Source organism: Pseudonaja textilis, chromosome 1, assembly GCF_049901715.1.
Source record: "Pseudonaja textilis isolate UNSWEBS1 chromosome 1, rPseTex1.2, whole genome shotgun sequence".
Classification (NCBI taxonomy): Eukaryota; Metazoa; Chordata; class Lepidosauria; order Squamata; family Elapidae; genus Pseudonaja; species Pseudonaja textilis.
The window spans coordinates 46,859,944-47,004,122 of NC_141990.1; the positions used below are offsets into that span (position 1 = coordinate 46,859,944).

At 38.7% G+C, this 144,179-nt stretch overlaps 3 long non-coding RNA genes across 4 annotated transcripts in view; 2 read left to right on the forward strand and 1 right to left on the reverse strand.

The window, feature by feature from the left end:
• Nucleotides 1-7,709: 7,709 nt before the first annotated feature.
• Nucleotides 7,710-13,887, reverse strand: LOC148127601 (uncharacterized). Of its 2 annotated transcripts, none has more exons than XR_015743604.1 (3): nt 13,849-13,887; nt 9,480-9,699; nt 7,710-9,053 (listed from the first exon to the last, which is right to left on the reverse strand). It is a non-coding gene; the product is annotated as an uncharacterized LOC148127601 (long non-coding RNA). The 2 variants fall into 2 exon arrangements; XR_015743603.1 differs by lacking the exon at nt 13,849-13,887 and adding an exon at nt 12,527-12,563.
• On the forward strand, nt 11,729-85,374 carry LOC148127602 (uncharacterized). Its single transcript, XR_015743612.1, has 3 exons — nt 11,729-11,804; nt 78,618-78,765; nt 82,965-85,374. It is a non-coding gene; the product is annotated as an uncharacterized LOC148127602 (long non-coding RNA).
• Nucleotides 85,375-143,679: 58,305 nt separating this feature from the next.
• Nucleotides 143,680-144,179, forward strand: part of LOC148127603 (uncharacterized) — a 3,102-nt gene continuing 2,602 nt past the window's right edge. Inside the window, exon 1 of the long non-coding RNA XR_015740969.1 lies at nt 143,680-144,113. This is a non-coding gene — a long non-coding RNA (uncharacterized LOC148127603). The remainder of the gene's footprint in view (nt 144,114-144,179) is intronic.

Genomic DNA, 144,179 nt, shown 5'->3' on the forward strand with positions numbered 1-144,179 from the left:
TAGTTTATATAAGGGTTTCCTAAACTGGCAAATATTCAAATGGTTATTATGTGTATCCATTATTGTTTTATTATTATTTGTAGGATCATTAATAAAGCAATACATTTTGTGGGTCATGAAGCTGAAGATAAACTGCAGACTTTGGGGACCCCTGGTCTATATGTTCAGACTATCTCCACATTCTTCTTAGATATATTGTCTTTGTTACTCAATCCACATTCATTTCCTATTCATTCTTGATCCTGTATCTTTTTGTTTTACTGACAAACTTCTTAATGACTTATTTTCACTACCTTGAGCATTTGTATTTCTTCTGACATACCATACTTTTATTTCCACATAATGAATCAGGCAAAAGCACATTATATACAGCTTATTTTGATGGTGTTCCTTACAACAGATTGTATAATATCTACTGTCTTTGTACTACTATTTTCTTATCTTAAAATGCCTACATCCATTTTCCCCAACTGTAATACACATCACATCAAAAATATAAATTCATTGCCTTAATGTCTACTTTATTTGTGTGTATGTGTCTGTGTGTGTATCTTGCAATCATCTACTCCAATGTGCCTGTCAAACACAATTTTCTTAGGCTTTGAAACACTAATTTTCAATTCTGTGCTCCTCATTGCATCATGTTTAACATCAGTTACAAACATCAGTTACAAATCAACAAACAACGTAGTATTGTTTGCTTACAAAAGTACATAAACATTGACTCCCTCAACTAACAGAATACTAGCATAACCACAAGCATTTCTTCTACATTTATTCATAAATATATTAAACATCAGCAGACATCATACATTTTTGTCTCGCTCTTTATTGAATGTTGAACCATTCACTAAGCATCCCATTTATTCTCTAGGACACTTTACTATCATGTGCTGCTCTTACTGCATTCAACTTGCAAATTCCATATTCATGCAAAATATTTCATCTAATTCTAAAATGTTTAGAGAATATGTTCCATTTTGATGCAGAACTCTTTCTTCTAATTTTTAATTAGTTTTTTTTAATATAGCACCCCCCAAAATCCCCACAGAATCCATCATATGTGCAGTAGAATCCAGCCTAACCAAATTAAATACAAATGAAGCTGATAGAATAAGACAGCAAGTTACCAACATCCTATGCACAAGCAAACCACCCAAAAGCAACTTGCAGAAAGAAGAAATTAAAGCGCTACAAACCCTGAAAAGAGATAGCAGCATAATCATACTTCCAGCAGACAAAGGGAATGCCACAGTAGTAATGGACAGAAAAGACTATGAAACAAAATTGACAGACCTACTCTAAGACTCCACATACAAACCCATAAACACAGACCCAACCACATATCTGAAAAAATTAACCAAGAAGAAAATTATAAACAGCCACATGAGCAAAGAGATCCAACAGACAATCATCCCAAGACAAAAATCTTCCAGATGCCCCAAACTATACGGCTTCCCAAAAATACACAAAGAAGGCATACCTCTCAGACCCATAGTCAGCTCCAGAGGAGCACCACTACAAAACCTAGCTAAACACTTAGCAAAACAGCTACAGCCCCATGCTGAAACAGCAGCTTCACATGTACAAAACTCATACCACTTCTTGGAAATGATCAAAGATCTACACGTGGAGCAAGAAGATCTGCTTGTAAGTTTTGACGTGGTTTCACTATTCACTCAAGTCCTGATAAAAGAGACCCTTGAAATCATCAAAAATAAATGCCAACCAGCTAAACACCTCATGGAACTAACAGAACACTGCTTAACCAACACATATTTCATATACAAAGGACAAAGATATAAACAAATTGAAGGAGCCCCTATGGGATCACCACTGTCACCCGTCATTGCAAACCTGTTCATGGAAGAATTCGAATTCAGAGCCCTGGCCAATGCCATCCACAAACCCAAACTATGGTTAAGATACATCGATGACACATTTGTGATTTGGCCCCATGGAAAAGAAAACCTAAACAATTTACTAACACACCTAAACAGCACACACCCCAAAATCAAGTTCACCAGGGAAATGGAAACAAACAAACATTCTACCATTCTACCATTCCTAGATGTACTAATCTACAAAAAAACAGATGGCACACTAGGACACACCGTATGCCAGAAGAAAACACACACTAACTGCTACCTCAGTGCCCAATCCCACCACCACCCAGCACAGATAAACTCCGTGGCTAAAACACTAATTGCTAGAACCAAACGCCTGGCAGACCAAGACACACATAAAGACTGAACTATGCACCCTGACTAAAGTGCTGACAGCCAATGGCTTCCACAAAAGCACAATCACAGGCCTGATCCACAAAAACACACTGAGACATAATGGAGACCCAGAAGATGCAGCCCTATGGAACAGCTGTCCTGCCCTACATAAGAGGTACTACAGACAAAATCAGTAAGATACTACACAGGCATCACATCAAGACTGCCTTCAAAACAGACAGAAAAATAGCAGCCATCCTTAGAAACCCCAAAGATAAAATTGACCTGGAAAACTAAGGCATATACGAAGTCCGCTGTGCATCATGCCCGGCCACATACATTGGACAGACCAATAGAAGAATAAGTACCCACCTGGATGAACATAAAAATGCAGTCAAAAAGCTGGAACACACTTCCTCACTAGTCCAACACATGAAAGCCACAGGTCATAGCATCAACTTCAGTGGCACCAAAACCCTAGCCACTATAGAAAACCCCAGCCACAGAATCATCAGAGAAGCCATAGAGATTGAAAAAAGACCTGAAAGCATGAATAGAAGAGATGATTCCACCAGACTGTCAATCATTTGGAAGCCTGCACTCACAAACAAAAAACTTTCCACACCACTAGCCAGGCAAACACCTGGGCACAAACAGATCCCCCCTGACACCTCCAGCTCAAACACACCCCAACCAGGCACCCAGATGAAACCTAACTTCCTAACAAATGATAGCTGTCCATTTACCCGGAGCCAAGCTGCACAAAAGGCCTCCAATAAAGGAATACAATGTTGCCAGCCAATCAAGATACAAAAAGAGCCACAAAACAGACAGAAAATATTAGAAACACCAATAAAGCAGAACACAGCAAACTCCAAGACCAATAAACACAGACCAAGATTCCCAACCAATCAGGATGAAGAAAAAACCATTCTGGCACAGCAATAGGCTGCCCCAAATTTAAAACTGAAACAACTGTGCGGGCCTGACTCTGCCGAAACGTTGCTACAGCTTTAAAAGCACATCCACAATGATGTGGGAAAATACTCGAACAAAGCTGAATACCATACATATAAGTAACCACGAAAACTTAAGAAAATGCACACACACACACACACACACACACACACACACACACACATGGATCTTTGGTTATTCGGGTTTTCTCCTCCGTAAGATTGGAAGTATCTAGGCAATGTTTCGATGAAGTCTCATTCATCATCTTCAGGCTTGTGTCTTCTGCTCTGTGCTTCTCAGAGTACTCTGAGTACTCTTTACTCTGAAAAGCACAGAGCAGAAGACACAAGCCTGAAGATGATGAATGAGACTTCATCGAAATGTTGCCTAGATACTTCCAATCTTACGCGGGAGAAAACCCGAATAACCAAAGATCCACATACAAACACCCGCAAGAACCTCAGAAAACAAATATACATACATACATACATACATACATACATACATACATACATGGATCTTTGGTTATTCACTCTGAGAAGCACAGAGCCGAAGACACAAGCCTGAACATGATGAATGAGACTTCATCGAAACATTGCCTAGATACTTCCAATCTTACGCGGGAGAAAACCTGAATAACCGCGAGAACCTCAGAATATATATATATATATATATATATATATATATATATATATATATATATATATATATATATATATATATATATATATGCAGTGCAGGTTTTGGCATGTTCGGGTCTTTTCCTGTGTAAGATTGGGAGTATCTTGGTGATGTTTTGACTTGCCATCTTCAGGCTGGTGCTTTTGGCTTCATGCTTGTGTGAGCAAAGCCTCAGCAAAGCCAAAAGCATCAGCCTGAAGATGGCGAGTGGGACCTTGTCGAAATGTCGCCAAGATACTCCCAATCTTACATGGGAAAAGACCCGAACACATCAAAACCTGCATACCTACACCTGTGAAAATCTACGAATATATATATATAATATTCAACTTTGTTCGGGTATTTTCTCACATCATTATAGTTGTGCTTTTAAAGTTGTAGCTATGTTTCAGCAGAATCTCATCTGCCATCATCAGGCTTCTGTATTGTATTCGTCTGTGAGTCAGACTTTCACAGCCATTTCTGTCTGACACACAGATGAACACAATACAGAAGCCTGATGATGGTAGATGAGACTCTGCTGAAACGTTGCTACAACTTTAAAAGCACAACTATAATGACGTGGGAAAATACCCGAACAAATCTGAATACCATACATATAAATACTCGCGAAAACTTAAGAAAACAAATATATATATATATATATATATATATATATATATATATATATATGTATATGTATATGTATATGTATATATGTATATACTTATGTATATATATAAAATGATGTACATTTCAATATCTGAAAATTCTATTTTCCATAGTACCTGTTCATTTTTGCGACCAGCTTTATAGCCTAATAGCTCATAAAGTTTATGAAGTTTATAGGAAGTACATAATGAGCCTTTACATGGTGGCTTCTTTGTACAATTCTTTCCAAAGAGATGCCAAGCAGGCATCATCACTGGTAGCTAGCTATTCAACATCAAACAAATACATGTTTATTCCCTCAAGCTTTTATTTTTGGATCTTATGTATTTTATTATTTTTAAAATACTACATTTTTGGAGCTTGAACTACAACATAGTCCTAAGTGGACGCATTCCAGACTGTCAATGTCATTTATGTTTCTTATCTCTCAGTTGCAAATCTGAAGTAAGGAATTTTGCAGAAGTAAAAAAGTATATAAAAAAGATTCGGAGTCTCCATTGCTAAAAAGTAGCATGAGGCACTTGCTGGATCAAAATAATCTGGGTTGCTGCTTTACAATTAAGATAGTTGAAGAAACCTTCTGTAGTGATTGGAGGGGATTATGATAGCAGCTTCTTGACTAGAATATAGAGTTTGAGTCTTATGGTCCCTTCAGTCTCTTTAGGAAACTTGTAATTTTTCTCCAGCTATTTGTTAACCAAATGTTCAATTCTTATAGGAGTAGACTTTTGTTGCTATTATTGTTTTTAATATAGATATATGTATGGGATGGGGGGGGAAGGAAAGTTCATAAAACATTTTTGTAGGATAATAGTAATTTATATATCAAGAAATCCTTTACACATTCTACAATGAACTCTTTTTCCATTATGTCCATGCATTTGATTTCTATTATAAACATGGCTGTTTGGAATGATTCCACTTTATGTTTCAGATGCTTCCTTTAAATGTTTCCAGAATTCTGCTGCAGATGATATATCAACAATTTATAACTGAGACTTTTTGAAGTGGGTTTTTTTTTTTTGCATTCTAATATGAATGCATTGGACACATTTTAAATCTTATGATGCAAGAGCATATTTGGCATAGTTTGTAAAATGTAGTGTTTAGAATTGTGCATTTTTAAAAATTTACATTCTGAAATTAATATAGTTATTTTAAAATAATAATAGATTACTAAATAATTCGTGCAAAAGTGCTATAGTCAAGAAACATTCCATCCTTGGTATAATGAAATAAAATCATTGCAAATTGAATTTATTTAAATAAATAGTCCCTCCAATCCTTTTTGCAGCAACCTTCCCATCATACAAGTTTACACTTGTATGGAACCAGATAATCAGAACAGGACCCACTGGAACACACGTTTCTCAATCCATTACTTGAGCCAGAGTTTTTATCCTACCTATTCTACTGCTTTAGCAACAATAGATTGAAATGAAAACATGTAGAAGTTTTTTTTTTTTTTGCTAGATATGAAATTGGGTTTGCATTGTGAAATTCATGTATTGATAACCAATTTGGGCTGTTCTGAAAGGCAGACTATCAACTCTTTGATAAGAGAGTGATGAATACACAACAAGGCCAGACGAAAAGAATTCATTCTTTGGCTTTTTTTCAGAGGAAGTTTGATAATAAAAATGTCAGTTTTTTAAAAATAAGTTGCCTATTTTCTTTGCTTTCTTTTCCATGCAGATTTGCGTCATTTCACACCTCCCACTTCGCTCTCAATTATGCTAAACTTCTCTATGTGCAGGAATGCGCAGGTTTTTTTTTTTTTGAAACATCACAGTTCTTTGCTTCAGGACCAGCTGCATGCCTGATTAATCTTCTGTGTGAGTTGTCTGCTGAGCCCTAATTACTTATACTTCCTTCTGTGACTTGGAAAAACATGTTTTATATTTGCCCTCTAGACACAGACAGGACATCAGGACTGGGAAAAGCTCTTCATCAGCTTCTCCTCATTGTTACCACTTGGTGACCTTAGTGACATCACTTCCTCTTTGTGCAGGCCTTTGAAGACAGGTACACAGGTGACCAGGCTTTCCGCTTCCTCCACACTGCTCATCCTAGTCTCCTCCATAACAAGCCAATTTCAACACCCACCCCCATTTATTTTGTTTCAAAAAGACTTCCGTTTTTATGACATCACCTCTGATGCCCTCCATAGTCCTGCCTCTCCAGCTTTCAGCCCCTTACTTGTTCAGGGGATAGAACTATTTTAGCCAAGATACAATGCTAAAAAAGATGAATTAAGATAATGTGGTGTTTAGATTCTTGTCTGTGATTGGTGTTAGAAAATAACGTGATCTCAATGTATACTTCACCAGTGAAACACAAAATGAGGATGTTAGCATTTAAAAAGCACTGAGGCAAAAGAGCTGGTCTCATCTTGAGTGCTTGGGTGCAAGGTGGAAAGGGGGCTTGGCAATAAAGAGAAGGTTGACATTTCACATCCTCTTCATTTTCAGCTGGCCTTCAAGACATCTCAGATATGTCTATTAGAAATTTATCCTTTAGCTTTTATGATCGGTACTTTTATCTTCTAATTCTCCTAGGCCTCTTTTATGTCCTTAGAGTCTGTCTCATTTCAGATTCTAAGCCTTTGGGGCAGAATAGACTCAGTGCCTTTGTCATTTCCCTGGGGCTTCTGACAGGCCAGGATCATAGGGAGCTTCATAAGTGAGTGGGATCTGAATCTGGGTCACTCTGAGCCTAACTCTAGCCATTACATTATACTGAGTCTATACTATCAATACAGCTGCAACAGACAGTCCTCTCAGGATGCCATCAACAGGGTGGTGATTATTTTTTAAAAGAAAAATAATGAAACTATCTGTGTCCCCATGTGCAGAGATTTTACACACTATTTTTCCTAATATGCATAGATTGTAATATAACATCTTAAATACAGTTAGGGAGATTTCTACGTGGGACTCTGATATTATTAAAGCAATTGTAGCATCCCTGTTCACTTTCAGATCAGGGAATTGTTTATCCCAAATTGTTCCAGATGCTAAAGCTTTGGATTTGAGAGGTTAGGTTTCTTCCTGCTCTATTGCCAGAACAAAGCAGACTCAAGACCGGAGTTGAATTCAGCTCTTTATTTAACTGTCAGTAACTTCAACTAAACTCAAGCCGTGGCAGCCTCTTTTATTGCGGCTGCTCGCAGCTTGCAACCAATGGCATCATTTTAAACCTCCCGCCGTTTAGGCGGCCAATCATAGTTCGTTGTTAAACACCAATCGCTAGGCGGCAGTGATTGTCCAATTGGAACGTTGTATTACGAGTATGCAAATGTCTATATACAATGCTTCCTAGTGGAAATACTTCACCAAGTCCTGTCTTTGGAGCACTGCCTTCCCTGCCTCTGACAGCCTCCTCTTAGAAAGAGAAGCAAGAGGTCTTTTGAGCTTGGTTGATCTTCTGCTGCCCCTAAAAAGACAGCTCTGGAAAAACCATTTCAAAGTAACTTCCAAACAGACATTTATTAAGAAGTAGACATACTGGACAAATCCATTTTATATTCAAGGGAGCTTTAAAAAAAGGAAGCAAGTTGAAAATGTCCTAGAAGTGTGGAATTCTTCAGCTGAAGTGGTACTACAGAGAAGCTCTTTGCTCTGAAATGTAGCTCCAGTAATAACAGGGCATTAAAGAGAATCTCCTCAGACAATCTCAAGGAGCAAACAGAATCATGTATGAAACAGTCTGAGTGTAAGCTTTAAAGCAATAATCTGAATGACACCCTGAAATGAATGGTAACTAGTACAAATTGAATGAAGGAGCTTGGAATTATTGTATAAAACATTTTTACAAGAAAGAACTGTAACAAATTGCTTCCATGTGGAATTTACAGATATTAATGCCATTCCCTTCCAGGAAGCTTCATTTTGTTCCTACCAACAAATTGTGTATTATTTAACGATCAGGTAATATTTTTGTGACTTCTGAGCATATTTAATCTTCCTTCCTTGATTTTTTTTTTGTAACAAGGTTCTTTAATTCTTGTTATTTTCTCCCTTTTATGTATAAAAGAAGCCATTGGTCTTTCTTTCTAAAGGGCCTCATGCAGAATGAGTTTGTCCTATAGAAGAAAACGCTCAACATTTTATTGTGAGGGCTTTTTAGGAGCACATGCTCATTGAAGGGTGAATTAAGCCAGCATAAGATAACTAGGAAACAATTATATTTAGGTGTCAATATGTGCTGGAGGCATGAGGCCTGTCTCCAAAGGTAAAAATAGGCACTTTTCTTCGATAAAATGTAGAGGGATATGCATTCTCAATGTATTTCTGGCTTTTCTGACATCTTGTTTAGTTCTTTGGTGATGTGTGGAAATGATTCTCCATTTTGGCTATGGTTATGCAGAATCACAACATGACAGGAGATTCTAATTGGGATGAGCTTTCATGCTTCAGGACATAATAATGTGATCACCAGATGTGCCCAGAAGAAATTTGTCTTTGGGGAATAGTAGTGCAAAATTAGGTGCTTTGTAGTGGCTGGTTTATGGCTTTCAGTGATTTGCCCATTTGGATGGGGCTGAAAAAGAAATCAATGACAGTTTAAGGAATGGTGTGCACAGGCATCAAGAACTGCTAAAATTGGAGATTATAGAAAATTACATAAGAAGTTATGCCCCTGTAGATTCTGTGAGGTTCAAAAAGTTAGAATAAAACTTGCACTACATTTAAGGGAATTTTTAAAATAAATAATTAAAAGCATAATGTACACAAATGGGATTCCTCCTATCTGTTTTAACTTATAACATGTAAATCTCTGAGAGCAATGTATTGCTTTATTCTCTGCCCAGTAGGGTTGGATCAAGGTACTTTTGGATCTGAGTGCAATGAACACACAAGTATGAGTTAATCTTTATACCAAAACAGTAGAAGATAACAACATGATAACAGAACATGAGGCAGCAATCAAGGAATATTTAAGAATACAAGAAAAGATTTTACTAACCCCAAAAAGATGATGGTGGGCAGGCTTCTTCCAGGCTTGCAAATATGCAGCATCTTCTGCTAATTAGGTCTGGACTGAAGTTCTATTTCATGGGGGTGTCCAACTGGTTTATATAGGCTCTGAATTGTAAATTAAACATGCCTGTTTTCAATGGTCTCATCTCACTGATGTTTGCCAAGGATAAGGAGGAAAGGCCTGTCTTGGAACACTTTGCCGATTTCTGCCAAGAATGACATCATCAAGGTTGAATATTTGTTTATACCAGGTGGCAATGATACCATATCAGAGTTAAGGAATATTTGTTTCTCAAGGTTTTTGGATTGAAGATGAGAAACATCAACATTCTCTAGACAGATGTCCCACCAAGGACAAAGCAAAACAAAATATAATTGAAGTATAACATTTAGTAACTAAAACAAATGCTTGCTTAATTCTATATTACATTCTCAACCATTACAGTGGAAATATAAATGAAGGGAAAGAAGTAAGCACAATCTACTATCCAATTCTTTGTCATCCATCTTCTTGTGAAGCACTACGAACACTACACTGCAAGGAGGTATTGGCACAGATTTGCTGCTCACGCAGCAGGCAATTTTCTGAAGAGCAGAAGGCTGGATTAGAGCAGCCTTCTCCAAACTTGGTTCCCTCCAGATGTGTGGACTAATTCCCAGAAATTCTTAGCTGATATGGCTATTACTGGGATTTGAAACCCACACATCTGGAGCTGGGTAGTCTAGAAATTAGATTAACTTTGAAACTAACTAATGATCTCCTGTTGCAAGTGTTTTTTTGTATGAATACCAGATTATTCTGCACAACAAGAATAGAGGCCACAGAATTCTAAATTATCCCCCACAGGAAGCTAAGCACTCTCTCAGTTTCACACTATTCAAAAGGAAACCATAGTTTAATGTGTAGACCAAAGGGTCAATATCTAATTTCTGTTTTTACAGCAAATAATGATGAAGAAATTTGCCTGAAACATTGGCTGATCCTTCAAGTCAAGAAAGACTATACTGATCTGATTTAATATAAGCAATTTGCCATGATCTTCATTCTAAAGGGAATATTTGGTTAGGTACATACATTTCTTTTGCCACACTTCACTTCCACAAAAGGGCTATATGACACTTTAGAATCCAAGTGAGAGAGGAGGTGCCTCATCTTTTTAATGCTCACTTCAATAGACGAATAACTGGGAACCCACATTTGTCCATTATATTCTTCTCAATTATATATACCATTCTGAAGACCAGATTCAGGACTGGGACCTGGCAGGATCAAACAGTTCCCAAATGCCAAATATTAATTTATTTGATTCTTTTTGTTGGTTTTTTATTGCTTTAAATGTGGTTTTATATTCTGTTAGTCACCTTGAGTTGCCATGGGCGAATAGGTGGCAATATAAATTCAATAAATAAATAAATAAATAAATAAGGTTTGATATCCAAGAATATGTGCCCCAGAACAAATACATCCTTTAGAATGGGGATTACGGGAAATTAATGCTTAGAGTGTAGACAATGGCTCCATGTAGTTATACAATAGGATATGGGAAGACATTAAAATGGCAACTTTGTACCACTCATGACCAAATAAAAATAACAGGGCTGTAGGCAGGTGAGGCAAGTGTCTTATCATAGCACACAGAAAGACTACATGGAAGTATTGTAGAAAAATTAAAACAGCTAGTATTCCACGTTGCTGCATTGTGTTCATTAGCCAGTATCAATACTATTTGCAGGAAAAATATCTGCTGATGTTGGGGGTGAGCAGTAAGGATAAAAGAGTTGCTCAGAACATGGAGAGTCCTGGTCTAAGAAGCCTGGAAAATAAAAGTTGTGCATTTGCAGTTAGTGTAGGATAGCCCAAGTCTTCTAGTCATTCAAAATCAATGCCTACACTTAAAATTTGAAGACCCAAATTCAGGATGATCTCAGTCAAGCTATCCAGTGGATTGCCCATCTATAAAATATTTTTGGAACTAGAGAAAGTTGGAAATTTATAGATACCTAAGGGGTTTCTGCTCTGTATTACAACCTGTGGTTTTTCTGCCTGTGAAATCTGAGTGGCTGGTATGGACAAAAAAGAGCAATGAGAGTCATTCAGAGAGACATGGGGTATAAAATGTGCAGGAGAGGCGAAAGTGGAGAGATTGCATAATTGAAGTTCAGTGCAAGGGGACGATAAGGAAAGCCAATGCAAAGGGGGAACAGAAGATTGCACAGGAGGCTCAAACAGATAATGGGACAGTGTTTGCAAGCAGAGAAGGAGCAGGAGGTGACCAAAGGAAATGGGAAAGCTGCTTAAGACACAACAAAGGTAATAGATTGACAAAGAAAAGGTGGCTAAAATATATCTGTCCTGAATTCTGAGCCTTATTATAGTCACAATAGGAAAGGCAAGGGACAGACATAAATTTTCTGAGGAAGGGAAAGGGAAGAACGAATGAGGGAAAAGAAGCTAACATTAGACCACCTTTTGACCTCCCAGTACTGCCAAACAGTGTCAGCGAATGAGGTAATAATGGAGGGAAAACAATGTCTTATCAGTACACCAGCTAAACAGAAAGGCTAGGTGGGGAAACCACATTTCATTGCTTGCCATTATTATTAACCCAGCAAGCAGAGTGGTTTGCTGTCTTGATGGCAGCTGGTGTATGTGTGTGTGTCAGGTTGTGCATGTACAGTATGTGCATGTGATAAGTAATCTTTTGGTGCATTTATGTGGAACAAAGATTTTTACTAACTTCTTTTTGAAAATGTTGTGGCTTGTCAGTTGACACAGTTTAAAATTCCTGTTCTTCTGTCAGGTTTATAAAATTATGAGCAAATGTTGCTATTTTTTAATTTGTTTAAAATGAAAATAATTTTTCCCCCCAAAAGTCCTCTCTCACCATGTAGCATCCAGAGATGAAAACCTCTGGGATGAGGGGCCTACTGGAGAATGAATAAACTGGCAACCTTAATTTGGAACATAAATATATTTGGAGGCTAAGAGATTCAAACCCAGATGTTTACAGGTGACACATTTAAGTCCCCTACCTGGATGGTAAATCCTTCACTCCAGCATTAAGTATATCTCCTGCTCTTTTCTGTAACAAACAATCAAAATACAGGACAAAAATAAATCTGCTAGATTCTGGAGACCAAGGAGGAAGAAGAATCAAGTGGTCTTATTACTCACTGCTAGCTATGACATGGAATCTCGGCACATAAATATATCTGATATAAATATCCAGTCATAAATATATCTGATACTTGAAGTCCGTGGTTGGATTTGAAGGAGTTTTTACCATAGATAGGCAGTTCTATAGTTATTCTTTTTATATCAATTCTTGTTGGGTCAGAAAGCAAACCCATTAGGATGTCTTCGGTCATCCTTGGAGACAATGTTAAGACACAACTTCAGTACAATGGCTGTGGAAAGTGAATAAAGTGGTGGTAGTGCATGAAAAAAGCAGTCTCAGCAAGCCTATATTTCCTGGGCATGGGATAGAAATGTAGCATCCTTCCTATGTTCCCTGAACAATAAGTTCAGGATGCCTCTCTTTTATTTGGAAGGGGAAATGAAAGAAGGTGTTTTTGAAAAAGACAGAAATCCCACAACCTAATTTGGCTTATTTTCTTTGATGAGCTTATCTAAGGAAGATCACCTCATGTTTGATTGTAAGCCAATTGACTTTTTTTTTTAAATAGATGGAGATGATAGATTAATAGCATTTTGTGTTTCAAGAGAGAAGTGTCAGCAAGACTTTTGTGTACTTATGCCATTATAATCAGAAGCAACAGTTTAGCAGAGACCCAGGGATTTTGGCCAAATAGTCTTGAGACCAGCCTGTCCTGTGTCTGTTTTCTGCTAGGAGACAGAATAGGCATACATACATATACATATACCTGCTAGCTTGGCATCGTCTGCAAATTTGATGAGTTCCCCATCTTTCACCTTGTCCAAATCAACATCTTCATCAATGATCTGGATGAAGGGATAGATGGGGAACTAATCAAATTTGCAGATGACACCAAGCTAGCAGGAATAGCCAACACTCCAGAAGATAGGCTTAAGATACAAAAGGATCTTGACAGACTTGAACATTGGGCGCTATCTAACAAAATGAATACTTTTTTGTGAAAAAAGTAAGGTTCTACATTTAGGCAAGAAAAACAAAATACACAGGTACAGTATATGTGGTACCTTGCTCAACAGTAGTAACTGTGAGAGGGAGCTTGGAGTCCTAGTGGACAACCATTTAAATATGAGCCAGCAGTGTGCAGCAGCTGCCAAAAAAAGCCAACACAGTTCTAGGCTGCATAAACAGAGGGATAGAATCAAGATCATGTGAAGTGTTAATACCACTTTATAATACCTTGGTAAGTCCACACTTGGAATATTGCATTCAGTTTTGGTCGCCACGATGTAAAAAACGATTTGGAGATTCTAGAAAGAATGCAGAGAAGAGCAACAAAGATGATTAGGGCACTGGAGGCTAAAACAAATGAAGAATGGTTGCAGAAACTGGGCATGGCTAGTCTAGTGAAGAGAAAGACTAGGAGTGACATGATAGCAGTGTTCCAATATTTGAGGGGCTGCCACAAAGAAGAGAGAGTCAAGCTATTCTCCAAAGCTCCTGAGGGTAGGAAACAAAGCAGTGGGTGGAAACTAATCAAAGAGAGAAGCAACTTAGAACTAAGGAGAAATTTCCTGACAGAACAATTAATCAGTGGAACAATTTGCCTCCAGAAGTTGTGAATGTTCCAACGCTGGAAGCTTTTAAGAAAACATTGGATAACCATTTGTCTGAAGTGGTATATGGTTTCCTGCCTAAGCAGGGGACTGGACTAGAAGACCTCCAAGGTCCCTTCCAACTCTGTTATTCTAAAAACCAACAACAACACACGCATACACAGAGAGGCTAGGGTGATGCACTATGCAATATGTTTTAATAATAGATAGGTCACTCGGAAAATAAGTTACTTACAATAAAGCTTGGTTTATGGTGGTAAAGAATTAAAGGAATTTCTTTTACTCAATTACAGAAGGCAAAAATACAGCTACAGAGAATTTCAAGTGTGATGAAGAAAGAAGAGTGATGCCATTTCAAGGCAACATATAAAGCATGAACATTCATAATTTTCTGTATTCTCTCTTGGAGTATTTAATAATTACATTCAACATATGAACAGTCCATTATCATGTCTGCAAATGCTGTTGATATGTATACTCATTTGCACATTTATACAGGAATTCACTTGTAACGTTCACAGTCTTGAATACAGATCCTTATATGGGAGGCAAGTGAAAGCATAACTATGACACTTATTATTCCCCAAAATGTTACCGGGTGGAAACTGTAGGAGGGAATCTGCTGCAATATTTTTCCTTATAATATCTTGTATTTCAGATTAACACAATAATTTCTCTAACAAATTGAGATGCTGCTGAATTTATTTATTTATTAAATTTTATATGCCACCCGGAATGACTTTGGGTGGCTTACAATGTATTAAAAATAGATATATAAAAATAATTATTAATATAGGAACAATTAAAATTACAAGAAATAGACTAATACCCAAGGACTCACCCTAAGCAGGGGTGATACCTTCTTCTGTCACTGAACCAGCCAGATCCAGCCTAAAGAATTTTCTTTTTTTAAAAAAGCAAGTTTTATTCAGTTTTCCACATTTTAACGTCTCTTTTTAGTGAACAGCATGATTACAGGTTTCACATATACATACAAATATGACCATGATTACATGTTCAATTTTTATATCCAATTCCTTATCTTAACAGTGCTTTTATACATTTTCTGTTTTATTGTATTATTCCAAATATTTATCTCATTATTTATTTCACTTATGATAGCTTCATAATAATTATACTTTAGTACTTTTAACTGTCACATTTGTATATTTCATCTTAAATTCTAATTAAAAAAAAGACACTTCTTCTATAAATTGATTTCCCCCCTGAAATCTCAATATAAGTGCACCACCTCTAAGTTATAAATTCATTTATTTTCACCCCTTTTAAATCTCATTAAAACATTTAACATTATTACCTAAAACATTAAACTTAATAATCCCTTTAAAAACTACATAGCATATATAAATCAGATTCTGCATGATTTTTCTCCTTTTAAATTTCATTAAATTTCCCACCCAACCCGGAAAAAGGACATATTAATCTACTCATTCAAACAGTAAAACAATCCTAAGCCCTAAAGTTAATTCCATTTCAGCTCTCCTCCTATATCATTTCATTTATCATTTCATTTATTTCATTTATTATATATATTTAATACACATATTCCATTAATTATTCCATTCATATTTAAACCAAAAAAAGCCAACATTCCAATCTTAAAAATATTTCAATATATCTAATATACTAATTCCATTATTTGTTACAATTATCTCTCTACATAAAGAGGAAGAGCATTAGATTCCATTATCCAAAAAATAACAATTCTGTTTTTCCAACTTATCAGTCTATATGTCCCTATTTTGTAACTATAAATTTATTTATATTACCCCTCAATACCTTGCAGAATCCCCTTTCTATATAATAATCACCCATTATCTCTGTGTCCAATTAAGGATTTCCCCATTTTTATTACAATTCCCATATTTCTTTGATTCCAAATCCTGTTTCTTGTCCCTTCTTTCCCCCTGTCTTTTCTCCTTTGTTCTTTCACTCCAGCTTTTATCCCTCTCTTTATTTATAGTTTCCTTTCGCCCTTTGAATTTCTGCTGACTCTTTTCCCCTTTTTTAATTTTTCAGATACTCCCCTTTTTATTTAATTTCTTAAATCTCCTGTATTTATTTCCAACTCTTTTCTTCTTTCTTTCAAGAGTTCTTGGTTCTTGATGATCACTAAAGATGGTCTCTTCTATGATTTGCTCCCCCTCCTCTTTTGCCTCTTTGTTGTTCATATTCTGCTGTCGCATTTTCAATAAATTTTAAAGCAAAACCCAGAGATTCACCTGATTCTTGTAGTGTTTCTTTCATTTTTCTGAGTTCCATTTTTAATGCCAGAAGAGAAATTGCCATTTTAAACTTTCTAATTCACAATTTAATCCAAATAGTATCTTTAAAGTTTATTTCCAACAGTCAACTTTTCTTCCTCTCAAGTTTTTAAGTCTCCGCTAATCCAGTGCCAAGTTCATGTCAGAATCAGCAACTAATCCAAAGGCAGAATCTTCCTAATTCTTTCTTTGTTACAATGTTTCAAATTTTCAAAGTTCTTGCTTTATTGTATCAATTTCCATGCAATTTCAAGAAACAAGAGTTTTTTAAAAGAAAAACAAGTTGAGTTTAACTGAGATGGCATCTTTATTATTCTAAGTCTTCACCCCCTCTTTTCTTTTTTCTTCTCTATTATTCAGAGCTTTTTAAACCACAATTTTCCAACAAAAAAAGATCAAATCCAGTTGATGTTAAATTTCCTCTTTAACAGTCTATAGTTCTGCTTTATTAGTGCCAATATAAAATTAAAGTATACTTATCCAAGTTGATTATATAGTTCCTTCTCCAGCTTCTACCTTTTGCGGTTTCGAAGCCCTGACGCTATCAAAAGCAATTCACATCTTTTTCTGTTCTCTTTCTCTTTGCCGCTTAGATCCTTTCTTAAAGATTCTTTGAAATGTTAATCATGGGAGTATCTTCCATTTGATTATATCGTCCCGTTCCTCCTGCTGTTTGTTTCTTTCTCTCCTGCACAATCTTATTCCAGTCTAATCTTCCCCTTCAAGGTGGCCTTTTTAGACCACCACTTCAGGCATCTTCTAGAGGGAGCAATTGCCAAGCTGCGACTCCCCTCTACCCAGCTGACAGTCTCTCCTTCCTCCGCCACCCCTACGAGGTAGCTTCTGCCCTGAATCCAAAGGATTGGGGCTCTCTGATGCTGAACTACGAATCAAAGATGCGCACGATCGCCGTCAGTGGTCCGTCTTTGGGGAAGCTCAAAACAGGAAGTCCTAGCCTAAAGCATTTTCATTGGCATCCAATGCCAACCAGCAGAGAAGGCCAGAGATGTGGGGCAGACTTCATCTCTGGTAGCCAGATATTCCAAAAGACAGTGCCATGGCAGAAAAGACTTTTCCTAGATCTTGCCAGTCGAAATTCTGCTAGAGTCCCCAGTTGGCCTTTTCTGCTGGAATGCATAGGGTGGGCCTGTCCCATTGGAGCAAGACAGTTCTTCAGAATGACTCTTGTATGATTACTCCATTGTGCAAGTGATGCAACCATATACTTGTGTCATCTCATCTCATGGAAATACATAGGACAGCAAATGTATGCTGCTTATTTTAAGGGCTTTAACTGGTTAAAGCATCGTTTACTTCATGATGTATATCCCTTTTCTCACTTTACACTGGTATTTCTTCCATCCATTCTATTATATGGTAGCAACTGAGCAGTCTTTGGGTATCCCTTTCAAGTCTTTCCCCACTGAGGTAAATGGTAAGTGCTACGTCAGGATTATCTAGACAGAGCCTGTATACTAGAAAGTGATATTGAACAAGACTAGAGGATAGCTTACAAGTGGGCCACCATTTCTACAGTTGGCAAAAACAGGTAAATAACTTAATCTCAGGCTTAGTACAAAATAAACTGTGCAATCATTGGTGCATTTAGGTTTCATATTGTCACACATGTATCCTAGAATAAGACTTTGTATGCCCAAAACACTTTCAGAAAATTTAGTGTATGCTAGCAAAGCAGGTGAATCTATAATAATGGTCAGAGTATCAAATGAATTCCCTTGAGGTTTACAGTCTATTATGAGACTTTACTCTTTGATTTCTCATTTTCTGCCCATTAGCCAGTCAACTGTTCATACATTGACAGTACCCAAATATCATTAATTTTTGTGAGTCCATTTGAACCCACCCATTTTGGGGAGTAGTTCCCGAGAGATTACTGATGCTTCTCCAATTATGGAGGTTCTCTTAAAGCTGCTATATATTTATCTGTTATACCTGGGTTGACACTATGTTGACTCCATAACTAATAGTCTTTACAATCCAATTACTGTAAAAGAGATGGTTGCTTTTAAAGACACTAGTAACATGTATGCCATTAAATGATATAGTCTGATATTATCTTGCCAACTAAGTTATATTTTAGAAGACTTTCTTTTCACATAACCACCAATACAGTTACTCCAAAGGCATTTCTAGATGGTGGGACTCAATTTTCTCTTTTAGCACTTTCTTCAAGTATATACATTTTTCCACTTTGATATCTTTCCCCACTTTGGGGCAATATATGCCCTTGACCTTATGAAATACTTGTATCTCAACAACTGCTAAATACAAACATTCAAAATCACCCTTCCTTCTTTCTTTATGTATTTTTAAATTTTAATTTACTCGGATTTTTATGTTGCTCCAGTCAAGAAACAATGAGCAGTTTAGAATCTATAACTGAGTTATATATCACACAAAATTCCCAAAAAGTCATTTGGGAATTTGAAAATACTTTGCCAAATATTGCCTCACAGGAAAGTTCTGACACTATAAGCCACTATGTCCCTCTTGATTATTTAAATTCATTTGATTTCCAAGAAGTCTGCAGGTTTGTAAAAAGTATATTCCGGTTACAGAAGTAAGCTGTTTGTAATTGAAAATACCATGTTGATACAAAGCTGGGCAAGGATAGGATGATCGAAGTACACTGCTGCTAAAATAAAGAAACAGACAAGCACAGAGAATTTCAGGGCTTAATGTACAATGTTACAGAGGAGGGAGACTGTAGTGATTTCTCTTTGTGTATGTTCTATGTTTGTTGAGTCCTAATTAAAGAAGAAGCTTCTCATTCAGCACAAAACTGATATTTGTATTAGTAATTTGACAGTAAGAAGAACTCAGCAAAAGTCAATGAAAGAGCCACCTTGTAAAATATTTTGTGTGCAACCTTAGAGCTACTTTGCTGTTGGATCTTAAATGTACCTCAAAGTGGGCTTCACTTGTATTAGATATAGATAGATAGATAGATAGATAGATAGATAGATAGATAGATAGATAGATAGATAGATAGATAGATATAGATAGATGATAGATGGATAGATAGATAGACTGATGAACAGGCGGATAGAGGGATAGATGGTGATAGACAGATAGATAGATTTAGATACAGATAGATAGATATAGATAGAGTGAGTTGCAGGAAATTGTTATTAAACTTGTCCCTGAGATCAATTAAAAGTTACTAATAGTCTTGGAAGATCACTTGGCAAATTCATCATATTGTAATGTGATTAAAGTTTCTTTTCTTCCATCCTCTCAATAGCAGTTGCCAAGTATAATAGCAAATGGGAAGGCATATCAATTTTATCCAAGAAATTGCAAGAAAAAATGGGCTTATTCTGGGGGGCTAAATTTAGCCCCAACTCTTCATAGTATAATACTGGTTTCTAATGAATAATATTTCACAAAGAAGATTGACTCGCCTTACAAGAATGGAAGGGCTAGGGTAACCCTATCATTATTTCTCCATGGATAGATCTCAAAGCTGCATTCTGACATAAAGATTTACATGTTTCACAGACATGGTACTTTTCATCCCATTTTGCCTAACTAATAATCCCAATGTGTTCTTCAACTTAATATGACAACCTAAGTTAAATGAGAGGAAAGACAATTCCATATTCAATTTTGAACTTTCAACCTCAAAAGAGAAGCGCAACAATGCTAGCATGCTCTCATGGTAAGGGTGATGGTTTGGAAGCTGTACACTGTTGTCTGGAGAAAGAGACTGAAAGAGTGAACACTCGAGGCTTTATCAGTTCTTTGCTCCCTTCCTGCCTCAATACGTTAACCAAAGGGAAAATCCCTGCTACAATTAAAATGAAAGCTTGCTATCTATGGATGAGAAGACATAAAAATCAAGATGGCAGGCTTCTTCTTTATGTGAGCCACACACATTGCATATATAAAGGGAGACAGGGCTTTAATTGCACATTTCTGCTTGCCATCTTGATCTTTTTGACTCGTCCTGCAAATGGCCCTGATTTTCACACAAAGATCTCTTGGGTGGCTTATCACTAAGTAAATGTTTGACCACCACCCTCCACTTCTGATACCTGTGCCAACCATTTTTTTTTCTCCTTGAAGAATTTAGTAAACCAGCTTCTTATTCTCCAGACTGAACAAGGACTGGTAGAAACAAATGCAGGAAAAATTCACTGCATGTCACAACTTCTTAAAAAAGACTGGAAATCCAATCGTATATAGCTATGAAGGGCCCAATGGAGGAATGACAAGCCTGTCACTTTAAGAAAGGTTCTGGCAGCTACAGTGTTTCACTCTTGCTTCACTGAACTCCTAAGTTCAACTTTTCCTCCCCCCCACTTTGCCCGTTTCTCCTCTTCTGTCCCTTTTTATTTGGTTCGACCTTGGTCACTGATGACAAGGCTGCTTTTCCTGCCAAACCAATCAATAAGCTAAACAGAGAGAAGATGAGTATTTAGAATATGGGAAGCCAAACTCAAACACAGATAGGTTATCAGCCTAGCCCAGAGCAGACTTCTAAGCAAATATTTCATTAACAAATTTTTCATGGCAACTTGCATGTTAAAAAAAAATGGCAACGACAGGCAAGAGAGAACAGAGAAGGGAATAAAGTAAGGAGGGGGAATAGGGCTAGAGGATTAGCCATGGCACAGGAAAATTTGTGATTACTCATAGCACATAGTGTCCTGCAGTCCTCTTAAATGATGGCTGATATCCACCGTCAACATGTCCATTGGACATCTTATGAGGAATTATAAGTGTAGACTAGTACAACTTTAGACCAATATAGTGTAGAGGTTAGTTCAGATAGCTAGGCAAATTCTTATCCAACAAGGTAAGATGTCATTGGTTAGGCAATCAGAACTTTGCAAGAAAATTGACACAGTAGGTGTTATTTCTGCTACTGATTTTTTTTAATCAGCAACAAAACCCGCTGGATATAATTTTGAAGTTCTGTTATCAAATGGACATGGGGGTGTACATATTTACCAGACCCCTAATTCACTTATTTTTTGCAGGGCAAGTAAAATGTAGATTCTGAACTACTTCTGTATTTCAAAACTTTTCAAAACCCTAGTATGCCCACACCTGGAATACTGCAACCAATTTTGGACACCATACTACAAAAAAGATGTTGAGACTTTGGAAAAAGTTCAGAGAAGAGCAACTAAGATGATCAAATGCCCGGAGGCTAAACCATATGAAGAATGGCTGCAGATTTGGGGTCTGGCTAGTCTAAAGAAAAGAAGAATTGGGGTGACACAATAGCAGTATTTCAACATTTGACAGGCTGCCACAAAAAAGAGGGGGTCAAATTATTTTCCAAAGAGGGCAAGACAAGAAATAATGGTTGGAAACTAATCAAGGAAAGAAGCAAGCTGGAATTAAGGAGAAACTTCCTAATCGTGAGGAAAATTAAGCAGTGGAACAGCTTGCCTTCAGAAATCGTGGGTGCTCCATCACTGGAGGTTTTTAAGAAGAGACTGGACAGTCAGTTGTCTGAGATTGTATAGGTTCTCTTTGCTTGAGCAGGGGGCTGGACTAGAAGACCTCCAAGGTTCCATTCCATTCCATTCCACTCCCAGTAATTTCTACTGGTTCAGAAATGATGGAAGATATAACAGGAGAGATGACAGAAAGTGTTCTTCTCTCTTAGCTATTTAATCAAGGGAAGAAAAAAGCAAGTTGGAATGACTCTTGAGCTATTATTTTGCACCTGAGGGGTGGAATTCACCAATGTCAGACTTGGATAGTGCAGCTGTGCCCAACTCCTGTTTCCCTGCATAATATCTACAAAGAGGAAAATGTAGTCATTTTCCTCTTGCATTTCACTCACTGTTTCTACTGCCATTTCTGACTAGCCAGGAAACACTGATTTAGAAGCTGAGATTTCCACATTCAATATAGCAGAGTTTCTCAATCTTGGTAACTGTAAAATATCTGACTACTACATACTTGTTGTAATTCTGGGAGTTTTCTCTCTCTCTGTGTATGTTTTCTTTCTTAATATAAAATAGAAATAGATAATGGAAAAAAAACAGAAAATGAAAGGAAAGAAAGGATATAAAGTGAGAGAAGGGGAAGATAAATAAAAAAGAATAAAAAAGCAATGATTTCTGACTTTTGGGGGGTGGGAAGTAAGGTACAAAATAAAGTAATAGTACAAACTTTCTAGTTTTGCCAAATAGTAACCACCAGTCATTTCTATAGTAATACTTCACTTAATTCTAAAATCCCAAAGTCAAAGTTTTATTTTTTTTTCTTTCATGCCAAAAAGTCTGACCTAAGCTTAGCATACAAAATTGTCTGCTACAAAGTCCTACCTGTCAATGAACTTCAGCTTCAACCACAACAACACACAGGCAAACAATAGATTATACAAACTCAAAGTAAACTGCTCCAAATTCGACTGCAGAAAATAGGACTTCAGCAACAGAGTGGTCAATGCCCGGAACTCACTACTTGACTCTGTTGTTACATCCTCAAACCCCCCCAAATTTTAACCTTAAACTGTTTTCTGTGGATCTTACTCCGTTCCTAAGAGGTCTGTAAGGGGGCATGCACAGTGATGGGATTCAAATTTTCTTACTACCGGTTCTGTGGGCGTGGCTTGGTGGGTTTGATAGGGGAAAGATACTGTAAAATCTCCAGTCAGAGGTGGTATTTGCTGGTTCTCCGAACTACTCCAAATTTCCACTACCGGTTTTCCAGAACTGGTCAGAACCTGCTGAATACCACCTCTGGGCGGGCATAAGTGCACCGGCATGCCTACCGTCCCTGTCCTACTGTTCCCATTTATTCATACTCATTTATTATATATATACTTATACTAGTTTATACTTATATGTTTACATGTTATGTTCATACTTACACTTGTTTTCTCATACAAGCTTGACAAACTAAACTGAATAAAATAAAAATAAAAGTCCAGAAGCAGTTTCCAAATAATACAAAATTATTTATATTCTTGTCCCAAATTAATGCGATTAGCTTTGCCATCTCCACTGGAAATTCTGGGGACAAAAGTTCACATATCTTAAAGTTGCTAAGACTGAAAAATACTGCAAGAGAAGTGAACTAGGTGATACTTTCCCCCATGTAAAAGTCTTCAGCTATGATCTTCATATGATTATATGATTTAGAAGAGACTATGAGTTCACTATTCAGTGAGATTCAATTTTTGAGGAGGTCCTTCTGATGATTTTTGATCTACTTTCTATCATAGTTTGTCTACAGGCTAATTGATTAATTTAATTGTATATTATAGATTTTTAAAGATTAATGGAATCTCCTTCCGTATTAAGTAGAAGTTCTGCCCTAGTAATTTTATATCATATTTTTAGCAATTACTACATTGATATACTGATATACTGTTTTTAAAAGGCAAAGGGAGTAGAAGATAGATAGATAGATAGATAGATAGATAGATAGATAGATAGATAGATAGATAGATAGATATAGAGATAGATATAGAGATAGAGATAGAGATAGAGATAAAGATAAAGATATGTACCAGGAAGCTATATACTAGGCATAAGTCAAATAGTTCCTTCTGGTAAAGAAAGATTCTGAATTGCCATCTACCTTTTGTTCAAATAAAACCAAAATCCAAATCCAACATAAAGTATTACAGCTTTAAGTACTGAAAGTATTCATTATTTTCCATACCAGTAATTCAGTAGCATAATCTGAAGAGCCTCAGTGCTCCTGGAATATCTGAAAACCTGATGGATTTGTCATTATTCTTTCATGCAGATTTTTAAAATAAAATATCCTGCATGCTAGGAAACTGTAAAAGAAATGATTTTTAATAGTGAAAGAACATTGAATTTACAATACATTTATTTATTTATTTATTTTTGTCAATTGCTTACAAGATAATAGGTATAAGTAAAAACATAGTTATGAATACATGGATACATATAAGAAAAATAAAAAAATAAAGGAAACAATAGGACAGGAATGGTAGGGATGTTGTTGCGCTTATGCACGCCCCCTACAGACCTCTTAGGAAAGGGGTGAGGTCAATAGTAGACAGTCTAAGGTTAAAGTTTTTGGGGTTTGGGGAAGAAACCACAGAGTCAGGTAGAGTATTCCAGACATTGACCACTCTGTTGCTGAAGTCGTATTTCCTGCAATCAAGTTTGGTGTGATTAACTTTGAGTTTGTATCTATTGTTTGCTCTTGGGTTGTTATGGTTGAACCTAAAGTATTCATTGACAGGTAGGACATTGCAATGTATGATTTTATATACTATACTTAGATTGGACCAAAGGCGGCATAGTTCTAGGTTTTCTGGGTCTAGAATTTCGAGTCTGGTGGCATAAGGTATTCTACAATGAGTAGAGGAGTGGAGAATTCTTCTTGTGAAATATTTCTGGACTTTCTCAACTGTGTTAATATCAGATACATAATGTGGGTTTCAAACTGATGAGCTGTATTCAAGTATTGGTCTAGCAAATGTTTTGTATGCTCTAGTTATTAGCGTAATATTACCAGAGAAAAAGCTACATAAGATTAGGTTAACAACTCTTAATGCCTTTTTGGCTATGTAGTTACAGTGGGCTCTAGCACTTAGATCATTAGAGATGAGTACTTTAAGATCCTTGACAGAGTTTGGATCATCAATAAGGTCTTGACTATTCAGTCTGTATTTTATTTTCTGATTTTTTTGCCAATATGTAGGACAGATCATTTATTTGTTGAGATTTGAAGTTGCCATTTGTTTGACCATTCTGATACATAGTCAAGGTCTTTTTGAAGGGTAGCAGTATTGTCTGTGGTATTGAACAGCTTTACATCATCAGCGAAGAATACACAGTTGCTCTTAATATGATCACAGAGGTCATTTATGTAGAGTATGAACACAGTTGGTCCTAGAACACTGCCTTGGGGGACACCACTTTTGACAGGTACAGAATTTGATAGGACACTCCCAATTTTGACCATTTGTTGTCTGTTTGACAGGAATGCTTCTATTCACTTATGCAGGTGTCCAGAGATACTGTAAGATTTTAGTTTTAGTAGTTTGTCATGTACCACTGAATCAAAGGTTTTACAGAAGTCTATGTAGATTGCGTCTATTGCTTTGCCCTGATCGAGTTGTGTAGTCCATATGTTTTTGCAGTGTAAGAGTTGCAGATTACAGGATAGTTTTTTCCTGAAACCAAATTGTTTATTAGAGAGTAGGTTGTTCGTTTCTAACTGGAGGATGATGGATTGGTTAATAATTGATTCCATGACTTTACAGGTGATGCAGCATAAAGAGATTAGTCTGTAATTTTCAACTAGGCTGGGGTCTCCCTTTTTGAAGATGGGGATGACCGTAGCTTGTGACCGTAGTTTTGGCAAGGGGCTGGTCCTGAAAGATTTTTCAAAGATTATGCTTAGAAGTTCAGCTATGGCAGTAGTTAGCTTTTTTAAGAAGTAGGCACATATTCCATCCAGTCCAATAGATAGATACTGAGCCAAAGAATGTGTTAAAGAGGTTGGCTTTAATAGTGTCGTCGTTGCAGTCTTTACCATTAGGTCCTTTCAGGGGTGGGATGCACCTTGAGTCTTTTAGTTTGTTGTTTACAAAACTGTAGAAAGCGTGGGTGGAATTTGGCATAGAAGGTTTTCTTCCTGTTTAATGTGATAATTGGTGCATTCAGTTTTTATCTGGTGACATACATTTTTGTATTGGCTTTTGAAGTTGGCAACATGACCAGATTTGTTTTCCAAAATGATTTCTTTTTAGGTTGAAGCTTCCTTTTTGTTGAGGGTAATTTGTTTTTTCTGGTTTTGGGAGTTGTTAATGGTACATATAATTTGATGAGTCTTTTGACTTCAAGTAAAAATATGTTGTAATGGTCTTCTACAGTATTGCATCCAGTGAATAGAGATTGCCAATCAAGGGATGAGAGATCGTTGTTTATAAGATCATAGTTGCCTTTTTTGAAGTTATAATTAGGGATTCCGTCATTTTGATGATTTTTGTGTGGATGTATGTTGAGACGAAAGTCAATCATGTTGTGGTCACTGTTGGAAAAGGGTTCTTTAATTTGTATTCCGTAAATTGAATTCAAACTATTGCAGAAGATGAGATCGAGGCAGTTGTTAAGTCTAGTGTTGTTGGTTACTAGTTGTTCTCATCCCAGATTTGTTACTGCATTGTAGAAGGCTGCATTTGTGGGTTCAGTTGTACATTTATTAAGGGTCCAGTTAATATGAGGTAGATTGAAGTCACCAAGAAAGATAAAAGCATGTGGGCAGGATGCTGCCCATGTTAGTAGTGTATTTAGCTTGTTTGCATGTTCAATGTCACAATCAGGGGCTCTGTAACATAGTAAGAACTGAAATGTGATATTTAAGGACAGTTCACAGTTGATGGTCTCAGGAATAGCAAGCTCCTGGGTAACTTGGATGTTTTTTAGATGTAGGGACTTTTTATAGAAGATAGCAACACCACCTCCTCTATGGATTTCACGATCTGATCGGTAAACATGATAGTCTATTACTGTGGTAATGGAGTCAGGGAGAGATGTGTTGAGCCATGTTTCACAGACAAACATAATGTCGGATTTAGCCATATTTAGTAAGAGGAGAAATTCAGATATTTTATTTACAAGGCTTCTTGCATTGAGAAGCTTGCATTTAAGGCCAGTTGCGGTTGGAATTGAGGTAGTTAGGGGTGTGCATGCCTAGTTTTGAGTGATGTTGGATTGGATGGGGTGGGGTTGGATGCGGAGTTGTGGGTCATGTGACTTTCTTTTGATGCAATCAGCTCTGTAGTCAATGTATAGGTCCTTTTCTCCATTGTCTAGATGTTTTTTGAGTTCTGTGTGGAGTTCACGGGAGCGGATTCTTTGCAGTATGGATAAGTCTGGTCTTGAGCAAAGTTTTTTGTGGTTGTGATTGGTTTTTGCAATGGCGTTTATTGTATGAATGAATATACATTTGCTGGACTCATTTTTGCATACAACTCTATAAAATCTTGGGGCCACAGAGCCATCATTGTATTTGTACCCAGGGCATATGGTTCTTTAAAGTATTTTAATTGCAGATATGTTATATCCTGATGTTTTCCCTAGATTTCTCCATATCTGTTCCATGACTTGGGACAAAGCATATTAACCAATAGTTTTATTAAGCTGCCAATCACCACATTTTTTTGTCTGATATAAATGAAAATAAAATTAATAACTAATTTATAGCACTGCATTTTATTGATTCAAATCTTATTCATTTAGGTAGTATTTATAAAGTCTACTATGTCACCAACCTTCAAGGTGATTTGGTGATTTAGAACAGGGTTTCCCAACCCTCGAGCCGTGGCCTACTCCTGACCCATGACCAGTTTGGAACCAGGCCGCAGAAGTGGCGGGTGAACGTGCATGCATTAAAAACAACTTTTAAACCATAATTTAAAATCCTATTTTTTAAAAAGAAAATGTGCTTGAATATTGTTCAAAAGTAAAGAACCTACATATGCACTCACAGGTTACATTTTTTCTCTGCAAGGATAAATATAACCATATTTGGCTGAATTTGCTGCAGGCAGGGATTTTGGCTTAGAAGGATGTTTGCTCTATTCATTTGAAACTGGTGACTAGTTTCCACTTCAGGCAAATATAAGGCAGTCACAGTTGACAAGACTTTTTTTATCCTTTATGGCAGGGGTCCCCAAACTTGGCAACTTTAAGACTTGTGGGCTTCAACTCCCAGAGTTCTCCAGAGTTGAATTGTGGGAATTGAAGTCCACAAGTCTTAAGGTTGCCAAGTTTGGAAACCTCTGCTTTATAGATATACGTTTTTATTTATTTAAAACACTTATATAGCTGTCCATTTCACATAGTGGGTCTGAGAAGTTGTATAATAAAGTAAAATAATCAGAACCATTTAAAAATGCAACGGAAATAAAAATAAAAATGCGAAGAACAAGGGGAAAAAGACACAATGGGGACAAAGATTGCATCCAGGTACCTGTCAAGCAGCTATCTAAATGCTCCACTCTATCATGGGTTTCCTATGCTCATTTGCAATCCATATGTTGAGGATCTTCCAGAAGATCAATAGGGTAGGGGCCAGCCTCCCTTGGGGAAATTATAATATGGGGGGGAACGGACGGACTACAACTGAGTGCTAAAAAAGGCGTCAAGGTTGTAGTACAAGAATGTAATACAATTACCATCACCCAATAAACATTAGACTATGATAAATAAATGCTGTTCTGAAACTGCTTTTATGTGGTGGAACATCATATCAGATAAATAAGTAATAATAACAACAAACCCCATCAGAAATACATCTAAACCATTATTAGAACTTATGAAATTCTACAATCTCAATCTCTTTTTCCAGGAAGGAACAGATAGAGGTAATGTAAAGGCTTTTTTTTTTTTGCTTTTGGGCCTAAGAGCTCAGCTTTGAACAAGAAATGACCCGGGGCAAAACAATAACCTCCTTTTGCTAAGAGAATTGTAAACCTTACACTTCCAATTGCTTTTTCCCTATCCTGTGGATGATATATTGATCCTTTTTATTTCTTTCCATTTTAAAACCACGACTTTAGATCCTGCTCCATTGTAACAGGCAGTTAAGATGAATTTCTTTTGTATCTCAGTAGTATGTGCACTTGCACTTGCACTGATCCAGAAGTATTCTGTAAATCAGGCCAATACTGATAATTTTGTCTGGCCACCATCAGAAGCATTTTCCAGCCATCTGTCTGACTGGCATTTTCACCTGTCTGAAAATGCCAGTCAGCAACTTTTTTCTCTGTTTTATATAACTTCAGTAAATAAATTAAAAATATAAAAAAGAACTCATAGGTGGGGAGAAGATTAAGAAAGCAATGTGCCTCAGTCCTTTTCACTTGTAGATTTCTATAGAAGTCTCCATAGCATGGATGGATATGAAAATTAACCAGGCATTTACAGGGGACAGATACAATTGTCCCTAAAAGAAGTACAGTAAAACACTTGAATGATTCCCAAATTAAGTATATTAATGATGTTACGAATAAACATTAAAATAATAAGAAAAGGCAAAGTGCATGACAAATTGAATAGGCTGTATAGAAGATTACAAAGACTTTTTCCCTTCCCAAGTACACAACTAGAAAAGAAAACAAACAAATCAGTATATAGAATCAAAGGGCTTCTAAAGATGGTTGAGATAATTTATTGAAAGAATGGATACCTAAGCATTGCTGGAAAATGCTGAGAGAATGTTTTGCCTTTCTCTTCTCCGAGGAGGATAGTTGCAGACAGATGCTAGAGATAAAACATGCATTTCTCAAGGGAGGAAGACAAAAGGGAAATAGTGAAGAAAAACATAACTATGCCAAACTAAACAATCAACAAATTAAAATATCTAAGGATATACTAATCTCATTAATCAGACTGGATGCAAAGTGGCCATTTAGATTATCATGCTGTCTATAGATGTGGGAGTACAATATTTGGTATTGCAAAAGCTCTTTCAAAATAAATCATATATTCATGCACACACACACACACACACACACACACACACACACACACTCACCCACACAGACCCAAAGAATATTACCCATATACTCTTGCAGTCTGAAGGCTAAATTAAGAATCAGTATTTTTCTATAAAGAAAAGGTGGTTCCTTTCACATAATCATTGAAAAATGTCAGTCTTGACTGCAGTTACAAAATAAGATAGTCCTTATTCTATAAGATAAGTTGAATGCCCTGGGAATCGCGACATATGTTATTCATTGTATATAACAGCTCAGAATAAAAAAAATGACTACAGGGACAAGACCATTAATCTGTGGGCACACAAGGTATAGCCACATCAAGGTTCTATGTTAGAGATGTCCAGAAAAATGAAGTTTTTCACTGTGCGGAAAAGATACGAGAAACACATTGTAGGCGGTAAGAATCAAAAGCACATTGGAAATCAAGTGGGAGGAGTAGAAACAATACTGGCTTCAGATTTAATGAAATAATAATAAAAAATATCTTCAAAAAGGAGGTTGAGCCAAAAAACTTGCGGGATTTTTTTTTTTTTTAAAGTTAAGTTGAAGGTTGAAACGGGACAGTTACTAATATGATTTCTGGCCTTTGGTAATCCTTCTGAAAGCATATCAGACAAAAGATGATTTCCAAGGTCAGCAGGGATGGTGTGGGGTTGATCTATCTCCACAGATGTAAAGATCCAGCTGGGATGGCAAAATCAGAAAAAAATTCATCAATGGGGTCTACAGGTCAAATGAAGAAGGTGTTACACATGGATCCATGTTGGGTTTGATTTTGTTCACTTTACATAGTCCAAAAACACTTTGATGGAAAATGGTATAGAAACAGAGACCGATGATATAAAGCTTGCCAGGGTACAAAGGGGGTGTAATAAAAGGGAAGTGAGGGTGGTGGTACTTAAGTAGGGTCAAGAAACCATCCAGCCCCAGCTGTGCTAGGCAGTAGGGAAGGAAGAACCTGGGGATGATATGATTGAAAGCAAACCTTTGAAAAGGCTTTATGGGAAAAAAATATGTTCAGAGAATTCAGATAGAACAATAGTGTCCCCTTCCCTTCAAGTCTTTATCAGGCTTTTAGTAGAGAAATTGGTTTCTACCAGGAACATTAGTGCAAGGGCTAAGTTGCAGAAATTTTGATTTTCTCATTAGCTATCTGTGGAAAAAGATATGCAGGTATTTTCAAAACAAGAAGAATCACCTGTCTGTTTTCTAAATTCATATCACTACTAAAAAACTATCAAATAAGAGAAGTCATAGATTCAAGTGAGATAGAATGGATGTTTATACATAGTGGCTTGATCTGTAATACCAGACGATTAATATGCAAATTGATGCCTATAAATATGTTTAAGCACATTTTTCAGAATAGAAAATGTATGTGAAAGCGATCTATATTACCTCAGATTACGGTTAAAAACTATTATGCATATGAATCATAATTAATGTGAAATATGGGCTAATAAAGTAAGAATGTCCGATAGGTCAGCAAACAAACAAAATTGTGACATATTTTATATGTATGTATGTATGTATGTATGTATGTATGTATGTATGTATGTCTAGGTGTGTTCGGGTCTTTGACCACGTAAGATTAAGAGTATCTTGGCAACTTTTTGGCAAGGTCCCACTCGCCATCCTCAGGCTGGTGCTTTCAGCTTTGTGCCAGTGCAAGCAGTGTCTGATTGGAGCTGCTGTCTCTCTATAAATACTGATGGTAGCGACTGGTGTGCTGGGCTGGTTGGCTGCACTGCTGCCTCTTGATTGGTTGATGGAGTTGATGTTGGTATAATGGGCTGTGTGATGGCCTTGTGAATTTTGTTGTGGAGATATCCTGGATCTTGTGCTGCAATCTCCTGGGTCGTTTGTTTTGTAGTGATTTTTTTCCATTAGCCTCTTGTGTTTTAATGACTTGGGTAATGGGTTGTGTGATGTGCTTTTGAGTTCTTTTGTTGTGGTATCCTGGATCCTGCAATGTAATCTCCTGGGTCGTTTTGTGTTTTGATCTCTTTTGCATTAGCCTCCTGTGTAGAAACGGCTTGGGTAATGGGTTGTGTGATGACCTTGTGAGACTTATTGCTGTGGTATCCTTGGTCTTGTGCTGTGATATCTTGCGTCATTTGCTGTGTTCTTGAGTTCTTGTGGTGTAATTTCCTGAGTTTTCTGAAGTGATATCCTGAGCGGGTGGCTGTGACGTAGCATCCTGGGTTTTAGTCTGGCTTTGAGTTTGGGGTCTGGGTCTGTGTTCTTGGTGTGTGTCAGCTTGTTTGGTTTTGGGGTCGGGGGGTGCGACAGCTGGTGAGGCAGCCGTGGTCTGTTTTTTGGATGGTGGTTGTCCTTCGTTTATAGAATGGGCTTGGGTCTGGGTCTGATGAGGGGGATTGGCGGTAGTGTCCCGTGTTGTTCTGGGTCTGGTGTTGGTTTTCATGGCTGGGACTCATTTTTTGGTAAGGGCTAGCTTCCAGATGTCTGGGTATCCTGGGTCCTGTGTTGTAATCTCCTGGGTCATTTGTGTTTTGATCTCTTTTCCACACAAACGACCCAGGAGATTACAACGCAGGACCCAGGATACCACAACAAAAGAACTCACAAGCCCATCACACAACCCATTATACCAACATCAACTCCATCAACCAATCAAGAGGCAGCAGTGCAGCCAACCAGCCCAGCACCACCCCCACACCAGTATTTATAGAGAGATGGCAGCTCCGATCACACACTGTTTGCACTGGCACGAAGCCGAAAGCACCAGCCTGAGGATGGCAAATGGGACCTCGCTGAAACATCACCAAGATACTCTTAATCTTACATGGGAAAAGACCCAAACACACCTAGACCTACATACCTGTACCCGTGAAAATCTACGAATATATTTATATTTATATTTATATTTATATTTATATATATTTTTCTTAAGTTTTTGCAGGTACTTACATGTATGGCATTCAGCTTTGTTCGGGTATTTTCCCACGTCATTATAGTTGTGCTTTTAAAGTTGTAGCAATGTTTCGGCAGAATCTCATCTGCTATCATCAGGCTTCTGTATTGTGTATTTCTTCATCAGGATGAAGAAAAATCCATTCTGCACAGCAGTAGGCTAGCACCAAATTTAAAACAGAAATGGTTGTGAAAGTCTGACTCACAGACAAATACAATACAGAAACCTGATGATGGCAGATGAGATTCTGCTGAAACATTGCTACAACTTTAAAAGCACAACTATAATGACGTGGGAAAATACCCGAGCAAAGCTGAATACCATACATGTAAGTACCCGCAAAAACTTAAGAATATTCAGCTTTGTTCGGGTATTTTCCCATGTCATGGTAGTTGTGCTTTTAAAGTTATAGAAACGTTTCGGCAGAATCTCATCTGCCATCATCAGGCTTCTGTATAGTGTTCGTCTGTGAGGTATATGTATATGTATATATATATATAGTTATATATATATATTTGTTTTCTTAAGTTTTTGTGGGTATTTATATGTAAATACTTTAAAAATACTATAATGACATGGGAAAATATCTGAACAAAACTGAATACTATATATGTGTGTGTGTGGGTACTGTATGTATGTGTATATATCTGTAGTATGTATGTATGTATGTATGTATGTATGTATGTATGTATGTATGTATGTATACATTTGTTTGTCAAACTAGTCCTCTTTGAAAACAGAAGATGAAGTCAGCCACTTGGAGACATTCCAAAGAAGAGATTTATTTTTGCGAATATTAAAATGAAATCTGGTTTCTATCTACTTTATATTTCTTTATAAGTGGATGATCTGCTCTTACTATCTTTGGAGTTTCCTTGTTGTTAAAACTTCCTTGGCTAAAGGGATGAACATTGAACATAATATAATTATATTTTTCATTAGATGGTACTGAGGAAATGTCATTAAATTGATGTACTTTGCTGATCACATAAATATCAATAAGGCAATAAAATGGAATCACTTGCACTCTTCAGACCTGCACATTTACTATTTTCCTTTTGTATAATTTTTCTGGCATTTGCATATTAGTTGAACCTTTGCCCAAACAGGTCCACAGTCTCATAAATAAGACTCTTTTCCCTATTGAAATACTTTTGCTGTGATTTTTATAGAGAAAAAACTTGCATTGACATAACCTCAGCATATTTAATAATTACCTCTTCAGTTTTATTTAGAATCATTATGTGAGCAACATTTGTCCTTGGAGGCAGACATATCAAGCCAAGTAAAAAATGTCATTTTAATTTTATGGAAGGATCCCTCTTGATCATCCTTGCATTATCTTCTCAAATTTGTATCTTCTCAAATTTCAAGGAGTGCAAACTAGTCTGATCTCTGGCCACTCTAGTAGCACAGATCATTTTTTTTCATTGATTAAACTTACGTCAAAATAGAACTACTGTCAACCTGTTCTGATTTTATTAGCTTAGGAAAGGAGCAGCTGATCTGTTTTTATTCATCTGTAAATATTCATTTTATTCAGAACAAAAGTAATGAGAAATTGACTACTTTTACTTTATGTACTAATTTTAAAATCCCATTCTCCTCTCTGTGTATATCTCCCTAATAATATTTGGTTTGAATGATATCGATTTATAGCTAATGGTTATATATAGCATACTAAAACTGACAGCAAAATAATTTAATAGGATGATTGTTCATGTGTACAGCAGCTATGAATATTCCAAATTTAATGCCACAAAACCTCAAAAATGTACATACTGTAGGCAGATCATGATGAAAATAATTAAGCAAATATATAAAAAGCTGCTACATAGGGTTAAAATATGATGCATTACTTCTAGCTATATTCTTCTTATCTTACATGAAGATAAGAAGTATAGAACTAGAATTCTTCATCTCATCTTCATAAAATGAGGAATTCAAGCTAAAAGTGGAGGGAAAGTCTACCAGGAGAAGATATCTCTGAAACATTAGTTCTAATATCTTAAAATATCAAAATTACTATATTGGATTAGATGCCACTCTTTATTAAAAGCCATTGTTGTTCCCAAATGGTAGTCTGAACAGATGGAAAAAGTGATCTCAAGTTTTTACAGCTAGGATGAAGCTTTCCAGATGTAGCTGGCAATCCAGCCCCAATGGCCAATTCTGAGGAATGATAGAAATCATATATTATAAAAAGAAGTGTAATAATCAGAAAATATGAATTATCAGATTTTTGTTCACACATAAGCAAGATGTTGATTCCTATATTTCTCATGAAATAATAAATTCAATTACAGTAGGTAAATACATATGGAATTAAAAATATCAATTAAAATATGATGAAACATGTGATGGCAATTCTATTTTTGGCTTCTTATTGCAAAAATAAAATTGCATAGTTGGGCTTTATAGGCAGTTTATCCTCTCGCATTGTATACTGTGCTTCCTGATTCTAAAGTCCATTATCCCATATGAAAATCATCAGTAAAGAATAGCTCACAATTTCCTGGCTTTACAGACACTAGTATTAAAATAGTCTCAGTGACTAGGTAATTGAAGCACCACCCCTTTTTACATGTATGCAATGTGTGTGATGCATGTTAAAGAGGTTGGGCTTTGATCATCCACCATTTTGATGCTAGTGACTATTGTAAATGCTTCTATATCTGGCAATCCATTCTATTACTGGACTAATCTATCATCAACAGAATAACAGAGTTGGAAGGTACCTTGGAGGTCTTCTAGTCACCCGCCTCTCAAGCAGGATATCCTATACCATTTCAAATAAATGGTTTTCCAATCTCTTCTTAAAAATGTCTAGCGATGGAACACCCACAATTTGAGAAGACAAGTCGTTCCATTGATTAATTGTTCTCACTGTTCAGGAAATCTCTCATTTCTGGGTTGCTTTTCTCCTTGTTTCCATTCATTGCTTCTTGTTCTGCTTTCAGGTGCTTTGGTGCCCCCCTTCTTTATGGCAGTGATCAAGAAGCATCTCTTGAACTTTAATCAACACCTTTCCACACCAATATGTATTTGATAATACCTTTTCTGTGGAGATGTGACCCTCAATCATCCAGAACATTATCTATTTGTGTTACTAATTCTATTCCATTTTCAGCAGCAAACCATGTGAAACTGAGAATTTCCTTCCAGCCAGTCTGCTGCATCTGGTGTTGAAATTCTTTGAACCTGGAGTTTCAATATATACTGGGACATAGGGTGGATTATTATATCCAGGCCAATATTAAGAGGTGCTAAGAGGAATTTAGAGGTAGATCCAAGAGTAGAGTAGCTTGTCTGAGTTGCTTTAAAGACTTCTATTTTATACAGTCACCAACTTTTTGTCTAGTTTTTAATTAGAAATGGCAAAAGAAATTTATTAGTTCATAAACCTTTAAAGAATTTATATATTGTGAAATGATGGCCAAATAGTGGGAATGTGTGAGATTGGAATTCAGCCTGACTTTTTGATATAAACTTACAAAACCCAGCAAATGGGATAGAAAATAACAAATTGAACAAGGGGAGAGCAGTTCCTCTTTTTCTTTATGTATTTAAAGACTGCTGTCATATCTGATCAATCTCTCTTTTTTTAGATTACATATACAAAGTTCCTTCCCCATGGGCTTTCTTGCCTCTATGCTGATACTTTATCATTATTCCCCTCTAAATCTGCTCCCATTTTTCTTAAGGCATAATTCCCAGAAGTGGACTTGATACTTGTATATTAGGTCTAATCAGAACAGAAAAATATTCTATGCATTATTTTGTTTTATTATTAGGTCACATCAACGATTGCACTAATTTTATACAGCACTAATTTTATACAGCTTAGTATGATTATATCAGTCAAATTGCAAAAGTAAATATTTATAGATATCCTTCTTATTATAGATGGCATCATATTTATTTATTTATTTATCAAATTAAGGTAGTACCCATCTCACTAAGTGGTGAGATCATCTAGTGGTTACAACCATAAAAACTTTGAAATAGCGCTAAAAAAGACTTACTCTGGCAAGTTCTATGCAAATCCATGAACACCCCATCCCCCAATTAAAATTAAAATGCAAAGACCATTCATATTTCCTAATGGATTAGATTCTGCTCATGTTTTGGTAGTCATCTAATAGTATATATTTATTTTCAAATCATTATTTCAACAAAGAAAAGAAAGCCATTTGGAAGAGTTTCTTCATACATTTACATCCTTTTCAAGGTTTGATGTGAAGCTTGGGAACATGATCCCATTCCCAGAGCATTTTAATATTCTTGGTACTGAACTGATCTTAAATTTCTGGAGTCTAACAGTGGCTTAGTACAGTTTTGAACGCAGGAAAATGTTCTGAAACAGCAAAATGAAATCCAAATGTGACCAGAGTTTCTCTTTTTTGAGAAGACAGTCTAATCAAAAGACTGCTTCACTGGGGATCCAGATGAAAAGGTTGGATCTCAGGACCCAAACAGGAAAGCTGTGTTTGCATATGAAATCAAAAGGATAAACACAGGAGGTGGAGCTAGATAAGGAAAAATGATTGCGTCCTTGTGTAGAAGTCGTTAAGCTGTTGTCTCCAGCTCACTTTATCTGAGTTATAGCTGCCCATTCATAATAGTGCTAAGCAACAGATGCTCACCTGGCCAAACAAGGCTCTTGAAAGCAAAAGATCCATATGCTTGTAGGGAGTATAGCATCATCAAATAGAAGCAAGCAAGCAAGCAAGAATGAATGTTACTGAAGACTGATCAAATCAGTTTTTATTTGAATGAAAGAAGGAAGAAAGAGAAACAGAATAGAAATGAACATGAATCAAAATGAAATTAGCATTTTTACAAATGTTCCACAAGTTTTACCCCCCCCACCCCACCCGACAGAATACTGAATTATGTACCATCTAGGTCCAATTGGTGGGGTTAATGGTATTATTCCTCTGCTACACATTTTCTTCCTCAGTTTTCCTTCACTGTTCTCTGTTGATCAGTGACACAATGCAGGTAATCTGAATGGTAGAGAAAGCTTAAAATAAAAAGGCCAGGCCTGCTTTTGAATCAATTATGGGGCAAATATCAGCAGATGAAGTATTTGCATCATAGAAGCTTTCTATTGTTGGCATACTAAGTATTGTTACTTACAGCTAGAAATGTAAGGTATTTACTTTGCCTTATTTGTGATTTCTTAAGAAAAAGTTTGTCTAAAAGTTTAAATTACTAAATACCAGAGAGACCAAACTGACCTACAAGAAAAACTGAATGAAGAATAGAAAAGAGACATGGTAAGACAAAGTATTAAATGTCTGATACATTAAAAACCTAGCAGGCAAAACAGATAAGAAGAAGACCGGGCAATAGCTAAGAGCAGGAAAATTGAAGAAAGAGGCAGAGAGGTTCTGGTTGTATACGACCAAGCTTTAAGAACAAATGCATATAAAACCAGAATCAAAGAGATTTTGAAAAGAATTGAAAAGAGAACAACAGTCAGCAAGTTCCATCTCTGCAAAGAAGTTGGAGAAACAGTGAGCCACCAGGTAAGCTGCCATAGGAATATTGCACAAAAGCACTGGAGCACCACTTGAACACCATCAGCATTGACAAAATCACCATAAGTGAATTGCAAAAGACAGCCCTACTTGGAACAGCCTACATCATGCAATGTATCTTTAACACCATCAAACAACATCTGCCTGTCCCAAATTTTTGAGAAGAGTTTGGTAAGTAGATAGAAATGCCAAATCCAATCTAAAGAGCTGTGGTGGCTCAGTGACTAGAATTTAGTGCTGCAGGCTACTTCTGCTGACTGCTGGCTTCCTGCAATTTGGTAGTTCGAATTTCACCAGGCTCAAAGTTGACTCAGCCTTCTATCCTTCCAAGGTCTGTAAAATTAGGACCCAAATTGTTGGGGGCAATATGCTGAGTCTGTAAAGCATCATGAAGCGGTATATAGGTCTAAATGTTATTGCTAAATATGTGCCTGATTGTGCAATCAACCATAATAATAATTGCAAATAGTAGCTTTACCTGAAACAGCTAATATCCGATGCAACAATACTTTTAACACTCTTAAATAACAAATCTGACTATTCCAGGCCTTGGAAGTACTCAATAGTTGTATGAAAATTCCAAATCTAGTCTAAATATCTCTCTGTGCAACCAACCATAATATTTCATTATAGAGTTACCAATATAAGCTCATACAATTCTTGAAGTAGCACTTCCTTTTCAGCCAAATCTATTCATTATACAGGTGAAACTCAAAAAATTAGAATATCGTGCAAAAGTTCATTTATTTCAGTAATGCAACTTAAAAGGTGAACCTAATATATGAGCTAGACTCATTACATGCAAAGCAAGGTAGTTCAAGCCATGATTTGTCATAATTGTGATGATTATGGCTTACAGCTCATGAAAACCCCAAATCCACAATCTCAGAAAAGGGTTCCTGAGCCTTTAAATGGTCTCTCAGTTTGGTTCAGTAGGAATCACACTCATGGGAAAGACTGCTGACCTGACAGTTGTGCAGAAAACCATAATTGACACCCTCCATAAGGAGGGAATGCCTCAAAAGGTAATTGCAAAAGAAGTTGGATGTTCCCAAAGTGTTGTTATCAAAGCACATTAATAGAAAGTCCCGACTGTTCTTATGAAATACTAGAGACTTATTTAAACATTCTGGGGCTATGAAAGCAGTGTACTAAAAGCTTTTCATATTATTAGACCTTTCGGTATATCAGATGTGATAACAAGAACGGAATTTGTGTGCCTACTTTAGTCACCACAGATTTGGTGGTAAAATCCCTGACCAAAATTTGGTGACTTATTTCATTTATGTTTAAAACATTCTTGGGGTCCTTTCTGTTTATTTCTGACCTCACACACTCTTTTGCATGTGATCCTCTTCAGGGTTGTCTGTAGGATGTGATAAAAGTCAATATGGTAATCACAACTGTGTGATCGAAGCTTCACCTTATTTTATCTAAGCTACACATGCACATAAAATCAGATGAAACTTTGATGGCACCAATGTAGCTGCTATCTTGACTTTTTTTGACCATTACTCAGGGGACACTTCTGACATTGGATATACAGAATGAATGCAAATCTTTACCCCCACAAAGGTACCCTACCCATGCTTGCAGTACAGTGCAATGTAAAGGCAGCTTTTAATATGAATTCAGTAAACTTAATGGCACATCCTTTTAGAAAATCAACTGTTTCCCCAGTTGATTTTGTAAAAAGATGCAACTCTAAAGTCTGCTGCTAGAAAAACCCTAGCCTCAATTTCTTGAGAAAATGAAAGATTAAGTCAATGTGGTAAATGCTTCCCTTTTGTTGGCAAATTGCACAAGAATATAAACAGAAAGCCATTTGAAGCATATTTGCTAGACAGATGTTATCCAGACTAAGAGAATCCCAGCATCAATCTAATACTTATCTCATGCACCAAAATATATTATCTTAGCCTTAATAATGTTGTTGTGGTATTTATGTATATCCTGCATTACGTATAGCACAGAAGGGCAGGGAATGTATTTTTGTGAATGATAATCTTTTACAAGACCCAGCACCATGTGACAGACAGAATGCAAGATGCCAGCAGGTCCAGATTTAGCACAACCACATTGCCTTTTTTTCCCCAATATGAAAACATAATTAATTATGTCTCATCTTGGGACAATGTCACAGAACAATGCTACATCTTTCTTTCAATACAAGTTCAGCATCACCTTTCCCATTTTATCCTTAAAATAAACATGGGACATAGGAAGAGCTAAAAAAAAACACAACTGCCCAATGTGAACTATGAACTTTCATGGCTGTATGATGATATAAGTCAAAAACTGTCCTAGTACTATTCCAATATATTAGCCACTACACTGTACTTGTTGGCAAACTGACCATTTTCTTGTGTCATCCTGTTTGGAACTTGTTCTCAGAAATTTTATTGTTGAAAACTTGTTGAATTTCTGGTGGACATCATGAATTTAGTTTTCTATTGTACCTGATTCATTTAGCTTCTTTGCATGTAAAATGTATGATTCATGCTGTACCCAAATATATTTGTCATATGGACCTACCTTCAAAACTGCTGGTCTTAAAACATCCTTGCATCTTTTTATCCTCCACCTGCTGGTCTTAAAACATCCTTGCATCCACCTTCCATCCTCCCTAATAGATGAGCAGGCTACCAAAGAAGTCAGGTAAGAATCACATTGCTTCCACTTTGTTTCTGGGCACAATTTCCATATTGTGGGTGGTATTTAAGGCTCTGGAAGCTTAGGTTCAGAATATCACTACCTTGCCCTCTATGTTAGATTGTCTGTTGATGGCGAAACATTTCTACATGTTAAAACAATGACAGAAATACAATTGATTTGAACAAGAGAAAAGGCCTTCTCATTGGCTTCATCTAAATGCCAGAACTGTCTTTCTCAGGACGCTAAGATATTCCCTTTATAGTAGTTACTGTTTAGTTCTATATAGATACATATATATGTGCATGCACAAACAATATACATTTTACTTGAAATTATAACTTTTCTTCTTGGTCATTTCCCCCATCTTTTGCCTCCTTACTCATAACTCCTTGAATTAGGAGTAAGCTTGCAAATTTTTTGATATAAATGCGCAATATTTTATTTATTTATTTGCACATATTTGTATGCTGTCTCACATTAAGTAATAATCCAGTCTGAGCAGAAATGGTTGTTTGGCTACCTCATCAAGCCAAAGGTAGGGACCAATGATAAATGACCTCATCCTGCTTAAAATATTAACATGTCATTAGCATGAAGTTGGGGCCTATTATCTTGGAAGGGATACAAATAAGTTGAATTTGATTTACAGCCCATCTGATGGTGACTTTCAGAGGCCTTCTAAATTCTTCCTAGGGTTCAAGGCAGAGGATGAGAAGCTCTTCTTTCAGGTCTTCTTCCAAATGAGCAGCAGAAAGTAGTGGCTGGCAGACACCAAAAGGCAAGAGACTGAAAGAAGCTAACAGGATGTTAAGTGAGCAGGATGAGAGGCTTGACAAGTTGTCAGTTTCACTTGAGCAAGATGAAAAGGAAGTGTGTAGACAGGACATTCTTGATGTATCTCAAGGCCTGACAATTCCCAGTCGATGCATCTGGCTGATCCTCCCCCCCTTCTTTTCTCTTTTTCGAGCAGGGAGGATCCTATTTGTTTTCTTAAGACTATTAAGATCTTCTAAGTACCACAGTCACCATCCTATGATTGAAAGTGACAAATGTAGGCAACCCTATTTAAAACCTGCCTCTTTGCATTAGCACAAGTATCAACTCAAGTTCTACAATATTTTACTGCTCTGGTTTTCCCCACCCTCCTTTCTTCTTAAATGCTGGTTTACATAAGAAGGACTGAATAGATATCAGAGAAACGTCTCTTTGCCAGGATTCCCTCGCTCCCTCTGCCCCATTAGCTGCTGTCTTAAAAATGCCAAGCAAAACAGAAAATGACAGCAGTGCGGCAGCAGGCACAAGGGCCAAATACCCAAACAGCTGAGCCAGGGCTGCATCCAAGAAGCCTGCTGCCCTTGCAGGGAGCTGAACATTAAAGACACACAGATGCGCATATTGACTTAGATCAAAAAAGAGCTGCATTTTGAGCCAGGATTCAGCCTTACAAGCAAGCGTTGCTGCATTGAAAATTACTTCTGCATTTGGGGGTGTGTGGGGGGGGGCAGAATTCTATTTTTATACAACTTGCTGAAAAAGACAATGCTTTTGAAATGTTTAAGATGACAGACATTTGTTTATTGGCCTTTTTGTTTCTTTATATAATTCTTTATTTGCTTAATAGATGTATAGAGCAACTCACCTCCTACAATAGGTCTCTGGGCAACATAATGAGCCCGATGTTGCATATTTAAGTCTCCTATCTTTCATTGTAGTACAGTCATCTCTGTAACTTCCTGGGTACTCCACCTTCAGTTAAATCCCCAATAGAGGTATCATGGGAGGATTTTTTTTTCAGGGGGCTTGTTCAAATATGGAAGAACATGTAATCAGGGAAAATTGATAAATATTTAATAGAAAAACAACATTACCATGTAATAAAGTAAGTTCAAACTACAAAGTAAAATAAAGTTGTTAGTGCATTCTGAAATGCTTTAAGAATGGGAGATGGGAATAGAAACTCTTTCTGTAGTGGAATGAAATATTGGGGAAATTTGAAAGAGCAATATTACTAGATATATTCTGTTTAGGGCCAGCCAGCTGAAGTATAATGGAGGATGTGAAATCTGGGCAAACAGTTGGTCAGGTATGCCCAGGTGCTTGCTTGCTTGCTGTGTACTCTGAGTTAAAAATACCGAGAATAGATAAAAAGAGACACCGAAGTTCTCTTTCCCTTGGAAACTTGTGGAAGATATATCTGTATGTGTAGAAGCAAGTGAGATTTCATATTTAATATAGCAGGGTTAGATCTGAAATCAGATGCATGCACAAAGATTGTTAGAACAGATTTCTCCACCTCTCTAATTTATAAATCTTCTTGTTCTTGAGAATGCTACCTAGAGGGTCAGAGGGTGCCCCTCAATTTGGCAGAAGTTAAGCTTCTTTGATGAGTACATATCTACTCAGGGAAGGTGGTTCCACTGAGATTCCCCTTTCACTCAGTCTCACTGCACCCTCCCATAATTGCCCCTCCATTTTTATGCAGAGATGGCCATGACAATTGCATGTGCTTACATATGGTTTAACCTAATGCGTGCTATTTAAAAAAAGCTCTCAAATTGTAGAAGAACTGGCTTCCTATATTATCTTCCATGGAGCAAGTTGTCCTAAACACTCTGCTTCTGAAGATAAAGGATGAGACAGCAACATCTTATTTCATATGCAGAATCTGGATAGATTGGAACTTGAATCTTTTTTCAGATCAGTGAAGTGACAGCATCCTTCTATGTAACTGAGATCAACAGATGTTTGGGGGCTATAATTTGCAAAATATACATCTGATCTCCAGTAGAAGAAAATAGCTATTGTTGTGCTCAAAAAGAACATTTAATCTCAGAAAAAACCTGCAGAAGCTGCTGCCTCTGCTGACTGTTCCACTTTGCTGAATGGTGGGATCATCTGTATTAGGCAATTTGAACCAGGATGAAGCCATTAACAGCACATTGATCAAGTATTGTCTAATTTCAGACCTATTTAGTTCCAGAACTAATATTATAACTATTGTCTTCAAATTGTCCTATGCCTCATACATAATAAACCCCAGTTTCCAAAAACTGAACATACCATAGAGGCATTATTAATCACCTCCTTTTGAAAATTAGCCACATTGTTTATGCAACCTGGGTGAAGGGCATCAAAGAAGATGTCAAGGGGCAGTGAGAAGTCCTGCTTGGCTCATCTTATTTAGAAACCCTTCCCTATTGTGATGGCAGAGTAAGGAATTTTTGCTTTCAAAACAAAGCTGAATTTGAAATCTTTGATCTTTCCTTTGTAGTCTTTGGTTTGCATAAAGAAAGACCCAGATAAAGCCTTGCTTGAAAAACAGGTTATTTATAAGCCAGCTTGAGTCTCCATTAAATCTTAAAGGCTTTATTAAACTGATTTTCAATGCTCATGGAAAAGTAGCTTTTCTTCTTTCTCACACATCTTCCAGAAGGCCAGATGAACAAGTTGGCGGTGTGGCAAGGGGTATAAAGAGCAGCTGACATACATTTTCTAGCATCTGGACAGAGCTTATTTAATGGTGTGCCTAGTAGAGCTTTTAAAAAATGCAGGATAAATTCAAATAGTCCTACATTTAAGGAGAAAAAAAGTATCACTTTACTAAAATACCATCCACAACATACTTGTAGCCAGAGTAAAAAGTAATGCAGAAGTTGACATTTATGTGATCCTTGTAGGAATAGGCTTACAAATGTTTTTTCTAGTTTAGTTTAGTTTACTTAGTTTAGTTTACTTATTTTACTGTCATTGCACCTCATACAATGAAATTAAATACCATCTTCAGTGTACAATTTATGACTATGAAAATAAACACAAAGACATATCCCTCACATTCCACATATTGAATGAAAATCCCTGATATCACAATAATATTGCACTATACAGTAGAATTCAATAGAGTTACTGCCCTGGCATAGAAGCTGTTTTTCAGCCTATTTGTCCTTGTTTTATCTCACTTTTTTAGCTTAAGAAGAAATGAACCAAGTGATTCCTATCCTATCCTATCCTATCCTATCCTATCCTATCCTATCCTATCCTATCCTATCCTATCCTATCTTATTCTATCCTATCCTATCATGCCCCGCCCCGCCCTACCCTACCCTACCATATCCTATCCTATCCTACCCTACCCTACCTACCCTATCCTAATCTATCCTATCCTATCCTATCCTATCCTATCCTATCCTATCCTATCCTATCCTATCCTATCCTATCCTATCCTATCTTATTCTATCTTATTCTATCCTATCCTATCATGCCCCGCCCCGCCCTACCCTACCCTACCCTATCCTACCCTACTTACCCTATCCTATCCTATCCTATCCTATCCTATCCTATCCTTGGATTATCACATCGTTTTCTTAGTCATGTCCCAGTATTTCATTTAAGTAGGGGAGAGTTTTATAATTGATTAATATGCCTATAAAAGTGTTACAAATGCCATGAGAAAATATAAAAAAATATGGAGGCAAACATTAGAATTGAAAAGAATAATTTTAAATTTAATAATAGCAGCGAAAAAGTCTACAGTCAAGAAAATGACTGACCCTATTGTAGTAGTTCAGAGGGCATGAGTGACTGTGATCAAATTTTACTAATTTTCTTCTCCACTTTTCTTACATACTTACTTTTCTGTTAGTCTCTAAAAACAACCCATCTAATTATTGCACTGTTACAATTCTGACAACCTCCCCCACCCCAGTTCTCTAAAAACTCTTCCCAAACTGGGAGGAAAGCCTTCTATATCAAGTGATTGGCAAAGTGATGAAATAATCAACTTGTAAGAACAGCAGAGTAGGAATAGATTATGGAAATAATAATTAATAATTAGATAAATAGTGGACTCAGATGTATTTACAAAACAGCTGGAGCAACACTTGAACATCATCCTCATTTATCAAAATCACTACCAGTCAATTGCAAAAGGCAATTTTACACATCCTGCAACAATACTTTTAGCACTACCAGGCAACAGTACTTGCCTATTCTAGGTCATTGGGAAAGTCTTGATAGATGGATAAAAATGCCAAGTCCAATTTCAACATCTGGCTGGCTGTGCAACCAACAACAACAATAATAATGTTTGCTGAGTTTCAGATTAGTGAATGCCAACATCTCAGGTAAGCGAGCCACTCTTAAAGCTGCAGCAAACATTATTTAGCTAAAGATGTAAAGATGTAAAAATTCATGAATCTGCATATATGAACTCTTTGATCCTTAAACACTGCATATATAGGCATTTATAGGTTATTTAATTGACAAGTGTGCCACACAAAGTTGTCTTGGCATGTATAGGCAGCACTGAAGTAATAAAATAAAACAAATAAAAGCATTCATTCCTCATATGGAAGCATGAGGAAATAAAATCTGGGCTTCAGAGGAGGCAACAAAGTCAGGAGGAGGAAAAGAAGAAACACGTTTTAGAGGAGCTGGGCAGGAGGGCATAGCTTTCATAATGAAAATATCTGGAAATATTTGTTATAGAGATGGGGAGAATAATGGTCCATTAAAATATTGTCAGAGGTTTTGACTATCATGCTGTCATAGTTTCATATTACTTTTTCCTGCTCCTTGGCATTGACATTTCTCTTATCTATCCAGTATTTTTGCAAATTTTATTGCCTATTTCACAATCTGTTCTATTTTTCCTTCTTGCTTTGATTTCTCTTGTCCATTCTGAACCCTCTTTTCCCAGCATCCTTGTTTGCTTTGGCCTGTCCATTTCTCAACTCCTCCTACGCTAATCTCTTCCTGCTTCAAACCTTCCAAATACAGGGCCTTCTGCCTGCAACCCTTGCTCTTCTCAGATTGGAGGAACCAGGGTCCCTGTTAGTCTGGATCCTTTGTTACACAATATAGGGATATTTGGCTGATAATATACTGATAATCATAACTGGACAACTATCAGCTTCCAGGATCTGGGCTGGGATTTCTCACAGTGACTAGCTTAACAGTGTGATCAGCTGGCTGGCATGGAACTGACTGTTGGTTTCCAGGTGCTGATAGAAAACTAGCAGTTTATTCCCCTCTGGCCAGTTGATCAATTGCCCAACATGAATATTATCCTTCCATAGACATTAGGAGAAGGGGAAGCTGTTGTTAACAGCAGAAAACATGAGTAGAATTGCAGAAAGGAAAAGAGCAAAACTTTCATCTTTCCTATTAAATATTTCTGGTCCCACATAGTGAGAAACCATTAACTGAATTGCTGGACATGGGGACACTTGCTGCTTCCCATCCCCCCATGACCATTTCCAGATAATAATGGGAGGGAAATGAGGGATGGAGAAAGGTCAAAGTAATATTTGTGTGTGTGTGTGTGTATGGGAAGAGATATACACAGATGTTCCAAAGGTGCTTTTTCAAGAGACAACTGGACTTTCTTGTTTTTCTTTGAAGACATTTCACTTCTTATCCAAGAAGCTTCTTCAGTTCAAGAAACTTCTTGGATGAGAAACGAAATGTCTTCGTTTCTAACCCTAACCCTAACCCTAACCCTGTTGTCTTTTGAAAAAGCACCTTTGGGACAGCTATGACCTGGATGACTGAGAATCTCCATAGACGATATACCCAGATGCAAATGGACATGTGTATCTGTTTAGCCTCTTCCCTATCAACTTTGGGAGCTTCATACTAAAATAGTTATCCTCCTTTGCATTACAACTTAAAAGTCTGTAAATTGTCAGTTGTCAGCTATTTATTACATTGAGATTTTAAAAAAATACATAATATATAACATATTCAATTGAATGCATTAAAATAGTTATTGTATAATTATGGAGTTAGAATTAACTTTTTGTAGCCCTTAATGAATTGAAATTGTGAATGTAATATGAATTCCATATTACCATGGAACACTGTTAACTTGAAGGTATGAAGCAGGGGTGGGTTTCTACCGGTTCTGTCCACCTCTGTAGAACTGGTAGCTCTGAAGAGCAGCAGACAGAACTGGTTCTATGTCTGCTGATGTTTTTGCCCACCCGCCCACCTGGGCTCTTACCTGACCTTTATTTCCTGATTTTTTCAACTTCAGCTGCTGAACGAGGCACAGCTGCAGTTAAAAAAGCAGGAAAGGGGGGCTGTTTCAAAAGCTGCTTCTCTGCACGGCAGGTGCTGCTGATGATTTACAGGTGCGCAGCTCGCAGCGTGCAGGGAAGCACATCATAAATCACCGAACCGGTAGTTAACTCTGTCTATCCCACCCCTGGTATGAAGCACACAAAACCCCACCAACTCTTGTGTTCCCTTGATGCAATTTTTATGCCCAAATCCTGCCTCACTGAATCTTACTTCAAAGGCGATGATCAAGTTGTACCTTTTTATATGACAGTGATTCCCAAGTACAGCAAATGGTTCTTTTTCTCAATCACCTTTCAAAAACAAAGAACCACATGCAATTGAGGCCACCATTAAGATATGAAGTAAAGTTGTTTTCTGTTCCTACTAATATTAATATCCAATCCTGTAGACAAGGTTGGGCTTGAGGTGGCCAAACTGTTTAATCACTTTTTTTACATTCAATTAAGCAAGTGAGAACCTCACATTGCAACTGGAAGTGTAATTGTCCCGTGTGGTCTTGTGTTTTATTCATTCTCTTCCATTCCATTAATTCTCTCCCTGGTTTTCTGTCATCTTTTCTCATACCCCATCAGTGTTCTATACCCCAGTGAGTGTGTTCAGCCTGTATTCATCCTCCCTGTGCTTCCCCCCACCCTAAAAATAATTTCTGCTTCTATGAACAATGATATTATTCCCAGCCTGTGATGCCTCTCTTTGTGCATTGATGGTGCTGTTTTGGTAACAGAAGAATGTGCAGGGAGAGAATAAATCCATTCTTCCAATGTAAATTTCTGGAACTTCATTATTGCTTGTCCCTTCAGCTTTCCCATCATACATTCTGCCTATGAGAATCATCAATCAGTCAACATTTTCTTTGTCCCTTAACATTCGTGAGGGGAAAATCACAATCTGAACCAGATCTTCTCTGCACTCTATCCTGAATTCTATTGCGGGACCCTTGTGACTGACAGAGAATGATAGTTCATTTGGAGTGAAATCTGCAGATCCAGGTCATAGTGATGCTACATCAATTATTTCTCTTCATCTAGAGCAAAATGAATTTTTAGTGTAGTAAGTATCATCAAAAGAAAATTTATCCTTTATATAATAAGTGAAAAAGAAATCACTGCAGCAAAACAAAGTACTTGAATGTTCAGAAGAGTCAGAAGTATCAACTTTACCTACATTCTTTATGTATTTATTTATGTTGACATTACATAATAAAACAAAAGAATTTTACTTATTCTACACTGCTTTAGATAATAGATAAAGGGACACCTTTTAAAAATGGAATCTACTATGTAATTCATTTCTTTATTCATTCTTATTCTGTTATTGTTGTCTTGAACTTTTTCATCAAATACTTGCATACTTTGGGTGCAATAAGAGATGATTCCAATAATTGCAGAAAAAGCCAAGAGTTTTCAACGGAAGGTCCTTCAGGAAAAAGGTTTGGAAACAAGTAGACTGATTTCTTTCCAGGAGAGTAATGCTGTTTGCTGTGGAAGGAGATCAAAAATGCTCTGTCTATCTGTCATTTGCTCAGGCAAATTGATACTAATATATCAGTTTCTGTTAGGGATACTGAGTACACCAAACCCAGAGAAAGACTTTGGAGTCATAGCATTCAATGGCATGAAGTTACCTCAGGGCGTATTGGCACATTCTTCTCTAATCATTTTCCAAATATTTTTTCAAGGAAAAAAAGAAGAAATACGATGCCTGAATTGGCCACCAAGCTCCACTTTTACTGTGGTCAAAGGATTCCTTTTCTTCAAAAATATGTCATTGAAACTAACAGGAATCTGCAATAGATCCTGCATTCATTTGTACCTTTGTTTTGGACTGAATGAAAACTTATAGAATGCTCTGGGTTTCTTTTTTGCATTTCACCAAATACCGACCTATATTTAAACTGGGACATAACTCAAAATAAATATTAATACAATTGATAGCAAATCTAGTTTCCTCTATACAACCTCAGAAATGCCATGTAAGTGTACTTCTGGAAAAGCACACTACATACAATACCGTGTGCAATCTCTCAATCACAAATCACAATGGTGGTGGTTGTGAAGATTTTTTCCCCTCTCCCCATGGACAGTATTTACATGAGTTATATGCCATCTTCTATTCATAAAGCAAACTGACTAAATGTATCATTAACAGCCTAGATAATATGCTTTGTATTAACAGAGAATTCTGAATATTCATCAAGAGTAGCCTTAAGTAGAGGATGTTACACTAATGAAGTTATGGCATAATCAAAGTAGGAGTAATTGTTTTCAGATTCAACTGACTCAAGGATGGTTGCACTTGCTTCAATTGTCCAAACATACTCTTTACTTCTAGAATCATCCAGGAATCTAGATATAACCTGAAAATTCAGAGATTACTTCATATAGTAAATTTTCTTTGAGGACAACTCTATCCAGCTCTCAAACTCATATCTCACGCAGACAAACACATGGCTCAAGTTGATTTTCTTTTGTCATGAGTTTCTGGTTTAATGTCAGATTGTAACTTAAAGTCATTCTTGAAAGTTTTTTCAGCCATCTTACCTTTTGGGCTGTGAAAAAGACAGGCCACAAAATATTGATGTTCTCCCACTTTCTCATTGGAGTTCAATAATTTCTGCATCTTTAATTAACATATATTATTTCTCAGGGGGTTCATTGAAAAAAATGGTTCATGCTTGGGATTCTCGGAATTGTTTTCACTTCTAAGATTGTTAGTGTTTTAGTTTCTTTTACAGTGGTTTTTTTAATCAAATGTTTTGGGGAAATAGAATAGTAGCATAAAGGCAAATCAGTTCTGTGGAAAGCATCAGTCCTTCTCTTTCTGGGAAGGATGAAATGGGCCCACAAATAGCTCCAAATTCAGTGGGAGGGAGAAGTGGCCAAAAGGGGGCTATAGTCCTTGGATAAAAACTAGTGTGATATCATTTCTGTGAGTATTCATCAACTATTAATCTGCTGATCATAAATCCAATCCCAATAAGTGCATTTGCAAAATTCTTTTATATCCAGACTTTCTAGATTCATGCTATCTTATTGACATCACCTTCACTCTTCAAAATTCTGTATTATAAGGTAGCTACAATAGTTGCCCTTGTAGACAGAATCCTAATCAACCCACAGTACATTTAGGTTGGGTGAGATGCATTTAGATAGGAATGAGGAATGATAACAATGTCAAGGAAAGTCAAGTCCCGCTCAAAGAAGGGGAGGGGCCAAGAGCACAGACTTCCTAATTCCTGAAGTGGAATGACAACACTTCCATAATTAATAAGTCCACCTTCCCATTTCTCTTACTTTCTTCTTGGTGATCCTTTCCATTCTTTTGCACAACAATAAGAAAATATTGTGATTATGGAATTTAAGCAAGATTAGTCCATCATATGCTTCATTCAGTTTGGGGATTTCATGAAAAGTAGAGGAGAGAAAGAATCAAACAGACAAGAGATAAGAGATTTAAAAACTAATCAGCCACTATTTATGTAAATGCCTTCCACAAAAATGTCACAGGGATTTATGTTACAATAAGATTGCGCTCACGTGCAATAGGGAGATTGACACCAAATCATTTTGCAAGTGCTATGAAGTTGCTCACTTGATTTGTTGAAAGCTGTACAGTTTGTTTTAATGAGTGTGATGTTATCTCTTCTAGAAAAGTGTCAGGCTTGGAAATCTGTGGCATGACCAGATAGTTTTAGAATGGGATATGCCTTCAATAGATGGTATATTATTTGATTTATTGTCTAATGTGGCTCTGATCCATATTGGGGGGAGCTTCTGTTAAATGGAGTGCTGTACTTCTTCCCCAATGTCTAACTTCACTGGAAACAAGAATATAACATCATTATTTCAATTTAGAATAATAGTTTTTTATGTAGGTTTTCTGTATTCACCCACCCAATCTTTCTTTAGGGTTCCTCTGAAACCTTTCTAGCATTTATGAATAATAGTAGATTATCTTGCCTGAAAAGATCACAGTTATTGTGCAACTTCTCCTTTAAGAAGCCATATGGAAATGTGAATTGAATTCTTGTATACATATTAAGTTCACTCAGACCCGGGAGGTTTGTCTATTCATCCTTTTAATATATTGAAGTCCCCTGAATGAGCCAAATGAAAAGCCCTATGGAAATTAAAATTGTGGGTGGTACTGCGTGGAGCAATGAGTCAAGTTTTCAGTAAATGATTAAGTCTGGCTCACCTGTTTAAAAGGAAGTAGTCTCTGTTATGAAGGCTCATGAAAAATAAAAAGTTATTGGACAAGATGTTATATGTAGACTTGTTTCATAGGCTTTCTTGTCCAATGTAGCTTCTCCCCATCAATAACACAAAACAGAACCAATGTTTTTCTGTGCATTTAATTCAGAATATATATTTTTTGTCCTGCTAGGCAGAGATGGCATAAAGGCTTACTGTACCTCCATTATTAGTTAGTTGTGGCACTTGGAGATTAGATTGTAGGATTACACAGACAGGTTTATATCCTGGGGAAGATCAATTGATATGAGAGGTTCATTGATGACAGACAACTAATTTCAGGTAATGAAGGAGTAGCAGAGAAGGAAGAGACCCAGCTGTGAATGAACTGCAAGAGAAGTATGCCAGACAGATAAAAGAGCCTTGTTGCAGGAAGAGCAGCAGGGTATTAATGGTGATCCCTGGTAACTATGCGAAGGACAGTAAAAGAATATCAAACATCGAAACAGAATAACAGAGTTGGAAGGGACCTTTGTGGTCATCTAGTGCAACCCACTGCTCAAGCAGGAGTGGTTACCATTTCAGATGAATGGCTCTTCTTGAAAGCCTCCAGTGATGGGGAGAAAAAAAAGGAGACTAATGGGGGGAGGGGAAGCAGAGATATTCCCCACTCTTTTTTCTACCCAAGATTTAGGAAGCAGTATTAGTGTTACACTTGAGCAATATTACCACTAGAGCCCATTGTCATTCTTACCAGCTTTAAATTGGACTAACTACTTCATAAAGTCATGAAAGATGAGCAACTGCCATGATCACTATCTTCATATAGCTGTCACATGGAAGATGAAACAGGATTAGCATACAGAGCAGGAAATTGTAGAGCTGTGGATTATTGTGAGAGTTTCTGAATATTTTCATGACAGGGAAAAGCATTTGCCAACAATATAGACTTCCCTGAAAGGTAAAAATTCTCCTCTTCTGAATGGATTTCAGCAAACAATGATTTGACATGGTTTGTTGTTGTTGTGCTCTATACTATAGTTCCTGAATTGAACATGGATTTAGACCAATTGATAATTATTGTCCTTTCTAATTCATGACTGCAATGATACAAAGCACTTATCCAGGTCAGTTGCAAACTTACTAAGCTATATTTGCACAACATAGTAAACTTGGTTTGTTTTAAACCTGATAGCTCTTGTTGCTACTGCTGTTGATTTGTGGGTTTGTTTGTGGTTCAGTGCATTGCACAAAACCAAAGAGAGATTAATAGTATAGCTTAAACATAAACTGTGGTTCTACATCCCCTACTACTCCTGGTATTTAGGTCACTACGAAATAAAATATGGCCATCAAGTTTCCCCACTCATGTATAATTTAACTCAACAGTCATTTTTAGTTCAAAATGGGAAAAAGTGTATTGGAATGTGTGGATGACCTTAAGGAATGAGGGGGTGGGATGCTGTCTAGGAAAGGAAACAATCATACAGGAGAGGCAGGAACTCCCAGTGGCTTAATGGTGAGAAAAAGAAACTTAGGAAGTCCCCGTCCTAATAGCTCAAGCAGAGTTGATCCATTAGTTCAGTTGAGGTGGAATGGTTGAACTTTGAGAATCTCAAAAATCTGTTAATATACCCTTACAATAAAGTAGAATTAGTTCATCAAGTCCTGTTTCCTGTCTGTTTTAGCAGGGAAGGTTGACAGAAATGCAGCTGATACCTGAATTTGGAAATGTATTTTTATAGTTCAGATTCCGCCTCCCCTCCCTTTCTACACCAAATGCACAGCTCACCCAACATGTCAAGAATTAAAAGGTAAAGTTTGAGATTTGTGGATACACAGGCTATGGATTTTTAATGAGATTGTTGGCAGGTTAAAATTCTTACCAAAGAGCCTATGATTGTTGGTATAAATGAAAGGCTGGGAAAGAGTCCAGGAATAATTGAATACAAAGCTTCACAGCCTTTGCCTGAAAATGAGAAGCTGCATGGCTTTCCAATATGCACAAAGGTATTTCCATAGACAGATTAACTATCCTGGGGAGAGCATGGAAAGAATCTGGAAAAACTTTCATTACCAAGCAAGCAGAAATGAAGACGGACTCATCTTAGACTCAGTGCTCTTAAAACCATGAATTTTCAATGCCCTGATGTAGAAAGTACACTCAAAGCTGTTGCTGGCTAGGATCTGGTGGCAGATGTCAGGGGACATACCCAATAGCTGAGTCTTCAAACCTAGCATAGCTGGCATCCCCTCATTTTGAACACAGTGAAATGATACATAATACTATGTAAAGAATTCCCCTTGCCCTGCCTGAACTGCTGAACTGCTGCTTCCATAGCCAGCCTTATCAAGAACAAACATTAGAGGCTCTTTTCAGATTTTATAAATCCATCAGTAAATTACCATCCTAAGGCAAAAGTATATTCACTCAACTATTTCTATATATTAGAACCATCTTCCTGAAATCTATGTCTTGGGATAATTAAAATTGTAGCCCAATATATTTTGACCATATCAATCAAAGAATGGATAAAAATTAAGTAATAATCAGCCAAGGAATGTCACTGGGCAGGGACCAGGAGAATAGCCTTTTCAGCTGTAGGCCCTGACTTCTGACTTCTGAAAATTCCCCCCTTTATAGATTAGGATGATCCCAACCCTGCTAGCCTTTCATAAGACTGTGAAGACTTTATTATATACCTGGACCTGAGACCATGAATGTGTTAAGGGCCTTCTTTTGTGGCTATATTAACTGTTATGGCAATAAATTTACTATTAAGTGTATTGTTAAACAATTATCGGGGGACGAGCGGTCTGCCACCTCCAAGTGGTGTCCCCTGGATGCGCGAAGCCGTCAAACGCTGACCGTAACTGAGAGCAGACCCTCCGACGACAGGCCCACGCGACAGGCCGGCTGGAGTACTCAAATGCCGCATCAACATGATGGAAACGTCCACTACAAAACACACGTCCAATGCTACCGCGTTCGGGGGAACCGACGGGCGCAGGAGACCATTGGCCTGCGCCAAAAATCAACGAAATGGTCCACGCGGAAAGCACGGCCCTGTGAAAAAACGCAAGCGGGGAACAGAGGACTGCCAGACGCTCAAGGTGGCCACCTGGAACGTGGATTCGCTGACTGGACGCTCGACCGAGATCGTCAGGGCCATGCGGGACAGGAAGCTGGACATCTGCTGCCTCCAGGAAACTCGCTGGAAGGGCAACAAGGCTACGACTATAGACGGCTACAAGATCATATACACCAGCTGTAAGGAAAACCGCAGCGGTGTAGCTGTGGTTGTCAGTCCAAGCTGGCAAAGTTCCGTCGCAGAAGTTAAACGCCTCACAGAACGACTGATGATAATCGTCGTAGCGACCGAGAGGCAGCGCCTACACATCTTGTCCACCTACGCCCCTCAGACCGGATGTCACGAGGAGGAGAAGGATACCTTCTGGGAACTGCTCGACATCCAACTCAGGCAGATCCCACACGAAGACGACATCATCATCTCGGGCGACCTGAATGGTCATGTAGGGCGGGACAAAACGGACACCAGTGCCACGGTGGGCACGGCACAGGCGATACTGAATGAGAATGGCCAGAGGATCCTGGACTTTGCCGACTCCCATGATATGACAATCACGAATACCTGCTTCATTAGGCGAGAATCTCAACTCCTCACCTACCATAGCAGAAACAGGAGCCACCACACACAGATCGACTACATCATCGTCGACGAAGAGCCGCTAAAACGTGCTCAACGCCAAGGCGTACCCGTGCGAATCGAGCAGTCAGCACAGGCCACTGATGGCGAAGATCAGGATCAGCAAGCCCAAGACCAGGATTGACAAAGGAATGCAGACCAGCCACGAATCAAGTGGTGGAACCAGAAGAAGATGGCGGGACCCCTCATCAAACCGGAGCAGTTCCTGCAGATGGTCGACGGGCCACAGGAAGCGTGGTCCATGCTGAAGAGCACTGTTCACACTGCCGGCTGCCAACAGCTTGGTTGCACCAAGCCAGGACGGAGACGCATCGAGCGAGATACATGGCTCTGGACACCGGAAGTACAAGATGCCGTACACCTGAAGAAAGCGGCTCTACAAGGCCTTTCTTCAGGACAAGACCAGCGAAAGCTCTGCGAATACAAGGCGGCCAAAAGGCAGCCAAGAAAGCAGTAGCGACAGCCAGAAGCTCCCACTACGATGACATCTACGAGAAGCTGAACACGTGAGAAGGCGAGAATGAGATCTACCGCCTAGCCAAAAGCAGACACAGGAAGACCCTGGACATTGACCAGTTTCATGGGATCAACGAGCGAAAGGGAAATTTGATCGTCAACCCCAGAGACGCTGCGGAGAGGTGGCGGCAATACTTCGAGAAGATCTCCACCGAGGAGTTCCCACACCCACGAACCCCGCGAGGTGACCCAGTTGAAGGCCCAGTCTCAGGCATTTATGCCAGCGAGGTCGCCGACGCCATCAAGGCCATGAAAACGGTAAGGCAACAGGACCAGACAACATCCCTGCCGACTTCTGGAAAAAGGCACTACCGGGCTCGGCATTGTGGCTGTGCGAGCTGTTCAACAACATCGTCTCCACGGGAAAAGTGCCACACGACTGGTACCGCAGCACCACTGTTCCGATCTGGAAGGGAAAGGGCAGCCCAGCGGACTGCTCCAACTACAGACCGGTCAGGTTACTGTCACACACTATGAAGATCTTTGAACGCGTCCTTGATAAGCGCGTAGGGACACCGTCGACATCAGCGTCAACCAGGCTGGATTCATCAAGAACTGCGGCACCACCGACGCCATCTTCGGTGTGCGGATGCTGATGGAGGCTCACAGAGAGAAAAAATCCCGCTCCACACCGCCTTCCTAGACTTGGAAAAGGCCTTCGACCGAGTCCCGCGATCTCATCTGGTACGCACTGCGAGACCACGGCGTGCCTGAGCTGCTCGTACAATGGGTCCAACTCCTATACAGATGTCACAAAAGCCGTGTAAAGCGGCAGCTGGGATATCAGAGGAGTTTAATATTACCGTCGGCGTACACCAGGGCTCTGCTCTCTCACCACTGCTGTTCATTCTGGTGATGGACACAATTACACACGACCTGTACCGCCCGCCCCATGGACGCTGCTCTACGCCGATGATGTGTTCCTGGCCAACCTGTGCAAGGCTGAACTAGAGCACCGAGTCCAACAGTGGCACGACCGCCTCGAGCAGTTCGGGCTCCGGCTGAACCTAAAGAAGTCCGAATACCTGACCACTGACAATGAAATGACAGGCTCCATCCACGTGAACGGGCAGGAGCTACCGCGCGCCTCCACCTTCAAGTACCTGGGAACTACTCTTGGGAAGAAGGCCTACTACAAACTGAGGTGGCAGCCAGGATCAATGCAGCGTGGGGCAAATGGAAGTCCGTCACGGGCGTCCTCTGTGACAAGAAGATGCCGATGCGCCTGAAGGCGAAAATCTATAACTCTGTGGTGCGCCCGTGGCCATATACGGCGCAGAGTGCTGGCCGACGACCAAAGAAGTCGAAAGCAGACTCCAGATAATGGAGATGCGAATGCTCCGATGGTCGGTAGGCCTCACCCTACTCGATCGCGTCAGGAACGAAGAAGTGCGTAGACGGTTCAACGTCGTGCCCATCCCCACGGTCATGAGGCAGTCCCGGCTACGATGGTTCGGCCACGTGAGCCGCGCCAAGGAAGAATCCATCATCAAATCTGTAATGAAGGTGACTGTCGGAGGAGCGAGACCGTGTGGTAGACCTAAACAACGCTGGATGGACACGATCAAGGCCGATCTAGAGATCGCGAAGGCAGACCCGACACACGTGGCAGACAGAGAGGTGTGGAAGCAGTACTCAAGGACATTAGCGGACCTCGCCCGAGCGCGAGACAAACGCTGAAGAAAAAGAAGAAGAAGAAGAAGTGTATTGTTAAACAGTACCCTGCCCAAGGTCACTTGTTGGATGGGGTGGCTATAGAAATAAAATAAAATAAATAAACAAACAAATATTATTTTTGCTATTATTATTGATTGCTACCTTAAAAATAATTTAAAATCAATAGATGTTTGGTTTTGAATAAAGTTATCTTTTACTTGCAAACTTACCACGATTCTCAACTGTGATCCTTAGACATCCACTTTTAGTCAAAAGGTCAGAATCCTATATTTGTACAAAGAAAGAAGACAAATATATTTGCTATCAAGAGATGAGCTGGTGTGTACTACGCTGAATGTAACCATGTTATTTTATGAGTGGATGTTGTGAAAAGTGTTTAGGATAAGCAAAGAGAAAGTAACTTTCTTGTTTTTTTAATAGATATAAAAAAATCCCACAAAGCAGACAAGAATGTTAATCATGGATGATTTTAATTACCCTTATATTAATTTGGAAAGAATCTATGCATAAGTGAATGAATTTCTTGGAACAATGCAAGATTTCCATCTTGTACTGTTTTCAAATAATGTCTCATATCTACTTTGAGGGTATTTAAGTCTGAAGTCTAATGAGCATTGTAGCCCTTTTAGAAGGAGCAGCACTACTGTTCTCACTGTGAAATATGCCAAAGTAGACACCGTTTTTATGCATATAAAGCTAAGATTGAAATGCATCACTGCAATGTATTTGGTTCATCCAAGCAAGATGGTGGCATACTCAAATGTAACCATCTTGCTTGGATAGGGTTGGTCTACTCCACAGCTGAATACTGCACTCCTGTTTGGCTTAATCGCTGCCACACTAGCAAGATTGATGCCAGACTAAATAATACAATGAGGATTATAAGGGGTTGCATAAAATCTACTCCTACTTGCTGGCTCTCCATCTTGAGCCACATTACACCACCAGCTCTAAAAAGACAGGAAGCCTTAGTGAAGGAGTACAACAAAATTATGAGAAATCTACTTCTTCCTATGCATGCTGATCTTCTTCATCTATCAATTGGCAGGCTTAAATCTCTGGCACTCGCTCAACAGCTGTCTAACAACTTTGACATCATAACACAGTGGATAGCCAAATGGGCTGCTAAATGCACAGACACAGGCAGTTATGTAGTTGACCCTACACAAAAGGTGCCAGGTTTTGATCTTCCTTGCCAGCATTGGTCAGCTCTGAACAGGATCCATACCCAACATAGTGTCTGCCACAACTCATTTTTTAAGTGGAGTCTTGTCTCTACCCTCAGTATGACTGTGGTGCTCCTCGGCAAATATCTGTCACATTGTGTCCGAATGTCCATCAAGAGCTTACACTGGCCCAATGTCAGATTTTTTTCAACATAGACTACCCTGTCCTTGAATGGCTGGGTGGACTGGACATTAACATTTGAACCACTATAAGTCCATGTATTTGTCATACGCTAAATAAAATAAACTCAAAGTAGAAGTATGTTATTGCTTTGAAAAATTACTTCAATATATTTTTTTGAAAAACTATTTGTAAATTATGGTAATCTTAATTTTAACAAGATGAGATAAAATTAAATTAAAATGTATAACTTGTACTGCATCATGCTTTTTGTTTTCAACTAAAATTAATTCAGGTTTCTAAAGACAGCTGTGGCTACTAATGTTCTCTCCATTGTCATGGTGTCCTCCATACCACACCAACAATGAAATTATTCTGGCACATCATATGATGTTCTCCACTCAGCTGTGCCACTGAATATGGAGCAAGAAGCTCCAATGACTTTTCTGTCATCCATGGTGTCTGTCCCATCTCTTGGCAATGCCGAAGAATGAGATATTTCTGATTAAGATAGAATTGAATCATAATAGATCAGTGAAAGGCATCTGCAACTCTTCTACAGGGAGAATGACTGATCATTATTATCTATGAAGAATTTCTAGAATTAAAAAATAATAATAACATTCAGCCTAGATACAACAATGAAATAGGCCTCTCTCCATTTCTCTCTTCTACAGAAAATTACGGTAATTGATTGCTTGGGAGAGGAGAGAAGAGACAGCCGGAAAAAAATATTTTAGGAGTTGGTTCCAGGATTTGCAGATAATTCAAAAGTGATTCTTTCAGAGGGGTTCTAACTTGGAAAAATAAACTTGCAAAACTGCAAATTAGCGCAAAATTATATTGTATGCTGATAAATGAAACTGGTAGCATTGTTAAGTTGATAGACTTCTGTAGAACTTGGGAAACTTGCAAATGTTCAATCTTGCCATCCTCTAAAACTGGCTTTGAAATGTGCTTAAATTAATGTCATGCATAAAATCGCTCCAGCATTTTTCTTACAGTTTGATGAAATAGAATTTAATTTCAAACATTACTTCAGAGATGAAAAATTTGGAGAAATTCTGATGAATGCACTTGTTTAATGATGAAGTGGTTGAGAAGTGTCTCATGTTTTTCATTGTGCAATAATGTCTTCAGGGATCCATAGTTTCCCCTGCTTACAAGGATTTGATTGAATACTAAAATGGGATTTTTCTAAATTGGGCATATAATTATCATGCTTACTTCTCATTTATTTCATGCTACATTAGAGATTTTCTCTGTGTGTAAGATAGATTTATTTTTATATGCCCACTTGGAGTGCAAGAATAAACATATATACCTTACCATGCTAAACCAAATTGCAAACTTCAAATTTAGCTATCTTGAAGAATCCATGTTCTGGGACCTGTTTCTTTAGTGCCTCTAATGGTCTTTTATCCCAAAGAGCTCATTGGCTTTCTGATCATGCCAAGTTATTTCATTGCTGGAACAAGATATTTAGCTAGGCTGATCATTGAAATACCCAAGTCTATTTCTCAGGTATTTAATGAGAATCCAGATCTTTCACATCAATTTTGAACACTGAATTTGGACAACATCTACTTACTGCTCATTTTGGCTGCTTTCTTTAAAAGACCTTTGTGGTATAAATCTGGGATGTTGCAATTAATAGTAATGGAGGAATATACCAGAAAAGTGCAAAGTGAGAGGTAATTTATTCTCAGAATATAGTGGAGGGGCTGGGTTCCATGAACTTCCACCCAGGAACTGCCTGGATTCATTGAAACTTGCTTCTTCATTTAGGTTTCTAGATATATATATATAAAAGTGTTTAATATGTTCCATGCTAGTATTTGTAATTCTAGAAGCCTGGCTTGATCCACTTCGTTACTTAGCCAAGTGATTATTTTTGGGGACTGTTGTTTTACAGCACTTTTATTGCTATAGTTTTGTTGAGCTTGGGCACACCTTAGTAAAGTTTGTAGGGCTCATAAATTTCCTAGGCTCGCTTTGCTTTGGCTGAGAGACCATCTGAAATAATGTGAGCTATCCATTCTCTGTGATCATCAAACCTTTTACAAAGCCTCCCTCCTTCCCACAGCTACAGATATGACAAGGTCTCCTCTGGGGTGGCACCCTTATTTATAGAATTGTCCTGCCAGAGCTGCATGAATTGCTATTATTTTGTAATCATGCTGGTGCCAGCAATGTTTTCACTGATATTGGACACTCTTAAGAGTGTTTTTAAAAGATTGGCTGTTCATTTCATTATGCTGGGTGTGGGAAATGATAGAGTTGATTCTTATGCACATTGCCCCACAATTATTCCATTTTGGTTTAAAATGATTAAATGAGTGTTTATAGTTTGGGGAAGAGTGTTATGGATTAAAGATGTAAATGTGATATGGAATTTTATACCACAAATTAAGAATTTAGCAATGTTTCTAGCATGTATGGCATGTGGCCAAAAAAAGAAAGAGGAAGAAAAAAAATCAACAACTTCTCTTTTACAAAGGAAAAAAAGTTTTTCCCAGAGTTACAATTTTAGGTTGATATTACAAGTTCACTCTCTGCTTCTAAAACAACTTTTATCAAAACAATGGAAAGACTGCTCAATATTTTTCTATGTGGTCAGGGTTTAATGCTTTGTTTAAAAACTGGAATTTTTTCCCTATGTACAATATATATTTAAGTTTTTTTCTTATTGTTTGTTTGCAACCAATCATCAACTCTTTATTCAGACAAAATATTTCATAATCCAGGCTAATTTGTTATCTCTAAATTGACAAAACTGCAACACACATTCTAACATTTAGTCTCTCAATGACTCTCTGAAGCAACAAAGTATGGGCTACAGATCTCTGAAATTATCTGCCATCAAGCTGCACTGAATTTCTCAAAGATTATTCATTCTCACCTCTTGTGCTCTTCCAGTCAAAATTTGCCAGACACTTTCAAGAAATGTCCACCTAAGTAACCATTTCACAATTTTTGTGTTTACTCTTATTCAATGTTTCTTTATGTGGGGAAATAACAGTGATAGTCTTTCAAGTTTAGACAAAACCTATTTTTTACATGTATTATTCTTTTTTTTTAATGTAAGCTAATCAGTCATTTGGTATTGGACAGTCTTTAAATCAGTCAATCAATTGGAGTACAGCCTTTACATGCTCATTAATCAAATTCACAGCCATTTCATAAGCAATTCCCATCCATATTTTAGCATTTCTTCATATATCCCTACAGCCTCATTATTGTCATACAGCATTTATGATTTTTTTCTTTCTTAGATCATGCTTGTTATAGTGTTCATTTCAATTCTACTTCTCAAGGTATCACAGTCATTCTCAAATAAAACTCTAAACAGTTCCATCTAGTGTTCCCTGAGTTCAGTTTTAAGTAAAAACATTTTATCACTTTTATTTTTGATGCCATTCAGTTCACTGAAGTTCCTTGCTAAGCAATCTTCATCTACTTGCATATTTTTATTGTCATCGAAATGGGCTCTGCATTTTCTCTGCTTCTTTTAATCTGAACCATCCCTTGTTCTCTTTGACTCTATTTTGGATCTATTTTTTCTCCACCTGTATGTTATGTAATTTTTTTTCTCTTATCATTTTTGTAGCAAGCTTTCTCTGACATTTATTTGCCAGAGCATCTTTGCCTTCCTCATTCCAGGAAGCATCCTTTTTATGGCTCCCATTGGTACAACTTCACACATTACTACAGTGCTTTCTAAGATAATTCTTTCCCCTCAGTTCCAGTTGTTCACTTGCCACTTGGAAGATTAATGTATTTTTAAATATATTTCCTCACAGAATTTTTACTTTCTCTTCCTGCAATCATTCTAGTTTCATTGAAAGGGTTTTTTATTTATTTCCTTTTCTTCGTGCCCATTTTTCCCAAAATTGACTCCTGACATTGAAAACGGTCTGTTTCAGATTCAGAATCTGAATATCCTTTCAGTACAATGTAAGTTACATAAATGATTGTATTATATAGATTTTATTTTTTCCAAAGATGAAAATAATTTCTATCTGAAGAAAAAGAGAATAAATCCAGGGAGAACATATTTTAAAATTGCAAATGGACATGCCTTGTTTCACCAAGACCTTATATTCCGATTTCTCCTCAAACTGTCTGAAACCCAAAATCAAACAAAAAATGAATGTTAAATATCAACCATATGCTGTGATGTTTTTCTAACACAATTCCAGGATATGTCAATAGCTGTATATGATGTCGTAAAACCAAAGAGGAAGGGGTGCGACTCAACCAGTGTAACAACTGGTTTGGTGAGTGCATGCTTCATGTGCACACAGAATGTTTACTACTGACCTCCAGCAATCCCTGTGTGTCAAACAGCTGATTTGCAACAATCCGCTTTGCCGCGCGAATTAGCTGAGCTTGAAAAACACAGGATATAGAGCACAGCCTAGAGACCGGGCTGGTGGGTGGTGTTATGTCCCTGGACCTTGAAGAAGTTCCCACCCAGGTCCGTTCACGCTGCAGGGGCAGCTGCCCCTTCTCATTGGCTGGGTTTCCCCAGCAGCCTGCTATAAAAGCAGGCTGCTGGGTCCAGCCCTTTCGCTGTTCGCTGCGAGCCAGTTCCAGGCTGAGCAAGCACGTTCAGTCCTTGTAAATAAACCTTGTTGCACTAAGCCCTGGTTCAGCCTCTTATTTCCCATACTTAATACTGGCGACGAGGATGGGATGGCTACCAGAGGCAAGCTGCAACGCTGAATCACTAAAACGCTGATCCGCAGCCCAGAGAGAGAGAGCGATCAGCCAAAATAAGGGCAAACGCTGACCGCAACCCAGAGAGAGCGATCAGCCCGAAATGAGAACGAACGCTGAATCACTAAAACGCTGATCTGCAGCCCAGAGAGAGAGCGATCAGCCAAAATAAGGGCAAACGCTGATCGCAACCCAGAGAGAAAGCGATCAGCAAACAAGCTAGTGAAAGTGAGAAGCGCCTGTAGCCGCTTGTTAGCATAAGCTACAGAGGAAGTGTAACGCTGCGAGCTGCAGCCGCTCGTGCCGTTTAGGCGCGAAATTCAAACAGCTGTCAGCTGAAGCACATTCAAATACAACACAGCGTTGTATTACGAAATCGCTAACGCCCACACAGGCGCGAATTTCAAAAGACGCTGCCAACGACCGTTGCAGTCTAAACACCTTCTGATCCCCAGAGAGAGAGAAGGGAATTGCGAAATTTCCCCAGAGCTGAAGTCACTTGCCTAGCACAGGCACTAAACCTCTACTGCTACCCCAGAGAGAGAGAGCACTTGCCTAGCACAGGCACTAAACCTCTACTGCTACCCAGAGAGAGAGCATTTTCCCCAACAGGTTAACCAGTAGACCCACAACATGAACTCCAATCCAGCCTTCCCAGCGTTCAAGCCGGATGAGGAGAAGTGGGAATCATACAAGAATCGGTTTAATCATTACATCGACGCCATTGGATTGGCTGATGCAGAGGAACACCGAAAGAAAGCATATTTCCTGACCTACTGTGGAGCCATCGTCTTCGATACAGCCACAGCTCTTGTGGCTCCACGTGAGTTAAAGAATGTCCCTGGACAGAACTGTTAGAAATCCTTACTAACCACTATTCTCCTAGACCTTCACAGATTGCCAGACGCTTCACCTTCAGAATGAGGAAGCAGGGGGACAAAGAGAGCATCAATCAGTACATGGCTGCTCTCAGGACTGCAGCACTCCATTGTGGGTTTGGCAGATATCTTGATGACATGCTCCTAGACCAGCTGGTCTGCGGGGTCAAGGACCTGCACCTACAAAGACGGCTGCTCGCCAAAAAGACCTTAACCTCGCTCAAGCCATCGAGGAAGCCCTGGCAGAGGAGCTGGCATCTCATTCAGCCACCGAGATCCAAGGTCCTGTCACCAAGCAAACAGCAGTTCCCGTCCACTCAGAAGAGGTGGTCAACGAGGAAGACCCAAGTGACGAGGCCGACATTCACCGCCTCACAAACGCCAGGCGCCCGCAGGCAGGAACCAGACAAGATAACACCGGGCCATCCAAGCACATCACCCTGTGCCTTTCCTGTGGTGGACCTCACCTGAGGACCACATGCAAATTCAAAGGAGCCACTTGCAACAACTGCCATAAGAAGGGGCACATTGCAAGAGTATGCCAAGCCTCACACAACGTAGCACAAAGGGCATCTTCATTCGCACATGCCAGGCCCCAAAGGCAAGTATTAAACTGTCGCACACACCTCTGCGCTAATCACACTTGCTATTCTATTAGTAAAATCTCTCTTCCGTCTTATTAGAAGGTAAACCTTGCAACATGGAGGTTGACACGGGGTCAGCGCTCTCCATTATTTCCTGGAACACCCTCAAGGAGCTTCAACCCAGCCTATCAAGAAACCGACTCCAGAAGTGCCAGCTTAGCCTAAAGGACTACCAGGGAAGACCATTCCTGTAATCGGCAGAGGCAAGTTTTTTGTTAAATTTAAAACCTTTAAGGGCCACCTACCTCTAGTGGTAGTGAGCGGCAACCTCCCTACACTTTTGGGACTTGATTGGTTTCCCCACCTCGGTTTAGGGCTAACAGGAGTCCATGCTACCTCAACCTCTGACACGGACTCCCTGTTTGCTGATTACTCAGACGTATTCAGTGATGAGTTAGGGTGTTATAACGGCACCCCTATCTCATTTTCAGTCGATCCCCAGGCAGTCCCAATTCGGTTAAAACCTCGCAGAGTTCCATTTGCCATTCGGCCTAAATTAGACCTTGAATTAGATAAATTACTAAAACAAGGGATCCTGGAGCCTACAGACTTCGCCAAATGGGAGACGCCCATCGTCACACCCCTCAAAAAGATGGTAGCCTGAGAATTTGCTCAGACTACAAGACCACAATCAATAAATTCTTGCAAGTTAGCGCTTATCTAGTACCCGTCATTCAGCATTTATTACATACTTTTGAACCTGGCACTATCTTTGCCAAATTGGACATGTCTCAAGCATATCAACAGTTCCCTGTTGATGACCAAACGGCAGAACTTCAGACCATTGTCACCCACAGGGTGCCTTCCGTGCAAGCGTCTCCAGTTTGGCGTAAGTGTTGCCCCAGGCATTTTTCAATCCCTCATGGAGCGGATTTTACAGGGCCTTCCTGGAGTAGTACCCTACTTCGATGACATCTTAGTCTCGGCCAGGAACAGACCCCAACTCTTCCAGAGAGTTCGAGCAGTCCTAGAGAGGTTCAGGCAGCATGGCCTCAAGTTAAAAAGAAAAAAATGTGCCATTGCCACTAGACAGGTGGACTTTCTGGGTTATAAAATTGACGCCTCAGGCATTCACCCCCTGGAGTCCAAGGTTAAGGCAATACACGAGGCACCCACTCCAACCTCCAAAGCGGAACTGCAGGCCTTTTTGGGGCTCTTGAACTTTACGCGTCGTTCCTGCCCCATAAAGCCTCTGTGGCAGAACCCCTCCACAGACTTCTGGATAAAAACGGTTTGGCATTGGGGACACAAAGAAGACTCCGCTTCCGCACAGTCAAGTCGCTACTCACATCAGAGGCAGTGCTTATCCAGTTTGACCCAACCTTCCATTAGTACTGGCAGCAGACGCATCTCCCTTCGGAATTGGGGCAGTCTTAAGCCACAGGCTCCCCAACGGCTCCGAGGCCCCTATCGCTTTTTTTCCAGGACGCTCTCTGCAACAGAGCGCAATTACAGTCAGATCGATAAAGAAGCCTTGGCAGCTGTTGCAGCGGTGAAGAAATTTCACGAATTTCTCTTTGGCCACTTTTTCGAGCTAGTCACGGACCACAAACCGCTCTTAGGGTTACTAGCAGGTGACAAGCAGACCCTCAAATTCTGTCCCCCAGAATGACCAGATGGACCCTTTTCCTAGCAGCATACTCAGTAGACTCGTGCACCGCCCAGGTAAAACATTGTCCCACGCAGACGCCCTCAGCCGCTGCCCCTGCCTGCCCCAGCTGAAGACCCTGCCCCGGTCAACGCCATTTTTGAAGTCACCCAACTGGACCTCCCAATCACTGCCCTTGATATTGCCAATAAATCCAAAGCGGACAAAACGATCACCCAGGTACTGGACTGGGTGAGGAGGGGTGGCCAGGCAGTGACATTGAAGCTAAATTCACTCCATTTAAGACCCGCTTACAGGAACTGTCGAGCTTACAGGGCTGCCTGCTGTGGGGCACTCGAGTGGTCATCCCGACATCTCTGCGTACCCGAGTGCTGGAGGCGTTGCACGAGGGCCACCCGGGCATCGTCAGAATGAAGGCGTTGGCGCCGGCTACATTTGGTGGCCCGGCCTCGACGAGGACATCAACAAATGGGTAAGCTCCTGCCATCCCTGCCAGGTTTCCGTCCATCCTCCAATTGCCACCCCCACCAAGTGGGAAAGTGCCAACGCACCCTGGTCCAGGATTCACATCGATCTTGCGGGCCCATTGCATGGCAAAATGTTCCTCGTGGTCGTAGACTCTTACTCAAAGTGGATTGATGTGGCACAACTATCCACGACCACTTCACAAGCAGTCATCAAGGCATTGACTCGCCTGTTCGTTACGCACGGTCTACCAGACTCCATTGTTTCCGACAATGGTCCCCAATTTGCGTCAACCGAATTCAGTCGCTTTTACGGCCAACCTGGGCATTCGTCACATCTTCACGGCCCCCTTTCATCCTGCCAGTAACGGGCTGGCAGAGAGAGCTGTTAGGACCACTAAAGAAGCCCTGGCCAGGTTCAACAAGGATGACTGGCACCACAAACTATCCTGTTTCCTGTTAAGCCAGCATTCAACCCTTGCACGGTAACCAACAAGTCCCCGGCCGAGCTTCTGATGGGCAGACGCCTGCGAACTGTATTGGACAGGCTTCACCCACATTACTGCCCTGACTCTCCTCTCGCTTCCACATCGGGAGTAGGCATTTTGTCTTGCAGGAACCCGTGTTCGCGAGAAACTTCGCTGGCGACCCATTGTGGATCCCGGGAGAAATCGTAGCCATCACAGGACCCAGATCATACCGGGTTAAGCTGGAAGATGGCCGGGTCTGGAGACGACATCTGGACCAGCTTCGAGATGCCAGGGCACCCTCGTCAGCCGCGACTCGTGGGCACAGACCGGTGAGAGTCCGCTGCAACTACCACACAGCAACATCTACCCCGATGACCTGCTAACACCTTCAGCCGGACCAGAGAATCCAAATGCTGACTGCGGCGACCTAGCGTCCCAACCCATCCGAGCCAGACGGGCGTGAGGACACTCCCAGCGTCCAGCCCTTCTAGCCCCGGACCTGCTCCGACCGAGGATGGTACTGGGACTCATCATCAAGCCAACAGTCACCGACGGACTCTGATCCACCAAACAGCACACCAGAGTTGCGCCGCTCTGGACGTCAGCACAAACCTCCCGTATACCTCAAGGACTATGCGTGTTCGCATCTGGGGGGAAGGGTGTTATGTCCCTGGACCTTGAAGAAGTTCCCACCCAGGTCCGTTCACGCTGCAGGGGCAGCTGCCCCTTCTCATTGGCTGGGTTTCCCCAGCAGCCTGCTATAAAAGCAGGCTGCTGGGTCCAGCCCTTTCGCTGTTCGCTGCGAGCCAGTTCCAGGCTGAGCAAGCACGTTCAGTCCTTGTAAATAAACCTTGTTGCACTAAGCCCTGGTTCAGCCTCTTATTTCCCATACTTAATAGGTGGGCCCAACAGCTGATCGTCAGAGCAAATTGAACTAGTTCTCTTCTAGCTGATCCTCTGAGCTAACGATTTTCCTGAACCTGGCTGAACCGATAAAATCCCACCCCTCCAAAAGGTCCCAAAGAAACCTTCTGGTCAGAACAGAGGAAAAACTATTCCAGTCTTTGAATTAACATAGTTCTGTCTTTCCAATAGCAGGAAAAGTAAAGAAATAAAAAGGAACCAGTTATGATAACTTTTTTAAAAAGTAAGAATCCGTCCTTTGCACACATTTTGCCCTGGGTGTTCTGCAGCCTATATAATTTTCTGTCATCGTCTAACATTCGTTTTTGCTGTCTCATGCTTGCTCCTCTTTTAATTCTGTTCATTGTGCACATGTTTGTGTTAAGATGACACACTTAATTCAGACTTTGGGATGACATACTTAAAGGCAACAGACTTTGGGATGACATTCTTAAAGGCAACAGACTTTGGGATTTCACTATCTGTGTTAAGCACTTGTATCTTTTTGTTTTTATTCTGAAAAAGACCATCATCCATTCTCTGAATTGGAAGTGATTTGAAACATGAAGCCCTGTTTGCAGTCTCATGCAGGGGCCAAAGGTGTATACAAAATAAATGCAAACAGGATTTGCAAAAATTTATTGATTCAGAAAGTGGCTCTTCCTTAACTTAGACACAATATATCTTCTTTCTTTTTGTAACCTTCAGCCTCACATAATGCAGAGCACGGAGGACCAGAAAAACAAAAGCAAAAAACAAAGAAATAAACAAACCTGAAAAAGCTGAATAAAATTTCTTTCTGTATTTTTCACATCTAAATACAATGTTTATAAAAAGGAAAAACTAAAGGGCCAGTTAAAGGTTGGTTTAAAGGATTTCTTAGCAGAGGTGGATCTCTTTTCCCTTCCCTTTCTTTTAAAAGGAGAAATTTAAATAACTGAACAGTCAACCTGTATTAAAGGTTTGGTTTATTTAACTCTGGAGTTTAATTTCCACAATCACACACCTCTATGGATTGAAATCCCAAAAGTCACAGCTTTGGAAAAAAGTGGGCTGATGGGCTGATTATTTATTTATTATTTATTTTGGCAGCAACTAAGTTGCCATGAGAAGAACTGCAGATTATAAATAAAACCCACTGATAGTAACAATATTGCCCTCCATTTTTATAATTATAGATTGCCTCTATTGAGTACTGTAATAAGTTGTTTAGTAATATACATTTGAAATATACTTTTATATTATAAAATTATAATATCACCTGTTAGACGCATCGAACGAGATACATGGCTCTGGACACCGGAAGTACAAGATGCCGTACACCTGAAGAAACGGCTCTACAAGGCCTTTCTTCAGGACAAGACCAGCGAGAAGCTCTGCGAATACAAGGCGGCCAAAAAGGCAGCCAAGAAAGCAGTAGCGACAGCCAGAAGCTCCCACTACGATGACATCTACGAGAAGCTGAACACGCGAGAAGGCGAGAATGAGATCTACCGCCTAGCCAAAAGCAGACACAGGAAGACCCTGGACATTGACCAGTTTCATGGGATCAACGAGAAAGGGAAATTTGATCGTCAACCCCAGAGACGCTGCGGAGAGGTGGCGGCAATACTTCGAGAAGATCTCCACCGAGGAGTTCCCACACCCACGAACCCCGCGAGGTGACCCAGTTGAAGGCCCAGTCTCAGGCATTTATGCCAGCGAGGTCGCCGACGCCATCAAGGCCATGAAAAACGGTAAGGCAACAGGACCAGACGACATCCCTGCCGACTTCTGGAAAAAGGCACTACCGGGCTCGGCATTGTGGCTGTGCGAGCTGTTCAACAACATCGTCTCCACGGGAAAAGTGCCACACGACTGGTACCGCAGCACCACTGTTCCGATCTGGAAGGGAAAGGGCAGCCCAGCGGACTGCTCCAACTACAGACCGGTCAGGTTACTGTCACACACTATGAAGATCTTTGAACGCGTCCTTGATAAGCGCATTAGGGACACCGTCGACATCAGCGTCAACCAGGCTGGATTCATCAAGAACTGCGGCACCACCGACGCCATCTTCGGTGTGCGGATGCTGATGGAGGCTCACAGAGAGAAGAAAATCCCGCTCCACACCGCCTTCCTAGACTTGGAAAAGGCCTTCGACCGAGTCCCGCACGATCTCATCTGGTACGCACTGCGAGACCACGGCGTGCCTGAGCTGCTCGTACAATGGGTCCAACTCCTATACAGATGTCACAAAAGCCGTGTAAAAGCGGCAGCTGGGATATCAGAGGAGTTTAATATTACCGTCGGCGTACACCAGGGCTCTGCTCTCTCACCACTGCTGTTCATTCTGGTGATGGACACAATTACACACGACCTGTACACGCCCGCCCCATGGACGCTGCTCTACGCCGATGATGTGTTCCTGGCCAACCTGTGCAAGGCTGAACTAGAGCACCGAGTCCAACAGTGGCACGACCGCCTCGAGCAGTTCGGGCTCCGGCTGAACCTAAAGAAGTCCGAATACCTGACCACTGACAATGAAATGACAGGCTCCATCCACGTGAACGGGCAGGAGCTACCGCGCGCCTCCACCTTCAAGTACCTGGGAACTACTCTTGGGGAAGAAGGCCTACTACAAACTGAGGTGGCAGCCAGGATCAATGCAGCGTGGGGCAAATGGAAGTCCATCACGGGCGTCCTCTGTGACAAGAAGATGCCGATGCGCCTGAAGGCGAAAATCTATAACTCTGTGGTGCACCCCGTGGCCATATACGGCGCAGAGTGCTGGCCGACGACCAAAGAAGTCGAAAGCAGACTCCAGATAATGGAGATGCGAATGCTCCGATGGTCGGTAGGCCTCACCCTACTCGATCGCGTCAGGAACGAAGAAGTGCGTAGACGGTTCAACGTCGTGCCCATCCCCACGGTCATGAGGCAGTCCCGGCTACGATGGTTCGGCCACGTGAGCCGCGCCAAGGAAGAATCCATCATCAAATCTGTAATGAAGGTGACTGTCGGAGGAGCGAGACCGCGTGGTAGACCTAAACAACGCTGGATGGACACGATCAAGGTCGATCTAGAGATCGCGAAGGCAGACCCGACACACGTGGCAGACAGAGAGGTGTGGAAGCAGTACTCAAGGACATTAGCGGACCTCGCCCGAGCGCGAGACAAACGCTGAAGAAAAAGAAGAAGATCACCTGTTAGTGTTTGGGGATAAACCCCTTAGCTGAGTGCACAGCAGCAGTCAAGCCAGGCAGCCAAATGAGAGTGAGGCTGGGCCCTAGAGTATACACACACTTGAGACAAATACACTGTTTGTGGTTTAAATAGGTATTTAATTCATACAGAGATTAAGAATAGTCATTCAGTCCATATATCATTATCCAGTATTATCAATCCAGTTATCAAGTCCATTTACAGTAAATACAATGTCCTTATCTGCTTGTAATCTTCTCTCTATGATACCTTTCTCACCAAGACAATGCTGAATCCTCAGCTCACCAAACCAAACAGTCCTTGTGTTCAGTTGAATTTGGTAACTGGCACAGTAGCCTCAAAGTAAGCAGATAGACTTTCCAACACACAGTAGGCAACAGACCAGGAACAGTAACCAGGTGCATGCAGAAGCCGGACTCATACAGTTGCATCCAGAAGCCGGGGCTATTACGTTTCCCCTCCTACCTATATGGCTGCCTGCAACCGCACCCACAATGACATTGCAGTTTCTTGTGCTTAAAGCTACATAGCACTTAATCCTAGGTTTACATATTTATTCAACCCAAACCAGTTGGAGTATTCATATACCCAACATCACCTATATATTAATATTGTGCTGAAGTCTGTCTTTCAAAATTAATTATATAACTCACTATTGCAGAATGACACAATACACACATTCATTGTTCCTCCTAATCACAACTCTGAAATTTGAAAAGAATAATAAAAGCGGGATATAAATGAATGAATGAATAAATGAATGAATAATAGGGCGGGAAACTTTGCCTATCGCCCATCAGAATTTCAGTCAAGAGGAGTTAATTGAAGAACAGTAAAGTTTCCATTGAAATGGTCTTCATAACCATCATTGGTACAAAATTAAACAGGAGAAATAAATCACCTCTCACTTTCACAAAAATTTCACAACTTCCAAGTTTCTGCCTTTTGTAGGTTTAAATCCAATCCTATCTGCTAGATATTTCATTTTTCATAATTCTCAACATAAGTTGACTAAGAATCATGACAGCTAGTATCTAGTGTATCTGGATAAGAAGTTGCATAAAGAATTATTTTCAGAATCATTAAATATCACAGTAACAGGAGTAACGATAGCTACAATAACACTGAAGTGGTAATAACATTAAATGTATGTGTTTATGTATATAAGTAGAATATACATATCATGCATATACTGTATGTGTAATTGCTAGAGAGAGAAAATACATTCTGATTTGAAGTTTCAAGAAATATAGGAATTGGAAGATTCTCTGTATATTTTAAAGAATTGGAGAGTTTGGAAAAGTACAGATGACCAGCGTCAATTGATTCTGGGGTAAGTTATCAATATTCATATATAACCCCATACCTATAGAGAAGAGTAACAACTAATGGCATCTGGCACCTGTCTCAGAAGTAAAATAAATGTAATAATTTTACTCCCACAACATCCTATATCATTAGGGTGGGAAAACTTAATTTGATTTTAATCAGAATTAGGTCAGATAGTGAGAGGAAATCACTCATGCTTACCCCCTTCCATCCTCATGTTGGATTTCTAAAATTCAGCCATGTTTGGTAATGCTCAATCCCACTGCTCAATCTGCCTTTCCTCTCACTTGAAGGAGTAGTAACAATAACAAATTAGATTCCAGTCCTTGAAGAAAGACAAGACTAGGAAACCAAGTCATGCATGTTAATGTTACTTTTATTATAACAGCAGTCCCCAAACTTTGCAGCTTGGTGGTTTGCCGGGTTGGCAGCTTGGTGGCTTGGTTGGTGGGAGAGCGGAACTGGGTTGCATGAGAGGCAAGCCAGGGCCTGTAGCTCAACTCACATGAGTGGTGGGCCAACGTGCACTCTCATGTGCACGCAGCTGGACTGCAAGTTGAGTTGCACATGCAAGCGCATGTACACTGGCCCACCACTTGCATGAATTAAGCTGTGCACAGGCGTGTGCGCACCAGCCTGCTGCTTATGTGGCCTGGTTCTGAGTAGGCCATGGGCCGGCAATGGGCCATAGCCCAGGCATTGGGGACCTTTATATTATAAGCTTAAAAATCAAAATCTTGCAAGTCCAAGTGTATTTTCCCCCTCCATACTCTTATCTTTATGAGAACTAGGGAATGTCTTAAGGGTCTGAGGGTTACTTAGATTACAATTCTGCCTGGATTCAAAGTTATTTATCTGGTTATTGCCTTGATACTGACTCTTCATCCTGATTGCCAAGGTTGTTTCTTCTGCCCATACAAAAGAGGAGTACCAAAATAAGGCTTTTTGGGTACCTTGGAATTTATTTTATTTATTTATTTATTTGATTTGTCAATCACTTACAAGATAATAGATATAAGTATAAACATGAGTAAGAATACAGGAAATGGGTATGAATAAATGGGGACAATAGGAAAGGGACGATAGGCACAATGGTGCCCGCTGGTGAGCTCCTGAAACCCTGAAATTTCCTTTGTTCTAAAATGTAAAGAAGAAAAAGTGGAATAAACATTTCCTTTTGTTGTTGTTGTTGTTGTACAACTCATCACTTATGAAATTAAAATGACTACCTATAGACGAATGACTCTCCAAGTTTATTTGTCAAGTCAAAGAATCCCAAACCAAGAGGAAAGACCTTGGGTTGAGAAAGAAAAAGCAGAACTCTTCATCTTATTCTTGATGGTAAGACTACTCTTAGATGAAATCTCCGTCATTTTGCCTGCCTTCAGATACTACCCCAAAACCACTGTATTCATTTCAAAAGAAAAATAAGCATGTATTTAAGAAAATGGCCAGTTAAGCAAAATACACACACTCATACAGACACCTACATACACAAGGATATATGCTATTCCTGTTAATGTGATATTTAATGATTCTGAAAACAATTTTTTATGCAACTATTATCCAGATGTACTAGATACTAGCTATATTCAGTATGAAATATATCCAGAGGCTACACTCCATAAGAGGATAAGGCTAGAGCAAAGCATTAAATTTATATTAAATGGATTAATGATCACTGTTTAAAATTTATTTTTATGGCAATCTCTTTGTAAAACAAAAATCCTGTCTAAATAGGCATAGGTGAGAGAAAGGAGAAGAAGACCATGTTGACCAAGGGCAGTTGCACTGGGAGGGAAAGAAGAAAGAAAAGAAAAAACAAGAAGGAAAAACAGGAGAAAAGTTGAACAGGAACAGGAATAAAAGTATAAAAGAGAATGCAGAAAGTTAGCTATTGCCACTAGGTACAACAAATATAAGATATACTGTATGTGCTTACTATATATTCTTAACTTTGACCTTTTGTCAACAACAAAAACAAATATGTTCTTCACTCCCCCTCCTTGTCCTCCCTTTTGGAGGATAATAAAACAGGAGAGGAGAAGAATATTCTGAATTGCCATGGCTTTTCCTTTACTTAAAATAATTATTCTCAATAAAAGTGCAGAATCCTGGAGGTTCTCCAATCATGGATACCACAAATTTCCTCCTTCAAGTTCTATTAGTGAATCTCTATAGATAAGGCTTACTTCCATGAATGTAAGGTGACCCTTCCATTTTACATGTAAATATTTTGAGATTTATTCATTTATATGATTTACTTGATGGCCCATCTACACAAACATTAAATGAACAGCTGCAACCAATAACCCATGTTGTTCAAAGTTAAACAATACAGTAGTAAGTAGCCCTCTATCTAAAATAAAGTGTCATAATACGTACACGTTAGGTAAAGATAATTAATAATAATACAAAAGAATTAATTGTCATCAGGAGATTTAATTATCACCACATGCCAGGAGCACTTTTAATACTGCTGGTCAATTTTTAAGAAACACTATACCATTCCCAACAGGTTTATTATGCATTTGTTTCATATTGTTAAAGATACGTTTATCAATTATTTCATTACATTGAAGTCTGAATAAAAGAAAGGCAGACAGACTAGAATGGGGGAGAATGAAGGAAAAGCCAAAAGTTGTGTGGAACAGAAGCAGAAGTTTTCTTGGAGTTGGATGCCCTGTGGTTGAATAAAAGTTTTATCCTGACAGCTGTTTCTAATATCAAAACCATTTTCAAAGTTGATTTTGATGTGAATCACAGGAGGAGGACCTGTTGGGATTTGCATCCAAATAGGAATCCTGCAGACTTCTTCAACTTCTGGTGACAAAAGTATGACATTGACAACTTGTGACGATTATGCTGTGTGTTCTAGTTGCCAAAATAAAATAAAATAAAATAAAAAGGCAGGAGAGGGTTGCTTGCTGCAACAGAGATATAAAAAGAAAAAGGCTGATGTTTGCATTGCGTGTATCTTGATTGCCGGTATACTTTACAAGTATTAAAGTGATCCATCTTGGTGGCTGACTGTGAAATTCTGGGAGTTGAAGTCCATGTCTTTAAATAGCCAAGCTTGAGAAACACTGCTCTATCATACTAGGCCACAGGTATCAAACTCACAGCCTCAAATTGGTGACATGTGACATTTCACAATATTTTCCCACTTTGTGGAGGGTGTGGCCTGTGTGTGATGCATGCGGCCCATGGGCTGCCAGTTTGACACCATTGTACTAGACCATGACTTAGTGCAGAAAACAAAGGCCCTTCAACTTCTTCTAAAAATTCCAGGGGGAGGAAAATTAGAAATGGGATTGCCACACAAATTCATGACAGTACTCCACACTTTTTGCATTATCGCCCACCTACTGTAGAAATGCTTCTTAAATATCAAGCACAGTTCCTGGCTACCAAAATATTGTCAAACCCTACTTAAAACAAGGCAACATTTTTCAACTGTGGACAGTGTGTGTATCATTATCATGATCCATTGATAGAATGGTTTTCAGCCCCTGAGAACTGCAGGGTGCAGTGATTTGGTAATATTACTGAAGAGGGCAGTGTTATATTTTGTGCCCCTTTTGATTGCTGAGGGGAGCAGTTGGAGAATTTAGAATTGTTTGTGAAATAGTTCATAAGCTTCTGTAAACATAACACACCTTATTTTACCAGTGAAAAGGATGCATTAACATCCTGCAACAGTTATTTTTCTCTTTTAATTCCTATTCTGCAAAAATGAAAACAAAAGCTCCCAATTTTTAAATCACCATTTTGGGCAGTCCCAGAGGCCACAATATGCTAGTGGCCACATATTAGCTGTTGAATTTTGGAGATCTTGGAATTTGACATATTTTTGGAGTGCTTGAAAGGGCACCCATAAAAATTATTTAGCTGACAGTTAACTGTCCCATGCTCTGCCACATATATCGTTATACCTACATTTTTAACTGGAAAGGAATCAGATTTGGGACTTTTAGTATTGGGAATTGGTTGGGAAGCATGCTATTGTGCTCCTAGGGTTTAAAGGACAGAAAAGGGCATTTCATGTTTAAAATATTTTTCTTAAAAGTTCTAAGTTGAAATATAAGACATTCAGCTCCAAATGAGTAAGGTGCATTTTTCCATTTTAGATGTAGGGAATAAAGGAATAAGAAGCATGTTTGGCAAATCAAATTCTAGCATTACACACCCACACATGCACGCACCCACACACATACACATACTACAGTTAGGCTTTGCTAATTTTAAAACATATATTTATGATAAAGCTTTTGTTTAACACAGAGACATGTATGCAAGTATATAGAGGTCAATTTGTTTATGTATTTTATAAAGTTTTTCACTTATTCTGTTAAATAGGAAGATGAATCCCCCTTTCCCTGCTGACCTAGCTTTAATCTTTAGTAACATATTGTGGATTAGAATGTAATTCCTCAATAAATCTCAAGATAAAAAAACCCCAGCCTTCCAAAGAGAGGTATTTCTCGGTTATAATGAAAATGTCATGGATGTAGGTTATATAAAGTGAGTATGAAAACATTTATATGAGGAATGATTGCATTTCAAAACTGATCACAAATAAAAGCAAAACCTGCTCAATCTGATTTTTGACTTGCAGATCACAGTTGGAAAACTAAGAACTGTAAATTTTTAAATATGAATGTACTCTTGCGTCATCTAACTCAAATCCTACTGATTTCAGTGGCTCTACTTTATCATATCAGGACACTTCAGAATTGGAATAGAGCTGGGACTCGGAGGTCTTCTAATCCAGCCCCCTCTCAAGCAGGAGATCCTATACCATTTCACACAAGTGACTGTCCAGTCTCTTCTTAAAAGCCTCCAGTGATAAAGCACCCACAACTTTTAAAGGTAAGCTGTTCCACTGGCTGATTGTCCTCACTGTTAGGAAGTTTCTCCTGAATTCCAGACTGCTTCTCTCCTTGATTAGCTTCCACCCATTGTTTCATGTCCTGCCCTTTGGTGCTTTGGAAAATAAACTGACCCCCATCTCTTTATGGCTGCCTCTCAAATACTGGAATCTTGCTACCCTTCTTTTCTCGAGACTAGCCAAACCCAAATTCTTCAACCATTCTTCATCTACCCTGTCATATTTTTTACTCCCAGAGAAGAAAGAAAGAAAAAAAAAAGAAAAAGTAAGGTTTGTGAGTTGTTCTTCCTCAAATATCAAAATATTTGCCCTTGGATATTAAGGCCCTGTGATTGAAGAGAGGCAATAACTTGTGAGTTCAATCCGATGTCTTAAGTCAGCCTGGTCATACACCCAGCATGTAAACTTCTCCTTATACTTTTGTTTTATCCATATTTATTCTGTTAATGGGTTTACAAAAAATGTTAATTCTTGGTTTCACCATACATTACCTGGAGTCACCAGGTGAGATGGGTGGCTATATAAATAGTCAAATACATAAATAATTATAAATAAAATAAATATCAGCTCACATGCTGTCCATTCCAGGACCCAGCTTATAGGATAGTATAAAGGATAGTAAAAATGAGAAAGCCCACAAATCAAAATACAACCTGAGGATTTGGAAAAGCTACACTCTGCAATTTATCATGAATCATTGTATCAGGTTCCTTCTATTTTATTATGAAAATTGACCTGAGTTATACTTCCTGAGATAAAACATTAGAATCCAGTTCTGTTTCTTTTTTTTGCATCACTCCAAGTTTTAAGGTAAAGTTTTTCATTTGCAAAATGACCTCAGTGCATATACAGTAAATAATTTGGACTGCAATAATTGCAGAAATACATAGGCTAATGTAAAATATGCACACAAAAATTAAAATTATGTATAAAAATGGATGGTTTGGTGAAAAATATTATTGAATCAAACGATGGGAGTGAATGGGATTTAATAATAAGAACACTGAAGCCAAAAACAGATGAAATGTTTTAAAAATTACATTTCAAAAATAATGAAAATATTTTTAAAGGTAGAGTGCAGTTTATTTATTATAAAATACAAGCACAGTAATTTATAATTTTAATACTGAGTATCTTTCCACAAGCATTATAAAGTGATACACAATAAATCTCATAGAAATATAAAAGCAATAAAACCAAAAGGAAATATTAAACACATCAAACATACAATTTTAGAAAATGGCATGTATACAGTAATTTTGGACAGGCAAGGATTTGATTATAAGTAGAAATAAATGAATAAAGCTAAAGCATCAGTTGCAATTTCCACATAAAAATGAGAAGCAGATTTCAGTCATGAGATACTGTAGTATTGTAGTACTGTAGTACACAGTACTAAACCATAAGCTATAGTCAAAAAAAGAATTTAAAGACTAGAAAAGAGGGCTAAACCATTAAACAGACATATTAGTTGGACTGTTAATTTCCATTTCGTCTCTAAATACCACTTTACAGATGAAGGTCCTCTTTAATAATGCACAGATGTAGGTATGCCTTTACAGGGGAATACTGTATTCAGTAATGATCTCAAGAAAAATAAGAAAGTGGCCTTTTTTTTCCAGAATTTTTTAAAAAATGTCCAGGCATAATCTACAGCCCAGGAATTTTTCTAATAGCCACCAATCCAAGTTGGATCTTGCTTCCCCTCCTCCCTCAGCCCACATTTATTTGACCTGGCCAAGCCCCATGTTGCTTTCTCTACTAACACACACACACACACACACACACACACACACCCCTCTCAAGTGCCTTAGAAGTTTTCCTTTGTTTTAGAAACTTTGGAATGAACTCAACCCCACCCAGTCCTGAATTTCCACACCCTTCAGAGCTTTAGCTCAAGCTAGGGAAGTTACGTCTGTTGATGTGGAGCTAAATGAACAGGAAATCCATCAGCATTGATATGATTCTGGCAGTGCTTTCTATTTTCCCAGTGTCATTCTCTCTGTTTCTTCCTCACTCTCTGCTAGAGGTAAAAAGACATAAAGGCAGATGGAGGATCTCTCTCTTTCCCCTCTCCCCATCTCTTGCGCGCGCGCGCGCGCACACACACACACACACACACACACAAACACGTAGAGTTTGTAACAATCATTGCATGCAGTGAGCAAAATTGAGCATCAGACTTATTTAAAGTCTATGGTACTTTCCACATGAGAAGTACCCTATCAGTTAAAGTGGGATTCAAGAGACAGAGGCATGGACTAAAGTTTACCTTTCAGAGAAGAAAGGAAAAGCCTATTGTGAAAATTATATGACTCTGGATCTAACCTATAACTACTACTTCTGGAGTCAGCTGTGCAGCCTCTTTAATCAGGAGGAGATGGAAAGTGGAGGATGAATGATCACTTCCTGTATACTTGCCAGACATCCTGTATTTTAACAGATGCTTTGCCTTTCACGGCAGAGCAGCATTCTCCACGAAGCTCCACTAAAACTGTACTCCAGTTCCTGCCAATCACTCAGTTCCACATTATCAACAATTTGAGAATTCAAGAGCCACAGGGATAAATCCATAGGCTTGCTGCAACACCAAGAATGTTATTCACTAGTACTAGTATTTCATGAGTGGGCAACTATGCCAGTATAACTTTTTTGGGTCTTCACTCTGAGACTGATTTCTCTGACTCCCTTATTTCTCTTGATCCAGTCTATTTTAACACCAGTTTACCTCTCACAGTCTCTTTGGCTTTATTTCTGTACTATATTTATTACTTTATTACTGTAACACCAAAGAAGAGTCAAAGAACTTCTAATGTGGATCCTGAGGTCCATAAGCATGTTCCTTTCCCCCCCTTTTTTAAATGGAAAAGAATTTTATTTAATAACTTCATTAAATTCTTAAAAAGAAAGATAAATCCCCCTTTATATATAGAATAACTGTTTTGCACCTTGTAAATGCAAACTAAATGAACAATCTGCTCTATTTGCATGGCATGCTCAGCTAGAAGCTTTTGGTGGGTGAGCGAGCATAGAATGTCTCTTTAGAACAGTCATATACAGCTCATTAACCAATACAGCTTTATCATGTTTTTTAATTTTTTAATTTTTTTTTACTATATAAAGAAAGAGCAACAGTTTCAATGTCTATATAAACAGTGGGTTGTCTGGTTACAGTTAATTTGAACAACGACGACAACAACAACAACAATAACAACAACAACAACAACAATAATAATAATGATGATGATGTTCATTAGTAGTGATCATATAATAATAGTATTTCTCCACATAATATTAATACTTAATTGTTAATACTAAATAATATTGGTAATAAAATATCATAATAAACCCTCATGGTAAAAATTAATTCTTCTTTTATAATTTTAAACATTCTAACTTCTGCTTTTGTTAGTTAACCATTGATAAAATGAATCCCATGTTTCAAAATATTCCGTATCTTCCTTCTCTTTAATTTCCAGTGTTAATCTATCCACTTCTTCATAGTCTAGTATTTTTTTTAATTATCTTTTCTTCGGTAGAGTTTATTATGTTATGGAGACCTGATTTGACAAGCAGTTCCAAATACTGTACCCTAAATCAGAGGATGTTTCACTGTAAATTATAGAATCCAATTTGCAATTATCCAAGGTGCTGTAAGTTCATGATCTTATAAAACTGTAACATTGGATAAAGAACTAAGCATGGAGGATGATACATATTTTTCACACATTTCTTGCCCAAGCTATGTACCTAAGTATGTCATGTAAACATGGTCCCTGAATTTACTGAGAAACCTAATCAGAGAAGTCCTAGTTTCCTTTTCATGAGACAATCGTCTCTATTTTGTTCTGGCAGGCACTTTGGTTCATGGACTACGGTTTATGGTTGAATTCTTTTCCAGCTGCTGGTGAATTGTAAATTGATACATTTTACCATTTGTTTTTTAAGGGTGCTTTATCTAACATCATGGTCTTGCTATTGTAACTGGCTGTTGAATCATTGCCCATAATATAGCACACTGACCTCTCATCATTATACAACGTGCTGGATTGTTCATAAATGACATTGATGGGATGCCCCAAATTATAGATGAATTGTAGCAGAACATATATCAAATCTAAGTCAAGCTCTGCAAAAACAGCTTAGCTATAATTGTTTTAAATTTATTTTCAAACCTCAGGTTTTCATTTCTGCAAGTTTACAACAGCTAGATGCTCAAAAGCTGCTTTGAAAAATTCACTGAAACAAGAAATGAACTGCAAAAGTTAATAACCAGAAAATTCATTGTGAAGGATCCAATTTGTGGAAGGATGAAGATAGCTCAAGCAGAGTTATGTATGTGGGGAGCCTCTTCATCACCCAGGGACACACATTATCTTTAAAAAATGCATTCAATGTTACTTATGATGGGAAATGAACTGTGCCTCAGAAATGCATGTGCCAACAGATATAGAGATAGACAGATAGATAAATAGCTGTGAACTACGCAAGTTGCTTGATTTATCTAACCACTTCTTATGGAAAAGAAACAAATCAGGGGTATCCCAATGGGTCAAAAAAGTCAAGATGGCCATCATAATCATGCAATTGATGCTCCATCTTGACTCCTTTTTGCTGTCCCTAGAACAAATTATATTTAAGCATCATCAAAAGTGGAAAGGTATAGTTACTCAAACCTGCAGGTTTTTGTAAAGTCACCTGGCTTCCCAAAAGTATTTACTTGCTACCAGGTATGCCAGGGCTGTCAAACTCCCAGCCCATGGGCTGGATGTGTCACACGCTGGCCATGCCCGCAACTGGTTTAGCAAAGGGGAAAAAAGTCCTGATACATCACGTGATGTCACTGTGACAACGTGAGTTTGACACCCCTGAGGGAAAGGTATTGCAGAGCTCTGAATTCTGAAATGAAGTATAAATTTGGGCAAAGGGCCCGAGATGAGGTGGTCATGCCTAATTTTTTTAGATCCAGTCCTGACCTTTATCAAGCATAGGAGGTGAACATCAGAACGGGGAGTTTATCCAATCCTAATTACCCACAAGTTTTTAACCTTGAATAAAAAGAACCTCTTTTCATTTGAGAACCTCTTTTTAATATTATCCTTAGAGTTTTCACGTGTTTTATACTAAATCAAAGGAAAATACAATTTTATGCTAACACGTTTCAGCATTCACTGGTCTTTAGCAAGGTATGTACGGGGCGGGGGGGTGATGAGAATAAAAAGCTGTTCCAAGGTATATTTCATAATTCATTTCATTTTCAAAAGCTTTCAATTAAGCTCCTTATGTCCCATGAAATAAATGTACAGTATGCTTCCCTGGCAGCTGGCTCCAGAGTAAACTTAGAGCACCTGCTTTCTTTTTCTTTTGTTGAGGTTTTATTACTATGTGTATAATACTTCATGGTAAATAAAAATGAAGAGTGACCATGGCTACAGAAAAGATTCAAAGGCAGCCGCTGTCTTGCTTCTAAAGGGCCTGCCTGTGAGTAGAGTCATTGTAGCAGTTAGAAGGGTAATTCATTCCTATTCAATGCCATCCTTGAATCTTCAGAAAATCCTGAAGGAACAGTATTGTCTGAGGTAACCCCCCCTTTCCCCCTCCTCAAGAAATGTATTGGGGGATGGGAGTAGGAGTTTTTAAGGGATGGTCAAGGGTCCTCGGAGTATAAGCGGTGTCCTTGAAAAGTGGCTGAGGTAAGGAGAGCTTCTGCTGGTTTCTCCTACAGCTAGGCTATGGAGGGGAGGGGGAGGCATTCTTGAGGTCTTGATTATTTTATTTGCAAATAACCATCTGCTTTTTTCTGATCTGGGGCCAGAGAAACGAGGTACAGTATGATCTCTAGAGATGTGATGATTGATGCTCCTTTGCCTCTGTTAGCAAGGGTTCTACACAAAAGGTAACCTATAGGCTGCAGTGAAAAAGAGGATGGCTTCTTTAGAAAATTAAGAGGGTGGAGGTGGCAGAAAAGATGGTAGGAGAGGAGGAGAGACCGTGATCACCATAGTTCTGATGTCTACTGTCTCATCTTTTTGCCATAATGTTCTTGGGCCTTTTTTTTTTAATGCTGGTTTAAATCACTATTTTACAATGGCAGAGCAGGTGGAGAAATCATACACATGTTCAGTCAATGCCTGTGGTTTGCAAACCCTCAATGAAACTTTTTCATCCAGAAGCAACCCTAAAGGAAAAAAAGGGGTGGTGGTGTCAGATGATGAAGGCTGTGTCACACGAACACAAAGCAAGTTCTGCCCCTTTTGTATGTGCTCCTTGGATGTAAGAAAAGAAGGGAGGTTCTGGCATAATGGAGTAGTCCTGTCCCATCCAATTCTTATTGACTAACCCCTCCTTTCTGAGGCAGTAATATACAGAGATATGTGCATTTATACAGCTCTGTGGCTTTTTGTGTGTATGTATATTCTATCTATTCACAGGATACCAGAGCCAGATCCATTTTCTATACATATGGGAAACTCCTGTGTTTTTGCTGTTTTCACTGCAACCATTTCTTCTATTGAAGAGATAAACTGTGTTTTAAGATGAAAACCAGCTTCTCTTTTCCTTGCTGCCAAATAAATATTAAATGAAATTCCAGAATTGCCAATTCCTCGTTATATATTGTACACCAAACAGCTGTGGATGGGGCTGGGACTGTTGCTCCCCTCCTTTAGCATTACTCATGCAGATTTGGGGTGTTGGAGTTATAGGACACAGCCAAGGAGTTTATATTAAACTGCTATCCTCTAAGCCATGAACTGGCAAAAAAAGGACCCATATGCTGACAGAAATGGTGCTGCCTCATTATCAATCCCTATTCTGCCTCAGTAATAAGGCCACTGAGTGGTGCTGTCTTTACTGTTTTAATGCAGAATAAGTTAAGGAAAATGATTAGTGGATCTTCCAGCTTCATTTTCCTTTCATCTGAACATTACTTGCTGGCAGGCAAAGCATTTGCAATACCTCTTCTTAATATCATGAAGGGCAGAGATGGGAAAATCTAAGAAGGTGCCAGAATGCCTGATTTGATGGTTTGCCAAGTTGCTCAAGAGGCTTCAGACATGGGAAAGGAAGGTAGATGAAGTGGGAGCCAGGTAAAACCACCTTCGAGTAGCACTGTGAGGAAAGGGTGGTGCCAGCAATGGATGGCCTTGGCCAGCAGGATACAAAACATGCCCCTGCCCCTCAAATTCACTATTGTACTGCCCCTTCAGTGTTATAGAGAACTTGTAATTGGTAAAAGAATCATGATCACATATCTAGCTTCCATTTCTATAGTGTTTTAAATAGCAGAATCTGATGGTGCAGTGGGTAAAGTGCAGTATTGCAGACAATACTTCTGCCCGCGGTCTGGAGTTCAATCCTGACGGGGCTTAATAGCAATAGCAGACTTAGGTAAGCTTCACAGTGCTTTCCAGCCCGCTCTATGCAGTTTACAGAGTCAGCATATTTCCCCCAACAATCTGTGTCTTCATTTTACCCACCTTGGAAGGATAGAAGGCTGAGACAACCTTGAGCCTGGTGAGATTCGAACTGCCAAATTGTAGGCAGCTGGCAGTCAGCAGAAGTAACCTGCGGTACTGCATTCTAAACACTGTGCCACCAGGGCTCATAGGCTGACTCAGCTTTCCATTCTTCTGAGGTTGGTAAAATGAGGACCCAGATTGTTGGGGGCAATATGCAAATAACAGATAACAGATAATCAGAATTGGAAGGGACCTTATAGGTCATCTAATCCAACCCCCCACCCAAACGGGAGACCCTATACCATTTCTGACAAATGGCAAGCTGTTCCATTGGTAGATTGTTCAAATACATTACAAACTATCCAGAGAGTGCTGAAAAGCACTATTGAGTGGTATATAAACTGAAATACTATTGCTATATCAATCAAATTAAGCATCATTAAAAAGAGAAGACATTTAGCTTTTAGTATTTATTATTATTTTGTTACAGTTTGGTTTTTTTAAAACCTTGGTCTAATGCTCCTTAAAAGGAGACTAAAGCATTATTTTTTGAAAAAATAATAATGCTGCACTCTTTCAAAAGAACATTAAATTTTCCTACGTAAGAAGCTGGTAACAGCTGACAAATACTTCAGAAAGCACCAGATTGGGATTAATCTGGTCTCTCTTGAAGCCCAAACCAGAATAGCTGCAGAGAGCCGGGACTCAGAGGACTGTTACTACAGTGGCCTTAAGAAGGAGCTGGACTGTCCATAGGACCTGGGTGTTCTCTGACCACACTGTTTATGCTAGATCCAAGATGGTGAATCTATGGCCATGTGTGCCACAAGTAGCACACAGAGCCATCTCTCCAGGCACACCAGCTGTCACGGTTACCTGTTGCTCTTCTGGGTTCCAGTGCACACATGCGCTCTGGCCAGCTGATTTTCACATGTGCAGGGCACCAGAAACCAGAAAAACAGCTCCTCAGCATGCATGTGTGCACTAGGAAGCTGAGCTTTCAGTTTCCGGCAGGTGCACGCATGGTGGCCAACTGGTCTTTGCACACAGATGCACACCAGAAACTGTAAGACCAGGTGGTGCCGGGGAACTGCTCTTCCTGTTTCTGTCATTCCCCTGCATGTGCACGTGCTCCCATTTTGGCACTCGGCGCCGAAAAGGTTTGTCAATGCTGTGCTAGATCATGGCCATAGCAAAAACTGTGTTGTAAGGAGCGGAGAAAGCCTGATTTACACTTACAGTATTTAAGGATGACTTACATTGCCTCAGCTATGGGCTAGTATGGCATCTTTGTGGGGAAAAAATATGATTATTGATTTCATCATTAAATCAGTCCAGTTAAAATCAAGGGACTCTTCTTTCTTTAGGCTATTGAATTTATTTGCATTGCTTCCATATAGAAACAGATTGCATCCTGGGTTTAATACTAATGTATTAATTATTTTTCAATTATTGACTTATAAAATGGATAATTTTTTTTTAAAAAAAAGAATGACATTGGGCTATAGCTTTCTAGGCTGTCTGTTACAGGTCATAGTTTCACAGTTAATAATAATAACTGATAATACCAGTAAAAGCCTCTACCACTTTATACAAAAGTGAAGAATTGGATGTTTGAATCTCTTTCAGTTTGATCGCTATAATTCTATACTCTGGGAAATTTTGTTTTGATTGTTTTAAAAAATGAAAAAAAAACCATCCAGACATCCAAATCTGTAATCATCATGATATTATATACCAGCTAGATCTGTACTGCTTCCCAAGCTTAAATCACAGATAGCTGCAGTGAAGCACCAAAATTTATCTTTGTTGAATTTGGCACTGATGCCTTTACACAGCAGCCTGTTTGAAATGAAACTCTAACTGATAGGGGATGAGCAGATCTATGTAAGCTCAAAACGTGTGCTATTCATTAGGATATTCCTAACTTTTACTACTACTATCTCAAAAATGATAATATGAATAAACATTACATGAGATGATGTGTTAAGACAGAACAAATATGTTTTAAACGTAATCCCTTGAATATCAGGCACTGTAAGAGAAGAGTTATCTTTGTCTGTGGTAACCAAAAATTAGAAGGAAATGGGCAACACCTTTTCAAAGTATCAAAATTTACTAAGAAACATAAGCTTTTCTATACTATACCTGACATGGTCTGACACAACTACTTTATGCATCTGAACAAGTGAGGTACAATTCATGAAAACTTAAATCCAGAAGAATTCAGAATGGCTTTTCAAGTTGAGGCACTATTATTACATAGTGGTCATGAGGGGATGAGAAACTGACCCAGACCGTTGTAAAAAATTTAAAAAATTTAAAAATTTTTCACCTATTTTATTTAATATCTATGTGAAGCTTCCCAACTACAGAAGGTTATCTATTAATTTGGGCTACAATATTATTAATACGCTTTATTACATTTTTGGTTCTATTTTTCTTAAAATAAAGCACAACTTTTCTTACACATATATGCATGCATGTGCAGTGTTTCCATGATGCCTCATTGGCATATGATTAGTGATAGCCAAAGGTTTAGATAACTTTTAGAGAATATTAGACCCAAGATGGAGAAATTGTGATGGCAACTACAAGGAGTCCCCTACTGCCTTTTTGAAATTCATGGAGCAAAATAACTATGTAGCAAAATAGGTAGCCCTCAACTTATTTTCTCATTTTTATTTTATTATATAGATGTAGTCCTCAATTTATGGCCACTATTGAGCCCAACATTTTCATTGCTAAGCAAGATAGTTGTTAAGTGAGTTTTGTTCCATTTTATGACTTTTTGTGCCACAGTTGTTAAGTGAATCATTGCAGTTGTTAAATTAATAACAAGGTTGCTAAATTAATTGCCTTTCCCATTGACTTTGTTTGTCAGGAAGTCTCAAAAAGTGATCACATGATTCTGAGACATCACAATTATCATAAATATGAACCAAACAATTTTAATCCAATTGACCATGGGGATCTTGGAATAGTCGTAAATGTGAAAAACAGTCATAAGTCATTTTTTCAGTGCCATTGTAACTTTAAAGGGTCACTAAAACTGTTGTAAGTGGAGGACTACCTGTATTAAGTTCCCAAAATTTTAATTCTAACATCATATAAATGGAACACCTTTTGTGGACAGGGAATTTGGAGATAGGAATTTGTTAAAATTCTGATCACTAAAACTCTGAGCCATTCCTCCTCTGGGTGTGGGAAGAAAAGTGTTTAATCTCCACTTTCAGGAGGTCATTTGCTTCTGCATGAAACAAGTACATTGAGGGCAGATCAGTATATGACTCTGATGTGCAACTAGGAAGGACAAAGTGTCTCTAAAGGCAACTATTGTGTTGATTGACCCGGCAAGAGATGCAAATCAATACATGAGCCTATACTTTTCATAATCATTAATATAATTGGAGATCATGTGGTTTTTGCTTCTTTATGGTCACCCATCTCACTAGAGTAATTCTGGGCAGCATACAAGGATTAAAAGAAGTTACAAGCAATGACCCACCTTCAAGTACCAAAACTTCATCAAAATCTGCACACAAGAGAGAGTTCTCATTAAGCTCAGAGCAACCCAAAGTTTTGCAAAAGTATGAAAAAATAAACATTTTTGGGAGAAGAAAAACAACAGCTCTAAAGCTGCTGAAGCAATCTTTTGGATATTAGCCCAGGTGCCAGTTCTTCAAATATTAAAGTTCTTGTATACATATGATATCAGATCCAGTATAAGGTGGAGAACCTTGGTTTTCCAGATGCTGTTAAATTATTACTCTTAGCAGCACCACTTTCAGCATAGTAGTAGCGATGTACATAGAAAGTGGCAATTCAGCCACATCTAGATTTATTAGATTCCCAGCTCCAACTTCCTCACATAATATCCATCCAAATGTCGTCCATAAAACCACAAGTAAAGGATATACTTTGCATGAGGAGGTCCCAAGTTCAGATCCAATAAAAATGAAAATTTTAAGTGGAATTCTAGAAGATCTCTTCTTCATAGTTTTTTCGAGACATTTCTAGCAATGTTAAACTAAATGGCCCATTAGTCAGATTATGCATAAGACAGCAAATGGTAGGAGAGAGATGTCCATATTCATGTGCAGCAGTGTGCACATTTCCCCCTTTACTAAGCTATTGACCAGATCCTTTTCTTCACCAAAATCAAGAATAAATTGATTGTATGATCAAGGTTGAGTGTGCACAGAAAATCTCAAGAGTGAATATTTTGTACAAATCATAGTCCATGAAGAGCTTCATTCCAATTTATGGTTTATAATTATAGTCAGATATGTTCCTGGTTCTGCATTTAAAGGTCTGTGACAAATTTTCTGATAAAATCTTATTGTTAAATTTCTTAGCTCTTCTAATTAGAGTCTCATTAGGCTATAGATTCCTTATCTTCTCTGCTATACTTGTATACAGGTATTTAAATGAACTGAGATTGATTGAATAGGTACTTCTTGGTTATTATTTACAGCTTATCCAACTATCATTAGTCATAACTAAGACACACAGAAAGCTTACAAAAAGACCTTCATTTATGACAAAGAACCTAATGATAGCTTTATTTGGTCAATTGGTCCTTTAAGACATTAATTTCACTTCACTCTCATTTGCTTGAACTGTTGTCCAGCTACTGGAAGAGAATGTCTGAAGGACAGAGCCTGCATATACACAGTACACTGTATCTCCAAGTGTCAGAATAGTCTTCATATGTAATAACTCCCTATGGATCAAGAATGGGAAGAAAAAGTGAAATTTAATAACTATAGTCCTATTTTCTTAGGAGGGCCCCCTTGCTTCTGTTTCTTAATAATTGCAATTTTCATTTATGTTTAATATCTGCATGATTCCTAGCCCTGGAAGCCTTTTCTATATAGAACAGGTCTCAGGCTTCATATTTTTTTCCTCCAATGAATAGAAATGAATGCAAAGGAAGAATAGGAAAAATGAACACAGCCTTAATTTCTGTATGTAATAATAATCATGATAATTCACCAAGAAGGGTTTAGATTTTACTTCAAGAAATTGCTACTTAATTATAGAGTGGTGGCCCAAATACCTGGTATGGACCACTTCAATAATAGAAGTTTTTAGAAATTCTGCCCATTACAGTCCAAGGGTCCAATGTCTAAGCCTGTGAAAAGAAAATTATTTTAACACTGGGCCACTGCAAGAAACTCTTTGCTTTTGTAAATGCTTTGAATATTTTCAACCTTCAGTTCTGCTTGCTACAGAAGAGCATCATTGCCCAGCTTTTAGAACCTGATGTACTCTGCTGCCAATTGATTTTAACATATAAAGTTTAAATGGTTTTAGGTTCCTACATCTATAAGCTACACTATTTCTTTCAAGTGTTAAAGAAAATACAATGAATTAAATAATATGCCTCATGTCGTAGGAAGCTCTGTTTTTTACTACAGTGTTTATTTTTTTAACAAGCCAGCAAGATTGAACCTTACTTGCAATAGTGGCAAATATCTAGAGCTCGGGGATAGGAGGAGGGTGAAGGTTTGTTCTCCAAGCTTGTGGGTTGGTCGAACATTTCATTACCAGAATAGGTAACATCTTCAGTGGGTTTAGGGGGTTTCAGTGTTCTTCTGTTTATAAGAGATTCAGGTGTGGGTGGGTCAGGTGAGGGTCTTGTGATGGGTCTTGTGATAGGGAGGTTACATCAGGTCAGGGTCATTGAGAAGTGAGCTGCTGTGAGGTGGGTTGCATGGGTTGATTGAGAGTCACTGCTGTCTCTGGTTGGCTGTGTGGTTGATTTGGATTCTGAGTGGTTCATAGCAGAGGTGGTATTCAGCAGGTTATGACCAGTTCTGGGGAGAACCAGTAGCGTGAATTTTGAGTAGTTCGGAGAACCTGCAAATGCCACCTCTGACTGGAGATTTTACAATATCTTTCCCCTGCCACGCCCACCAAGCCATGCCCACAGAACTGGTAGTACAAATTTGTGAATCCCACCACTGGTTCATATGTTGGTTGTAGGCCAATGTGTCTATTGATGGAATTTGCTCATTGAGTTTTCTTTGTATGCTACCGATTTTGTAATTTTATTATTGTTAGTGATTGTATTGACTGTTAATGGACTTGATAACTGGATGGATATACTGGATAATGATATATGGACTGAATGACACTTCTTAATCTCTGTGTGAAATAAATAACTATTTTATAACTACAAACAGTGTTTTTGTCTTACAGTAATGTGCAACTCCCACCAGCTCTCACTGCTATATCCTGGTTAGCTAGACTGTGCACTCTGCTGGGCCCATAACCAATGTTAGTGTTTGTGGATAAACCCCCTAGCAGAGTGTGCAGCAGCAGTCAAGCCAGGCAGGCAAATGAGAGAGAGGCTGGGCCCAAGAGTATACACACACTGAAGACAAAAACACAGTTTGTGGTTTTAAAATAGTTATTTAATTCACACAGAGATTAAGAATAGTCATTCAGTCCATATATCATTATCCAGTATATCCATCCAGTTATCAAGTCCATTAACAGTAAATACAATGTTCTTATCTGCTTGTATATCTTCTTCTTCCGATACCTTTCTCTCAAGGACAACGCTGAATCCTCAGCTCACCAAGCAAACAGTCCTTGTGTTCAGGTGAAATGGTATCTGGCACAGTAGCCATCCAGAGTAAGCAGATAGACGTTCCAGCAGGCAGCAGACCAGGAACAGTAACCAGGTGCATCCAGAAGCCGGGTCTATTACGTTTCCCTTCCTACCTATATTACTGCCTGCAACCGCACCCACAATGACATTGCAGTTTCTTGCTTAAAGCTACAAAACACTTAATCCTAGGTTTACATATTTATTCAACCCAAACCTGGTTGGTGTATCCATATACCCAACATTCTCCCCTTTTGGGTGATATAAATATGTAATGCCTTTACATTCTAAACCCATATTTTTCACAACTCTCTAGATGCTTAATAGCACCTTGGGTTTTAGTAAAATGATCAGCTACATTGTCCTCCGACATGCAGTACTCCAGCTGTATCAGTTTACTCTGTACAGATTGTCTTACATTAAGATACCTCAAATCTGTATGTTTACTTCTCGTTTTAACTGCAATATTAGTGGCCATTTGAATTGCTGCCTGATTATCTTCATGTACAACTATGGGGTAATGTACAGTTATACCCATATCCTTCAACATTTGTTTGTACATAATCAACTCAGTACACAATAAAGATAAACAGGAGAATTCTGCCTCCATAGTAGACAAACTTATATGCTGTTGCCTTATTGACTTCCAGCCTATTAACGTCTTACCCAGCATTATGGCTGTTCCTGAAGTCGACTTTCTAGTATCTCTTTCTGCTGCAAAACTAGCATCTGCATAAGCACTCAATATGAGATCACCTTTTGGTTCTAAGTACAGTGCATAGTGTAATGTACCTTTAAGATATCTTAGGATTCTTTTCAATGCTATCCAGTGATATTGAAGCGGATCATTATTGTGTCGTGCCAGCTGATTAATACTAAAAGCAATATCTGGCCTTGACCAATTGCTAATATATGATAAGCTACCAATCAAAGATTGATACAGTTCCTTATCACATTTGGGACTTTGTGTATCCATTTTGCAAATATCCTGACTCATTGGAGTCTTTGCAGGCTTACAAAGTTCCATCTTATAATCTATTAGCAATTTAGATATCTTATCTTCCTGAGATATCTTAAAACCTTTCTGTGTTCTCAGTATATTCAATCCTAGATATCTCTTTATCTCACCTAATTGCTTGATTTTTATCTTCTCGGCTAATGATGCAATTATTTCATTTGCTTCATCATTAGTCTTAGTCATCAGAGCAATATCATCAGTAAACAATAATAATAATGATATTTTCCCATTCTTTTCTCTCTTAAATAGACATGGGTCGGCTAAGCCAGCTTTAAACCCTATATTGGTCAGTTCCTTCACAATATACTGGTTCCATTCATAGCCCGATTGTTTAAGACCATAAAGGCTCTTCTTTAATAACCAACAATCATTATTATTGTCTCCTTTAAATCCATTAGGCCTTTTCATATACACAGTATGTCTTAGTGGAGCATGCAAATAAGCAGTTTCCACATCAAAATGGTTAACTATATAATGCTTGCTTGCTGCCCACACTAAAGCTGCCCTTAACGTTGCTGCTTTCAGACTAGGTGCAAATACTTCATCATAGTCTTTTGCACTTTGTCTAAAGCCTTGGGCTACTAACCTTGCCTTATGGATTGTGTTTCCATCCTTATCTGTTTTTATTTTAAAAATCCATCTGCAGCCAATGGGTTTTTCATTACTAGGTAATCTCACGTTCTCATACACCTTCATATCCTTCAGAGACTTCAATTCCTTATTAATTGCTGCATACCAATTTTCTTTCTCTTTAGAAGGATATCTTCTAATCTCATCCACAGTATTTGGGATTCTATTTTCCTGGCACACTGTGTTAGCCTGGTATCTATCACTAGGTTTAGAAATACGTGTAGTCCTTCTGGGTATTACTGGGCTTGGTTGAGTTACTACCTGTTCCTCATCCTCAGCTATTTCTTCCTCTAGGGGCTGTACTTCTTCCTGTACTTCTTCCTTTACGTTATTTTTAAAGTTACAGGGATACTTAATGGGATTTCTATAGGATTCAATAATCACCTCGTTATTGTTATCCTGTTCTAACTTATCCCATCCTACGTGCTCTAGAAATTGGGCATTGGCACTACATAACACCTTAGATGTGCCTTTCTCCCAAAATCTATATGCCCTATGGTTAGCTTGGTAACCAACGAAGAATAATTGTTTAGCTCTGTGTTGCCCTTTACGCCTGAGTTGTGTAGGGATATGCACCCATGCTGGTGCACCAAATGTGTGCAGGTAACTCAGATCAGGCTTCCTGCCATGCCACATGGCGAATGGTATTTCACCAGTGGTTGAGTTAACCACGTTATTTAATAAATTATTAGCACACATTGTGGCCTCCCCCCACAAAGAATCAGGTAACCCAGAATCAGTTAACATTGTTCTAACCATTGCCTGTAGTGTTTGGCCTCTTCTTTCAATAAATGCATTGTGTTGTGGTCTGTATGGTGCAGATTTTTTATGCTCTATACCAGCTGCCTTTAATCTATTCTGGAATTTGGTGTTAACAAATTCCGTACCATTATCTGTCACCAGGGTTATCAGTTGCCTTTTAGTTTTTCTTTCAGCAAACTTTAACCAGTTGAAGAAATGTTGATATGTTTCAGTTTTGCTTTTCATTAGGTAGCAAAACCCATATCTAGAGTAATGGTCCATAATGCTCAGTATATATCGAGCACCCCCCATACTGGGTTTCTTTGGACCAATAATGTCTGCAAATACTACTTCTAAAGGTTCTTTAGTTTTGAAACCATTTAGCCTATTTGCAGGCATTATTTTACTCTTATCTTCACAACAGACATTACAACGCAAATACTTATCACAGGGTTTTAACCTTATTCCTTCAGATAACTCCACTGTACGTTTTAGCATTTTAAAATTCACATGCCCCAAACGCCTATGCAATAAATGGATACATTCATCATGAGGCTTGATATTATTAAATACAGTCTGTGCCTCCCCTTTCTTACTATCATGTAAGACATATAATGCTCCATTTAAAGCTGCAGTTACCTTTTTGCCATCTCTTTCCAGTATGCACTTATTATTCTTCATATCACAATTGCTAAACATGGCCAGTTCAAAGGATTTCTTTGGCTTCTTTACATTCTGGCTTTTTCCTTTTCTGCAGAATCTTGCCAAATGTCCTCTGCCTCCACAATTAAAACACTTTTTAATTGTGTATGCCGTTGAAGATAACTTCTCTTCTTCCGGGTGCTTTACTTTACACAGCTGGTTTCTTTCAGGCTTTGAAGATAATTTCTCTTCCTTATTCTTATCTTCCCTCAGCTGGTCACGTTCAAACCTCCTTCTGGCTTCTTCTAATAGCCTGCCGGTAATCTCAGTTACTGATAAACTGTCTTTTGGCAATACCTCTAATGCAGTCACAAAATCATCATAGCTTCGATCCAATGAAGACAATATGATGTATACTTGTTGCAACTCATTAAAAATAAGCTCTTTTTCTTGTAATTCTTGAAAAATGCTTTTCATACAGTTTAAATGAGTTAACATGTCTCCATTTATCTCAAGATGTGTTCTAAACAGCTTCCGTGTAAGATTGATATGAGCTCCTACACTGTCTCGAACATAAATCCTTTTAAGATTCTCCCAGCAGTCTGCAGCATTTTCCACTCCACGGATATGAATGAGTTGCTGATCAGACAGGGTGAGACCTATGATGCACAAAGCCTGTTCATTCTTTCGTTCATAGTCCTGTATCAGTTTATAATCCTCTTCATCATTGGGATTTAAGTTTGATACATCTGGTGGGTTTGTTATTATGTTCCACAAACCTTCTCTTCGTAGCAGTAAACTACATTTCATTGACCATGAAACATAGTTTGTTCCATCTAGTCTGGATATCATGGACAGATGTGGCAAATTTACTTGTGCCATTGCTCTTGTGAAAAATAACTATTTAACAAACAGTTTGTATTTACAGTAATGTGCAACTCCCACCAGCTCTCACTGCTATATCCTGGTTAGCTAGACTGTGCACTCTGCTGGGCCCATAACCAATGTTAGTGTTTGTGGATAAACCCCCTAGCAGAGTGTGCAGCAGCAGTCAAGCCAGGCAGGCAAATGAGAGAGAGGCTGGGCCCAAGAGTATACACACACTGAAGACAAAAACACTGTTTGTAGTTATAAAATAGTTATTTAATTCACACAGAGATTAAGAATAGTCATTCAGTCCATATATCATTATCCAGTATATCCATCCAGTTATCAAGTCCATTAACAGTAAATACAATGTCCTTATCTGCTTGTAAATCTTCTTCTTCTGATACCTTTCTCTCAAGGACAACGCTGAATCCTCAGCTCACCAAAAAAACAGTCCTTGTGTTCAGGTGAAATGGTATCTGGCACAGTAGCCTCCAAGAGTAAGCAGATAGACCAACACAGCAGGCAGCAGACTAGGAACAGAACCAGGTGCATCCAGAAGCCGGGTCTATTACGTTTCCCTTCCTACCTATATTACTGCCTGCAACCGCACCCACAATGACATTGCAGTTTCTTGCTTAAAGCTACAAAACACTTAATCCTAGGTTTACATATTTATTCAACCCAAACCTGGTTGGTGTATCCATATACCCAACAATTATTTCTACCCCAGACCTTTTCCCATTCTGTTACGGTGATGCTACGTCCTATATTCCTACTCCAGGCTATCATGTTCCCTTTTACAATTTCTTCTTCTAATTCTACTTCTAATAAATAATTATAAAATTTTGTTATATTTTTTTTGCCTGATCCTAATAAAATTTTATCTAATTGCTAGAGTTTATTGTTAATTCCAAACTCTTTCTTGTCCTCTTTATATCTACTTTGAATTTGAAGATATGCCCACTGATCAATTTTTAGTCCCCACTCTTGAATTTCTTGCCGCAATTTTAAATTTCCTTGTGTATCCAATAGGTCCTTATATTTAATCATTTTAGTGATATCCAGATTATTTGGGTGAATCATCACCTCCATTGTTGATATCCAAATTGGTATTCTTAAATAGTGTTTTTTTCCGTATTTTCTTCCAACTAGTTAATAATGAGTCTCTGATTAGGTGTCTGTGAAAATATTTCTGGCTAGTTTTCCCTACATCCCATAAAAAAGCATGCTACCCCCTCTGCAAGTCATGGCCTTCTAAGAATAATATTCTCTTATTGGTTAAATTCACCCATTCCTTCAACCATACTAAAGAGGCTGCACTATAATACAACTCCCAATTTGGAAGTGCCAGCCCTCCCCTGCTCTTCGTATCCTGCATTGCCTTTAAATTTATTCTAGTTTTTTTCCCTTGCCAGATACATTTTACAGTTATTTTATTAAGTTCTTCAAAAAAAAATTTGTGTACTTTGATTGGGATCGTCTGAAATATATATAGGAATTTTGGAAGAATATTCATTTTAATAGCAGCAATCCTGCCTAATAATGAAAGTTCCAGCTTGCCCCATGTTTCTAAATCCTTCTTTACCTGTTGCATCAATTTATTATAATTATTTTCCTTAAGTGTCTTACAATGTGCTGTCAACCATATTCCTAAGTATTTAATTTTCTTTATCACTTGTATTCCCATAACTTCTAGTTCTATTTTCTATTTTTGTGTTAAATTTTTAGTCATTAATTTTATTTTCTTCCTATTAATTTTAAGTCCTGCTACTGCTCCAAATTGTTCTAATTCATTTATCAATTTTTGTCCTCTTTCTATTGGTTCCTCAATGAAAAAAATCATATCATCCACAAACGCTTGCAACTTATATTCTTCTTTCTTAACCTTTAATCTTTTTATGTCTGGGTTCTGTTTAATTCGCATTAGTAATGCTTCTAATGATAATATGAAGAGCAGGGGTGAGAGAGGGCAGCCCTGTCTGACTCCTTTTTCTATTTTTATTGGGCAGATATATTCCCAGTTTATTATAATATTAGCCTGTTGTGTATCATAAATGGTTGTTATAATATTTTCAAATTTGGTGCCTAAATTCATATTATAATTTTTTTGGATTAAAAATTGCCAATTTAAATTATCAAAGGCCTTCTCTGCATCTAAAAACATAAGTGCAATTTGTTTTTCGGGGTGGGGTTCATAAAATTCTAGGACATCTACTACTATTCTTAAATTGTTCCTGATTTGTCTGGTTGGGAGAAATCCATTTTGATCTTCATATATATGCTCATTTAACATTCTTTTTAGTCTACTTGCTATAATAGAAGTGAATATTTTGTAATCAGTATTTAACAGTGAAATCGGCCTATAATTATGTATATATCGGGGATCCGAATCCTCCTTCGGGATCAGCGAAATCAATGCCCCTCCTCCATGAGTCCGGCATCCTGGCTGCCAATAAGACGTCATTAAAAACTTCCACCATAAGAGGTCCTATTTGTTCTGCTATTGCCTTATACAGCTCCCCTGGAATCCCATCTGGTCCTGGGGATTTATTGTTTTTCTGGCTCTCTATTGCTGATTTCAATTCAACCCAAATAATATCTTTGTTTAATAATTCTTCCATTTCTTCCCCAATTGCTTTATCCTTCACTTCATCTAAATAGTTTCTTATTCTATCTTCGTTAACTTCTTCCTTTTTATATAACTCTTCAAAATACTTATGGGCAATTTCTTTTTTCTGTTCTATCTCCTGTTGTATATCCCCCTTTCCATCTATTAGCTGGTATATCAATCTCTTTCCTTTCCTTTTTTTTAGTCTATATGATAGCCATCTCCCTGGCTTATTAGCATGCTCAAAATAAGTTTGTCTAGTTGTATTCAAATTTATAATCATTCTCTCTTGTTCAATTCAATTCAATTTATGTTTAGTTATTATTATTTGATTTTGCAATTTTGAATCCTTTGGGGGTACTCTGTAATTGAATTTAAACACACATAGACACACAGATGTACAGAGATATTTACATTTTTGCACAAAACTTGCTTGAATAAATCATTTATAGAGAAAACACTTGGAGAGAATATTAGCAAACTCTTTCAATGGGACAGAGCCATCAAAATAGAAAAAGCAACTTTTTTTCCCTTTCTCTCTATAAGAGCCATTAAGTGTGATTAAATCTTTAAATGGAAAGGACAATAGCTATAACCCTGTATTTAGCAATTCCATATCTTTAATGGTGCAAAGATTTCCTTAAAAGCATGAGCATGAAAGGAAACTGAATGTTGTAGTATTTTCAAGGGAGAGGGTACAGAGAAAGATGAGGAAGGATCACTTGTTTGTAAATGAAGTGCAGCCCAGTCATTGGGACATTTATGCAACAACAACAAAAGGTGGCAGGCTGTTTCCTTAAAGGGCATATATAAAAGAGGAGTTCTACAAAGGCAGCAATTCTTGATTGGCCTTCCACATACACAATGAACACAATTACTGAGAGAGGGTGGTTTTCAGCTAGGGCAAAAAAAAAGTATCATAATGGCATTGCAATTAGACAAGCCTTAGATTCAAATGAAGGAGAGAGTCAAGAAGTTGGTAAGGCTGGTGAACAAAATGAAGAAAAGCTTCCTAGAATGATTGAGGATAAGACTGAAAGATGCACTTAACTGCATTTTTGTGACTCTATTCATGAGCTTGTGGGCTTACCAGCTAGGTAACAGAAAAAGTACCCATCATGCATAGGGCTCACCATAACTGCCTTAAGATTCCTTCTGTAGGATGAGCACATTTAGGAAGCACTCTGATAACCACTATAGTTTTCTCCCTTCTCTGGTGTCAGAGAAGAAATGTAAGAGTGGTGTATAACACAGACATAGTTACTAGCTTTGCACAATGTACTAGCTTATGTTAAAATGGGCTTGGGTTTACAGTTGATTGCAATGTGACAACCTAGCTATTGTTTCAAAATTAACCTGTTATATGGTTTGTTTGTTTGAATATCATGTAATGTGAGCCCGACAATTATGTTTTATTAGCCCAGTTGTAGGACTAAACATATTTGTTTGTTTGTTTATTTTTTATTTATTTATAAAAATTATTGGCCACCCATCTTACCACATTTATTATAAATATAAAGAAAATTAAAACAAGCCAGATACTATGATCCAACTAAAATGGGTAGGGAGTGACCAGGCTGGGGGAGAAGTAGGATCTATTGTTAATTGATCAACCACCTCCATTATGATGTTCCCCGTGTTGGTCCCCAAGCTAGGTGGCAGGTCCAGGTCTTTAGGCTCTTGCGGAAGGTCAGGAGGCTTGGAACTGATCTCACACTGGGAGGGGCAAGATGTTCTGGGGGACAAGATGTTCTAGAAGGCAGGTGCAATGGCAGAGAAGGCCCTTCTCCTGAACCCTATCCCATGGAATAATGTTGGTAAACCCATTTCAATATATTGTTGTAGAAAACTCTGTTGAGATAACCTGTTATTTATTCCATGTTTATGACATTTACAAAGCAATCCTATGCGACTGGAGTGGGGAACTTCAAAGTTCATTCAGGGTTTCTGCTAGTTCAGGAAGTTGAAGGTAAAATTATTTTTCTCCTTTCCCAATTTTTTTTCTGGAAGTTTACCCAAAATAAGAATTGGTGTCATTGACTGACACACAAATGTTTTCCAAAATGAGCTATAGCATAGCTATCTGTCCTCCTTTCTAGTATCAATTGTCAACATGTTACAGAGTCCCTGATTTTGACATCGAACATGTAAACAAGCTAAATGCACAACTAACATGGGCAGCACCCTGCCCACACACTTTTATCTTTCTTGGTGACTTCAATCTACCTCATATTAACTGGATCCTAAACAAATGTACAACTGAACCCATACATGCAAACTTCTACAATGCTGGAACAAATCTGGGACTGGAACAACTAGCAACCAACAATACTAGTCTTAACAACTGCCTCAATCTCATCATGATTGACTTTCGTCTCAACATACGTCCACACAAAAATCATCACAATGACAAAATCCCCAATTATAACTTCACAACAGGCAACTATGATCTTATAATCAACGATCTCTCTTCCCTTGATTGCCAATTTCTATTCACAGGATGCAATACTGTTGAAGACCATTACAACATATTCTTACTAGAAATCAAAAGAGCCATCAAACTATATGTACCAATAACAACTCCCAAAACCAGGAAAAACAGATTACCCATAACAATAAGAAAGCTTCAATCCAAAAAGAGATCACTTTGGCGAAAAAACAAATATGGTCACGTTGCAAACTTCAAAAGCTGATACAAAAATATATGCCACCAGATAAAAACTGAAGGCACTAATTATCACATTAAACAAGAGGAAAACCTTCTACGCACAAATTCCACCCGTGCCTTCTACAATTTTGTAAACAACAAACTAAAAGACTCAAGGTCCATCCCACCCCTGAAAGGACCTAATGGCAAAGTCTGCAATGACAACACCATCAAAGCAATCCTCTTTAACACATTCTTTGTATTTGTAAACAGCAATGGATCAAGCCCAGTACTTCCTAGTTGAACCACAGACAACTACAATGATCTAATACATATCGATTTTACAGAAGACATTGTTGAAAAAGCACTGCACAATCTAAAACCATCTCTATCTATTGGACCGGACGGAATATGTGCCTACTTCTTAAAAAAGCTATCCATTGCCATAGCTGAACCTCTAAGCATAATCTTTGAAAAATCTTTCAGGACCAGCCCCTTGCCAAAACTGTGGTCACAAACTATGGTCACCCCCATCTTCAAAAAGGGAGACCCCACCCTAATTGAAAATTTCAGACCAATCTCTTTATACTGCGTCACCTGTAGAGTCATGGAATCAATTATTAACCAATCCATTATCTTCCACTTAGAGACAAACAACCTACTCTCTAATAAACAATTTGGTTTCAGAAAAAAACTCTCCTGTAATCTGCAACTCTTACACTGCAAAAACATATGGACTACACAACTCGATCAGGGCAAATGAATAGACCTATACTTGAATACAGCTCATCAGTCTGGAACCCATATCATGTATCTGATATTAATACAATTGATAAAGTCCAGAAATATTTCACAAGAAGAGTTTTCTGTTCCTCTACTCATTGTAGAATATCTTATCTCACCAGACTTGAAACTCTAGACCTAGAAAACCTAGAGCCATGCTACATCCGGTCCGATCTAAATATAGTATATTAAATCATACATTGCAATGTTACCTGCAAATGAATACTTCAGCTTCAATCATAACAATACAAGAGCACACAATAGATACAAATTCAAGGTTAACCGCACCAAACTTGACTGCAGGAAACACGACTTCAGCAACAGAGTGGTCAATGTTTGGAATACTCTACCTGACTCTGTGGTTTCTTCCCCAAACCCCAAAAACTTTAACCTTAGACTGTCTACTATTGACCTCACCCCCTTCCTAAGAGGCCTGTAGGAGGCGTGCATAAGCACACCAATCGAGAAGAGAAGAGAAGAAGCTACGCAGGATTAGATTAACAACTCTTAATACCTTTTTGGCTATGTAGTTACAGTGGGCTCTAGCACTTAGATCATTTGAGATGAGTACTCCAAGGTCCTTGACAAAGTTTGGATCCTCAACAAGGTCTTGACTATTTAGCTTGTATTTTATTTTCTGATTTTTTTCTGCCAATATGTAAGACAGAGCATTTATTTGTTGAAATTTGAAGTTGTCATTTGATTGACTATTTTGATACATAGTCAAGGTCTTTTTGGGAGGTAGTAGTATTGTCTGTGGTGTTGAATAACTTTACATCATCAGTGAAGAAACACAGTTGCTCTTAATATGATCACAGAGGTCGTTTATATAGAGTACGAAGAGAGTTGGTCCTAAAACACTGCCTTGGGGGACACCACTGTTGACAGGTACAGAATTTGACAGGACGCTCCCAATTTTGACCATTTGTTGTCTGTTTGACAGGAATGCTTCTATCCAGTTATGTAGGTGTCCAGAGATACCATAAGATTTTAGATTTAGTGGTAGTTTGTTGTGTACCACTGAATCAAAGGTTTTACAGAAGTCTATGTTGATCTAAGTGCTAGAGCCCACTGTAACTACATAGCCAAAAAGGTATTAAGAGTTGTTAATCTAATCCTAGCATAAAATACATGTCATTTATTTCACCAGTCTTTGAACATACTAGAATTTCACATTATGAGTGCTAAAAGAGCTCTAATTTTGACACATATATGTGTTGAAAACTGTAAGATTTGAAAACTGGCATACTAATAAATTTGTTTGGCTTAATGAATGTTTATCGATTGGACATGAAGCACCAATACTGCCTACTGAATATGCATGTTGATAAACGGTATAGTGTAAATTTGGAGAGTGATAATCTGAAATAAAAACAAATTAAACTATTTTGCCTTTAATAATGGCTATAAGGCAGGAGACACAGGAGGAAGTATTATAATTATAGTGCAAAAAGCAAATCCTTGTGGAAAATGAAATTTTGATTTGATCCTTACAACCTAGTACTCTCTAAATTTGTATCATTTTTTCTGCTGATATTTTGAGGCTATCACTTTCCATGGATATGGCCCGAGCTGCTGGGTATACAACAACATATACATTAGCAAAACAGATTTGATGTGTGATGATGCTTCCCTCTGCTAACCTACAGTGACCAGAAGCCCATTATTTCCACAGGACACAATGGATACCAGAAACATTAACTTCTGCATTATTGGAAAGAAGCAAAATGCATTATCATGTGGCCTCTAAGAAGATAAATGTGCATTATTGACATGCCATGTGAGATGGAAAGAACATTATTTTATAAAAATGGTTTTTATGTATGACAACTCTTGGGAGTTGTTTGGTTTGACCCTGCAAGGAGAATGAGGAGTTCACAGATACTGTATTTAAAGAAGTGACTACAACAGCAATGGAGTGAACTGGCAGATTGGCATGAGAAGAATTGATTGGTGGAGGAGGGTGTGTGTGGGTGTGAATTGAATAGGCGAGCCAAAAGAAGGCCCAATCCTGCAAAGCTGGGAGCTGAGAATGACTCTCATTCCAGCAGAAGACAATGGTGGTTGTGTATTATTTATTTATTTATTACCATTTACTTATTTATTCCATTGGTGTCCCACTTTTTCATTAAAAGCTGCTTCATGCAACCAACAGGAATCAATACTAAATGAAACCAAATCAAAACCACGACATTGAGACGAGAAAAGAGGAAGAGGAATCAGGGACTGGGCATCATCAAAGCCAAAATTTGGTAACAGGTTCAGACAGGATCAGTTATTGTGTAAATTCACAATTACCTCAACTCAAAGGATTTTGAAAACTACTTGGAACCAGATTAAACTCTAATCTGGCCCAATATCTAGAAAAGTGGACCCCTGTGAAAAATAGGCAATTTTGCCTTTCCCACTCCGGTTGTGCAGGGCTTGTAGAATAGAATAGAATAGAATAGAATAGAATAGAATAGAATAGAATAGAATTCTTTATTGGCCAAGTGTGGTTGGACACACAAGGAATTTGTCTTGGTGCAAATACTCTCAGTATACATAAAAGAAAAGATACATTCTTCAAGAATCATAAGATACAACACTTAATGATAGTCATAGGGTACAATATACAATCAAATCATACTAGGAAACCATCAATATAGATTGTAAGGATACAAGTGACAAAGTTACAGTCACAAGTTGGGAGGGGATGGGTGATAGATAAGGAGTGATGAGAAGATTAGCAGACTTTGTAATAATTGAACAGTGTTGAGGGAATTATTTGTTTAGCAGAGTGATGGCATTTGGGAAAAAACTGTTCTTGTGTGCAGTGCTCTATAGCATCATTTTGAGGGAAGGAGTTGAAACAGTTTATGGCCAGGATATGAGGGGTCTGTAAATATTTTCACAGCCCTCTTTTTGATTTGTGCAGTATACAGGTCTTCGATTGTATTCTGAGACCTGTGGACTCTGATTCTGGCACTAAGATTAGCCAATATCTATCATGATCACTATTTATTAATAGCCTTCCCTCCATTAATTTGGGTACTTGTTTCTAAAAACTATTAAATTACATAGTAGTTGCAAGAATCATGGTTTATAATATGCTTTGTAATCCTAAGCACCTGCAGATGTTTCAAAGTTAGAGGTGGTATTCAGCAGGTTCTGACCAGTTCTGGAGAACAGGTAGCAGAAATTTTGAGAGAACTGGCAAATACCACCTCTGAGTGGCCTCTCTGCCTCCTGAGTCCCAACTAATCCGCTGGGTCTTTTGTTGTCCTGCACAGGAGAACAGAGCTGGAAAGCAGGTTAGTGGGGTGGGGAGGGAATGGGAGTTTGCAGTGACCTTCCCCCAGGAGTGGGGAGGGAATGGAGATTTTGCAGTATCCTTTCCCTATCACGCTCACCAAGCCACCCACCAAGCCACATCATACCCACCAAGCCATGCCCACAGAACCAGTAGTAAAATTTTTTGAATCCCACCACTGTTCAAAGTCCCTTCCATGTGGCAGAATTCTTGGCTATTTGGTGTCGGTGGGCTAATATCCAATGCAGAGGTGGTATTCAGCAGGTTCTGACCAGTTCTGGAGAACAGGTAGCAGAAATTTTGAGAGAACTGGCAAATACCACCTCTGAGTGGCCTCTCTGCCTCCTGAGTCCCAACTAATCCGCTGGGTCTTTTGTTGTCCTGCACAGGAGAACAGAGCTGGAAAGCAGGTTAGTGGGATGGGGAGGGAATGGGAGTTTGCAGTGACCTTCCCCCAGGAGTGGGGAGGGAATGGAGATTTTGCAGTATCCTTTCCCTATCACGCTCACCAAGCCACCCACCAAGCCACATCATGCCCACCAAGCCATGCCCACAGAACCAGTAGTAAAATTTTTTGAATCCCACCACTGTTCAAAGTCCCTTCCATGTGGCAGAATTCTTGGCTATTTGGTGTCGGTGGGCTAATATCCAATGCAGAGGTGGTATTCAGCAGGTTCTGACCAGTTATGGAGAACCAGTAGCGGAAATTTTGAGTAGTTCGGAGAACTGGCAAATACCACCTCTGACTGGAGATTTTACAGTATTCTTCCCCTGCCACGCCCACCAAGCCACGCCCACAGAACCGGTAGTAAAAAAATTTGAATCCCACTACTGATCCAATGGCAATAAACTGCCTTTTAAAAATGAGCTGAGGTCAAGATCTCTTTGCCTATCACGTTGCTCGTGGTTGCTTTGATTTGTCTGAGCTTTGCTTCATCATCAGCAGAATTTATTACGGTGATTGTGTCAGTGTTTTGCCAAGTTATATGGGGTTTTCTTTGGCCTGTAAAAGCTGATGAATGTGACTGAATGAGGTTCTAGAATGTCCAGTGTCCCTTCAGGTTTGATCCATGCCAGCTTTGCTTCCTTTGGGAAGCCAAAGGGTTAATGTGTGTGCTCACCTGAATCCAAGAGACTATCCCTATCTCATTATGGAAGGTTGTGATGCCCATAATCTTGAAGAAAGCAACCTTATAAAATGGCTTCACTATATTCAGTACAGGTAGTTCTCAACTTACAACAGTTCATTTATTGACTTGTGATGTCCCGGAGTGTAACACAAATGTAATAAAATCCAAATCCATTTAATTTAATCCAAAATTAAACGTCCTTTAATGCTTCTAACTTGGCCCCACTGTTCAATAATTCTCAGTTGGAGATTAAATTTATTCAAAAATAGTCTTCAAAAGAAAGCAATACAGTCCGAACTCAATGAGCAGATAAAGGTGAAATAAAAAAACAAAACAAACTACAATGAAGGAATTTCCACAATGGACCGGAATAAGTAATTACCAACTGCAAGAAGATAACAAGACACAGTCTGCTGGAAGGATGCCAACCAAGATAACTTCAGCCCAAAATAAAACATACTTTGCTTCTAGCAACACTGTGTTTTAACTGTCTCTCTTATATACTATTCTCCCTAGCTGCAACCAATGAGGGGGATCATGGCCACTTTCTCTCTCGTAAGCCAAGTTGTTTCCTTCTCTGTTCCTCCCTGCATGTCCTAGGATGAAGAGGGGATGGGCCTGGTTCTTCCTCTGACTGCCAAGCCGGCCTCTGCCCTTCCCCAGCCTCCAACCCAACCTCTGGAGCCACACCTCCACTCCCTGTCGGCTGTTCCTCTTTTCCCTCAGAGTCCAACTCTAGCAAGGGACCTTTACATCAGGACCGAAACAAGTGACTCATGACTATATTTCACATTTGCAACCACTGCAAATCACCATTGCATCCCCATGGTCATGTGATCAAAATTCAGTCATTTTGGCAAATGACTCATATTTATCACAATTGCAGGATCCTGGAGTCAAGCGATTCCCCCTTTGTGACCATCTGACAAGCCAAGTCAATGGAGAAACCAGATTCACTTAACAACCATGTTACTCATTTAACAACTGCAGTGATTTACTTAACCACTGTGGCAAGAAAGGTTGCAGAATGGGGGAAAACTGATTTAATAACTGTCTCACTTAGCAACATGAATGTTGGGTTCAATTGTGATTGTAAGTTGAGAACTACCTGTAGTTTTAAATAACTACTATTCAGTCTCCAACCGTTCATTTTTAGAAACAGTTATTGGGACAGTGATGGCGGATGAGCTACAAAACACCTTGCCAGACAGGTGCAGTTCTGCTAAACCACTTTCCATCATCTGACAATGCCAGTGTTGCCTCTTGATGGGGGAGCATTGTTCATGAAAGAACAGGTCCATGACCTCGGATCCTTCTGGACTCATAGTACTTGCTAGAGGACCAAATAGAGGCTATGATCAAGACATCTGGCTGGTATGTCAGTTGCCACTATATCTTATATATAGGAACAATAATCCATGCCCTCATTGTCATTCAATTAGACGAGTATATAATGATCCATTGGTGGCTTCTATTCAGAAGCTTTAATTGATCCAGAATATATTCATTTGTACTTCTATCCTTACCCTAACTCTAACCCTTACCTGGGATTCTGGCTGAATCAGGTTTTCAGGTGGAATCTGAAGTGCTATTTTATCTACAGTACCATTTAATTCTACTGAAATTGTCTCAGCTGATAAGGTCATTTCAGAAGAAACAGTGAATAGTTCCCCACTCCCAGGAAATAAAAAGGACCAAAATTTTAAAAATGCTGCTTTTCAGTAGTAGTGCCTGCCATCTGAATTAGTCTTTAAATAAAATTAGAACCCTATCCTGATTTAATTTAGAAAAACATTAAAATTGACCTCTTTCACAAATGTTTACCCTAGATCTTAGAAATAATCCTTATTGTATATTTATAGTTTAACAGTGGGACACATTTTTTGTCCATTGTCTCTGCAAGTCTTTGTAAAGACCTTTGTAAAGTTTATTTGCTTTAGTATTTTTAAAAAGATTTACTCTGTTTATTTTGCAGTAAAATATCACAATAGTTTCAAGTGTAACTGTTAAGTTTGAGCAATGAGAGGCTGAACCAGAGCATGAGTGCAACAATACTTTATTATAACAATAAAGGGCTGACCGTGCTTGCCACGCCTGGAACTGGCTCGCAGCAATCAGCAACTGGTTGGACCCCGCAGCCTGCTTTTATAGCTGGCTGCTGGGAAGAACCAACCAATGAGGAAAGGGGGAAGAACGCCCACACAAAGTGAGTGGACCTGAGTGAGAACTCCTAGAGTCCTCAGGACATAACACCCCTTCCCCCCAGATGCGAACATGCATAGTCTTTGAGGTAGGCAGGAGGTTTATGTTGGCACCCGGAACGGCGTAGCTCTGGAACATCGTCTGTCCGTCCGGGGTCTGCCTGGGAAGGCAGAGTCGGCAAAGTGTCACCAGTGTGCCCCTCGGTTTGGGCCTGCCCGGGGCTCGTAGGGTTGATCACTGGGGATGTGCTCCCGTAGACTGGATCGGGCTGGTCAACTGTCTGGGCGCCGCTGTCTGTGTTCGGGTTTTCGGAACTGGCTGTAGGTGTGAACTGATCGCCGGGCGTGATGTGGATGTGAGGCTGAGGATGAAGCCTTCCCTTGTCTTGTGCCTCTGGGTCCCTGCTGGCGATGGTGCTGAGGCGTCTACGCAGTTGGTCTATGTGCCTTCTCCAGACGCGGCCATCCTCCAGTCTGACCCGATATGACCACGGCCCGGTGATGGCCACGATCTCGCCCGGGATCCACAGGGGGTCTCCAGCGAAGTTCCTCGCGAAAACTGGCTCCTGTAAGATAAAATGTCTAACCCCCGATGTGGAAGCGAGGGGAGAGTCAGGGCAGTATTGTGGGTGTAGTCTGTCCAATACAGTCCTCAGACGCCTGCCCATCAGGAGCTCAGCTGGGGACTTATTGGTGACTGAACAAGGAGTTGAGTGCTGGCTCATCAGGAACCGCGAGAGTTTGTGGTGCCAGTCATCCTTGTTGAACCTTGCCAGGGCTTCTTTAGTGGTCCTGACGGCCCTTTCAGCCAATCCGTTACTGGCAGGATGAAATGGGGCTGTGAAAATGTGGCGGATACCCAGGTTGGCAGCGAAACGGCTGAACTCAGTCGATGCGAACTGTGGGCCATTGTCGGAGACAATGGAGTCGGGTAGCCCGTGCGTTACAAACAGGCGTGTTAACACGTTGGTGATTGCTAGTGTGGTGGTCGTGGATAGCTGGGCTACGTCAATCCATTTGGAATAGGCGTCCACGACCACTAGGAACATCTTCCCATGCAGAGGGCCGGCAAGGTCGATGTGAATTCTGGACCAAGGAGCGCTGGCGCTTTCCCATCTAGTAGGGGTGGCAATGGGGGAGCAGGACGGGATTCCTGGCAAATGCTGCAGGAACTTACCCAATTGACAATGTCCTCGTCTAGACCCGGCCACCACACGTAGCTGCGTGCTAACGCCTTCATTCTCACGATGCCAGGATGTCCCTCGTGCAACGCTTCCAGAACTCGGGTACGCAGTGAGGCCGGGATGACCACTCGAGTGCCCCATAGTAGACAGCCCTGCAGACTTGACAACTCCTGCATGCGAGTCTTAAAAGGTGTGAATTTGTTATCAACATTGCCACCCGGCCACCCCCTCCTCACCCAGTCGAGCACCTGGGCGAGCGTTTGGTCTGCCTTGGTTTTAGCAGCAATGTCCAGGGCAGTGATGGGTAGGTCCAACTGGGTGATCTCGAAAATAGCGTGGACAGGAGCAGGGTCTTCAGCCGGGGCCGGCAAGGGGCAGCGACTGAGTGCGTCAGTGTGGGACAGTGTTTTACCCGGGCGGTGTATAAGTCTGTAGGAGTAGGCAGCTAGGAAGAGAGTCCACCTTGTCATCCTAGGGGAGAGGACTTGAGGGGTCTGCTTGTCCCCGGCTAGTAGGCCCAGGAGGGGTTTGTGGTCCGTGACCAGCTCGAAAAAATGGCCAAAAAGGAATTCGTGAAATTTTTTCACGGCTGCAACAGCTGCTAGGGCTTCCTTATCGATCTGGCTGTAATTGCGCTCCGTTGCAGAGAGCGTCCTTGAGAAAAAGGCGATGGGAGCCTCGGCGCCATTGGGAAGCCTGTGACTTAGTACCGCCCCAATTCCAAAAGGGGAGGCGTCTGCTGCCAGTACTAAAGGGAGGTTAGGGTCGAATTGAATAAGTACCGCCTCTGACGTGAGTAGTGATTTGACGGCGTGAAAGGCATGATCTTCTTTGTGCCCCCAGTGCCACGGTGACTTTTTATCCAGTAATCTGTGTAGGGGTTCGGCAACTGATGCTTTATGGGGCAAAAAGGATGCGTAAAAGTTCAATAGCCCCAAGAACGCCTGTAGTTCAGTTTTGGAGGTTGGAGTGGGTGCCTCGTGGATTGCCTTAACCTTGGACTCCAGGGGGTGAATGCCAGAGGCGTCAATTTTATAACCCAGAAAGTCCACCTGTCTAGTGGCAATGGCACATTTTTCTTTTTTCAACTTGAGGCCATGCTGTCTGAACCTCTCTAACACAGCTCGAACTCTTTGGAAGAGTTGGGGTCTGTCCCTGGCCGAGACTAAGATGTCGTCGAAGTAGGGTACTACACCAGGGAGGCCCTGCAAAATCCGCTCCATGAGGGATTGAAAAATACCCGGGGCAACACTTACGCCAAATTGGAGACGCTTGCATCGGAAGGCACCCCTGTGAGTGACAATTGTCTGGAGTTCCGCTGTTTGGTTATCTACAGGGAACTGCTGATATGCTTGAAACATGTCCAATTTAGCAAAAATGCTGCCTGGTTCGAATGTGTGTAATAAGTGCTGGATGACGGGCACAGGATAAGCGCTAACTTGTAGGAATATATTGATTGTCGTCTTGTAGTCCGAGCAAATTCTCAGGCTACCGTCTTTTTTGAGGGGTGTGACAATGGGCATCTCCCACTTGGCGAAATCTGTTGGCTCAATGACCCCTTGTTTTAATAGTTTATCCAATTCCGCATCAAGTTTTGGCCAAATAGCAAATGGGACCCTACGTGGTTTTAGCCTGATTGGGACTGCTTGGGGGTCAACTGAGAATGAGATGGGGGTACCGTTATAACACCCCAGCTCTTCGCTGAATACATCTGAGTAATCAGCGAATAAGGAGTCAGTGTCTGAGGTTGAGACAGCATGGACTCCTGTTAGCCCTAGGCCGAGATGGGGAAACCAATCGAGCCCCAATAAGGTGGGTAGATTGCCGTTAACTACCACTAGAGGTAGGTGACCTTTAAAAGCTTTAAAACTGACAAGAAACTTGCCTCTGCCGATTACAGGAATGGTCTTCCCCTGGTAGTCCTTCAGGCCAAACTGGCATCTCTGGAGCCGGCTAGTGGATAGGCTTGGTTGGAGCCTCTTAAGGGTGTTCCACGAGATAATTGAGAGCGCTGACCCTGTGTCAACCTCCATGCGGCACGGTTTACCTTCTAGGGAAACGGAGAGAGAAATTTTACTAACAGTGTGGCAAGTGTGCTTGGCAAGGTGGTGCATGCGACAGTTCAATACTTGCCTCTGTGGTCCCGAGTGCGAGGGAAGGTGCCTTTGTGCTGCGCTTTGGGGGCTTGGCAAACTCTCGCGATGTGTCCCCTTTTATGGCAGTTATTGCAGGTGGCTCCTTTAAACTTGCAGGTGGCCCTCTGATGAGATCCCCACAGGCTAGGCACAGGGTGATGTGCTTGGGTGGACCGATGTTTTCTTGTTTGGCTCCTACCTGCGGCCGTCTGTCGTTGGAGAGGCGGTGGACTTTGTTTTCATCACTGATGGTTTCCTCTGCTACCACCTCCTCGGAGTGGACTGGAAGTGATGTCAGCTTGGCACTTGGGCCCTGGATTTCGGTGGCTGAGTTTGTTGCCAGCTCAGCTGCCAAGGCCTCCTCGACTGCTTGTGCGAGGTTGAGGTCTTTTTTGCGAGAAGGCGCCTTTGCAGGTGGAGGTCCTTGACCCCGCAGACTAATTGATCGAGGAGCATGTCCTCCAGGTAGGTTCCAAACCCACAATGCAGTGCTGCTGTTCTGAGAGCGGCCATATATTGATTGATGGTCTCCTTGCTCTATTGCTTCCTCATACGGAAGGTGAATCTCCTGGCAATCTGTGAGGGCCTGGGGGAATAGTGGTTAGTGAGAATTTCAAGTAACTCAGACCACGGAACGTTTTTCAACTCACTAGGAGCCACGAGCGCCGTGGCAGTATCGTAGACAGTGGCTCCACAGTAGATTAGGAAATACGATTTTTTCCGATGCTCTCCCGCATCCGCCAGGCCAACTGCATCAATATAATGATTAAAGCAGTTCTTATACGACTCCCACTTCTCCTCGTCTGGTTTGAACACCGGGAAGACTGGATTGGAACTCATGGTGCTGGGACCGGTTGAACAACCTGTGGAAAAAATCTCTCTGGGGCAGCAGACAATGTTTTAGTGCCCGTGGTGGGCAAGTGATTTCAGCTCAGGAGAGGCTGTTTGCAATCCTCTCTTTCTCTCTGGGTTAACCACGTTTGGCTGTTAGCCGTTGATGGCGTTTGGATTCGCGCCTGTGTGAGCGTCAGTGACTGGCTACAGCACTGTGCTGTACCTTTTAGGTTTGAAATTCAAATGACAACCGCTTTGAATTTCGCGCCTGATACTGAGCGGCTGTGGCTCGCAGCGCTCACTTTCCCTGTAGCTGGGCTAACAAGCGGCTACAGACGCTTCTAACTTTCGATTCTGACCGCTCTCTCTGGCTGCGGATCAGCGTTTGCTTCTTATCGCTTGCTGGCCGCTTTCTCTGTCAGCGGATCAGCGTTTGCTCTTTTGTTTGCTCTTTTTGTTTGCTGACCACTCTCTCTGGCTGCGGATCAGCGTTTCTCTTATCGCCGGCCGATCGCTCTCTCTGGGCTGCGGATCGGCGGCTAGTGACTCAGCGGTTGCATGGTGCTTCTGGTCGCCATCCCATCCTCGTCGCCAGTGTTAAGTTTGAGCAATGAGAGGCTGAACCAGAGCATGAGTGCAACAATACTTTATTATAACAATAAAGGGCTGACCGTGCTTGCCACGCCTGGAACTGGCTCGCAGCAATCAGCAACTGGTTGGACCCCGCAGCCTGCTTTTATAGCTGGCTGCTGGGAAGAACCAACCAATGAGGAAAGGGGGAAGAACGCCCACACAAAGTGAGTGGACCTGAGTGAGAACTCCTAGAGTCCTCAGGACATAACAGTAACATTTCAAGTTCAAAATCTTCAGCATTATGTGTTATACAGTCCAGTGTTTTGTATCTCTAGGTGGGATATAGGAGTTGGCCAGGCTTTGCCCGTGTTTAAGTAGTTACAATCTCCATTTATAATAAATAAAATGCAATCTGCTTGCAGAAATTACAAATGTATTTTTATGGACAGTTATCTGCCTTCCCAGATATCCAGTGGAAAACTAAGAAATAAAAACAGGCATAAACTCTTCATTAAGCTTCATTTTTATAATTGTCTATCCTTCCCTACCTCTCTTTCTGTTGTTAATTTGCCTTTTCTGTGTTGCATAAAAGTACAGAAAGACAGAACTGCTTATTCTGGGCCACTGATCCACAGCTTTTAAAATAAATGTTAAGGTGGAAAAAAATGAAATGAGAAAAAATAGAGCAATTTTCAGTGAGCAGGGGCAAAAACCTGTTTTGAGTCATGATAGGCTTAAGAATGTTATTAAGAGGGGAAGAAGGCACTTCAGAAAGTAAAATCTAGCACTTGTTCTCAAGTGATTTCAACTGTTGTAGGGGACCTGTTGCTCATTTTAGAAGTTGCTGATAACTTCTTATTTCTCAGCATTGGCTTACCAGATGCCTTTTTGCCAGGGAAGAAAAGAGAAAAGAAAACTCGGGGAATGTGTGTAAAGGCAAATAGCTGGGAAATCTTTAACTGTTCAGGCACTCCATATTAGAGATGTGATTTTTAACAAAAGTCACATGTTTGACTTATACATATCTGGGACATGCTTGCTGGAATAATGGTGCCTGAAAGAAAGTCAGCTGTGAGTTGATGCAGAAAGGACAAATATTTGGAACTAGAGCTGCCTGGTGGAGTATGTTCAAGGGCTTTTCAGGGACTTTGCTTGTTAGTTTTGCACAGGGTCATCATAAGAAAGCCAACAGGAGGGCCTGCTGAATCAAATAATGTATATGATAATCTGTAGTTCTTCTCAGCATTGACCAGCCTCTTATAAGAACAAAAAGCTTACAGGGCTAAAGCAAAATTGGACAACCATAGTTAATAGACCTCTAGAATCTCTAGTTCTGGAGATCATGTTATACCTGAAATTTGATAACAAAGATAAGACTTCATATAGGCTGAATACTATTAAAAATTCAATATCCATACTATCATTTCCACCCCCCCTGCAATTCTGTGACTACATCCAGGTTCTGTGACAACACATGTGACAATATGGCACAGCTCTACAACCTTTGTTGGTCTTTTTTTCCCAAGCCTTTAAACAGTTGCTAACATTTTGTCTATAGTATGAGAAACTGTAGCATCTGCATAGCAACTGCAGGAATTATAAATTATTCCTAATCTAGGTAAGTACTCCAAAGGCAAGTCAGTCTGGAGTTTTAAGTGAGTAGGCTTGCATTCATTCACTCAGTACATTTCAAAATTGTGATAAAGGAGATGAATTAAGGACTTCTGATGTTCTTTCCTTCCCTAGTGCTTTATTCTAATTAACTTTTCCTAACCAGATGTGTTGGGATGGCAATTCCCAGAATTCCAAATTGTTATAGCATTTGTTCATGTTTTCTGGGAACTCAAGGAGTTGCAGTATCATGTAGGGTTTGTAAATATTCAGTTTGGAGTTTTTATTTGAAGGCAATTCAGTCAAATCTCTGAATCAATTTCCCAGTTGGATTTCCAAATGGAACTGAATTGTCAAATTGGGCTTCTTTGAACTAACTGGGACATTTATGCATGTGCAGAAATATTGTTCTTCCAAATCCAATAGATTTTCTAAAGCAAGCAGATGCACGTTGGAGAGTCAGTTTGGTAACTTTACTTGGGAGTACAAAACTGAGACTAGATTGCGAAAGATTAGTTCACTAAAACACAAAAAGACGTGGTTATCTAACATCACTATAGTGCATAAATAAGGAAAGAAAATAAAGGAAATTCTTAAGAATAGCTGATGCTTATCTCCATTTTAAGTAGCAATTTGACCATTCTAAATATATTCATGAAGGTTAAAGCTTTTCACGTGCCTATTTCACGCTTTAGGCATTTGTCTTACCTTCAAAACTGCAATGAAGGGGCTTTAAAACAAATGAAGCTTTTTGATCTTGACAAATAAATCCGGATAAAGCATAGTGAAACAGAGGGACACAGTTATACTTTTTAAAAATTGTTTATTGAATTTATATGATGCCCATCTCATTATTGAAGTGACTTTGGGTGGCTTACAAAATGATAAAAAGATAACCATAAAAGAGTTAAAAATTAGTGAGACTTAAATAGGGAAAATTAATGTGTCTTCTTGATTAGTTTTAAATATTTCAGATGGTCAGTTCAACAACTGATACATATGACAAGGGTATTCTGATAAAAAGCATATACAGAAAAAGTAATATTTTGTAATTTGCTTTACACAGCTAAGCAAAACAAGGAAAGCTGTACCACAACAAAGTTTTTAATATAGGAATAGTGTATGTAAAGAAACAAAGTAAAATAATAAAGCATTCCATTTACCTCTCCCATATAGAGACAGTATTGACTGATATGGAACAAATGAAACAAAACTGTATTGTATATACATATAACTGTTCATGCACATGGACTTACCATGATGGGTTTCACCAAGCTTTCCTCTTGGGCTAGAATATCTTATTCTTCTTGCTAAATGGTATTTAAGAGCATAAAATACTTTTTATGAAAATGCTTTTCAAGGCTAAATTATATTGAAAGCCTTTTCTATAGCCCACATTGCTATTTAGGAGAGCATGTTATTTCTTTTTAATTTGCTCATTCATTCCTGAATAACTTTTCATAGGACTCTAGACACTGCAGCGTGACAGCTAAACCAAGGAGCATCGGATGCAATGGAATTGCTCTACAAGCAACCTTGCCAAAGGCCCTTTTTCACTGCACAAAGCTGGCTCCATCTTTGTATATTGAGAGAGCTAAATCAATGTTAAATGCTTGGCTCTTTTTACAGGACAATGACCAGGACCTAAGCTGTGTCCTTCCTTGTTTGATTGACACTTGAAACGTTGAGTCGGAATCAGCCAGAGGCACTGCTACAAGCTTGATGCCTCTGCTGGGGATAACAACTGGTGACATCTGCAGAAAGGCCGACAAAAGGCAGTTGAAAGCCGTGTTTGTTGCCTTCCCCTCTCAGATCTCGGCTCTTTCATGGAGATCCTTCCTTGCTTTAATATTATGATTCAGCACCTGGCTCTTTTGAACCTTGCTTTAGACTTCAAAAGACGAGGTGGTATTAACAAACATGAAACAAAAAAGTGGCAGTAGTTTGATTTACTCTTGTTGTCTTATCAAGGGGAGGGGGTGTCACCAGCTGCCACTTTCTGTCATCTTTGGAACCATTATTATTTCTCTAAAATCTAAAAGACTCCATTTAGTAACAGCTTTGAATACAAGTGAGATCAGTAACGTATATGGTTCTTGGATGGCGAGACCATCAAGTGAATAGAAAGATGTTGCCAAAAAGAAAAAAAGCATAAAACGAAACAAAACCTAAGCAGATTTTTTTTCAAGAAGCTTGTAGTACTTTATATGTATTGACCTTGATTTCAGCATTAAGCAAATCAAACCCAGTTGTATTTTCTTTATATGTGCACACGTGAGTTCTATTTTGCATTTTCCTTGAGACCTTTCTTTTTTGTTCTGCTGAGAACTAAACTGTTCCAAGGCAAAAGGGGAGGGGAAAAAAAGCTTTCAGACAGAAGTTAGCATAAATTACCAAGAAGTGAAGACTTGCAATCTTAGTGAAATGTAGGTCAAATATTCCAAATGGAAACTAGTTTCCTTGGAAAAGGGAACATGCAAGCTAGCTGAAACCAAAAGAGATCATTCATTTGGTACAGGACAGTAATGGCTCAACAGAAAGAACAACTAAGATGATTAAAGACCTGGAGACAAAAACATATGAAAAATGGTTACGGGAATTGGGTATGGGCAGTCTAGAGAAAAGAAGGTCTAGAAGTGACATGATAGCAGTATTCCAGTATTTGAGGGACTTCCACAAAGAAGAGGAGGTCAACTTATTTTCCAAAGCACCAGAAGGCAAGACAAGAAACAATGGATAGAAACTAATCAAGGAGAGAAGCAACCTGGAATTAAGGAGACTAACAGTGAGGACAATTGACTAGTACAGGGGTGTCAAACTCATGGCATCATGTTGTATCACAACTTGTTTCCCCTTCATTAATCAGGGGTGGGCATGGCCAGCACATGACACTTTTGAACCACAGGCCATGAGTTTGAAACCCCTGAACTAGTGGAACAGTTTGCCTTCAGAAGTTGTGGGTGCTTTATCGCTGAAGGTTTTTAAGAAAAGACTTGACAGCAACCTGTGTGAAATGGTATAGGGTTTCCTTTTTGAGCAGGGGTTGGACTAGAAGACCTCCAAGGTCCCTTCCAGCTCTATTCTGATTGAATTTCCTAGATCTGAATTAAACTGAGAGTTTTCTAAATAGACAGGAGCTTGATCACTGAACTAGGCTCAAAATAGGCACATTCTTATTGGAGCATGTCTGAATGACAATCAGAGGTGGTATTCAGCAGGTTCTGACCAGTTCTGGAGAACCAGTAGTGAAAATTTTGAGTAGTTCAGAGAACTAGCAAATACCACCTCTGACTGGAAATTTTACAGTATCCTTCCCCTGCCATGCCCACCACGCCACGCCCAGAGAACTGGTAGTAAAACTTTTTGAATCCCACCACTGATCACAATCCATACCCATCCAGAGCAATTTCAGAAATGAAAAAGGGCAAACAAGTGATTTTATAAGAAGGGAGAGAAGAACACCTTCAATACACACTTATAAAAACACTTAATGATTGTTTTTAATCAGAAAGATGCCATAACTTTTTGAAACCTTGTAAAAACATGTCAAAAGTATGTACCAAAGATAGCCTTTTCAAAGTTGCCCTGTTGTCAGCCATTTAAGCTTACTGGTATTATTGTCCAATGGGTTTCCCAAAGAATGAGATGACTGGGAGGTGTTCTTGGTGTTATCTCTTCCAGTATTAATGAAAAATTGGAAAAAACTCTTTTGCCAACTAACAAACAATTGGTTTTAATTTTGATTTATTGCTTTTATTCTCTTGTTTTATATTTTATATTTTACCTTACTAAGAGTTTAGATGAGATATGCTGTATATTTAATATATTTTTATTCTGGGTTGTTGAGCAATCAGGCAAATGTTTAGACTGGATTTGACATTTTTATCCATTTATCAAGTCCATGTAATTCATCTTCACATGGTCCTGACCAATTGTTGATCGTCTTTGCTCTTTTCTCCACCATTTCTGCTATTATTGAAAGTTCTTTCATTAAAGATTTTTCCCCTACTCCACTTCCTTTAGCCAACCTGCATTCTTGTATTTCTTTGGGCTGCCCTATAGCTGCCTTCCGAACTTGACAGTTTCTTCTTTGTCAGGTGTTGACTGGTTCATTGCAATCTCTCTTTTGATGGATTGTAGAAACATTTCTTATATTGACTGAAAATGGAGATTTTGCCTGTAGTGATGCTAAGTTAGCATGCAATTCGAGTTTTGTATCTATTGATCTTCTTGGCTATAGCTACTTTTTTGCTGCTTTATTATTTCCAGTGCTTCCTTAATCTTTCCTGTTTTTAAGTGAAATTTCTTGATAGGTATCTATTACCATTGGTATTATCCTTGCTTTTTTTATTACTATCATTATGGTTGGTTGCAAAGTCAGGTAAATGTTTAGAATGGATTTGGCGTTTATTTTTATTTTACTCAAAAAAAGTTAAAATACAAACACCAAAAGTTTTTTAAAGAAAAAATAAAACAACCCCCCAAACAAATAAGACATTAAAAAAGAGAAAAGTGCATTGAAAAACTAATACATATCCACCTATTGTCCCTCCTAGTTGAATACTGGTTAGTATATTACTACAATATTAGTTTTCCTCCTTGTGAAATAGGACCAAAAATTTTAAACTACTAATTGCAAGTTGTTAACCTGTCATCTATATACTGTATTAATGACAACATAGTTAACAGGAAGTTTTTTTAATAATGAAAAAGACAAGATTAAGATTCCAAAACCCTCTGTTAACAACCTGTCATTTTAATCAACTCATAGAAATTTTACCATGGCTTCTTAACTATCCCAAATCATCCCAAGAATTAACACTGATTGGTCCTTGATCAAATATTTACGTTTGTTTTTTAATACCTTTTCTTATTAATTGTTGTCTGATTAAATACAATAAGTCCAATCTTCAAAGCCAGTCTATCTCCCCCCACACCAAAAGTTGAAATGACATTGTTCCTGTTTCCCAGTTAAATGTGGTAAATTAATTCCCCAATCTTATTCAATTCACTTTAAAAATACCAATTTATCACTTATCCACTCAGGTAGTTTTCTGCTGTATGAGTGCAGGCCTGAACTTCAGGGAGACATATGGAGTCGATTTTGTTATTTCTCATTCTATATTTCCATATTTCCTCCCAGCAAATCTACTCTTTCAAGTCACATTCTTTTTGTGGGTTGTATTTATTTACAGTCACTTGCCTCTGAATGTTTTCCACAGCCTTTATGAGTTCATCAAACTTGTTAAAAAAACTTTCAGCTGAGAATTGCATGTTGCCAAACAGTCTTTTTTTGAGTATCAGCCTCCTTCATTTGTCAGCAATCTGATATAGTATATAAGAATAGAATAGAATTTGTTTAAAACATTTTATGACTGGCATCTCTCTGCCCCCCCTCCCCCCAGTGAGGTTAGCCAGAATGTTTCCTAAGGTGTTAAGAGAATGCTGGAGATGTAATTACACCAGGGAACGTATTTTCACATGTGGTGGACTTGTCCCCAAGCACAGAGGTATTGGTTTAAAATCAAATTATGGTTAGAGGAACTAATGAGACAGAAAATTGAATTTAAACCAGAAACTTTTTTGTTAGGCATGCTAGAATCTAATTTAAACAAAAAAACATCAGTACTTAATACTCCATATTGTAACTGTCACTAGAATTTCCCTCACCCCAAACTGGAAACAGGCTATGACCCACTCAGAAACCACAATAATCAATAATATATTTGAATATGCCAAAATGGACAGATTGATGATGCTATTGAAAAATAAGGAAGAAGGAGAGTATTACAAGGTATGGGATGTTTGGTACAAATAGCTAAGGAGAAGGTGCAAAGGTGTCAAATGATAATATATGAGAAAGTACAAAGTACTATCATATATGTGTAAATATATGTATATATGTATAAAATGTTCACAATGAGGAAGAATCTAATTTAGCTATGGATGATATTAACCAATGTAAACACAGTTACAGTATCATAACAAAGTGTAAAAATCTGCTTTTAATTGTTGAAGCATTGAAGAAATAATTTTTTAAAGAAAATAATAGAATTGAATACAATTCTTTAATTTTATTAATTCTATTTAATTCTTTAATAAGAGAGTTCTTCAAAGCAGAATAAGAAAAAAGACAAAGGAGCAGGGAAGATATTTTGATATTTCAATATAAAAAATAAAAGAAAAATTAAGGAAAATAAGTTCTAAACTTTTTGCAAATTGATAAAACACAAAATCCCTGAATTGAATGCCCAATAAAAATGTAAAACAAGTAGAAGCATTTCCACTAATCAAGGACAGGCTAAAAGTTATTCAAAGTGGCATAACTCAAAGAAAGGGAGAAAAAATAATTAGAGTCCAGCAGGAGGTTAAAATTAATCAGCATTCAACCAATTGATCAACTTTTAATGATAAAAAGCAAAGTAAAACAGAGGATTCGAAAAGTGAAGATAAAATTCATTCCTGCTTAAGAAATGCTGAGAGGAAGATGTATGCCCAGTGACTTTCTGATCTCTCCTAGAGGAGACTTGGCATACATAAAAACTCCCCTTCCCAGGTTGGCCCATAGTCATCCAAAAGTCATCTTAGGTCATTCAAATCCAGAGCGCAACACTGTCAGAGAAGCAGCTTTGGCAGCAAAATCGGCTATCATCAGAAAGAGAGAAAAATTACTTTATAGCAGCCATCTTGGTGAAATGTTCTGGATTTGGCATTTCTAGCTATCTATCAAGTCCTTCCCAAGGACCTGGGATAAACAGGTGTTATTATTACTGTATACACAATATGCAAAATCATACCTGGCAGTTCTTTAGCTAGGGTTGCTGACTTTCACACACTTTACATTTTTTGCAAGAACCTAGAATGTCTTAATGTATCAGCATAGTAAACACCATGTGCGGATCCAAGCACTATGGCCTTTGTAATTGACAGATTTTGTCAATGAGTAGATTTTCTAAGTCCAAGATGTTTTATTATGGCACCCAGTGTGTCAATAACCAATAAGGAACTGGCTTATGACAGATATTTTCAATTTCAGCTTCCAAATATTGATACTTTGTGATACACCAATTATTTGTCCTCAATTCTATTTTCCACTAATAGTATCATATCAATTATCACAATATGATTATGATTGTTATGAATGCCATTTATTGGGACCCTAGAAAAGCCCCTTCTCTGTCACAGTGCCTGCTTTTTGGAATGATATCCCCTGAGATCTGAAGTGACCCCACCCAACTGGTATTTCAGCATGCTCTGAAGACATGTTGTTTGCCCAAGTCTTTTGTGAGAGTGACCACTACTACCACCACCAAACACACACAAGTTTTAAATTATTAAAGTCCCAGTCCTTATCCATTAAAAATAAATATTCCAAAGTATGGTAGCTGCCCTGGTTTTAAAAAAGGCTGAAATAAGGATAGAACATGATTATATTTGATTCACATTTCCATGCAAATCTACCAAATCTATATTCTCCCCAAATACTGACTTAACTAAAAATATCCTCTGGTATTTACACTTCTCCAAGTTTTTGTGAGGAAATACTTTCATCCACACTGACCTATTAAGAGGAATTGCGCAAAATGTAAACTTTAGGGAAAATGTGCATAAAAATATATAAAAATGCACACAAAACTGATATAAAAATGAAGAAAATTAAATTAAAATCAAGCATAATAAATGTTCTAATCATAAGATAGGAGATATTTTTTAAAAATGTGGACAGTTCAAGCATTAGTTGAATGCTGATGTAAAAAGTTATCTATGGCTGTGAGTCTGCAACCAATAACAAACTTTCTTAACTGCCTTCAAATTCCTAAAATTGAAACAGTTGTGAATGTTGATGGAATCTCTCTGAACCATTGATAATTTTTGCTTTCATTTTCTCATCTTCCCAAGTACCCTGTAAGATTCCAGGCATCTACTCTTCTTAATGCAATAAACCTAATTACTGACATCAGCAGTAACCTTAGTCTACATCCAGGTTCATTAATATTTTCATCAATACGCATTTCTTTAGATTTCCTATATAAGCTGATTATTTTGGTCCATATTTTTCTGCTCTAATTGTATGATTACCTAACAAGCAACAAGACAAGGGGGAATTTGTTTTTAAATAAGTTGAAGTTCTGCATGTATTATGCCCTTTGTGATTTTGGCAGGTGTTCTGTGTACTCACTTCAAGCTTTGGACTTTGAGATTGTGACACACCAGTTTGTACTTGGATATTGCACAAAATTAATATCTCTGAGATGATTAGAGGGCAACTTTCTCTTAAATATTCTATTGCCAAGACTAAATTTTTGAATGTTTAGTTTGGAAGAAAAAAATATTGACTGTTTTAGTTTGGAAGAAAAAAAGAATTGCATTATTTAGGCCTAGAAATGAGGAGTCAGCAGAAGCCTGGAATCAATTAAAACAAGATATAGTATATTTCCAACAAACCAATGAAGTAATTCATATTTTTGCAGCATTAAGCTCAAATATCATTATACAAATAGATTTCATATAGTCATCCAGGACTTGCCAAACTACAGTTCCCAGAAGTTCTAGCAAGCATGGCAATAATGAGTTGAATTCTTTAAGTGTTCTGGAAAAAGATTGTACATAGAGTATGAGAGGAGTTAGATATCAAAAAGGAGGTTTTTTCAATTGCACATTCCCCATTTTTTCATGTTGCTGAATTACAAAGGCAAACATGATATATTAAAGCAGGCCTCTCCATTCATATTAATTGATGGTCATTAAGGCATTAGATAACCAAGTATCCTTTCTCCTATAACAAGTCCTTGTGATTTTCCATCAATATTTTTCTTAATTTCACAAGTTTTCCTTAAAAGGAATAGCTTCACCATTACACGTAATGGAGCATCCATCAAACAAAGTTCCTGAATTGAACGACAAAGTCAGATTAAATCTGATAATCAAATATAATAACTTCTAATCAATTGAAAATTTTGTATACTCTTGGGCATGTATAGAAATGAGATTTCTAGCACCTGCAACTTCTGAAGGCAAGCTGTTCCACTGATCAAATGTTCTAATTGTCAGGAAATTGCTCCTTATTTCTAGATTGGTTCCTCTCGATTAGTTTCCATCCATTGTTTTTTGTCCTGCTTTGGAAATAGATTGATCCTATTTTCTTTGTGAAGGTCCCTAATATATTGGAACACTGCTGTCCTGTCACCCTTATCCTTTTTTTTTATTAGACTAGATATATTCAATTCCAGCAATCATTTTTCATATGTTTTAGCCTCCAGCCCCCTAATCATTTCTGTTGCTCTTCTCTGCACTCTTTCTATAGTCTCAAAATCTTTTTTTATATCATGGTGATTAAAACTAGATGCACTATTCTAAATGTGTTCTTACCAAAGCATTTAAAACTTGTACTAACACTTCAGGTGATATTGTTCTATCTTACTGTTCATGCAAACTCGCTTAAGTCAGTTTCTGAAATTGCAGTCCATGTTGTAGCAAGTTGGTAGGGATGCTTGGCTGGAGCTCAGTCTGAACTTGGGCCACCACAAGAACGAATTGGCTGTTCCTCTACTTCTTTCCCTTCCCATCATGGAGAGAAGGCCAGCCTTCTTGGCTGGCTAATGTGAGGGGTGGTCAACCAGTTCCTGTTGTTTTCCTTTAAGGATTGTTCTCATCTCCAGGTCTGGATGCCTTGACTTAATTTCCCTTAATGTTCACACAGTGGAGGCCTTCATTCCTCTTCTCCTGCTTTAGTATCTCCTTTGTCACTAACACAGCTTTTTCTTTTTCTCCTTCTTGTGGTGCTGTTGTTCTGCTGCTGCAATAATCAAAGCAATAGGAAACAGGAACTTTTTCTATGGCTCTTTGGAGGAATGTAGGATCAACTCTGTAACAAGGAATAACTGGTAGTTCAGCTTCATGGGGAAAACAGCAACATTCCTGCGCTGAAACCTAAAAATGTGAAACAAAAGAATAACGGTGATAAATAACAGTTTAATGGGCAGCGTGAAAAAGAAAGGTAGCTTGCTTACTGATGGAAAGGGTGATCACTAAAAGATATCAGGGTTGCATTGGAACATGGGCTTTTAGTGTTGGGGATAGTACGTTGGTTTACTGGGCCATTGTTAAAACAAGTGCACTTTGGAGTTGGCTCAGCTACTAGAAGGCCATGAACTGCTAGAGACCATCCCATCTGAAGAGCTTAAGACAGCTTAAGTCAGAAATCAGGAGCTTTGATTCAAAGTTGGAAAAGGTCAGTGGAAGGTGCATTTGCAATGGCCTGGGAGTGAGAAGAAGACAACACTATTCCTGCACTCATGTAAGTGGCCCATAATGGCAATAGGCCAAGCACAAATGGCAAATATGCCCTTAATCAAATTGACCCAATTCACCGATTAAATTTAGATGCCCAAATTGAAACTGATTGATTTTCTGAAACCATTTAAATTGTCAAATCATGTCGGGCTGATTTTCTGCATTGTTTGTAATCCCAATCAAAAAACTGCTGGTTTGTACACTTTATCCATGTGAGAATTACTGTTTTTGTTTACTTGGAATTGTGTACACATTCAGTTACTAGGGCATGATAAATGCTTCTGTCACATTAACCTATTTTTTCTGTAAATCCGTTATAGATTCCTCTATCCCTCAATTGAACTAAGATATGATAGGATTCTTGTGAAAATAGCTTCATGCAAATACTCAGCCATTAAATAGCAGCAATACGTCATGTGCATCATTGTAAATGTTCATATCTCAAACTGGGCCCTTGGTACTAAATGCATGATAATGAACTCAGGTTCAAACTATAAAGTAATGAATACCCTTGGGACCAAACTTTCATTCATTGCTATGTTTGCCTTGGGCTACATTACCATGGAGTATCCTGTTTGTTACCAAGTGTTAATTAATGTGTGATGTAAAATTGAGGATTTAAAAGAAATGTCTATAGAGAACCTCAATATATTGTCTACTGATGATCTGTGGCTTACTGAGGCTTTGTGAGTGAGTCACAAGGATGTTAAAGGCTGGATTTGGGGCAGACGAAATCAGATTCAAGTATAACAAACATCCTGAAGCATGCAGCAAATTATCTAGATCATGAAAGGTACTGGCAGATGGATCTCTCTAATCTCTCTTTCTCTCTGTCTCTTTCTCTCTCTCACACAGAGATGAACGCATTTTTGCTTTGATCCCTTCTCTTCTGAAAATTTGATGTTCCCCTTCTATCCCCTCATCTAAACTATTGGTCAAGATATTGAAGCATACAGAGTCTTGGGGTATTCCACTGAATACTTCCCTCCATGTAGATGTGGTTCCATTTAGGACAACACATTGAGTGTAGTTGGTCAGCCAGCTATGAATCCATCTGGCGGTGATGCTGTATAATCCTCATTTTTCTATCTTATCAAGTAATAGGTTGTGATCTACTTTATCAAATGCCTTACTGAAGTCCAAGTAAATTATATTCACAACATTTCTCTGATCCACTAATTTTATTCACTTTCTCAAAAATTGCAATAAGATTTGTCTGGCATGATCTGTTTTTGACAAACCCATGTTGATTTTGATTTTGATTTTGTTTGCCTCTAAGTGTTCGCAGATTCATTGCCTGATTATCTTTTATAGAACCTTCCTAGGTAGTGATGTCAGGCTGATAGGCTTGTTTCCTGGATCCATTCCCTCCCTCCGTTTTAAAAATGGGAACTACATCAGCCCTTTTCCAATCATCAGGTAGTTTGCCAGTGCTCCAGGATCTTTTGAAATATATAGTTCAGTGGTTATGACATCATGTCTGCCAATTCCTCAACTGGTCCTTAGGGTGGATAGGTTTTCTCTTATCATTTTGTTGCTTATTTTGACTTGCATTCCTAATCTACATTTTACAAATTTTTTTTGATAGGCTGTTTTTTCCTTTTGTGTAAAGACAGATGTAAAAAAATGAGTTCAGTTCTGCTTTCTCCCTGCTGCCCATCACCTTCTTGCCATTTCTTATCATTAATGGACCCATAGTTTCCTTATATTTTTCTATTTTTTTACATGTCGAAAGAAGCTTTTGTTGTTGTTATTTTTTACTTTTGTTGCAAGCCTTATTTCAGCCAAAGTTCATTTTAAGCTTTAGTTTTCCTGACTTCATCTTTGCAGGTTGGGGCTATTTGCTGATATTTTGCCTTAGTTATCTTCTTCCTCTTTCCACTTTTTATACCTTGTCCTTTTTGTTGTTCAATTACCAAATAATATCCAAAACATCTTTGCAGAAACACACTTATTCATTGCATCCTCTTTGAAGATCATAATGGCAATGCATTTTAACCAGCACTCTTAAAAAAAACTGCATGAAACCCATCTGGAAAAAATGGCAGGATGGATTCCAGCCTTGAAAAAGAAATTGGTCACCATATTTTTTTATGCAGTTTGACAGACACATTATATCAGCTTTGGTTCAATTGATTCTGTTTCCTATGGATTTTTCCTTCTCCAGCTGCCTTATTAATTGCTGCAACTCATCTGACAAAATCAATGGCTCAGAGGCCGGGCTATTCACTTCATAGCATTACCATCTCTACCCTTCTTTATTGTGTTCCTTTTGGTGGCATTAACAAAAATAATTGACAAGTTAATCAACACACTAATAGATATGACCTTTAAAACATCCAAGCAGCTCTTCTTTGTGCCAAGGGCACATTTTAATACTTCCTTCACTTAGTATGGTTTAAAGTCATCTCTGGCCATGTTATGATTGTTCTGTCTCTTAATGTCCATTCAAGTCAATGGAAAAGCTCTTATTGATGTCATGAGTGTTGCATCTGTCTTTTGTTAGATGAAGCCTCAGCTGTTGAATCAAACATAATGATGCATTTTTGCATATCAGACATCATTAATCCTTTAACTAGGTAAGGCTTTCAGACCTCGAAAATGCCACAGTTCACTCGGATACCTCCTGCATTATGTCTACTTCATTTTGTGACACTACAAATATTTCATGCGCAGTAGCTCAAAAATTTCACCAATTCCCTCACTCTACTTCACGGTCAGACCTGATTAGCTGACAATTACAAGACCACCGATAGATGTAAAAATTTCAGGGAACTTTCTCTGCAAAACAAGGTAGAGCGGTGACAAATAGACACAGCTCTAGAGCAGGGCTGTCAAATTCCCGGTCCATTGTCCAGATGCATCACACACTGGCCACACCCAGATCTGGGCATGTTGACATGACTTTGACACTTCTGCTCTAGAGAATTCCTAGTTCCTTTTGCTCAACTGACATATAGCAAATGTCAGGAACCTTCTATTCCCAAAAGCCCTACCTAGATTCCTTTCACTAGAGTAGAAATGAATCACAGCAAATGATTATGATTGCCCTTTTTGAATCAAAGTGATTGCTGTATCTCCTAGGATGTTGGCTTCATTGAAAATAAAGTTCCAAATTAAAAAAAAGGAAAAGGAAATCCTTTATGGATAGTCCTTTTGACATATAAGAGATTAGCTTAGCCATAACAATACTCTTTCCAAGATTAGTTTAGCCATAACAATACTCAGATCCAAGGCTCATGTAATCTAGCATTTTGTCTTTGAACAAAATGTTAAGGGAAGGTGCTAAGGGAAGCTTACTGGCAAATCAGAGAAACTGTCCCTGGGTTTGTATCAGAACATATCTCTAATTTGCACACTGCCATTGAATATGGAGAAAGGGTCATGAGGAGATCCATATTGGATTAGACCACAGACCTATATAACCAAAGGAGGCCGAGTCAAGGTGCATATAAAGATATCCACATATAAGACAGGGGCAAAACTATAATTCAGATATATATTTCCACCTGTTATGGACATTTAAAATACAGTCATCCTGACTAATATTCATTGCCAACCGTATCTTTCATGAACTTGTCTAATTCAGTCTCTTGTTAAAGTTTTCTGAAGTGTGGCCTTCACTACATTTTATAGAAGTGAATTCTACAAGTTAATTATACTCTGCATGAAGAAGCATTTCTAAAAAAGAAAGGGATTGCAGCTTGATGTGTTCTGCACATAAAGGATTCCAAGATTTAGTTCAAAGATTCAATCTCTGACATCTCCAAGAAAGGCTGATAATTTGTCCTTGAAATTCCAAAAAGCTCTGCTATTCTCTGTGGACAATACTGCACTAGAGAGACCATTGATTTGGCTACTATAAGGAACCTTCTGTGTTTCTGTTGTTCTGTCCTGAATCTCTCAACATTCAGCTTCATTGTTTGACCCTGGGTTTTAAAATTACGAGGGTAAAGCTGTTTCTTTGCATTCTTTGATGCTTCCTTACCTTTATTTTCCACAGATCTGTCAGTCTGCCAAAACGAATGCATGAATCAAAACTCATATTCTGATACAATTATATGAACTTGCAAGAGAAGGGGGATTCAGGAGAGAGGTGAACCCCAAAGGTGAAATTGTGTCAAATACAAGTTTAACTTCCTTTTAAATTGAGATGCCTGTCTAATCTTCCTACTTTCAGGTGAATGAATATAGGCACCACTGAAGCTTATCAGAGCCTGATGTTAAAGAAACACATTTCAGTGCACATATTTGCACCTGTCATGATTTAGTTAGAGTTTGTTCTCTATATTAATGTGACTGACACTGAATCTTTCAAATAAATGCTAATTTGATTTCATCAGACTTTTGGCCAATTTTAAAAAATAGGAATCCTGTCTTTAAACCTAAATATATATGGATCTGATATGAAAAATTAATTTTACAAATGACCATCCTTTATAATGCATGAAGGATGAATATTTTAAAAAGCTATTACAGGATTAGACCATCTTGTTCAGTTTGTAGTTCCAAGTTTCCAGCAATGCTCAACTAGATTCTTCTGGAAATAATCTGTAAATATGAATTCCTCCCTCCCAAAATCTCTAAATGCAAACTTCATCAATATGTTCATGCTTTTTATCTTGCATCTGGGCATAGGTAATTCATTCTCTAAACTGATTTGTATGACATGCTAATCTATGGCATGGTTAATTGCAGCATGAACTACAATGTATAATTTACGCTCTATTTTGCACACTCATGGACTTACATATTGATTCTGATCCTGCCACAACTTTTAAAATGCCAGTTTGAGGAAGGGAGGGAGGGAGGAAGCATGGTGTCTGATAAAAGAGGTGGCCAGCAAATCTTGGTTAAATCCCTGTTAGCCAAGTTAGGGAGTCTGTGATTCAGTGCCCTATAGGAACTTTACCATAATATTAGAAACTTGTGTGAAGAAGGTCATCACATTAGGTCATTATGTATGATTTACACATCTCAGCTTTTTATGTGAACCTATTAACTTGGGTTTAGAAATGTGTGGATCTCGAGAGATAAAGAATAGACACAATTTTGAAGGTCTTCCCCCTCCCCATGACATTAATGTATGGCTTTTCCATGCAGTCAAGAAATAAGTCTGTTCCAAGATCTACAATCAGGCAGAAAAAGACAGGCACATGTGCCATGCAAGAGACAGGTTCCATTTTATACATATTTTTTTTCCAGATATTACTATAAATGTCTGAAAACATAGAGAATATAACTGTTGCATGCAGAGTGCGCTTACTGATTTCCCTTCCACACACAATCAGCAAATAAGTGAACAGTGCTTATATGTTTGCCAGTGCACCTGGCCACAAATCTCTCTAGTTTTCCCATCTTTTCCTGCTCTGCAGTTAATGTTAGGTGCCAGCTAAGCCTGACTTTCTTTCCTGTGCCTCTCATGGTTTCAGCTCTTGAGCAGTCCAACTCTGTTCAAAGACTTCTCAACCTTGACATTCTGTTTTCCTTTTGTAAATCCTTCCCTCCTATAGAACACAGCTTAACTCCCCCTTAACCCCCAGCATGCTCCCACATTGGGCACAATTATCAGAATAATAATTAACAGGCTCTCATTAATTTGGGATCAAAGACTAGCCCCTAATGAAGCTGAGTGCAGCCAATGAGATCCCTTAAAGGGAGGTATATGCTTTCCTTACACCTGGTGGCACATCGGCTAATGCAACTGTGAGGCGTCGAACTGGCCGTAAAGGTCTGGATAACATTGAGTCAAGGACAGTTAATGGATGCCGGAGCACAAACAAGAGTGCTCCAAGCATGTCAGTCAAGACTAACCTGAGGCAAAAACATCAAAATGCAGGTTGGAGTTTTGACATTCCTGCAGGCTCTGTGTGCCTCACCAGTGAATTTTTAAAGTCAATAGATCCCCCTTCTGCTTGTGAACATTTTCTATCTGATGAGTAGCGGTAAAAATGTGGACTTGATTGAACTGTGTCTATAATATTACTTAAAAGATGGCTTTGAATGTGTGGGCACATGTGCTTCTCCCTTCTCCTCCCCCCTCTTTCTAAAGGCCTTTGATAACAATAAAGAGAGTTTACACAGATTATCACAGGCTGTGTCTTTAGACTTCAAGGTTATGTGATTAGGAAATTAGAAAAGAGATGAGATTAGAAAAAACAGAACACGATTTGAAATTTATTTTTATTCTTCCTCTCTTCTCTTCCTGCCCACCCCCCAAGAAAAGCTTTTTACAAATTATCTGTGTACTGAATTTACACAGGATCTGATAGATAAATCTTCTAATATTTGAAAATGGATAAATGTGGTAATGTAAATAGGAGAGGAACCAGCTTTAGAGCTCAAGGTTGGCAAAAGTTCAAGAAACATATTAAGTATTCTAATTCGCTTAAAGCTTACTTATAAAAACACGTATCCAGTGATCTAATAAAATGTAATGATTCATACACAAAACAGTAATGAACAATAATAATTGCTCTAGACTAACACAACACAGGCTATTATATAGTAACCCATTTTACTTCCACTTTCCAGATTAAATTATTGCCTCTTTCTCATTCTTGGCCCAGCAGTTTGTAGTCATTAGAGCAACGTGTACATTATACAACAGTAAAATAATACAAGCAGCAGCACCATTCTTAAGAACCCTTTGATAAATCGGGATAAGGTACTGAAGCTATTTGGAACTTAAAGAGTTTTACTCAAGGTGTGTGCATATTTCTCTAGTACCTGCCTATAACTGTCAGGACCAATACATGAAGTCGGACTGCTCCTTCAATTTTCATTCAAAAGCATGAAAACTAATGAAGTATATGAAGTTCAGAAATGGGGTCAAAGGGGAATTTAATGAATGGAAAGATCCACCTCCTTTCACTCCTATTATGAACTAGGAGGCCCAGTGTATAATGAGCTCACCTCTTCCTTTTCCAGGAAATTTATCTTTGGGTAACAGAAGGGAAATGCTAGTAGGAAAAAAACGGCCGGGTATTGAGAGGCCTTCCAAGCCAAACTTTTCCAGATGAGAATGCTCTCCTTATTGGAAGAGGCTCACAGCCCTTTCACCAATTAAAATTGGTGTAGCACTGGAGAGATTAACGCTCTGGTAACAGCTCATACAAACTATGACAATGTGCAACACACACAGCAACTTTCAGCACCGATTAAAATAAAAATAGATATGGAAAACAATCATGAAGTTACATATTAGTAACAGGGTTAAAAATATTTGCAGATTTGAAATAAATTGCCCCCTTTTAGGGCACATGTTTGGTCTTTAAATTTGGGGCAAATTGAGACCTAGGATCTGCAAGACAGTCCTCTACTGAATGAACCTGCCTAGGAATTACAGTCACCTCTCAGTTATCCTGCTCTTTGTTTGTACTTGGGAGATAACCTTTTCAGATCTTTGCTTCAGGCACTGAAAGTGCATATGAAGGATATTTGAAGCCACCATAGCTAATTTTACTCCTAAAATGGGCAAGCACATACATGACCCTCAATGTCTACATCTTCAACCACACAATGTGGAATTGCTGTACATTCATACAAAGCAACCTGAGTATGGCATCTATCCATATCAGTGGTGGGATTCAAAAATTTTTACTACTGGTTCTGTGGGAGTGGCTTGATGGGCACGGCAGGGGAAGGTTACTGCAAAATCCTATTCCCTCCCCACCTCACTAACCTGCTTTCCAGCTCTGTTCTCCTGTTCAGGGCAACAAAAGAAGATCCAGCCAATCAGGCGGAGAATAGATGGGGGCAGGGCCAGTCAGAGGTGGTATTTGCCGGTTCTCCAAACTACTCAAAATTTCCTCTACCAGTTCTCCAGAACTGGTCAGAACCTGCTGAATACCACCGCTGATCCATATTCTAGCTTATGGATAGGATATCTTTTGGTGATTAGGGGATACATTTCTTGGGTTCAAGGAGCCAAAGGTTTCAATGGGAAGGGCTGTTATGGAAACTAGTAGAATCATATTATGTTGGTTCAACAAGAACATTGATAGGTTTCTGTTTGGTTTCTGAATGTTAAATAATAGGTTAGCTTTTTATTCTAAGGTGTATTACTTTATTGAGGTGTGCACTGTAGCTTTCATATATTTCTTGCCTCTTAATGGAAGCAGTGCCAAGCAAATTCAGTAGAATAATGAAGGGATGAAGGGGACTTTGATTTGTGTGTGAGGTTTTAGAACTGCAAATGGTTCACCTCTGAATTAGCAGATTATTTGTTCTGGAAAAATAGTCTGGTATTTCTCCTATATTCAGCATGGGTGGTGGTTTGCTCATTGGTTTGAATACTTCTATTTTCTTCAGTAGTTCTGAAATAATTTTCTCAGCAAAACTCACTTGGCATCTACCCTAACCCTTTTCCATACTGTTTTTTTTAATTGTCTAAAAGTTTTCAATTTTTACCATTTCAACTTTTAGTGCTGTTTTAATATTTTGTGGTTGTATTGTGCAAAACCATAAGTTTTGATTAGATTTTACACGAAATGCTTTCAAGTGGCTTTGAAATCTTTGGACTGAAGAGTGAACTGGAAACCTCTGCACTTCTACATATATATACACAATGATTGCAATGATATGATATAATTGAAAATATATTGCAATCATGCTTTTAACTGGATTTTAGTTCATTTTCCTTTTCTTTTAATATTGTATGGTATCTTTTAAGCAGATGTGGAGTATAATTTAAATGCCATCTGATTTGTAAACAGCTGTGTAAATAATAACTAAGGTATTCTAAATCTTTATTTTTTCATGAATGTCTTCAATTATTTGGTCTCCCAGGAATATGAATTAGAAATTTGTAGTTCTGATGATATGGGATTTTTAATCTATGGTATTTTTTCTGTGCAAATATAATAATGCTGCAGAGATCAAAAATCCCTGGGACCCAGGTGTCCACAAAGGGCATGAGAAAAAGGTAAGAAATAAAATGGTAGCAATGAGAAACATTTTACTTCCTGAGCTTCCTTGTAGCTGCATGGAAGAGAAGTTGCCACATTAACCCAAATGGTTGCAAAATTAACAAATCTCAGCAAGTAACCCATTATAAACCTTACCTTTTGCTCTGGACATCTTGATCTTGTGTCACATTGCAATGGCTCCAAAGAGAAGAGGCCATATTAAGATGTCATAATGATGACAAAATGATGGCAATTCAAGCTTGTGCAGACCATGTGACAATGATGGCAAAACAGACTCAATGCAAACCTATCACAGCACATTATCATGTCAAGAGAATGGGACCTATTAGGCCTTTTCTTATTTCACGAGGAGCAATATTAATAGCTGCTTGGGCAAAACAACAATGTATCAAAACAACAATAAAATAATGCCTGTAAGTAGTAAATTATCCTCAATCTGAGAACATGTTTTCTTTAAGAAGACATTTGATAGGGTGTGAATTTATCCTAAGCGCTCTATACATACTATATATGTTCATAATGATAGATCTCTTTGTCATATGGCAGGGCTCAAACCTTCAGTGACCTTATCTATCTTACCACCCTCCTATCTGAGAGTCATGCAGCCTACTCAGTATTTCTCTGCAGCATTTAGTGGGTTAAAAGTGCAAGTTGGATGACAAAGAACTAATGGAAGAGATCCACCTCAAATTCAGAAATTCAGAGAATGAGAAGACTTTGTCCTTTTACCATTTGCTGATTATTCTAGAAGCACAGCTTACACTCTTCATGAAAGAGGAAACAGAACTGCCTCTGGCAGATACATCAAAGAGATGGCCCTTGACCCCAGATTTAAATTTCCTATTTTCCTGCTATACTTTGCACATACGGATATCAGAGACTGGAGGCCTACCTTTAATCCAACATATTGAAGTAGAATTCTAGATAGAATCACAGTGGAGGAATTTGTCCACAGCTTCACCTGTATCCAAAGGTAGCCATAAAACATGGGAACCATTTTTCTTGATTACAAAGAAAATATAAAGAGGTCCTTGGAAATATTCTTAAAACAGAGCATTCTATGCCACAATCTCTATGCAGATTAGATAAGGCATTGAGAATAACTAATACAGAACCATGTAGTGCCGCTAATAGGGCAGGCTTCTTAAGTAAAAGCCAAGGGTCCCGCTAAATGAAACAAGTAAGATTTAAAAATAAATAATAAATGTCTTTGGCTATCCCTGTCTGGCCTGAAGAGGGTTGATTCGAAATTAGAAATCAAATGTAAATAAATTTGTTTCAGAGGGCAGAAGAAGAAGCCGAGTCAGATCTGGCTCTGCACAGTCACCATGTGCTCCTTCAGCTGGTGCCCCCATGCAGCCCCTTTGGAAAATTAATTGCCCACTCCTGCTTTGGAATAATGGACAGTGCAATAGATAAGTAAATATTTATCGATATATGCTTGCAATTCATAAAGGTCCCTATTTCTCCTCAAGGAAGCTACTCATGTTCATTGCATCTGACATTTGGATTCTCATGGAAATTATAACAAGGGCAATCCAGTCAGTACCACATAGAATAGAAAGGATATAACTGAATGATAGAACATCTAGTTTGTATAGTGGACAGTCTCAGGTTCAGTTCCAAGTATCATCAAGTAGATCTGAGGAAGAAACTGTTTTAAAACCAAGAGAAGCTCTGTCAGTCAATATAGACAGGGACAGGCAAATGTGTGAAGGCTTTCTGCAGGTGGATCTAGGACTATTAAAAAAGTGAATGGCTCAAGCCTGAAAAGTGGATGTGGCTGGAGTAAAAAGTAGAAGTCACCTCGACAAAAATAAACATTCCTTTAAAAAAAGGGAAGGGAAGGGAAATGGGGAGAAGAGAAGAGAAATCCCCTCTTCCCATGTTGATAGAGGGAAAGTGTTATAAGCTTTTAAAGACCCTTAAACCACTCCAGATGAATTCACAGACCACAAATGGCCCCTCTAAGTGTAAACATAAACTAGATGAACTAGATGGATAGTATTCTGAATAAGGCATATTCCATATAATAAAAACAGTACTTTACTTGCTAAGTTAGAAAATACCGTATTTTCAGCATGGAAAAAAGAGCCTTTCTTTTATTAAAATGAAGTTTTGATCTGATTCAACTTTGACACTTACCTTATAAAGATAATCATGTACAGCCTGCTGCTCCATTACCTACTATATTGATGGTTGCCTTGAACTGAATTCCCAGATGGTCATTAGCTGCCTTCTGAAAGACCACCACATCTCCCATAATTACTTAACATCTTGCCTATGAAAACACATTAGACAAAGTGAGTTTTTAAATATTTAGCTCTAAATTACATTAAGAAAATGTTATTCTTGATAAATAAATTCAGTGGTGGAAAGTACTTTCTGGAATTAGAAAATCATTTTACACTTTTCTTCTTAGCAGGGTGATACAAATTAATCTGTGCTGTATAGGCCATTTGCTAGAGTGACATTTCAAATATCCACAATTCATTTAAACTTCATGTTGCTATTAAACAATGTCAATGAATACAGGAAGTAGGGAGCTTTTAATAAATTTGAATGGTGAACTCATTAATTAAAAGGATTATGAAAAACAGGTTGGGGGACATCTCCTTGCCTATGAAGTGACATTGGTTCATATAGATGTAGGGAACAGGGGAAAAGTGATGAATCAAAGCCATCCTTCCAAACCTATCTTGTATCTGTGTTTCTGAATATTGCCAACATTTGTCTGCAGTGCTCACACATGTCTGACACAATCAGTGAAATTCAGGCCAGATCCTGCCATCTTATTAGATAATTTTCAGATCCTGGGATATAATTTGCTGAATGTCCACTTTTATATTGATAGGCTCACAGAATAGTCAAAAACTCAACAGGTAGATATAATTGTTAATAGGCAACACTTGTCAGAATACACCTGATACAGTGGTGGGATTCAATTTTTTTTTTTACTACCAGTTGCATGGGTGTGGTGTGGTGGGCATGGTATGGCTTGGTGGGCATGGCAGAGGAAGGTTACTGCAAAATCCCATTGCCTCCCCACCCCACTAACTTGCTTTTCAGCTCCGTTCTCCTGTGTAGAACTACAAAAGAAGACCCAGCTGATCAGCTGGGACTCGGGAGGCAGAGAATAGATGGGGACAGGGACAGTCAGAGGTGGTATTTGCCAAGTTCTCCGAACTACTCAAAATTTCCACTACCGGTTCTCCAGAACTGGTCAGAACCTGCTGAATACCACCTCTGACCTGATACCAGACATTACATGTTTATTTCTCTGGCATCTCAATACTCCTATGTGGTACATTTCATGAATATTCTTTGTGGCTTGGCTCACAACCTTGTAAAGCAGCCTTAATCTCACACTGTCCACTCATGTCAGGAGTATAATTCCCATCAATGAAAGGTTGATCATGGATGGCTTCTTTCACTCTTCTCTGCCTGTGCTTTATTACTGCTAATCCAATGTGCTGGGGAATCACAAGGAATGCAAATTCCTCTGACAAAGGATAAGGAGAAAAGGGTGGTTTTGGGAAGCCAATCAAGCTGCCTTAGAGGGCATACAAGATAATAACTCAGTATTATCCTATGTATGAGAGAGAGGCTTAACTGGCAACATAGGCTTACATCAATTTATCAAAAAGCCCTCAAAAGTTACTATTGAACAGAATCTTTTTTATGGGAAAGGGAAAAAAATAGCATGTATGTATAAATATAATATTAATAAATATAAATGTAGGTAATCCTTGACTTGCAATCGTTCATTTAGCGATTGCTTGAAGTTACAATGGTACTTAAATCAGATTCTCTTAATGACTGCATAATTCAATTAACAGCTGCAATGATTTGCTTAACAACCATAGTAAAAAAAGGTTGTAAATTAACAACTTAACAACTACCTTCCTTAGCAATGACAATTCTGGGTTCCAAGTAAGATAACAAGTTGAGGACTACCTGTATATACCAATGTCTTTAACCATTACATCAAACTGGCTCTTTGTACATTGTATTAATTGATTCCCCCACCCCCCTTGGTTCTTCTAGTGCAGGGGTGTCAATCATATCATCATGGTGTCATTACATGATGTATCAGGACTTTTTCCCCATTTGCTAAACTGGGCATGGGAGTGGCCAAGACATGACACATCCAGCCCTCAGGCCGGGAGTTTGACAGACCTGTTTTAGTGCTTTTACATACTTTTTGGGTGTGCTATTCAATGGTATGATCCTTGACCCAGAAAAAGGTGCATATCTCCACTGTCTCGTTTTTTGGAAAAATGCTTCTTTATTTAATTCTTTATGATATTACTGAGATTGCATGAATCTTTATACTTGCAGAGGTATCAGTCTGGAGGTGGGTAATCCAGAGAAAGAGGGAATGAGAAACCAACTCATAAATTAGAGTACTCCATCTTATGAGTAGATAAGGAGTAGACCAAAATACCTTGAGAAGAGGTATAATTAACTAGCTACAAGTTTGGGAAGCTTCTTCAGTTTGCAATAATCTGGCACATATTCTGCATTGAAAGTAATTTTCAAATGCAGAAATATTGTCCCCCTTCACTTACTTGGCACCAATTCACTCAGTGGCCTTGAAATGCAAAGGTTTATAGTCTATTCCCAATCTGCTTGAGCCAGTAAGTTTCCCTCTGATTACCAGCTTATTAAATTTCTATTAATGTTAACAACAGGATATAGCTCCACCTAACATATTTTAATAGCCTCCAATTACTTGATTAAGTTTTGAGGGAGACAGGAGGGAAATGTGTCTAGATTTACTACTTCAAACACCTGACTGTTTCATTAATAAAAATGGTCTCATGGGTATCCAACAAATCCGCCTTGGAAAATGGCCCATTTTGCTGTACTTATGTTTTTATAAAGGTTGAATGAAAAGTTATGCCTCCACATGCATAACTTTAGCTTAAATAGACGCATTTACTTACTTGAAATAGGAAAATAATGCTTGAATTGAGCTATTTTGTTACATGTATATGCTCTTCCACATAATTGCCACCCTTTGCTACACACTTCTGTGAACAATGAATAAGCTTGTTAACAATGTCACAAAGCAATTATGTTTTGTCTCTTCAACTGTATTCTGACAATTCTTTCTACTTCTTTGAGTTAAAAAATATACCTGTGGAAATATTCCTTCATTTTGAGAAAAAGTAAAACATTGTATCGTACCAAGTTTGAGCTATATGGCAGGTGGTGATATTCACCTTTATTATTGCGTATTGGATGACTGGTGACATAGCAAGATTTCTTTCTTGTTCTTCCAAATTCTGCTGAATCATTGTTTCAGAATTTTGAGTGTTGCAAAATGTTTAATTTGATACTGGTGTCAGATTCAAAGAAATCTATGTGAATAAAACAATCTGTATCCCCAAAAACTGTAGCCAAAAGTTTTCTTGTCAAAATCTTGGGTTTGAAATTTCTTTTGACAGATGAAGATTTGTGGGCTAATGCTTTGTTTCTGAGTCATCCACACTTTTTCAATTCTTATGATGTTGCAAACAAATTTTTCACCTTCATTCTCATGGTGTGACAATAATTGCTGGCAAATTTTAACTTGTGAAGTTTTCATTACTGCAATCAGCATATGAAGAACTCATGTTGCATACACTTGGTGATATTGAACTGCATCAATATAAGCCACATGTTCCAATTAAATGCAAAAGTAAACATGTTTTCTTTGAGTGATCTATTAATTATCCTTAATCAGTTCACCAGCCTTTCTCATATGAAATTCATCAGTTCATTCATTTCATTCTTGATCACACAAATTAGATTTTCCTGGGTTTAGTGTCTTTCCAGTTTTTGGCCCAGTAACACACAGTGTTCAGCTCAACATAATCTTCACCATAAACAACCTGCATTTGGTATGAAGGAACAGATACCAAAGAATATGTCAGAGTTTCTAGAGTGTCAGTACTGCCATCTGTTGGCATTTTACAACAACAGAGGCATTACATTTCATTCAGAACGTGTAAATACAGAAAGGCATTGAAAAGCTTAACAAAAAATGCTAAAGAGAAATGATAGATTGGCTACATTCTCTCCATATCTCAATAGATTGAATAGTAAAACTTGAAGTTCATAGGTATATAACACCTACCTGGAAGTATATTCGGAAAGAAAAATGTCATACATTAGCCTCCCTGCCACACTTACATTTGGATGTTCAGTAATGAGACACCAGTGGTCCAATGAGTAGCCCTCAGAAATTTGTTAAACTTGCCTGCAATTGGTAAAGGAATGGTAAAGGAAAATTAACTCTAAACAATAAATATACAGGTAGTCCTTGACTTACAACCACAAAATTTCTGTTGCTAAGTGATATATTTGTTAAGTAAGTTTTGCCCTGTTTTACAACCTTTCTTGCCACAGTTGTTAAGTGAATCTTTGCAATTGTTAAGTTAGTAGCATGGTTGTTACATGAATCTGGTTTCCCCATTGATTTTGCTTATTAGGTTACAAAAAGTGGTTTACATGACCTTGGAGCACTGCAACCGTCATAAATATGAACCAGTTGGCAAGCATCTGAATTTTGACCATATGACCATGAGGATGCTGCAATGGTTGTAAGTGTGAAAAGTCACTTTTTTCAGTGCCACTGTAACTTCAAACGGTAACTGAATGAACTGTTGTAAGTTGAGGACTACCTGTACAAACTCTGGGAGATTGGAAGCTGCTGCAGATGTTGTAGCATATCTTCCTTAGTTTCAAACTGTAGTGAAATGATTAATCTGAGCATGGTATCCAGGAGAGAAGGAGGAGAGTGTCAAGAAAGAATTCCATCCAGTGGAAAACAGAGCTCTTCAGTAGGTTGTGGAAGCATAACAATGCATTGATGTCATAACAAGACTGGCAGTTATACAGATTTTAAAGATACAAAAAAGTGTCCTCATTAGGAAAAATAACCCTGAGGAGGAATATCTAATGGATTACAGACAGAGTGGCTTCTGAACCAGGAAAAGTAACACTAAGTAGGATTGTCAGCTAGATGGAAAACATATCTGAGACTCCACTGATGGATAGATGGATGGATGGATGGATGGATGGATGGATGGATAGATGGATGGATGGGCAGGTGGACAGGCAGGCAGGCAGGCAGGCAGGTAGGAAGACAGACAGACAGACAGACGATAGGAATATTCAATAATTGTCTATAATGTTTGCAATTGCAAGAGTAATTTTATGAACCTTTATGAATTGCAAGCATATATCGATAAATATTTACTTATTTTCTACAATATGCCAAATATCATAATGAGAAAGACTCCATGAATAAAATAATCTACCATTCCTTCAAACTCACTAACTGACTAGAACTTCAATCAAAGGATGCTTAAGTCCCCAACTATTTCAATGACTTTCAAGTAAGCCTATTTTGTGGCAAATCTTTCTTAGGTCCATGAATTAAAAAATAAAATCAAATATATCATTTTTATCAAGGCAAATGCTGCCTCTAAAGCTTATTTCAGACAGCTATCAATATTCAGATTATATTGCATGTTGGAAAATTGAAAAATCTTATCTTCAAAACTGGAGAGATACTACTTGATTCAGGAGGAAATATAAAGACAGTGGTAGAATTTATGCATTGTATGCAGAGGCTTGTAGGTTTAGTCTCCATAATTTTATTATTTTATTTATTTAATAGATTTATAGGGCCACCCAACTCAAAGAATGTGACTGAATGTTGTACAACAAAAAAGAAATAATAAATAGAAAGAAAATAGCCACACTGCATCAAAAAAAACACCCACAATATATAAAATACAAATACCACTTGAACGTGATAAAGACGACAATTGGACTCAAACCCCCAAAATTTGGCAAAAATACCCAGATCCTAATGGCTTTTCTAAAGAAAACAGAGTTGGCACCTGTTATATATTTTTACATATCATGTCTAGATGGGAGAGTCAGTCATGTGCAATGGTTAAAGTACCATCTCTTCTTATAGTCTTCATGGCCAATTGGACTACAGTTTCTGTAATCCCTCACCTTTGGGTATATTGTCCATAACCTATAAATATTGATGTTGAGGGATCAATTATATTCATTGTTGTGGAACTTTCTGTCTCCCTACAAAAAATGAAAAGCAATTCTTTAAAAGCTGAATTTATAATATTTCTTGAAAATGGTTGCTCTTTGTAGTGTGGAGGGGATATATCCACTTATTTTTCCTCAGAAGCAAAGAAAAAGTTAGTTCTATACTTGACCACTACTCTTCGATGTCAGACTTTTATTAAAACTGTTTTCAGTTGGATGAAAACTATAGCCAGTCTTCTGAATAGCTTCAGTTTTAAAAGTAGATCAGCAAAGAACTTCGTCTTTGAATTTTTCACATCTCTAAGATTTGTCATTTACTGCTGATAATCCTTTTTTGCCTAGGAGGGTCAAAAGGTGAAAACAACTAAGGTACCTTTTGCTATGAATATTTTACAAGCTGCCTGTCCCCTTTTCACTGAGATCTTAGTGCTGACAGAGGACTTCTTCAGGATGAGTCCTTAGATGACTGATGAATACAAAACACCTTTTGAATAAAAGCCATTCAAGATTACTGGAAGACAAGACAGCCTACTTTAGTTTCTGTGTTTAATATCTGGCATATCAATGGAGATTTTTTTAAAAAAATCATGCAGATACTATACTGAGTGACAGGCTGTTGAAAATTGGGGCACCATATATATTGTTTCTCTGTGGATTGCAGAAATAATAGGTAAATTTGCAACTCACTGTAATGTCATGAGCAAATGGTGAACTTTGAAGAACTCAAGTACCCCAAAGTAATATGAAACAAGGAGTAAATTGAAGATAATATTTGGTTACAGCGCCGTTCTCAAATTGTCCTGAAACACATCCTCTGTTCTTTGAGGCTGGGTGGTTTTTAAAATGAAGACAATGGGAAGAAATTGGTGGCTGAAACAATATAGCCATTTTATTTTATGATTGCCAGTAATGTGAACTTCTTGGAAGACATCTTCTTTCAGCACTTTATTGCAACAGAGCACATTCAGTGGCAATAATTCAAAGCAGTCTCCCAGCCAAGCTACCTTAGGGAACTCTCTTCTACAGCTTGCAGGAAAGAATTGGAGATGCCCAGCACAGAGGTGAGAACTTTCCCAGGCATAGTTTTGAAAAGTGTCAGGAAAAAAAGACACCAGCAAAGGTGCAAG